At 43.8% G+C, this 144179-nt stretch overlaps 2 protein-coding genes and 1 pseudogene across 3 annotated transcripts; 2 read left to right on the top strand and 1 right to left on the bottom strand.

Annotated features, from left to right (window-relative positions):
- Positions 1–14553: 14553 nt before the first annotated feature.
- Positions 14554–14704, bottom strand: LOC129698457 (U1 spliceosomal RNA; annotated as a pseudogene).
- Positions 14705–36053: 21349 nt separating this feature from the next.
- On the top strand, positions 36054–92467 carry LOC129698163 (high-affinity choline transporter 1-like). 2 transcript variants are annotated; one of them, XM_055637098.1, is made up of 9 exons: positions 36058–36207; positions 50512–50739; positions 54231–54344; positions 57495–57650; positions 61269–61417; positions 61530–61673; positions 85152–85305; positions 88117–88334; positions 90881–92465. In XM_055637098.1, the coding sequence occupies exons 2-9, from the start codon at positions 50556–50558 to the stop codon at positions 91511–91513; spliced, it is 1752 nt and encodes a 583-aa protein (XP_055493073.1). In that variant the 5' UTR covers positions 36058–36207; positions 50512–50555; the 3' UTR covers positions 91514–92465. The 2 variants fall into 2 exon arrangements, with proteins under 2 accessions (XP_055493074.1, XP_055493073.1); XM_055637099.1 differs by lacking the exon at positions 61530–61673 and having other exon boundaries at positions 36054–36207; positions 90881–92467.
- Positions 92468–108283: 15816 nt separating this feature from the next.
- Positions 108284–125880, top strand: LOC129698162 (high-affinity choline transporter 1). The gene is made up of 9 exons (XM_055637097.1): positions 108284–109383; positions 109482–109713; positions 112030–112143; positions 113872–114027; positions 114389–114537; positions 114710–114853; positions 115158–115311; positions 118005–118222; positions 120719–125880. Exons 2-9 carry the CDS (start codon positions 109530–109532, stop codon positions 121349–121351), a joined length of 1752 nt encoding a protein of 583 aa, XP_055493072.1. The 5' UTR covers positions 108284–109383; positions 109482–109529; the 3' UTR covers positions 121352–125880.
- The last annotated feature ends 18299 nt before the right edge of the window (positions 125881–144179 follow it).

Here is a 144179-nt window from a genome sequence, read left to right as displayed (position 1 = left end):
CCAAAGACATGCAGGTTTATTGGCTTCTGTAAATGTCCCTTTGTGTGTGGGACGAAGATGAGAAAGCGGGATAACATAGATACAGATGGAAAAAGCTCCCTTCGGCCCACCATGTCCACACTGATTATCAGCCATTGATTTGCACCCATTTAATCTCTTTGTTTAACACAGTCTCCCCACTTTCCCATCAATTCGCCCCAGATTCTACACTCACCTTGTGTAACATATATAGAGCAGAGTAGACCCAAGTGCAGAGAACACAGGGGCAAACTAAACTCAAAAGCTTGTACTAGAAATCCTGATGTAGAAAATAAAAATCCATAACTAAGCAAGAAAGAGACAAACATCAGAACTTAAATAGGGAAGCTCAATAGGTAACACAAATGATGCAGAGGTAAAAGTAATTAAAGGTACTTGAACACAGGACCATAGTCTATGCTGCCCCCAGTGGTCAGCAGAGGGATTAGCACCACCACATCCACACATTAGGGACAATTAACAGCAGCCAATTAACCTACCGACCCTCACAACTTTGGAGGAATCCAGAGAAACTTAAGGGACATCAAACAGATCAAGGGAGGACTTGCAAACTCCACACGGCCAGCGGCCATGGTCAGGATCAAACCTAGGTCTCTAGTTCTGTGAGGAAGTGGCTCTCCTATCTGCACCACTGTGCAGCCCATACCTTGGTCCAGACAGGGAGGAAACAGGGATGTAAGTGATTGTTAACCACAATGACTTGGGGATACAATGGAGCAAGAAGAGGATTCTTCTTCTAAATCCTTTCGTAAGCAGTTGTTTCCTATATATATATTGGCCAATACCCCTGTTAAAGATGTTGCTAATGAGGTCACACCAGAAGGATAGGTTTATTTACATTGTTCAGGAATGTTCTTGCATGTGTGTTTCTTTGTGGATCTGCAGAGCAAAACAGTCTAAAAAATACTTCCCTCCCTGACGTGGATACAATTACTATTCAATATTTAAGGTAAAAATAATTTCACGCTGTAAGAAAACTCAATAACAAATCTTGTGACATTCAGTTTAGAGATACAGTGTGGAAACAGGCCCTTCGAGACCACACCGGCCGTCAATAACCCATGCATGTAATCCCACTTTCGCATCCTACACAATAGGGGCAATTTACAGGGGTCAATTAACCTATTGACCTGCGCGTCTTTGCGATGTGGGAGATAACCAGAGCACCCAGAGAAAACCCACTCGGTCACAAGGAGAACGTGCAAACTCCATACAGACAGCACCTACTGTCAGGATTGAACCTGGGTCTCTAGCGTTGTGAAGCAGCAGCTCCACCATTGCTCCACAGTGTTCCTTCTTGATCCCTTGTTTCTTTCATTCTTCATCTTTGGCCTGGAAAACAGTAGTTAGGACAAATTTATTTCCATAAATTATTTAATGTATGAATGATCAACTCCAAATGCGCTACAAAACTCCTAATATATATTAGCAGGTGTTGATTTTATTTTGGCTTGTGTTGAGTCATCTGATAAGATGATCTCATTTCCTTTCAGTCCATTCTGGAGATTCCTTTTTTGCTTGAAAACGGCAGATACAGTACATCCATTGACAAGCTTGCATTATGAAATAAGCTTGTTGATGGACAGAATCCACCTACCGGCAAAATCCTTTCCTTGTGAACCTGCCATAGGACAAGGAATCTATTTCCCAGGGGAGCTATTCTGTTTAATTACATTTCAATGCAGGAATAACTCGGTGAACAACAATCTTCCACGTGTATGCCAACAAGGGGCGACAAGGAAGCGCAGCAGTAGAGTTCCTGCCTTATAGCCCCAGAGATCCATGTTCGATCCTGACCACAGGTGCTGTCTGTACGGAGTTTGTACGTTCTCCCTGTGACGGCGTGGATTTTCCTTGGATGCTCCGTTGCCTCCCACACTGTAAAGGCGTGCAGGATAATTGGCTTTAGTCAGGTTTGTAAATTGGCCCCAGTGTGTAAGATAGTGTTATTTTACGGGAATCGTTGGTCGGCTTGGACTCAGTGGGCCGCAGTTCCTGTTTCCGCGCTATATCTCTAAAACCAAACTAAAGTAACAGGTATAGAAGTAATTCTTCTATTGCCAAGGCAAAATGGTAATCATTTGATACCTTATCATCCTGCAGCAGCTGAGGATAAGAAAGAAAGAGAATTTCCTTCTGGGGCGGGCTTCCTCCATTCACTGCTTGCCTATCTGCCAAGCCCATTCTTACAGTGACCTCTGACCTGATCATGGGGCTTTGTATAGCATATAAACTGCTTTGACAACCAGCCAACCATGCCCCAAGGCTGAACCAGCTGTCAAAGCCATCAGAGCTAAATGCTTCTGAATATCTTAGTAGCAAAAGGACCATTTCTTTCCAATTGCCGACTCACCAAATCATCACCTGAGTGAATTCAGTGGTCATTTTTTGACAAGGACTGACATAAAACCTCTGTCAAGAATCTGATTCTCTACCTCCAAGAATAGCTTGCCCTTCATGTCCCTAATAACATCTACTCTTTCTTTTGTTATTCTTTTGCTCTTTATGCTCTTTCCCTTCATAGAACATCTTTAAATTTTTATTTTTACTTTAGTCAGCAGCATTTTTTCATACCCAGTTATTATTCAGCGCAAATAATGTTTCTGCTTCCATGGCACTATTTGTTTATTAGCATCTTTCTACATGTTTAGTGGAAGTTAAGTGTGATATTATTCACGTCTCCTATTTAATTTCCTCAAAAAGTACTTTCTTTGGGTAATTGTGTAGTAAATTTCTTCTCGTAATGCTGTGGTAAATACAGTTCACCGCTTGATCCAAATTAAATGCTGAAGAACAGTCTGTAACTGCACAATCAAAGGTTCCCAGAGCAGGCAGAGGTGATGCTGGAAATTCTGCTGCTATAGTCACCAATGAGGGCACAAGCTGGAATTGAAATGTTTACCAAAATGAAGAAAGCTACAAAATGCTGGAGTAGCACGAGGGTCAGACAGCATCTCTGGAGAAAATGGATAGATGATGTTTCGGGTCCGGACCCTACTTCAGTCTGATTTGGTTTAAATGATTAAAAATAATTTCACTGAAAAGTTTGGAAGTGTGATCTTATGAAGGTGTATAAAATAATGAGAAAAATGGATAGGGTGAATGCACGTCATTTTATCTAGAGTGAGGGAGTCAAGAACCGGAGGACATAGGTTTAAGGTGAGAGGGGTAAAAAGTTAATAGGAAACTGGAGAGCAACTTTTTCACTCAGAAGGTGGTGGGTGTATGGAACAAGCTGCCCGAGGAGATAGTTGATGCAGATACTACAACATGTGTATTGTATAGACAGGTGCATGGATAGGGTAGGTTTAGAGGGATATGGGCCAAACGCGGGCAAATGGGACCAGTATAAATGTGGCATCTTGGTCAGCATGGTTGGGCGTAAGGTCATGTTTTCGTGCTCTATGACTCTATGGTATTCACTAATCAATATTTTATCTTAAACATCTTTAAATTAGTCAAAAAAGTAAATATAAACTAAAGAAAACTAGTAAGGGACTTAATGTGTAGGAAGGAACTGCAGATGCTGGTTTCAGTCTGAAGAAGGGTCTAGACCCGAAACGTCACCCATTCTTTCTCTCCAGAGATGCTGCCTGTCCCGCTGAGTTACTCCAGCATTTTGTGTCTATGTAAGGGACTTATCTGCAGTTACCTTTTAAATCAAAGTGCCATCCTAGCATTTGGCCTCCAGTTGATCTCCAAGCTCCATGTTTCAATGCCAAGGCATGGAATCTGGACCAGACTGACCTGTGAGGAAGGCCAGACTGCCCTGTGAAGACCAGACTGACCTGTGAGGAAGACCAGACTGACCTGTGAGGAAGACCAGACTGACCGGTGATGAAGACCTTGCAGATGAACTGTCAGCAACAATCAAATACAATTAGGCCAGTATCTAATATTTTTTAAATCTTGCCCTTGTCCTCAATATAATACAGAGATAAATGTATTTTTACTTCAAATAGATAGATATAATTAGATAGATATAATTTAATTGCCACACGACCAAGGTCGGTGGAATTTGGGTTGCCAGCAGCGGTACAGTAATAAAGAACACACAACTACAATAAAAAATTTACACAAACACCCACCACAGCATTCATCACTGTGGTGGAAGGCACAGAACTTGGCCAGTCCTCCTCCATTTTCCCCCGTGGTCGGGACCTTCACCCTCCACAGCCGTTGCTGCGGGCGTCCCGTTGGTATGGGACAAAGTCAAAGTCAAGGTGAGTCCAGGATCGGCTCTTCCCAACCAGAGACCGCGGCTTCAGGCTGGTGTAGGCCGCAGGCTGGCGGTGAAAGTTTTAAAGTACCTGCCGTGCCGCAGCCGGAAGCACCGCAGACTGCAGGACCGGCGGTGGAAGCTCCCCTCCAGGGGAGATGGTAAGTCCATACCGCGCCCGCGGTAGAAGTTGGCCGCGGGCCGGGGGTGGAAGCTTCTTCTTCCCCCCGGGTCCTCCACGAGGGATCCCGGGCTGTAGACGCCGCACCAGCTGGAGTTCTCCAGACCGCTGCTTCAGGCTGCCGGCTGCCGCGGGCCAACGTAACGGAGCACTCCCCTCCGGCGAGCCCCAGCGAGGTCTCACCCGCTCCGCGCCGAGAGTCCACGCTGCGCCCGCCGCTGAAGCTCCGGGCGCGTCTCGGGAAAAGGCCGCCCGATCCTCGATGTTAGGCCACGGGGGAGGCGACCTGAATAAAGTACAATTGTATTCACATCAGTGTGGACTTGGTGGACTGTTTATATCTTGAATCTTGCATGACTCTTGTATCTTGCTATAATATTCAAAGGTTTGAATGGCCGTGGCTGGGGCCTATAAAGGAAAAACCACTATGTTCATTATTTCTATTTCAGTAAATGGGCTGAGCTACCAGTGTAAGATCATTGAGAATCAATTTATGCCTGATGTAATCAGTGCTCAAAGTCTATTAATGTAAATTGTACTTTTCATTTTACCTGTCCACCAATGATTGTCCAGCAACTGGTGGGCTGGCAGCTCCTTTAATCCGTACAAAGTTCAAGTCCGCACTTGAAATTGCCCCGAAAATATGGCGGCTAGGCCTGGTGAGGAGGCCGATCTCAAACTCATTGGGTCTTCCGCGGCCAATCGGCGGGTCAAATTCGCTCCCTACGGCCAGGGCTCTGGAACTACGGCCCGGCCAGAAGCGGCAGATCTGCTCCGATAGCCATCTTCTGAGGCTGACTCTGTGGGCCGTTATCTCCACACCCCAGCACCCTAGGCAGACTGTTCTGGTATCGTTCGACTCTTCTCAGAGGTCATGACCTGCAAACAGATGGTGATCATCAGACACAAACCAGTTTTAGTTTTATTGGAGAAAATGATAATCAAGCTTGGGCAAATTATGGTTATTTGAGGATGCATCTAACATTGGTCTAACCACTTGGGGACAACAAGGTCCATCACGGATACTGACCTCCTTACAATCGAATGGGATCTATAGAAGCGCTGCCTCAATAAGGCAGTCAACATAATGAAAGACCTACACTGCGCTGGCCATGCTCTCATTTCACTCCTGTCAGTGGGATGAAGGTATAGGGGTCTGAAAACTGTGACCTCCAGGTTCAAGAACAGCTTCTTCCCATCAACCAACAGGCTCCTGAACACTACAAACACGAATCAAACTATGAATTATGAACTGCCTTGGTTGCATGTCGGGCTTTTTGCTCCAACATTATTTTTTTTTAATTCATTGATTTTGTTGTTTTGTCCTATGAGTACTGTGTATACAGGCCTATTATGCTGCTGCAAATAATTGTTCCAGCCAATACGACATTTGACAATTAAACACTTAACTCTTGATGGAGAACAGTCGGCCATGCATCATTTTCATTTCACTTACCAATTTGATTGTTGTAATTGTAGAAGTTGTGATGAGAGCATGGAAAAATGCAGTGAAGAATAAACGAGATGGCAACCCCAGTGGCTCACTAAATGTACCCGCTAAATATTTATGCCTCATGGACTGGAGTGAGCCTGAATTTTAATTTCTTCTCAGAGTTCTTGGGCCATGTCAGCTGGGATGGGGCTGAGGCACAGTAATTGCTCATCAAGCCTTCTGGTAAAAAGCTGACCTGGATTCTATTACTTTTTGTTTTCTTGAATTGATGTTAATGTTTCGCTGAACACTTATGCTCAGACCCGCCAATGCCTACTGGATCTCCCGTTTGCTAACCCCTTTAATTCCAGTTCCCATTCCCACTCTGGCCTTTCTGTCCTGGACCTTCTCCTCCATTGCCAGAGTGGGGCCACATGCAAACAGGAGGAAGAGCACTTAATTTTCCAACCTACAACCTAACGGTATGAACATTGAATTCTCCAATTATATGTAACAAAGTTCTATAAATTCTGTGGAATTCTCTGCCTCAGAGGGTGGTGGAGGCAGGTTCTCTGGATGCTTTCAAGAGAGAGCTAGAGGGCTCTTAAAAATAGCGGAGTCAAGGAATATGGGGAGAAGGCAGGAACGGGGTACTGATTATGGATGATCAGCCATGATCACATTGAATGGTGGTGCTGGCTCGAAGGGCCGAATGGCCTGCTCCTGCACCTATTGTCTATTGTCTATTGTCTATTGTCTATAAACACTCCCCTCCCCCCTCGCCACTAAACGTTAGATAACCTTGTGGTCACATCATCCCTAGCCAACACTCAACTGATCAGGGAACCTCCCTGCCTGAAGTCATCTGTTGTCAGATCTGATTAGTCCTGTTTATTTTCTTGCTTTCTGTTCCCCCCCGCTCACCTTACAATCAGTCTACAGAAGGGTCCCGTCCCGAAACCTCACCTATTCATGTTTTCCAGAGATGCTGCCTGACCCGCTGAGTTACTCCAGCACCTTATGTCCATCTTAGTTAATTGCTAATATTTGGCTAAGGAAATGAGGATCTAATACCTCCTGCAATCATGCAATCTGCCAGCACCATCTGGAGATGCGCAAGAATAGTTATCACACAGTAGAAATGGCACCTACAGAACCAGGTACCAGAAAGAAATAAGAGGCTTCATCAAAGGAGAAGAGAATAAAAGAATATAGTGGACAAATGGAAGAGAATATTAAAAAATTAGCATTTACAAAATCTGAATTAAAAACCATAACACTAGATTTGTACATTAATTCAACATTTTGAATAATATTACAAACAATATGTCTGCACTAGTATTCTCTAATGTTTTATATTATTTAAGACTATAATTCACATCATATAGTCATTAGTCAAACATGCACAGAAACAGGCCCTTCAGCTCAACTTACTCACGCCGATCAACATGTCCCATCTATTCTAGTGCCACCTGCCCACATTTGGCCCTCATCCCTCTAAACCTTTCAAAAATCCATGGACCTGTCCAAATGCCTTTTAAATGTTGTTATAGTACCTGCTGCAACTATCTTCTCTGTCAACGCATTCCATATACCCTTACACCATGTGAAAAAGTTGCCCCCCCTGTTCCTATTAAATCTTTCCTCTCTGACCTTAAACTTACGTCCTGTGATTTTTGATTCCGTTATTCTGAGTAAAAGGCTCTGCATTCACTCTATCCCCTCATGATTTTATGCACTTCTATCCGATTGCCCCTCAGTCCCCCGTACTCCCAGGAAAAAAATAGGGTAAAATATTTTGATTTCATACTGCTCATTCTGCCCCAGATTGTGGCCAAGATCATATTATAATCCTAGAAAATTTGAGAAATTATTTGGCTGCATTATTCCTCCCCAGTATCCATTTTAATGTCAAATATTAGCAGATTCTCTGGCAATCCAAAATAGATAGAAGCCAAAAATATAATGCAAAACAATTTACCTTGTCCTTCACAGGGGTTAATCAAATTTCCGTGCATATAATGGGGTTAAGCGCCAAATATATTAGTCTAATTTTTTTTTTACCTCAATGATTATCGTAGTAGTTTGAGCAAAGCCGAAATGTTCATATTCTATTTTGATAGATTACATCAACATTTTACTTGAACTACCCAATATGTTTTCTGGTAAGTTCCCAAATTAAAAAAAAATATTAATAGACAATAACATCTTCTGGATTTGAATCGAAAAACAACTCATTAAAGCAAAACGTTGATATATAATATCTGTTTGATGTGCCAGAGGGAATTGGCACAGAGGCACCTGGACATTGGGTGGCGCCACGATCGGAAGCCTCGCCAGCAGTTTGTCAGTCATTTAGATTTTTTTTGTTTTTTAGTATGTCTAATGTATGTGTAAATGTCTCTCGGTATGTTTTTATTTTGGGGGGGGGGGAGGGGGGAAACCGTTTCCAGTCACTTGTGGTTTTTCTCCTAGTCACATTTTCGCCTAGCCTCGAAGCTTAACAACTTGGATTGGTGCGGCCTTTCCCGGAGACTGGCCAGAGCTTCAGCAGCAGGCGCGGCGTGGATTTTAATATCACAGAGCCAGAAGGAAGGCTCCGACCGCCGGCCTGCTGATTTTAACATCGTGAAGCCGTGGTCTGCGGCGCTTCTAGCAATGGGCTTGGAGTGGACTTTACCATCCTGGAGCCAGGAAGCCCTTCCCGTGGATTGCCGGAGAAAAGCTCTGACCGCTGGCCTGCCTGCGGCCTATAACATCGATAAGCCGCGGTCTCCAGTAAGGAAGTGGCCGATTCGGGCACTCCAAGCCATGGAGTGGGTTCTATCCATCCCAATGTCGGAGCTTCGATCATCCCGACGAGAGGGCCTGTACCTCGGGCCGTCCGTAGCGGCGACTATGGAGGGTCAAGGCCCCAAACACAGGTGAACAAAAGGAGGAAGACTTACTGACTGTTAATGTTAAGTTCCAGGGCCGGCCTTATAAATATACAATTATAAATGAGTCATATTCAGGCACTTGCCGTGTGTAATTACTCAGGGTAGACAGTCGGTCGGCTTATAAAAAATCTTAAACCGCGCATGCGCAGATTGTTTTCCTCTCTGTAAAAATAAAAAAATAAAATAAAGAAAGTAACAATTCAATTTACCCAAGGCTTCCAAATCTCTTACTTTCTGAATTACTGAATGGGTGGGGATTGGAGGGTGATGGCAGATGGAGAGATGGAGGGAAAAACGGGAGCACACCGGGACAAGTTGAATCAGTTGTGATCTTATTGAGTGACAATACTAGTTCAAGGGACCAATTGGTGGGAGAGTGGGGAGTCTGGCCAGGGGTAAAGTTGCGGGGAGGGCAGCTGCGTTGAGAAGGAGGGGGTCGATGATCGTGCCAGTAACCCACCCACTCACTGCTGCCACGGCGCTCCGGGCGCAGAGCCACCGCATTGTGGCCGGGGAGGGAAGCAGCTCGCGTGGCTATGAACGACCGCCAGGACATCAGCACCTTCTGCTGGCCCGCTCACCTCTGGCAGTGCTCTCCGTCTCAACAGTGAGGGGACCAGCTCATGAGCAAAGATCATAGAGCGGAGTGGGTCAGCGGTTGATGGATAACAGGACAGCGGGCAACTCCTGTGTCAGCGCGAACAAGGGGCCAATTGAGGTTACTCGCACTGACATATGGACTAAGCTCCATCGCCCGCTGATCTGCTCTTGAGCTGGATGCTGGCATGATCCCCGACCCTCTCCTTCTCAACGCTCCTACTCTCCCCGCAACTTTATCCCTGGCCAGACTCCCCACACGCTGTGAAAGGAACTGCCCCCCCCCCACCAGCGGCGCTGTCCTTTTACAGCCGCTTCCCACTTTATAGCCGCTTCCTATCAGCTGCTAGCAATGAGGGATAGACTTGGCTATATCTCAGTACAGCAACATCGTTCTTGATTTATCTTTCTTGGCTAACAACCTAACCTTCGGCCCCCCGTGAGAAATTTTATTTAGCTCTGAAATTGAAGATAGACTGCTGGAGTAACTCAGCAGGACAGGCAGCGCAGCGGCTATGGAGAGAATTAAAAATAATTCTGTATATAACAAGGCAAATGTTTTTTTTTTTTTAATCTGTATTTAACAACGCAAATTCGTATTTCCGTATGAAATACGGGAAATGAGCGCGGGGCCCCCTTAGGTGCGGGGCCCAATTGGGAGCAATCAGTCCAATTGGCTTAAGGCCGGCCCTTAAGTTCTATCGTTCTTTTAATAGTAAGATTAAACGAGTACTTACCAGTACGAAGTTTGATCTGTATTTTATGAGGAGTTACGATGAGGGATTACGTGAAGAACCCTGCCCAGTGCGCAGGTGCGGCATACTTCCAAGCAGCGGTGTGGAATCACAGATAGACACAATATTGAAGTAAACATAGTAAAGATCAGTGAGACATCAGTTTATTAGTTTGATCTATATAATGAGGGTGGGAGCGGAGGGCACGTAATCCCTCATCGTAACTCCTCATAAAATACAGATCAAACTTCGTACTGGTAAGTACTCGTTTAATCTTACTATTTTACTTCGGAGTCACGTGAGTGACTACGTGAAGATTTCAAAGGTCTGTGATTTCAAACCGTGTAACAGTTTTTAATTTCACTCACTGCCGAAGTTCTTGAGGGAGGAAGTGTTATCGTAATCACCCAATGGATCTGCTTTCTCAAGAAACAGAAAGGTATTTGTTAACAATAACAACATAAATAGCTCCCCTGAGCTTAAATTAAATATTTGCAGTTTGTAATATTCTGTCTGCAATTAAATCAGGCTTATCAACGGTTTACAATAAAAATATTCTGAACGTCGTTTCCCTTGACCATCCTGCCGTATTGAGAATGTGGTCAACCGGGACGTCCATTCGTTCAGCCGCTGATATCAATGCTGCCCTAGTGGAATGGGATTTAAATGTATTATTATCTATTCCGGCAGCTTTCAGTACCTGTTTGAGCCACCTTGAAGTGGTTTGGCTCGTTACCCCGTCTTGGGGTTTCTTGTGGTTGACCCATAGGCTTTTCCTCTCCCTCTAAGATTGTGGGTTGTGTCTATATATTGTTGTAGATGGGTCACCACACTCAACCTGGACTCTGGTGGGTAGGCCCGAATACCACCAGTGAATTGGGCGTTCCTGGTCGCTTTGGTTTTTACCAGACCTAGAATGATGAACGTAATGCGGTCTGGGGTGATCACCATGTTATCCAGTCTTAGTTTTATGGAGTGACTGGACTCTGTGAGCGGATACGAGAGCCATAAGCATGAGCGTTTTTAACATAGATTGTGCAAGACTGAGGGATCTGGCTGGTGGCCATTCTCTGAGATATGTCAATATCACACTGATATCCCATACATGGGTATACCTGGGTTTTGGGGCTTGTTATTGTAAATGCCCTTCATAAGTTTTATCTTCAGTGGATGGGATCCCATGTTCTGCTGTCCTGCTGTTTTTAAATAAGCAGACAGGGCGCTTCATGCTGTATTTACGGCACTGTAACTCACCTTTTCATCATGGTGTAGATGGTCCAGGAACTCCAATACGTCAGTGGTTGAGTAGTTTCGTATGTTGTCCCTGCGTCGTGGCAGTATTTTTCCCATGTTTGCTCTTGGTGACTGTTCGCAGGGATGCCGACATGGTGGTAATGGTTCATTTTTATGGCATGGGTGGCTTATGCCTGATACTGGGTGAGTCAACAACCGTGGTCCACTAGGGAATCCATAGGTGACTCGTCCACCATGTCATGATGAACTGGGAACCATGGCTATGTAGGCCGGTCGGGCACCTTCAATATCCCAGAGATAGATTCCATCTGTATTGTGAAGTGCCCGACTGATGAGGCAGAAGGGAGGGAAGCAAAAGCAGAAATTCCCCCTATCCAGCGTGTAGGCATCTACCGCTGCTGCCTCTGATCTGGTTCCTAAGTCACATACATAGGTTACTGGTGATTCCGTCTTGTTGCAACCAAATTGATATCTGGCGTTCAAATTGCTTAATAACTTTAGCAGATATTTTGGGTTTGACATCCATTCAATGTTATCATAAATTTCTCCCCCCGTGACGTGGTGTCTCCCACTGTGTTCTAGCTTACCTAAGAGATAGGCAGCCGATAGTTAAAAATGTCTTTTGACACACCATTGCCAGATCTGTTTGACCAATTTGTTGCACGATAATGATTTTATGCTCCCCATACGGTTAATATAAGCCACCACGATAGTATTACCTATCCATAACCGTACATGCACGTGCTGCATTTGAAATGCATATGCTTTTAACCCAATAGGTGACCACCAATCCCAAATAGTTGATGCCCAGTGTATGTAGTAACGATGATTCTGAATTGGCCCATCTGTTACCTGTGCTGGATATGGAGTTAGTTGCTCCCCAGCCTAAAGCACTGGCACACTGTACACACTGTACACACTGTACTCCCTGTACACACATGACTGTGTGGCTAGGTTCAGCTCCAATTCAATAATTAAGTTTGCTGATGACACTGTGGTGGTGGGCCTGATCTCAGACAATGATGAGAGGGCCTACCGGGAGGAGGTGGCTGATCTAGCACTCTGGTGCCAGGAGAACAGCCTCCTCTTGAACATCAAAAAAACGAAGGAGCTGATCATGGACTTTAGGAGGGCACATCATCCGAGGACGTACACTCCATTGAGTATAAATGGGGATCCTGTGGATAGGGTGAATTGTTTTAAATATCTGGGAGTCCACATCTCTGAGGATATGACATGGTCATCACACGCCTCAGCACTGGTGAGTAAGGCAAGGCAGCGCCTTTACCACCTCAGGCAATTGAGGAAATTCAGAGTGTCTCCGAAGATCCTACAGTGCTTCTACGCAGCGGCGGGGTGGAAAGCATCTTGTCCGGGAACATTACCATCTGGTTCGGGAATTGCTCTGCCAAGGACAAGAAGGCTCTGCAGAGAGTAGTGCGTTTCGGCCGAACGCACTATGGGAACTTCACTCACCCCCCTGCAGGAACTATACAACAGGAGGTGCAACTCCAGGGCAAACAAAATCATGAGAGACCTCTTCCACCCCTGCAACGGACTGTTCCAGCCGCTACGGTCAGGCAAACGCCTCCGTTGCCATGCAGTGAGAACGGAGAGGTTGAGAAGGAGTTTCTTCCCAGAGGCAATTCGGACTGTAAACGCCTTTCTCACCAGGGACTAACTGTACAGAACGTTTTTCCTTCTATTATTTATTATGTAAAATAATATGTGTGTTATGATTGTGTTTATAATTTGTTTGGTTGTTTTGTTGTTCCGCGAGCATTGCCACTTTCATTTCACTGCACATCTCGTATGTGTATGTGACAAATAAACTTGACTTGACTTGAATAAACTTGACTTGGCATTGGTTTTTAATAACCAAGTTAGGATTGGTGATAATAATAGGGCTGAAACTGTGCCAAACATTGTCTGCCCACCACTGTAATTCTGATATAGCTCCAGTGGGTACATTCATGATTTGATTATAGTGACCCGAGCACCTTGGCAAAGTAACAGTCATATGGATAGAATAAATATTAAAGCCCAGATAATCCATGGTAGTTAATGGCTTCAATTTTGGTTTATCTGGGTGTAGGATGAACCTCAGTGTTTCAAGGAGCTGTTTCGTAGCTAGAACTGCTGCCACAGCTAATTCCTTTGTTTTTCCTAATATGAGGATATCATCCAATATATGCCATGATTATGCTGTTTTCTTAATGTTTTCATGGCTATTTTAGTATTTTTGTAATTAGTTTAGGGCTGAGGTTAGACCATTGGGAATGCTCTATACTCCCATTGTTGCCCCATCCAGATACATTTTAGGTATCTACAATGATCCTTGTGTATGTGTATTAGATAGTAAGCATCTACCATATCAATGCTTGCCATAAAGTATCCTTTGGAGATCAGATGTCTGGCAGTGACAAAACGTCTCCATCTTAAAGTGTATATACTCAACAGATTTATTTAGTGATGTAGGTCAATGATGATGCGACATCCACCATCTTTTGTAATTTTGGTGAATATATTCGATACAAATTCCAATGGTTCATGTTTGTTTTTTTTGTTTTTTTTCCCATGATCCCTTTTGTAATGAGCCTTTCTAGTTCAGCTTAATCTTCTCGCTTCACTTTCTTAGAGGGAAAAATGCCCTATGGGCGCATTGCTGAACTGGCGGTAATATGCCCAATTTGAATTCAAGTTTTTATCCACTAATACTGTTGAGTATATATTTGTTATTTGTGACAGCACCCCATGCTTCTTTCAACAAGCGTAAATGCCCCCCCCCCCGCAGTTAGTAGAGCACCCTTATTTTGTGTAAAACTGGGAGGAACCAGACTACCTACCTCCATGTTAATTGTTTTTTCATGAAGGCTCAGTTTTGCTGGTATGCTGGTGCTGTCTGTGGGGCGGCGCATCTTCCAACGGTTCCGCTCTGGGCCCCTGTCTAAAAAGACCTTTGGGGGTAATAAGCAGCGGTCCCCGAGCTTTCACCAGTCCTTGGATGTGGGTGTTGACTGGTGGATGCCGAGGGGTGCTGCCAGCTGGGTGTTGGATGAGATGTCCTGCTCGTTCCCGGGCATGCCCTCATGAGGCGCACATGTTTAGCTGCCTCTCTTCCCGCTGCAGCGATTTTGCTTAGCCCCGCATATTTGGGGTTGAGGACAGGTCTTATATGCCACAAATGGCAGTCGAGTATCCCGCATTTGGGAACATCGTAGGCGTCAGCACACTCGAAGTGCAATGGGATAGCCTCGTCCTGGGAGAACCACCTTGGTGATCATGGCGTCTCGCCTGCCAGGTGAGTATGATCCGTGGAACGAGCAAAGGCGGTGATTTTCGATGTTAGGAGCTTCAGAATTTGCTGCTTTTTTAGCTCTTGACTGCGAGTCTGCTGACCCAGCTGCCTGCAGATTTGACCTCTAGAAAGGCCTTCTCCTGCAGGGCTTTGTTGGAAAGATGGTTGATACTGGCTGCCATCTGGGTTCCAGTAGTCTTCCTGCGCGTGGAGGTGCCATATAGTGGCCCACGACACCCAGCAGCTCTTCCTGATCCTGCTCCCCTGGCATACTCCTGTTCTCGTCCGCCTGCCCAGCGTTTGAGCCAGCCCAGCCCTGGCCTCCTTTGCTAGCCTCGAATAAAGAGGGAGCAAAAGGGGTGCTGTAAATTCTGTGGAGGAGGCATATGCCCTACCTCCGTTGTCCCATCAATCCCTCGACAAGGGAGATGGCTAGTGCAATAGCACTGGGGTAGGAGTGTTAGCTCCCTTGGCATTCAGCCAGTGACCCCTCGTTTTTCTGGAGGTTTTTAGCTCCATGACCTCCTCTGGCTTGGGGAGACAGACATACTTGTTTTTGCTGTCTCCAGCCTGTTCCAGAGTTGGAGGAAAGTTGATTCCTGTAGAACCTGTATTTTTGGTAAGGTTGTCTTACCTGTTGTTAGAGGCTGCCTGCCGTTTTTGGGCGGCATTCTAGCGGTTCCCGGGCGGCGATTCTCCTTGTCAGGAGTCTGCAGGGGTGCCGGTCGGGTTTTAAATTTCCCTCCGGTCCGCTGCTGTTATCGAACGGCTGTTCAGCGGACCGGCATCAGCGCAGCTCCCTGTCAGTGGTCCGCAGCGTGTGCGGTCCCGTTTGCGCCTATCCCCCTCCACTGTCGGCTCCTTCGCTGGAGTCGAACGGGGGCCGCTTCCTCTGCTGCTTTGCTCCCCCTGGAGCAAAAAACACAAGGCCCGATTAAGGTAGGTACTTACCTAACGTTCCTTATTTCAGGCTGGTTTGCGGGAGCGCCCGACTCCCGCTGGGCCGCGTGTGCACAGCTGGACGATAATGCCGCACCTGCGCACTGGGCAGGGTTCTTCACGTAGTCACTCACGTGACTCCGAAGTAAAATTGTATGGTTTCATGGTAACTCAAATATCACTGTACCTTAATTGGTGCATGTGACAATAAATGTGAACCTGAATCTGAATCTGAATCAATAATGAGTGAAATATTTAACAAAACCTGCAAAATGCATTGAAAAAGTTACTCCTGCATTGATGTAATGAAATATATGCAGGATCAATGAATGGAGGAAGCACATGGTGAAGAGCACAAACTAGTTATTTAAGCAAACACAAGTAAAACGTAGAAAAACTATCAACTATCAATAAAGAAACAATACAAAATAACTCTTACGCCCCTCTGCGTATTGGACACTCTAGTCTGCACTGGCTGGCACCGGCACATACCACGGTCCAAGCTCTTCCCCTCTCTCTCCTTGGTGAAGCTCTATTCTCCACCTGAAGATGAAGCCCTTTTCTCTCCCCAAAGATGATGCTCTTGCTCTCATGGTAGAAGCATGTATTTATATAATAATTTTATCACTAAGAATAACAGGTGATTATGTGTGTGAGCTAACTATCCTCCTTAGTACCATAATGGCGTGAGTTATGTGCCCTATCAGACACCGAGCTAGCCTTGGATGTCTCTGGGAAAACAAAGCTTATCTCAGTGACCTCGCAGGGGTCTTCATGATCTACTGGTTTCTTTGAATTAGCCCAAGCATTCTTCGAAACCATCTACTTGTTTTTCTAAGCAGGGTTCGAGATAAGGTCCTGTGAATTTAGCTGACAATTCCATTCCAGCTAACAGTCTGTTTAACCCTTACATTACAATTGAAAACGTATCTGATATCAAAGACCTTAATGTCAAAGACTCAAAGTATCAACGAAGATGTTTCAGCAGAAAACAGGCCCCGTAGCAGAAGCATCCATGTCACGGGGCTGGAAACTGGAAATATCCTGAGCTAATTCTGCTACCACCATCATCTTTTGCGACAAGTGATGGTTTCCACTGATTGTCGCCGGAAGCTTGCGTCCTTTTCAGGACTGACGATGACAGCAAGGTCAACATTTCTAACAAGATGGACTCGAGATGGATAGACTCGGCTTGTACTCGCTAGAATTTAGAAGATTGAGGGGGGATCTTATAGAAACTTACAAAATTCTTAAGGGGTTGGACAGGCTAGATGCAAGAAGATATTCCTGATGTTGGGGAAGTCCAGAACAAGGGGTCACAGTTTAAGGATAAGAGGGAAGTCTTTTAGGACCGAGATGAGAAAATCATTTGATGGTGAATCTGTGGAATTCTCTGCCACTAGTTGAGGCCAGTTCATTGGCTATATTTTAGAGGGGGTTAGATGTGGCCCTTGTGGCTAAAGGGATATGGAGAGAAGGCAGGTACGGGATACTTAGTTGGATGATCAGCCATGATCATATTGAATGGCGGTGCAGGCTCGAAGGGCCGAATGGCCTACTCCTGCACCTATTTTCTATGTTTCTATGAAAGAAGAAGCTGAAGGCAGATTTTTAATGAAATTCAAGTTTGTAAGATAGTTTTGAATCACATATGGCAATCCTTACATTTTGTGATGCGAGAGTGGTACAAATGATTTTGGAAATTAATAGGGCTATTTGATTGCAGCACCAATATCGCTCAAAAAATGATGTCTGAGTGCAACAAAAGCCAGAAACAGCAAGCTCAGAATAAAATATCATTGGCAGCATTGGAATAGGTTACTTAATGAAATTCATATAAAACAATACTTTTTTTGATGTGATTTTTTGAATTGAATTTTATTGAATTTAATTGAAAGATACTTGGAAACAGCCCACTCGGACCATTTAATCCAAACCAAACATCACTCACCCATTCCCAAGTAGGTCTATGTTATCCCACTTTTCGCATCCACTCCCTACACACTAGGAATGGTTTAGAGGCCAATTAATCTGCAAAACCAACGCCTTTGGAAAGTGGAAGGAAATTGAAGCACCCGGTGGAAACTCATAATGTCAAAGGGAGATGGTGTAAACTCCACACAGACTCGCCCAAGGTCAGGATCGAACCTGGGTCTCAAGTGCTGTACGAACAGCTCCACTATGCAGAATTCCACTAATTCCCCAGAATCATTTGCTGAAAAATATTGTTCATGAAGGAACTGCAGATGCTGGAAGATCGAAGGTACACAAAATTGCTGGAGAAACTCAGAGGGTGCAGCAGCATCTATGGAGCGAAGGAACGAAGGTATGGAGCGAAGGTCTGAAGAAGGGTTTCGGCCCGAAACGTCGCCTATTTCCTTCGCTCCATAGGTGCTGCTGCACCCGCTGAGTTTCTCCAGCAATTTTGTGTACCTGCTGAAAAATATTGATGACTGGATCAGAGAAGGTGAATTGCTGTAATAAGTGGGCAAAGTCTATTCACCGAAGACAACCAAAGGGAGAGTGAAAGAGATCTGCAGGTCCAACAGAGTTTGGGCAATACACATAAAAATCAAAACATCACTCCAAAACGATGACACAGAACATGAGCCTGAACCGGAGACGGTGTAACAAGTAAAAGTGAAATCAACTTCTGATTTAAACATTACATGTAGGTAATAGACATTATTCTCAAGTCCTGCACCAACAGTGTAATGTCACAAATAGAAACTTGTCAGAAAACCATTGGTGCATGTACACTACATTCTCCCTATGGCCTTTTTAGTTTAGTTTAGTTTATTATTGTCACATGTACTGAGGTACAGAGAAAACATTTATGTGCATACTATCCAGTCAGCGGTAAGACTTAATGATTTAGGCAGCCTGTTAGAGTCTTCTTTCGATAACTTTTAGGAGTGTGACCTGATGAAAAATTCACTACTTTCTATATTTTTCAATATTTCCAATACTTTTAAGCCTACAATTACATTTGGTACCATTGAATACTAATAATTATTTTTCCTTTGAGAATTAACCAGTTTTCTTCCCTCCAATGTTTCTTCCCTAAGACAAAATAGATTGGAAGTGGACAAAAAAAGCCTGAATTTGGGATAAAGAGTGCATTTGGTTTATGTGCAGGAAGGAACTGCAGATGCTGGTTTAAACCGAAGATAGACACAAAATGCTGGAGCAACTCAGCGGGACAGTTAGCATCTCTGGAAAGAAGGAATGGGTGACATTTCGGGTTGAGACCCTTCTTTACTACTTCTCTTCTGAGATGCTGCCTATCTTACTGAGTTACTCCAGCATTTTGTGTCAATCTTCGGTACATTTGGTTTAGTTTTGTTTACTTTAGATTATTGTCACATGTACAAAGTGGCTGTGAAAGCTTTTTATTGCATGCTATTCAGTCAGTGGAACACTATACTTGATTACTGTCTGGAATGTCCTCAACAACTCTCACCAACTTCTACTGATACGCCGTAGAAAGCATTTTATTGGGATGCATCACAGCACGGCTTGGGAACAGCACCATCCAGGACTGCAAGAAATCGCAAGGAATTGTGGACACAGTCCAGGCCATCACCAAAACCAACCTCTTTTCCATTGACTCCATCTACACTTCACGCTGCCTCGGCAAGGCCACCAGCATAATCAAGGATGAATCCTGATATGAAATAAAGGATTTGATCCTAAACTGATGAACAATGACATTCATAAAATATTGAACAGTACAGCACAGGGACATGCCCTTTGGCCCACAATGTCTGTGCCGAACATGATTCTAAGATAAACTAACCTCATCTACCTGCAGAAAATCCATATGCCTCCATTGTCTACATATCAATGTGCCGATCCAAAAGGCTCTAAAATGCTACTATCGTATTGGCCTCCACCACCACCACTAGCAATGTGTAAAAAAACTGCAGGCAGACACAAAATGCTGGAGTAACTCAGCGGGACAGGGAAGCATCTCTGGATAGAAGGAATGGGTGACATTTCAGGTCGAGACCCTTCTTCAGGCTGGCCAAGAAAACCTGCCCTGCACATCACCTAGAACCTGGATCTCTGGCGCTGTAAGGCAGCAACTCTACTTCTGCGCCATTGGGCTGCCCTTAATATACTTGAGATAAGAAAAAATGTGCCCCAGAATGATTAATAACGCTTAAATATCTCCAATAGTCGGGGTCCATTTGATGGCCAAACCATTCCGCTGAGTTAGCACGCCATATAAAGCAGGTTGCTGCATCATTAACGGGCCAGTCATATTATCCACACTCACTCAAATCTGCATCCCACTTGTCACCTAACTTATGGTCTCTGTGACTGAGTTCTGTTCAGCAGGGCTTGTGAATATCTCACCGGCTGTTCCTCTAGTCGTGGAGAAGAAAATCAAATGACCATGCATTAGAGATCAGAGTGACTGAGCTGATTGGGAATTAATGAGGCCTAAGAATCTTACTATGTAAGTGGTTTGTCCTGTGGAAAAAATAAATTGATTTAGCCTCACCAAAGCAGTGCTGTCACTTTCTCTAACCAATGGGCTTATTGATTTTCAAAAATTGCTTCTTTGTGCATGCTGTTCTTCAAGTGGATAAACATGACATGCATTGACGTAGACAAATGCCCAGAAACCAAACTGGAGAAAATTAAAGGAAAGCACATTCCAAAAAATCTTTAGAAGTACCAGTCAAAAACGAACTCAGTATAGATAGATCGAGAGCATAGTATTTGTTACTATATTGCCCCTGTATCAGTTATTTGCAGCATAACATTTACAACAAACATTTTTGGAAACTTTTCCTTCTTTATAAATTTTCACCTTAACATATTATTTATTTGTTGGCTATTCTCCCCCCAAAATGGTAATTTTGGCTAGTCAAGTTTAGAGGAACTGACCGATACCGAATATAGACACAAAGTGCTGGAGTATCTCAGCTGGTCAGGCAGCATCTCTGGAGAAAGGGGAATAGGTGGCATTTTGGTTTTGGACCCTTCAAACTGATTTTGCGAGGGGGGAGGGGGTTTGGATCCTTCCCCACCTAATATGTGGACACAGCGGGGGGGGGGGGGGGGGGGGGGGGGGGGGATCCTTCTTCAGACTGAAAGTAGGGGATGGGGTGCGAAGGAGGGGGGGAGCTGGAGGCAAGAAAAGACCAGGAACAATTAGGTCCGGCAACAAATGACCTCAGACAGTGCACTGGAAGGCCAATCGTTGGCTAGGGAAGGTGTGATCATATGAGGGAAAGAGTCCCGACCCGAAACGTCACCCATCCTTTATCTCCAGAAAAGCTACCTGACCCGCTGAGTTACACCAGCACCTGTGCCTACCTTATCGGACTTCAATGTTCACTGAATGTTGGCTTCACTAAATATTGTACCCTTTATCCTTAATCTGTGCACTGTGAATGGCTTGATTGGATTCATGTATAATGCTTTTCACTGTAACTCCATACATTACATCTATATAACTAAAAGTTTCATCGACCACTTCCTGTCTGCACTGTATATTGATTTTAGAAAAAATGCTACCCTATATCGCTATGATTTTTGGCCGTTTTACTCACAAGTCCTTCCCCGCTGAAGCAGCCCTGAGGATTTTTCCGATCAATGAAAAATAAAAAATTTATGAGTGTTTAAAAAATCTTGAGATCAGCTGATTTGTCCTCTCGGCTGTCAATCACCCTTCCAGGGGGCGGGGGGGGGGGGGGGGGGGGGGGGGGGGGGGGGGGGGGGGGGGGGGGGGGGGGGGGGCAGGACTATAAAAACCCCAGATGCCTGGATGTGAGTCAGTCACTCTGGAAGATCATGAGGGACAGGCCACAACTGTCATTCTAAGCTGTAAATCAACTGAACTGTGAGTCTGCAATCTACTTGCAATAAATTTGTTAGCCCTTAATGACAATGCAATGAGTTGTTTGGCAATTTGGTGGCCTGCACTCTGCTTGAAATGCTGTGAAATTGAATGTGGTGGCCAGCACTCTGCTTGAAATGCTGTGAAATTGAATGTGGTGGCCTGCACTCTGCTTGAAATGCTGTGAAATTGAATGTGGTGGCCTGCAATCTGCTTGAAATGGAATTTCAAGGAATAGCCATGAGTGAACTGCCAGCCCACCAGCCCTGAGTAACGGAGCTGCCAGCCCACCAGCCCTGACTGACTGAGCGGCGAGCCCACCAGCCCTGAGTGACTGAGCTGCCAGCCCTGAGTGACTGCGCTGCCAGCCCACCAGCCCTGAGTGACTGAGCTGCCAGCCCACCAGGCCTGAGTGACTGAGCTGCCAGCTGCCAGCCCACCAGGCCTGAGTGACTGAGCTGCCAGCCCACCAGGTCTGAGTGACTGAGCTGCCAGCCCAAGAATCCATTCGGCCCACGATATCCATGCTAGCCCTCTGGAAACCAGTCCCTTTGGCCCACAACACCCATACTAGTGCTCCAGAAAGAACCCCCCCCCCCTCCCCCCCCCCCACTGGCCACCAATATTGGAATTGGGGGAGAGGTGGAATATTGCGTTGGGGGACCAGCCCTCACGTGTGAACACGGGACCCAACGGGTCCCACTTAGTCTAGTTAATCAACTAAACAAAACCAAAAAAATGGTGTCAGGTTATAAGTTGCAGCTCTTAATGTGCCTGTCCCACTTAGGCAATTTTTGCGGCGTCTGCCAGCGACTGTCATAGTCATAGCAGGTCGCCGAAAAAATGGCGATTGGACCCCCCCCACGACAATATCTACGACAATGTGTACAACAACATACCACCTAGTCGACGTCAAGCTACTGACAACCGGCGGCCCATTAGGACGTCCACCTACGACCACACCTACGACAACCTACGTCCACCAGTGACAAGCTACGACAAGGTACAACCCTATCGGCGACAACTGAAGACAACTGAAGACAATTCAGTCGCCGGTTGACGTAGGTAGTCGCCAATGGAATTCACCGAAGTCAGCACCGGCGACAACCTACGTCATCCTGGCAACAACCTACGACAAGCCAACTGTCGCTGACTGTTGCTGAAAAGTTTTCAAAATCCAGCAACGACCAGAAAAATGCTACGATTCTTTGGGCGACTGAGGAGACTACTCATGACCATACAGGCGACACACCGGCAACTGTGTGGCGACAACCTAGTTGCCTATAGTCGCCTAAAAAATTGCCTAAGTGGGACAGGGGCATAACTCTCCTTCCCAACTAACCTCTCAAAGAATGCTAGTAAAGAGATTGAACGATTATATAACAGCGCATTTAAGTTTATGTCATATTAGTTTTCTGGCAGTTGGTCCAATTCTATTGAATTTGTTGACAGCAACGTATTTATCAACCATCTAAAAATATTTTTGTTCACTTTAAATGTTAAGGAATTGAGAAATGTTTAAGGAGACTCGTGTGTCCTTGCACACCAATAATTGAAAACTATTATGCATTTAAAACAGACTATTAGGAATTCAAATAGTGTGGTAGCCTTTATTTTACTTCGGAGCCACGTGAGTGACTGCGTGAAGACCCCGCCAGCACGCATGCTCGACATAGCGTCTCATGGTGGCTGATTGGGAAAGGGGGAGATGCAGCGAGACCTGGGTGTCATGGTACACAAGTCATTGAAGGTAGGCATGCAGGTGCAGCAGGCAGTAAAGAAAGCGAATGGTATGTTAGCTTTCATTGCAAAAGGATTTGAGTATAGGAGCAGGGAGGTTCTACTGCAGTTGTGCAGGGTCTTGGTGAGACCACACCTGGAGTATTGCGTACAGTTTTGGTCTCCAAATCTGAGGAAGGACATTATTGCCATAGAGGGAGTGCAGAGAAGGTTCACCAGACTGATTCCTGGGATGTCAGGACTGTCTTATGAAGAAAGACTGGATAGACTTGGTTTATACTCTCTAGAATCTAGGAGATTGAGAGGGGATCTTATAGAAACTTACAAAATTCTTAAGGGGTTGGACAGGTTAGATGCAGGAAGATTGTTCCCGATGTTGGGGAAGTCCAGGACAAGGGGTCACAGCTTAAGGATAAGGGGGAAATCCTTTACAACCGAGATGAGAAGAACTTTTTTCACACAGAGAGTGGTGAATCTCTGGAACTCTCTGCCACAGAGGGTAGTTGAGGCCAGTTCATTGGCAGAGAAGGTTCACCAGACTGATTCCTGGGATGTCAGGACTTTCATATGAAGAAAGATTGGATAGACTCGGCTTGTGCTTGCTAGATTTTAGAAGATTGAGGGGGGATCTTATAGAAACCGATGTTGGGGAAGTCCAGAACAAGGGGTCACAGTTTAAGGATAAGGGGGAAATCTTCTAGGACCAAGATGAGAAAAACATTTTACACACAGAGAGTGGTGAATCTCTGGAATTCACTGCCACAGAAGGTAGTTGAGGCCAGTTCATTGGCTATATTTAAGAGGGAGTTAGATATGGCCCTTGTGGCTAAGGGGATCAGGGGGTATGGAGAGAAGGCAGGTACGGAATACTGAGTTGGATGATCAGCCATGATCATATTGAATGGCGGTGCAGGCTCGAATGGCTGAATGGTCTACTCCTGCACCTAATTTCTATGTTTCTATGTAGTGCAGCAGCGACGGGCGGGGGTAGAACTCTCCCGCGGCAGAGTTTAAAACGGGACCTGCAGGTAAGTTAAACTTATTCTGAGGTGGTTTATTTCGAACCCTTGCTGTGTTCTGTGTTTCAGCGAACATGGACAAGGGAAGAAAACTAAAGAAGGTCGGGTCCCGTATGACTGTGGTGGACCAGGAGGGTTCCAGCAGTGGGGGGGCAACCGGCGGCACCTGGATCGCACTCGCTGTGGTTCACAGTCACCGACTCAATCACTGCTCAGCCAAGCCCAACTCCGCAAGCTGCTCAGCTCGAACCACCGCAGCGGGTTGGAGGCAAGGCGAAGCAGAAGTCGGTCCGGCCGATAGACTCGGACGAGTCCGGTCAGGAGGACGCGCTGCCCGAGGGTGACCGTTTATCCCGCATGGAGCGGTTGATGGAGCAGATGGTCCAGCGAGACTTGCTCCGGGAGATGGAGCAAGCTCGCCATGGGAGTGCACGCACACCCACAACAGCACCGTATTCGGCGCTGTCCATCGCATCTCCCTCGACGGAGGGGAGCATTGGGGGCCAGGGCTAGGCTGGCCTGGAAGGGGGGCTGTTGGCTGAAGATACCAGCAGTGTGCTGGGGGTGCAGGACCAGGAAGAGCTGCTGGGAGTGGTCAACAGGTTTGCGGTATCACCACGAGCGGGACAGCCGTTGCAGTCAAAACTGGCAGCCAGTATAGACTACCTGACCTTCCACCCGCTGCAGGAACAGGTAGTCAATGAGACCATGGACAAGTATACACCTCCGGAGAACTGCATCTCGCTAATCGTACCGGCCGTTAACAGCCAAATCTGGGGGTACATTGGGCTGGGCATAAGGACCCAGGAGGTAAAGCTCCAGAAAGTATTAAAACTTCTGACGTCAGCAATAACGTCCTATGCTCGTTCGGTTGATGGGGTCAAAATGACCGATAACCAGCAGGACACACTGGCCCTACTGTGTAACAGACAGTATGAAATAAACTGCCTACGGAAGGACGCCATCAATCCCAAATTCGCAGGTTTGTGCAAAACTGCAACTGCACAGCCACAAATACTGCTGATTGGGAAAGACTTGTCGAAGCAAGTCAAAGATCTGGACGAAGAGTCGAAAGCCGTTGGGCTTATGAGGGCAGTTCCAGGAACGAGTAAAACCACACACCCCAGGCGGCAGCACCCCTATGCATCCACCAGCAGGCGTCAACACCAGGGTGCTGGTGAAAGCATGGGGGCCGCATCACCCTCGGAGGTCTTTTTTAGGCCATGGCCCAGAGCGGCCCTCATGGAAGATGCGCCAACCCCACACTCCGGCGCCTCGACCAGTGAAGAAACAGAGGCTGAAGAAATGAACACATTACTGGTAACCATGGAGGTAGGTGGATCTGGTTCCTTCCAGAACATAAAAGGTGTAGGGCCTGTACTAACAGGGGGAAGGTTACACTTGTTTTTGGAAGCATGGAGGACTATTACACTTGACAAATATATACTACAAAGTATTCTGAGATACAAAATTGATTTCATCCAAAAAAGTATGCCACCAGTTCAACATGTACCTCACAGGGAGTTTGTACTCTCACAACGGGAAACATGCGAGGGACATGCAGAACTGGTGAGGTTACATGCAAAAGGAGTCATAGAGAGAACAGAATATGACTCTCTGGAATTTGTATCGAATATTTTTACAAAACCAAGAAAGATGGTGGATGTCACATCATCATTGACTTAACTACACTGAATACTTTTGTTAGGTATATACATTTCAAAATGGAAACATTTGTTACTGCCAAACAATTAGTTTTCAAAGGATACTTCGTGGCATGCATTGATTTAAAAGATGCATACTATTAAGTACCCATTCATAAGGATCATCGTAGATACCTAAAGTTTAACTGGATGTGGCAACAATGGCAGAATGGCAGTATAAAGCATTACTTAATGGCTTAACATCAGCCCCAAGACTGTTTACCAAGATATTAAAACCAGCCTTGGCAATACTAAGAAAACAAAAACATATTGTTATGGCATATCTTGATGATATTTTGATTGTGGGGAAAACCCTGGAATTAGCTAAATCAGCGGTATTAGCTACCAACCATCTGTTTGAAACACTGGGAGTTGTCATACATCCAGATAAATCTAAGTTGACACCATCCACAACTATGGACTATCTGGGATTCACAAATAACTCTATCCAAATGTCTGTAACATTGCCAAAGGACAAAGCAGCAGAATTGGTGGCAGCCTGCAACAAATTGATTATTACTAATCAACCATCTATTCCACAGGTGGCAAAAGTGATTGGGAAATTAGTAGCAGCATTTCCAGCTACTCAACTTGGACCTTTGCATTACCAAAACTTACAAAGGGCAAAGGTGCAAGCGCTAAAACAACATGCAGGCCATTTTGATCGACCTATGCAATTACCAGCCCAAACAATTTCAGAATTACAATGGTGGAAAGAAAACATTTGGCATAGTTCCAGCCCCATCGTTATCAAAAACCCAGCATTCACATTACAAACGGATGCCAGTGCTCAGGGCTGGGGAGCAACTAACATTATATCTAATACTGGTGGCAGATGGAACATACAGGAATCATCACTACTAGACACTGGGTATAAATTATTTAGAAATGTTGGGTGCGTTTTATGGGCTAAAAGCTTACTGTTCAGCTATGCACCATTTGCATGTCCGCCTACAAATTGACAATACCACAGTGGTGGCTTATATTAACCATATGAGTGGAATAAAATCGATATTGTGTGACAATCTGGTCAACACAATCTGGCAATGGTGTGTCGACAGACATATTGGGCTATCAGCAACTTACCTACCAGGTAAGTTCAATACAGTGGCAGACACCAGGTCACAAAAATTTAATGACAACACCGAATGGATGTTGAACCACAAAGTGTTTTCTGATATTACAAAGCGGTATGGTAACCTGATATCGACCTCTTTGCATCCAGACTGAATCACCAGTTACCAACATATGTCGCTTGGGAACCAGACCCTGAGGCAGCAGCGATAGATACTTTTTCACTGAATTGGGGAAAATTGTTTTTCTATGCCTTTCCCCCCTTCTGCCTCATCAGTCGGGTCCTACGCAAAATACAAATGGACTCAGCTTCAGGTATTTTAGCACCCGATTGGCCTACACAGCCATGGTTCTCTGTGGTCCTCGACATGGTCTCTGAACCACTCATGACCATTTCCAAAAGACCAGATCTATTGGCCCATCCTGTTACGGGCGAAAGTCATGACAGGATAAATCTGTTGGCTTGCAGAATCTGAAACGGCCTCTGTTGGATCTGGGATTATCGGACAGGACCATGAACATGATCACGGCGGCCTACCGATAATCGACTAAGAAGCAGTACCTCTCCAGCATTCGGAAGTGGGAAGCGTACTGCTTGAGGACTGGGGTAGCATACAGATCAGCTACAATTACCAACGTCCTGGAGTTCCTATCCAGCCTTCACTTTGATGAAGGACTGAGTTACAGCACAATGAACAGTGCTAGGAGTGCTCTGTCAGCGTATTTATGGCAGGCACCAGGACAGTAGTCCATAGGATCTCACCCTCTGGTTGCCAAACTGATGAGGAGTATCTATAACACCAATCCCCCCAGACCAAGGTACACCCAGATCTGGGACGTCAGTGTCGTCCTGACATTACTAAGGGGTTGGTCACCAGCTAAGTCCCTGTCCCTGGAACAGCTCACACTAAAAACAGTCATGCTGATGGCCTTGGTCTCAGCTCAAAGGGTCCAGTCCCTATACAAATTAAGACTGGACAATATGGTAACATCAACTGACAAGATAACATTCAGAATCTTGGAGCTGGTCTGACTGGACTGAGTTTGGAATTCCAGGCATACCCACCTGACCCCCGTTTGTGTGTCATGACACACCTACTGCTTTATCTTAGGACAAAAAAAGCCTTAAGAGGAAGTGAAATGGCATTATGGGTTAGCTTCAAACAGCCTCATGGTCGGGTATCAGTACAGACCATCTCAAGATGGCTCAGGTTCTGGGGGCTGCTGGGGTGGATACTGACATTTTTTAATCTCACTCCACCAGGGCAGCAACAACATCGGCGGCCAGAAATATGGAGGTACCAATGGACCATATTCTGGCAACAGCAAGATGGTCTACGGAAAGGACTTTCCAAATATTTTATAATAAGCCGATTGCCAAACCTGCAGTGTTTGCAGAAAGAATTTTAAGTTCTGCAAATATATAATTTAGTCCGAGGGAGCATTATTTTCTTTGTTTAAAAAAATCCTGTCTGAAGAAGGATCCCAACCCGAAACATCCCCAGTCCATTCATTCCACAGGTGCTGCCTGATCCACTGATTTCCTCCAGCAATTTGTGTTTTTCAATAATATAGGGTCTGATGAAAAGAGTGCATGTGAATACTTTCTCTGGTTAGTTTAGTTTATTGTCCCATGTCCTGAGGTACCGTGAAAAGCTTTTTGTTGCATTCTGAATGTCAGAAAATGATAATCGAACATCAGTAGTATGTTACCGATGCAATTATGGGTACTTGCTTGAATGCATGGAATCCCTAACTGTTATGGGTGAATAATTATAATGGGGTATGATTTAGATAAATAGAATGAGTAACAGAAGGTAATTTCTCTGGCATTTTCCTATTGGAATCTACAGTAAAATTGGAGGAGATGAATACTATGATGATTTCACAAAGGCATATACTCACACCATACATATTTAAAAAATGATAGTGATTTATTGTTACGGAAGACCAATTAACGTATGTACTTGTTGAGTTGTCAAACACATGTTACAGACTGTCTTTTCAAATCAATTTCATTGTTACAAAGTTAGAAGTTCCAAGTGGACAGCCCACATGATCCTCCCATTCAACAGTACCACTGCATAAACAATACCTTCCTTGCATAGATGAACTACAAAGATCACTTTAAGGGCGGCATGGTGGCACAGCAGTAGAGTTGCTGCCTTACGACACCGGAGACCAGGGTTCCATCCTGACAATGGGTGCTGTCTGTAACAAGTTTGCACGTTCTCCCTGTGACCGCATGGGTTTTCTTCAGGTGCTCTGGTTTCCTCCCACATTCAAAAGATGTACAGGTTTGCAGGTTAATTGGCTTCGGTTGTAAATTTGTTCCTAGTTTGTAGGATAGTGTTACTGCAAATTAACACTATCCCACTAGGGATAATTCTTACATTTACCAAGTCAATTAACCTACAAATCTTTACGTCTTTGGAGTGTGGGAGGAAACCGAAGATCTTGGCGAAAACCCACGCAAGTCATGGGGAGAACGTACAATCTCCGTACAGACAGCACCCGTAGTCGGGATCGAACCCGGGTCAGGCAACACTGTAAGGCAACATATCTACTGCTGTGCCATTGTGACCTAGTAATTAGTTTTCAGAGGTTTCATGGTCTCTTCGCAGATTTTGTGTTATAAACCCAGATTTGCTTGCAATTTTTTTTATTTCACTGGCTGGATTCAGCTTGGACACAACTTTATTGTGAAGTGGTTCACCAATCAAATTAAGTTAATCTCTAGCAGAGAATATTTTGCCTATGTGACACTCATGTCTTGTCACCAATTTTAGCCAAGTATCTCTTTGTCTGCAATCCTCCAAAATGAGTAGTACTTCTACTTGTGTAAGCTCGACATGCTGAAGAAGCTATGGGACTGAATACATTTGTTTTGCTTGAAGGTATTATGCCTTATAATAAGTGTCATAGTGGTCGAAATCGTCTCAAGGATATTCTTAATCAAATTTTCACCATGGGTGGAGTCATAATGCACTTAAGCAAGAAACTGGCCAAGCCCATTTACATGTAGGAACAAAGAACTGCAGATGCTGGCTTATACCTAAGATGGACACCAAGTGCTGGAGTAACTCAGCGGATCAGGCAGTATCTCTGGAGATACAGGATGGGTGACGTTTCAGGTCGGGACCCTTCCTCAGACTGAAAGTGGGAGGTGGGGGGAGGGGGTGCTGGTGAAGAGCTGGAGGCGAGAAAAGACCAGGACCAATCAGGGCCAGCTGCAAATGACCTAAAGGAGAGGTGTTAGGCAGGTCACTTGTGGCTGGCCCTGATTGGTCCTGGCCTTTTCTCGCCTCCAACTATTCATCTCCCCCCCCATCACCTACTTTCAGTCTGCAGAAGGTTCCTGACCCGAAACAGGTATGTAGGTTAATTGGTTTGGATTGGGGGATGGGGGGGCGGGGGGGGGACGGGGCGACGGACGGACGGACAGGGACTATGTATAAACACTGCTGTATCTTCTACATGGTGAAACCAAAATGGCCTTTATCTGACAATGTGCACTTTAACCGCATGTGATTTTTTTATATTACAAATCTCAAATTGTGGAGTACAGGGGCAAATAAATAAATGAAGGGTCTTTGTCCCAAACATTATGGAGGGCACTGTAGGAGTACCTTTGAAACAGAACTCATCTCTTGCCTTACAAATGAATGATAACAGCTGGTTTTAGAATTGTAATGACAGGCTGCATCTGATCTGCCTGCCAAAGACAACCTGGAAGATTGCAAATAACCCAGAGGCAGTAACTACCTAAAAACAGGTGGATGCACTTAAAGTAAAATTGACTAGATTTTCAAGTGTACACTAAAGGGTGGGCTAGAATGGTGATGAATAAGTCATTAAAAAAACTGTCAGGAACAACAAAATATGTCAGGTACAACAAAATTGTGACTTATTGTATTCAGAAACATGCCCGCTGGTTCATTACCCCACAACCACCAATAGACCATTGTGGGCTCCACCCGTTCTTGCAACACATTCTTTCCTTGATCATCGTTGCTTTTTACATATCTTTTATTCATTTCTTCTGTATTTCTCTATATCACCATCTATATCTCTCGTTTTCCTTTCCCCAGATTCTCAGTCTGAAGAGGGGAGTCGACCCGAAACGTCACCTATTCCTTTTCTCCAGAGATGCTGCCTGACCTGCTGAGTTACACCAGCTTTTTGGGTCTATCTCTCCTCTCCTGAGACTGGGTTTGGGAAATCACATCTGCTAGTATAGCTTCCTCTGACAGCTCATTCTAGATACGGACGACCTTGTGAGTCGAAAAGTCGCCCAAGAGGTCCTTCTTAATTCTCTCATCTCTCACTTTAATCCTATGCTTATATTAAGAAAGTTTTAATTTTGAGTGCAGAAAGAAAGCAGCCATTGTTTTAGTCACACCAGTTAGTTTGTATAAATGAGTACAGACAAGAGTCCTGAGGAGTCATGATTTATATTGGCAACAAGGATTAAGATAGTCCATTTGCCATCATATTGAAAATGTTTACATGTGAACACCACCCAGATGAACATTTGTTACGAATTCTTGATCTAGTTTGTAGCATACCATGTCTGTAACTGAGCTAGATGACAACTAATCCTGCAGCTACTGAGAACACAATAAACTCCCAAAACAAATATTTTTAACCCAAAGCAATGCAAGCCAAACAACATCAAAATACATGCTTAAATAAGCATCAATACTTATGCTGCATTGGCATACAATAAAGATGATGTTCGTGCTATTCAATATCCACGGGTAACACAGTGGCGCAGTGATAATGTTGCCGTGGCGCAGCGCCAGAGACCTGGGTTCGATCCTGACCACGGGTGCTGTCTGTATGGAGTTTGCATGTTCTCCCGGATTTTCCCAGAATGCTCCTGTTTCCTTGCACACTCCAAAGACATGCAGATTTGTAAATTAATTGGCTTTTGTAAATCATCCCTAGTGTGTAGGAAAGAACTAGTGTATGGGTAATTGCTGGTTGGAGTGGACTTGGCGGGATGATGGGTCTGTTTCTGTGTTGTATCTATACATAACTAAAACTCTGATCTTGTTATCTTCCGGTTTGGCGGTCATTCTATTTGCGCAAAAACAGTACGGGATAGCGCTACAATTTTTTGCCCGCTTACACACTGTTCTCCTGTGATGCGATTGCACCAAGTTTTGTTCTGGTCGGTGGAAGCGGGTAAGAGTTATCAATGTTTCAAAATCTTTAAAAATGCAGGTGCGCAGATCGATTGTCTCTCCTGCCATTCAGCGCCGCGCGGATTGGTCCTTTCTACTGTCACTCCACGGGACGGCCTGGCCCTTCCTGCTCCATTGCGTCTTTACTGCAGCTGCGGGAGGCTCTGGAGGGCCGGTGGAGATCTCCAATCGGACACAATTTTCGGAGGGAGGGACCTGAAATGGCAGCCTGGCCCAGCCCGGCCCAGCCCAGCCCAGCCCAGCCCAGCCCAGCCCAGCCCAGCCCAGCCCAGCCCAGCCCAGCCCAGCCCAGCCCAGCCCAGCCCAGCCCAGCCCAGCCCAGCCCAGCCCAGCCCAGCCCAGCCCAGCCCAGCCCAGCCCAGCCCAGCCCAGCCCAGCCCCCAGCCCAGCCCAGCCCAGCCCTGCCCAACCCAGCCCACCCAACCCAGCCCAGCCCAGCCCAGCCCACCCCAACCCAGCCCAGCCCAACCCAACCCAGCCCAGCCCAGCCCAACCTAGCCCAGCCAGCCCAACCCACCCAGCCCAGCCCCAGCCCAGCCCAGCCCAGCCCAGCCCAGCCCAGCCCAGCCCAGCCCAGCCCAGCCCAGCCCAGCCCAGCCCAGACCACCCAACCCAGCCCAGCCCAGCCCAACCCAACCCAGCCCAGCCCAACCCAGCCCAGCCCAACCCAGCCCAGCCGAGCCCAGCCCAACCTAGCCCAGCCAGCCCAGCCCAACCCAGCCCAGCCCCAGCCCACCCAGCCCAGCCCAGCCCCCCAGCCCAACCCAGCCCAGCCCAACCCAGCCCAACCCACCCAGCCCAGCCCAGCCCAGCCCAGCCCAGCCCAACCCAGCCCAGCCCAACCCAGCCCTGCCCAGCCCAGCCCAACCCAGCCCAGCCCAACCCAGCCCAGCCCAGCCCAGCCCAGCCCAACCTAGGCCCCAGCCCAGCCCAGCCCTGCCCAGCCCAGCCCAGCCCAGCCAGCCCAGCCCAGCCCTGCCCCAGCCCAGCCCACCCGGCCCAGCCCAGCCCAACCCAGCCCTGCCCAGCCCAGCCCAACCCAGCCCAGCCCAGCCCAGCCCAACCTAGGCCAGCCCAGCCCAGCCCAGCCCACCCCAACCCAGCCCAGCCCAGCCCAGCCCAGCCCATAGTCGACGATGTCGCCAAATAGAAAGTGGAGACTCTGATCCCAACGGAGGAGGATGCCAACCGCCAACCCTTCCGGTCTGGTCCTCCTCCCTGGCTCCTGCCCCCCCTCCCCCGTGATACCGCACTCTCCCTCATGGCTCTTCCCCGTCTTTACTCTGAGCTCTCTACCCCACACACCTCTCCCACTGCCCATACATCACTCCCCTCCACAATGACCCCCCCTGCCCCCACACCCCTCCCGTCCCCTCCCACACCCTTACACCCCACACACCCCTCCTCCCCCCACGCCCTTCCCCTCACACCGTTCCCCCCCCAAACACACACTCCCACCCACACACTCCTCCCTCACACACACACCCCTCTTTCCCCCACAACCCCTCCCTGCCCACTACCCCCCCCACACAACCCCACAATGCCCCCCACAATGCCCCCCCACAACACCACATCCCCCGCCGACACACACCCCTCCCCCCCCCACACACCATTGCCTACACACCCCCTCTCCCCCCCCCACCCCCCCCCCTCCCCCCACACCCCCCTCTCTCCCCCACAATCCCCCCTCCCCCCACAACCCCCCTCCTCCTCCCCACAACTCCTGTCTCTCCCCCACGACCCCCCCCCTCTTCCCCCACAACTCCCCCCTCCCCCCCTCTCCCCCCCCACAACCCCCACCCCCTCCTCCACACCACCCCCTGCCCACAACGCCCCTTGTCCACATCCCCTTACCCCCCACAACCCCTCCCCTCCACACACCACAGCTCACACACACACACCCCTCCACCAAACCACCCCTCCCCCTCCAACATCCTTCCTCCCACCCACACCCCGCCCCCACACACACCCCCCCTCTATCACACACCCCCCCGCATCTCTCTCCCCCCCCCCCCTCGCAAACCCCTCTCGCCCACATACACACCTCCCCCGTGGTGACTGGGACCCAATGGGTCCCAATTAGTCTAGTCTCTAAACTAAATGTATTCAGCAAAATAGAAACATAATTGATTGAGGAAGTATCATTGGTAATAATCGCGTGGTATGTCACTCCGCCTGCTGGACATGGTCTGTATGCCAAGTTATAGGTACTGCTAATGCAGTTCACTCACCTGACTGAAGCTTATTTAGAAATATTGTATTATTGCTACTAATATTTTTTGTATGAAAACCAAATAAAAAATAGCAAGCATATTTCATAAATCATATTTGTCATTGACGAAACACTCAGAGACTTTGGCAAAATCACCCTACTTTATAAATTTCACTCCAATAGGTGGTATCTATTGGGAGAAATGTAGTACTGTAAACATGCAAACATTACAGCACAGTACAGCACAAGAACAGGCCCTTCGGCCCACAATGTCTGTGCCGAACATGATGCTAACACCTACTGCATGCAATTTCTTCCCAAAACTAAAGTCCTCTAAGCTAGGCAACCTCCTGGTGAAGATAGACGCAACGTGTTGTAGTAACTCAGTGGGTCAGACAGCATCTCTGGAAAAAACGGATGAGTGACGTTTCGGGTCGGAACCCTTCTTCAGACTGAAGAATCCTTCAGACCCTTCAACATCTATTGAATATCCTCTGCACACTTTCCAGTGCAAGCACATCCTCCCTATAGTGTGGTGATCTAAGCTGCATGTAATAATGCAAGTTCAGTGTAACCAGCGTCTTGTGATGGTGCAACATAAAATTTCTACTTTCATATATAATAAAAGCTCGCATGTCATCTACCTTCTTGACCTCCCTGTCGACCTGTGTTGTCACTTTCTGACAACAATAGACTTTAATCCTAAAGTCCTTCAGTCAGCAAGAGTAAAGCCCCTGTCCCACTTAGGAGACCTAAACAACAACCTCTGGTGACCTTGCTCGCCACCCAAGGTTTCCATGAGGTCACCAGAGGTTTTGGTCACTCTCCCTAATGGTTGAAAGTGGTTTCCGCGTGGTCGAGGCTTCATCTAGGTTGCTGCTATTTTTTCATCAATGTTAAAACCGGCCTCGACTAAAAATAGGTTGCCGTTTTAAAAATCGATAATTTTTTTGTCGCAGGTCTAGTCGAAGCCGGTTTTCTTCATAGTCGAGGAATGTTTTCAACATATGCGTGGGAGGTGGTAGGAGCAGGTCACCTCGACCTTGATTTTTTTTTGGGTGGTGGGCAAGGTCACCAGGGGTTGCTGTTTAGGTCTCCTAAGTGGGACAGGGGCAAGGCCACGTGCAAACTGGACGAACAGCACTTCATATTCCACGGGTAGCTTTCAAGCTAACGAAAGGAACATTGAATTCTACATTTTTAGGTGATTAACCTACAAATACCAACCCCCCCTTTCTCCTCTCCCTTCCACATATTCTTTCCCCTTGCTTCACAATTTGTACCTGTTCTATCCTTATCACACATTTTGACTTTCATCTCCGGCATTAGACAGCCACCTGTCCACAATTCCCCTCACCTGTATCCACCAATCACTCGCCTGCCTCTCCTCTCATCCAACTTTTTCCCCCTCCCCACCCTCCTCCCCTCCACCACAATCAGTCTGAAGAAGGGTCCCGACTTGAAACATCACTTACCCATGTTCTCCAGAGATGCTGCCTGACCCGTCGAGTTACTCCAGCGCTTTATGCCAAAATTATTTACTTGGTCCTCTATTCAGGAGAATATTTTTAGTTGTTGAAGACTCCTCGGTGATGAAACCTGGTTTGGAACAATCTGATAAATGTTGCCATGGAGATGGAATGTCCAAAAAAGAGTGAAACCAAACAGAAATATTTTTAAATCATACAAAGGAACAAAAAGCAGCAAGAAATGAGAGGTATACGGAAGTAAGTGAAAATGGACTGTCTGGAATATTAGAAAGGGTAAGTGAGAATGGGGACAGATTGTAAATGGTGGTTAGAATGTAAAGAAACGTTTTAATTGTGTTAGTAAACCACGGCCTAAAATCTTGAGCTTTCTAGCACATTCCTGTTCAAATCCACTAGATGTGCTAGGGATCAAGACTATGCGAAGCACAGATTTTACTGACTGATGCTCCCTTCTGCCCCAAATAAAGTCACCTGTACCATAGTCACAGGCAAGCAGTTTATTTTACCTCCAATCTGACCAAAAGGTAGCAGTCAGTGTTGTAGCACTCAGTTGCAGAGGCAAGTAGTTGTTGTAAGAGAGGCATAAAGTAAAGTCACCTGTGGTTTGGGGAGGAAACAGAGAACTGTTTGAAGGTGTGGAGGAGGCAATGTAGGCCTATTTAATTTGGTGGGATTTGAGGGCAATGAAAATTGCAGATATGTTAATAGGCTGTGTCTGGGTGCTGCCCACGACTCACAGTATATGAACAATGGTCGACGTTTGAGGGTAAATGGCCCACACTTGTGGCGCTCCTGTTTCCTTGCCTCTAGGTAGATACAGTCAATGCTATTAGTGTTATTGATATTAATATTGACATTGCCAAGCACTAAATTTGATTTTTTTAAATTTGGATGTTTCTTTAAATGCCCCCTGAATGTTAATCTAAATTAACAGATCTTCTGTGGCAGTATGAATCCATGTTTTGATTTTAAATTAACACTTCCATGGTAAAAATTATGTATCTGCTCTTTCTCAATTTTCAAATCTTCCTTAATACTTAGTCTAGAATTAGACCACTTTTTTCAAGTATTACACAACTTCTCATTGTAACTTCTCCTTGTTGTTCCGCTACTCATTTTCTCACACTTTCTGAATCTTCCTCTACAGATTGTGTTTTAATTTTTCTCGTATATAGAAACATAGAAAATAGGTGCAGGAGTAGGCAATTCGGCCCTTCGAGCCTGCACCGCCATTCAATATGATCATGGCTGATCATCCAACTCAGTATCCCATCCCTGCCTTCTCTCCATACCCCCTGATCCCTTTAGCCACAAGGGCCACATCTAACTCCCTTTTAAATATAGCCAATGAACTGGCCTCAACTACCTTCTGTGGCAGAGAGTTCCACAGATTCACCACTCTCTGTGTGAAAAATGATTTTCTCATCTCGGTCCTAAAAGACTTCCCTCTTATCCTTAAACTGTGATCCCTAGTTCTGGACTTCCCCAACATCGGGAATAATCTTCTTGCATCTAGCCTGTCCAACCCCTTAAGAATTTTGTAAGTTTCTATAAGATCCCCCCTCAATCTTCTAAATTCTGGCGTGTACAAGCCGAGTCTATCCAGTCTTTCTTCATATGAATGTCCTGCCATCCCAGGAATCAGTCTGGTGAACCTTCTCTGCACTCCCTCTATGGCAAGAATGTCTTTACTCAGATTAGGAGGCCAAAACTGTACGCAATACTCCAGTGTGGTCTCACCAAGACCCTGTACAACTGCAGTAGAACCTCCCTGCTCTTATACTCAAATCCTTTTGCTATGAATGCTAACATACCATTTGCTTTCTTCACTCCCAGCTGCACCTGCATGCCTACTTTCAATGACTGGTGTACCATGACACCCACGTCTCGTTGCATCTCCCCTTTTCCTAATCGGCCACCATTCTAATAATAGTCCACTTTCCTGTTTTTGCCACCAAAGTGGATAACCTCACATTTCTCCCAGGGGAGAAGAGGGAGTGACCGTGGTAAGATGCGCTCTTGATTATGCTGGTGGCCTTGCTGAAGTGGCAGGAAGTGTAAATGGACTCAATGGAAGGAAGTTGGTGGTTTGTGCAATGGTCTGTGCTGTGTCCACAATTCTCTGCAATTTCTTGCGGTGTTGGATGGAGATATTCCCAAGCCATGTTGCGATGCACCAGAAAAAATGCTTTCTACGGATCAATCTTGCTCTATATTAATGTTAACCTCCTGACCTAGAAATTCTTTAGTATTTAAAACAACATATTAAAGTGATGCTGTGTAGGGATTTCCTGCCAATTATGTATGAGACCTCCTCCTAGCAACAACATACAATCGTGTAAATTGCCAAAGATATTTCCTCTATTTGCTCCATTACCCCGTGCCTCGCTTGGGCAATGTTTGTTTTTAATGTTCATCCTTTGCTGCAAAGGCTGTACGTACATTTTGAGGACTTGGACCTTAGGGTGGCATGGTGGTGCAGTGATAGATTTGCTGCCTTAGAAAGCCAGAGACCGTGTCTGATCCTGACTATGGGTACTGTCTGTACGGAGTTTGTACATTCTCACCATGACCTGCGTGGATTTTCTCTGCAAGCTCTGTTTTTCCTCCTACACTCCAAAGATGTACAGGTTTGTTGGTTAATTGGCTCTGGTAAAATTGTAAATTGTCTCAAGTGTGTAGGATAGTGTTAGTGTCCGCGGATCGCTGGTCGGCGCGGACTCGTTGGACCGAAGGGCCTGTTTCTGTGCTGTATCTCTAAACTAAACTAAACTAAATTAAACTAAGCTAAACTTAACTAAACTTAACTAAACTAAGCTAAACTAAACTAAACAGACCTCTAGAAAGGACAACTGCTACACACAAATATATCTTAGACTAAATTTAGCACGCAGAAGTTTAATTCCATATGAAAAATATCCTATCTACAATGACAATAGACAATAGACAATAGGTGCAGGAGTAGGCCATTCGGCCCTTTGAGCCAGCACCGCCGTTCAATGTGATCATGGCTGATCAACTCCAATCATTACCCCGTTCCTGCCTTCTCCCCATATCCCCTGACTGCGCTATTTTTAAGAGCCCTATCTAGCTCTCTTGAAATCATCCAGAGAACCTGCCTCCACCGCACTCCGAGGCAGAGAATTCCACAGACTCACCACTCTCTGTGAGAAAAAGTGTTTCCTCGTCTCCGTTCTAAATGGCTTGCTCCTTATTCTTAAACTGTGGCCCCTGGTTCCCGACTCCCCCAACATCGGGAACATGTTTCCTGCCTCTAGCGTATCCAAGCCCTTAACGATCTTATATGTTTCAATGAGATATCCTCTCATCCTTCTAAACTCCAGAGTATACAAGCCCAGCTGCTCCATTCTCTCAGTATATGACAGTCCCGCCATCCTGGTAATTAACCTTGTAAACCTACGCTGCACTCCCTCAATACCAAGAATGTCCTTCCTCAAATTAAGGGACCAAAACTGCACACAATACTCCAGGTGTGGTCTCACTAGGGCTCTGTACAACTGCAGGAGGACCTCTTTGCTCCTATATTCGATTCCTCTTGTTATAAAGGCCAACATGCCATTCCCTTTCTTCACTGCCTGCTGTACCTGCATGCTTACTTTTATAGACTGATGTACAAGGACCCCCAGATCCCGTTGTACTTCCCCTTTTCCCAATTTGACGCCATTTAGATAGTAATCTGGCTTCCTGTTTTTGCTACCAAAGTGGATAACCTCGCATTTATCCGCATTAAACTTCATCTGCCATGCATCTACCCACTCCCCCAACCTGTCCAAATCACCCTGCATTCTCATAGCATCCTCCTCACAGTTCGCACTGCCACCCAGCTTTGTGTCATCTGTAAATTTGCTAATGTTACTTTGAATCCCTTCATCTAAATCATTAATGTATATTGTAAATAGCTGCGGTCCCAGCACCAGGCCTTGCGGTACCCCACTAGTCACTGCCTGCCATACTGAAAGGGACCCGTTAATCCCTACTCTTTGTTTCCTGTCTGCCAGCCACTTCTCTATCCATGTCAGCACTCTACCCTCAATACCATGTGCCTTAATTTTGCCCACTAATCTCCTATGTGGGACCTTATCAAATGCTTTCTGAAAGACAAAGAGTTCATCTTTTATTTGAACATTAATGTTAACTGGTTTGGACCACTTTTTGAACAAATAATGCCACAGGCAGAAGACCAGCTGTCCTTCAAACCTGTCCCTCAATCAAGGCACATAATAATTCCAAAGTCTAAAAAATAAGAGTAAAACATATATTAATAAAAGTATGAAAAATACGTCCCCAGGCTGTCCCCAGGCTGTTCTCCTGTTCCATACAATCATGGATATTCAAATATACTTCGCTGAACCAGCTCCAGGTGATTTATTTTACCTCTAAAAATCTATTGACGTCTGCCCTGAACATGTTCATAAGTTATTGAAGCAGAATTATGCCTTTCTGCCCATCAAGCCTACTCCGCTATTCAACCAGTCTCTCTTTGCCTCTCAACCCCATTCTCCTGCCTTCACCCCACAACCCCTGACACCCGTACTAATCAATAATCTGTCAATCTCTGCCTTAAAAATATCCACTAAACTCCACAGATTAACCACCCTCTAACTAAGAAATTCCTTCTCATCTCCTTTGTAAAGATCCGTTCTTTTATCCTGAGGCTATGGCATCTGGTCCTGGACTCTCCCACTAGTGGAAACATCCTCTCCACATCCACTCTATACAGGCCTTTTACTATTCGGTAAGTTTCAATGAGAATCTCCCTCATCCTTCTAACCTCAATATACTCAGTGACTGAGCATCAGTAGCTCTTTTAGATTTTTAATTCCAAAGAATTTGAATCCTTTGCGTAAAGAAGATTATGAGCATCTTGGTCCATTAAAACACATTTCTTTCCTCTGTCTAGGCCTTGGCTTTTAGATTCTTCTGTCTGTGGAACCAACCTCTTAGAATCATTTTGTCTCAACGAGTCACCCTTCATTATTTTAATCTCCAGCAGCATAAGCAAATTTCACCCAATCCCTTTCCATAGGATGGCATCGTCAATCTGGTATTCAATCCATGTCCCACTGACATCAAGGTAGGTATATCCATCCATTGATAGGAAATCAAAACTCAATTCGTTACTCTAGCTCAACAAAACGTTTACAATTCCAGCCACTAAAGATGAACTTTTGTTTACAAATTAGTCTGCAAAAAGAGGCCGTCCTCTCACTTGACTTCCCAATTGCTTATTTTACCTTCATGCATACTCTAGCTCAACAAAAATTTAGAATTTACTTTTTTAAACCAGCCACTAAAGATGATCATATTTATTTGTTTACAAATTAGTCTGTCATACAGTCTTACAGTGTGGAAAAAAGTCCTTTGGCCCAACGGCCAACATGTCCCAGTACACCTCTCACCTGCCTGCCTGACTTCCCCAATTGCTATCCATGTTTCTAAACCTTCATGCATAGTCGCTGCCTCAACAACCTGCTTCGGCAGCTTCCATACAAGCCCTGTTTATTAAATTTACTTTTTTCAAACTCTACCTGGCCAAAATCTGTGAATAATTCCTCTCACGATCTATCATATGAGTTAGCACTTCTTGGGGTATTTAGAGTTGCTGTCTTATAGCACAACACACCGATTTTCAGCTGTTGTCTGTAGAGTGCACATTCTACCTGTGCACAGTCAGTTAGAACAGTGTGGAAACGGCAAGGTCCTTAGGATTGATGCAAATCCCAACTTGCCCACACCGGACCCAATCCATGTCCCAGTAATTACACTAGTCACCATTCCTCGATTCACCTCGTACCTGGTCCCGCATAGCATGGGGAATCCGGTGTGCCGGACGGACAACTGGGAGTACCTCGGGGTCAGTCATGATTGTGTACTTGACAGGTAATCTGCCCAGCTTGTTGTCGAACAGACTTTTGTATTGTGTCAGGATTTGTTGAGTGAAGCCACATGTGGCAGACAGTTGATAGACAGATGTACTGAAGGTAACCAGACCCAGGTCATTACAAGCATCAATGCCCAGCAGAGAAGGCACTTTTTCTTGGATAATAAAGAAGCTCAGGCTGTGTACACGTGAATCATGATAGCATCGTAGCTGGACTTGACCGATAGGGTGCAATGTGCCACCTGCAAATGGAAGTAGAGTGGCAGCCGTGTGATTGATGACCTAATTTTTTCAAATCCTATTGAGTTCAGATAAAGATAAAACGTTGCAACGAGTTCCAGTGTCGAGTATAACAATAACGTTCATTCTGTTGATGAGGAGAGTGACCATGGGATCTTGATGTTTATGAGACAAATCCGACAAGGAATGTATGTTGATATCCAGTTTCCCGTGGCAGACAGTATGTCCTCGTTAGTCAGAAAAGATTGCGTGGGAGCTGCATTGGGAAGCTCTCACGTTGGAGCAGGTTGACGGATTGCTTTGTCTGTACTCTGTTTCCAAATAAACGGCAACAACGAATGAAGTGATTTCTGCGTTTACAGAAGTGGCAACGTTTTCCACAAGCCGGGCAATGTTCACGAATGCCTGCATGCGAACCTCCAGAGTTCACACAATTATTAATGAACTTATCACCAGATCTGCCGGGCACCTGTGGAAACTGGCGTTGGGCCTGATAAACTGTGCTGGCAACATTAACATCAAAGGCAGAATGGGGACCATGCCCCAAAGATTTGGTGTGAGAATCTGTCATTTCTGCAATAAGACAGCGATTTTCAGCAGTCTCCAGAGTGAGATCAGCATCACGTAAAAGTACATCACGTACCTTATCTTTGAGAATGCCATAAACCAGTCTGTCTCGTATCAAACTATCGCACAAATTGTCAAACTTGCACTGGCTGGCGACGTGCTTCAAAGAAATGATGTACACCTCGACAGGTTCACCGTGCCTTTGGCTGCAGGAAATTTTTTTATGGTGCTCCATCACAAGATTAATGCGTAACTCACATGGGTGTCTGAACTTGTTAAGTAGGCACTCAGGGTCTGGAATAGATTCAGCCCGAACAATCTGGACACCCGCAGCATTGAACTGTGCCAGGGCATAATGAAATCTTCTAGCACGTCGAGTGGCCTCCATACCGGCCAGGTTGAGGAGAATAGAGGCACGAACACCTGGAGCGGCGGCAATGTGGTCCGCATGCACACACACACAGTGAAATACTCTTCAAAGATGCGCCAACGCTCGGCAAGGTCAGCATCAAATACTAAAGGCTCAGGCTTGCGAAGAGAAGACGCCATAATCCATTAAGCGTGGCTGGCCCGACAAGTAATACAATCTACCACTTCCAGTTCGGCCCTTCTTTGCCGTCCGTGATGATCTAGTACTACAAGATGGCATTATGGTAATGGGCCACAAAGCTGAAGTTCCTGCCTCACTACACAGTAAATATTTTGATGCTGTCCATGCGGGACACCCAGGCGCAGAAGCAACTGTCCTGCGAGCAAAAGACATGTTTACTGGCCTGGCATGACTGAGTACATTCACGAGAAAGTGGAATCCTGTGCAGTGTGCAACAGTTTGGCACCAACAAAAGCAACCATTTCTCTCACACCCGGTTCCTGCCCTCCTGTGTTCCACAGTGGCAACTGACATATTTGAGTGGCATGGCAAACAATCATTGGTTCATGTCGACATATTCTGGTTGGTTTGACATCGATCTTCTTAGTAGCCCCACTTCTCATGGGGTAGTTCAGAAGCTGGCACACCATTCCTCTGACCACAGAGCTCCATGTCACCTACTATCTGATAATGGCAGTCAGTTTACCAGCCAGTACTTCAAAAACTTTGCTACATGCTGGGGTTTTCGTCACATCACCAGCAGCCCTGAGTACCCTCAGTCGAATGGACTAGCTGAATGTGCCGTCAGGAGTGCCAAACAATTAATGGAACGGTCCCACAGAGCAAAATCAGATGTGTGCCTGGACTTGCTTAACCTGCGCAACATCTCGCGTGACCCAATATTGGGGTCACCCGCTCAGCGTCTGATGTCAAGGCAGACCCGAGCCACATTGCTTGTGGCGAAACAGGTACTGGTTCCGCATGTGTTCCCACCATCAGAGGTTCAGTCCAGACGACAACAAAAGCGCGACATTCAGAAAGGGTGGTAAGACAAACTGAGCAGACCGCTTCCACCACTATAGAAGCATAGAAACATACAAAATAGGTGCAGGAGGAGGCCATTCGGCCCTTCGAGCCTGCACGGCCATTCGATATGATCATGGCTGATCATCCAATTCAGTATTCCATCCCTGCCTTCTCTCCATACCCCCTGCCTTCTCTCCATACCCCCTGATCTCTTTAGCCACAAGGGCCACATCTAATTCCCTCTTAAATATAGCCAATGAACTGCCCTTCTGTGGCAGAGAATTCCACAGATTCACCACTCTCTGTGTAAAAAATGAATTTCTCATCTCGGGCCTCAAAGACTTCCCTCTGATCCTTAAACTGTGACCCCTAGTTCTGGACTTCCCCAACATCAGGAATAATCTTCCTGCATCTAGCCTGTCCAACCCCTTAAGAATTTTGTAAGTTTCTATAAGATCCCCCCTCAACCTTCTAAATTCTAGCGTGTACAAGCCGAGCCTATCCAGTCTTTCTTTATATGAAAGTCCTGACATCCCAGGAATCAGTCTGGTGAACCTTCTCTGTACTCCCTCTATGGCAAGAATGTCTTTCCTCAGATTAGGAGACCAAAACTGTACGCAATACTCCAGGTGTGGTCTCACCAAGACCCTGTACAACTGCAGTAGAACCTCGCTGCTCTTATACTCAAATCCTTTTGCTATGAATGCTAACATACCATTTGCTTTCTTCACTGCCTGCTGCACCTGCATGCCTACTTACAATGACTGGTGTACCATGACACCCAGGTCTTGTTGCATCTCCCCTTTTCCTAATCGGCTACCATTCAGATAATAGTCTACTTTCATGTTTTTGCCACTCACATTTATCCACATTATACTGCATTTGCCGTGCATTTGCCCACTCACCCAACCTATCCAAGTCACCTTGCAGCCTCCTAGCATCCTCCTCACAACTAACACTGCCCCCCAGCTTTGTGTCATCTGCAAACATGGAGATGTTGCATACAATTCCCTCATCCAGATCATTAATATATATTGTAAATAGCTGGGGTCCCAGCACTAAGCCTTGCAGTACCCCACTAGTCACTGCCTGCCATTCTGAAAAGGACCCGTTTACTACTACTCTTTGCTTCCTGTCTGCCAGCCAGTTCTCTATCCACATCAATACTGAACCCCCAATACCGTGTGCCTTAAGTTTGTATTCTAATCTCTTATGTGGGACCTTGTCGAAAGCCTTGTCGAAAGCCTTCTGAAAGTCCGGATATAACACATCCCCTGGTTCTCCCTTATCCACTCTACTAGTTACATCCTCGAAAAATTCTATAAGATTCGTCAGACATGATTTATCTTTCATAAATCCATGCTGACTTTGTCCAATGAATTCACCACTTTTCAAATGTGCTGCTATCCCATCTTTAATAACTGACTCCAGTATTTTCCCCACCACCGATGTTAGACTAACTGGTCTGTAATTCCCCGTTTTCTCTCTCCCTCCTTTTTTAAAAAGTGGGGTTACATTAGCTACCCTCCAATCCTCAGGAACTACTCCAGAATCTAAAGAGTTTTGAAAAATTATCACTAATGCATCCACTATTTCTGGGGCTACTTCCTTAAGTACTCTGGGATGCAGCCTATCTGGCCCTGGGGATTTATCGGCCTTTAATCCATTCAATTTACCTAACACCACTTCCCGGCTAACCTGGATTTCACTCAGTTCCTCCATCTCATTTGACCCCCGGTCCCCTGCTATTTCCGGCAGATTATTTATGTCTTCCTTAGTGAAGACAGAACCAAAGTAGTTATTCAATTGGTCTGCCATGTCCTTGTTCCCCATGATCAATTCACCTGTTTCTGACTGCAAGGGGCCTACATTTGTTTTAACTAATCTTTTTCTCTTCACATATCTATAAAACTTTTGCAGTCAGTTTTTATGTTCCCTGCCAGTTTTCTTTCATAATCTATTTTCCCTTTCCTAATTAAGCCTTTTGTCCTCCTCTGCTGGACTCTGAATCTCTCCCAGTCCTCTGGTAGGCTGCTTTTTCTGGCTAATTTGTACGCTTCATCTTTTGTTTTGATACTATCCCTGATTTCCCTTGTTTTCCACGGATGCACTACCTTCCCTGATTTATTCTTTTGCCAAACTAGGATGAACAATTTTTGTAGTTCATCCATGCAGTTTTTAAATGCCTTCCATTGCATATTCACGTCAATTTAAGAATCATTTGCCAGTCTATCTTGGCCAATTCATGTCTCATACCCTCAAAGTCACCTTTCTTTAAGTTCAGGACCCTTGTTTCTGAATTAACAATGTCACTCTCCATCCTAATGAAGAACTCAACCATATTATGGTCTCTCTTGCCCAAGGGGCCACGCACAACAAGATTGCTAACTAACCCTTCCTCATTACTCAATACCCAGTCTAGAATAGCCTGCTCTCTCGTTGGTTCCTCTACATGTTTGTTTAGAAAACTATCCCGCATACATTTCAAGAAATCCTCTTCCTCAGCACCCCAGCTAATTTGATTCACCCAATCTATATGTAGATTAAAGTCACCCATTATAAATGTTTTACCTTTGTTGCACGCATTTCTAATTTCCTGTTTGATGCCATCCCCAACTCCACTACTACTGTTAGGTGGCCTGTACACAACTACCACTAGCATTTTCTGCCCCTTAGTATTTCGCAGCTCTACCCATATCATTTCCACATCCTCCAAGCTAATGTCCTTCATTTTTATTGCGTTAATCTCCTCACTAATCAGCAACACCACCCCACCTCCTTTTACTTTCTGTCTATCCCTCCTGAATATTGAATATCCCTGGATGTTCAGCTCCCAGCCTTGGTCACCCTGGAGCCATGTCTCCGTGATCCCAACTATATCATATTCATTAATAACTATCTGCACATTCAACTCGTCCACCTTATTACGAATGCTCCTTGCATTAAGATACAAAGCCTTCAGGCTTGTTTTTACAACACTCTTACCCCTTATACAATTATGTTGAAAAGTGGCCCTTTTTGATTTTTGCCCAGGATTTGTCTGCCTGCCACTTTTACTTTTCACCTGGCTACCTATTGCTTCTACCCTCACTTTACACCCCTCTGCCTCTCTGCTCTTGCACCCATCCTCCTGCCACATTAGTTTAAATCCCCCCCGACAGCACTAGCAAACACTCCTCCAAGGACATTGGTTCCATTCCAACCCAGGTGCAGACCGTCCTGTTTGTACTGGTCCCACCTCCCCCAGAACTGGTTCCAATGCCCTAGAAATTTGAATCCCTCCCCCTTGCACCATTTTTCAAGCCACGTATTCATCTGCAATATCCTCCTATTTCTACTCTGACTGGCCCGTGGTACTGGTAGTAGCCAGAGATTATTACCTTTGAGGTCCTACTTTTAAGTTTATCTCCTAGCTCCCTAAATTCACCTTGTAGGACCTCACCCCTGTTTTTACCTATATCGTTGGTGCCAATGTGCACAACGACAACTGGCTGTTCACCCTACCCCCTCCAGAATGTTCTGCAGCCGTTCAGTGACATCCCTGACCCTTGCACCAGGGAGGCAACATACCATCCTGGAGTCTCGTTTGCGGCCGCAGAAACGCCTATCTATTCCCCTTACAATTGAATCCCCTATTACTATTACTCTTCCACTCTTTTTTCTCCCCTCCTGTAATAGTAATAGGGGCACGCTGAGTTGGTATTTTCCCAATAATATTGACTATTTATTAATTAAACCTGTTGCTAAAGTCAGACAAGTTAGTTCAGACTGTAACCAAGAGTCAAGATTGTGTAATTTTCCTATGCAACAGGCACAGAACAATTACATTTTTACTTGCTGCACCTTTACAGCCCATTAAACCAATAACACAACCAATAAAAAAACAATAATCAATAATACAATAAAGTATGGGTAGGAAGGAATTGTAGATGCTGGTTTAAACCGAAGATTGATGCAAAAAGCTGGAGTAACACAGTGGGACAGGCTGCTTCTCTGGAGAGAAGGAATGGGTAACGTTTCGGGTCGAGACCCTTCTTCAGACCCTTAGTTGGGGGGGGCTTTCTGGAGCGCTAGTATGGGTGTTGTGGGCTGAAGGGACTGGTTTCCAGAGGGCTAGTATGCAAATTGTGCGCCAAATGGATTCTTGGGCTGGCATCTCAGTCAATCAAGCCTGTTGTGCTGGCAACTCACTCACTCACTGGTGGGCTGGTAGTTGACTCACGGCTAATCCTTGAAATTCTATTTCAAGCAGGGTATAAGGGTCGAGACCCTTCTAGGGGGCCACAAAACATAGTGCTTACCTTCTCCCTCAGAGGCCACCAACTTTAAGTGCAGTTTCTAAATTTGAAGTAGGGTGCAAAGCGACTAAAGACCCATTCCTTCCCTCCTCCATCTTGCAGAGACTGAGCCACACCCACATTTCCGGCTTTTATAACCCCCTAACCCCTCCCCCACCGGAAAAGGTGTGGCTCTCATGCAGTGATTGACAGGAGAGAGATTCTCAACATTTTTTTTTAAACTAATAACACTTTTATTTTTCATTGATGGAAAGAATTCTCTGCACTTGCTCAGCGGAGGGGGACTGAGTAAGATGGCCAAAAATCACAGCCGTAAGTGGTAGCTTTTTATCTAAAATCAATATACAGGGCAAACAGGAAGTGCATTTACAGTAGTGCCTTTTAACTTCAAGCCAAAGCACCCACATTTGCAGTAAGAGGTCTTTCAACTTCATCCACACCAAGCACCATATTGCCACCTCTCACCAATTCAAAGCTCCCAAGCCACCATTTGCAGTAAGGCCTTTCACTTCAAGCCAAAGCTCCCAAGCCACCATTTGCAGCGCCTTTCAACTTCAAATCAAAGCTCCCAAGCCACCATTTGCAGTAAGTAGTGCTTTCAACTTCAAGCCAAAACACCCAAACCACCATTTGCAGTAAGTATTGCCTGTCAACCTCATGCCACCATTTGCAGTAAGGTGCCTTTGTCAAGCCAAAGCACCCTGAAGGTAAGAGTGCATTTTTACTTCAGAGGGCTAGCCACCATATGCAAATGCCTTCAACTTAAAGCCAAAGCACCTAAGCCACCATTTGCAGTAAGTAGTGCCTTTCAACTTCAAGCCACAATTTGCAGTAAGTAGTGTCTTTCAACTTCAAGCCAATGCACCCACGCCCCCCATTTGCAGTAAGTAGTGCCTTTCAACTTCAAGCCACACCCAAGCCATCATTTGCAGGAAGTAGTGCCTTTCAACTTCAAGTCAAAGCTCCCAAGCCACCATTAGACATTTTTTTGCAAACTTTAGAACCAATAGAGACACTTTTTGCAAGCTTTAGAACCAATAGACATTTTGTGCAAGCTTTAGAACCAATAGACATTTTTTTTTGCAAGCTTCAGAACCAATAGAGACACTTCTTGCAAGCTTTAGAACCAATAGACATTTTTTGCAAGCTTTAGAACCAATAAACATTTTTTGAAAGCTTTAGAACCAATAGACACTTTTTTGCAAGCTTTAGAACCAATAGACACATTCTGCAAGCATTTTAGAACCACTAAGGGCATTTACATTTGAGTAGACATGTGTTCAGTGTTATTCACAGCTCAGAGAAACGAGACCCTCTGCCTTCCTCCAGCTTGCATACACTGATTGAGGCACACCACTTCCTGGTTTTATAGTCCCTCCCCCCTGCTGCCAGCGGGGGCAGCAGAGAGAATGGGGAATTTTGTAAAAACATTAATATCTCTGTCATTTTTAATCGACGGGAAAAATCCTCGGCACACATGTGGCAGAGGAGGGCTCTGAGCAAGGTGGCCGAAAATGATGGCCGTAGGTGGCGGCGTTTTCTCGGAAATCGCAGCACAGATGGCCAAAACCAGTCAAGAACAGACTTTTAGTAATATATAGATAGATAATAAAGTATCTGTAATACTAGGTAACCAGACTTTAATAGTGCCTAACATTTGTAAGTACTTTTTAAGTATACAGAGGATTTACACTTTAATAAAGTGGGAACTTCTACTTGCCATATAACAATTATTCTAAATTTTATTCTAAGAGACTCACATGTGTATGAGGATGGCAAAGAACTATATCAAAACACCACTAGAGGGCTGCATATGTCAATGATTATCTGCACTATCTTTTCAGCTATTGTAGATGCTCTAATACATAGATTATTCCTCCTCCTTGGTACCAAATAATAATGAGAATTCTTTCTCTCGAAGGTTTCCAAAAAATATTCACAATTAGGTATTTGTTTCCCCAGAAGAGGATGGTGTAATTTACAGCCAAGATGCCTGTTTTCTTCCTCCATTCCTGTTGACTAACTTATCGAGGCATAGTTACAATCTTGGGCATTACCCAATATTTAATTTTGAACTCCAGTCCTTGATGGTCTTCAAGAATAAATATTGTTATGAATCCTATCATGTTTATTTAAAGATGTCGACTTGTAATTAATATGTTTATTTTATCCAGCCATTGGTGACAAGCGCCTGCACTAAGTGCATTTTTAATTGAAAATGACTGCCAATGTAGGAGGCATTATCGCTATTGTCCTATTCTATTTGTTAATCCTGGCCATTGGACTATGGGCTGCCTGGAAAACTCACATAAGAACTAGTAGAGCTGAACTACTGCGAAATGAGGTTATAATGGTAGGAAGACGAGACATAGGCCTTATCCTTGGAATGTTTACAATGACTGGTGAGTTTGTTAATTTAAATTTACCTTTACCTTTTATATTGTTGAAAAAATGTACTTATGAGAACTGCACTAGAATGGAAAATGTGTCTAAAGACTATTTGTTATCACTTTAGTTTAGTTTAGAGATACACAGTCAAAATAGGCCCTTCAATCCACCAAGTCTGTGCCGACTAGCAATCACCTGTCCACTAGTTCTATGTTATCCCATTTTCACATCCTATACGCTAGGGGAAATGTACAGAAACCAATTAACCTACACGCCTGTACGACTTTGGAACATGGGAGGAATCTGGAGCTCCCGGAGAAAACCTACGTTGTCACGGGGAGAATGTACAAACTCTCTTTCCGTACCCGTAGTCGGGATTGAACCTGGGACTCTGGCGCTGTAAGGCAACAACTCTATCGCTGCACCACTGTGCCACCCCCTCTTAATTTTTCTTACCAAGCTAAGGATTGTCCATGTTGAGGAACTAAACATTGTCAGTTCCATAGTCCTAGTGTCCATATTAAACATTCGCACACCTCAAACTTACAATACCCATAATTATATTAAAAATCCATCACCCTTGCTTTTGTCTGTTGCCAATTCTCAAGTTGTAACTCATGCTCCCAATGCTTTAATTAGGAGCCCAAGATCTTTGGTATGATATGGGTCAGATGTACTTACTGGTGCTAAAATTTATCCCGAAAAATTGTACCACTATTCTGTTCACTCTGCTGAAATTTCACAGCAACTTGGTCAACATAAAAAATGATGTGCAAGATACATAACGCATTCTCAAAGTGTGCCATCTGGATTTCATTGTGTCCAAATGTGATGTGTTAAGTTGATTCATGGAATGTTGTATGACTGGTGCAGCTCTTCAATCCTTCTGTCCCAAGCCTTCTGCTTTATAGCCCTGTCCCACTGTACGAGTTCATTCCAAAAGCTCTTAGCGCTAACGGCAGGTACTCGGGAAGACTCGCTAACGGCAGGTAAGCACGGGAAGATTTGTGAAGATTTTTCAACATGATGAAAAATGTCCATGAGAGCCCCGAGTACCGACGAGTGGCCATTACCGTAAATCTCCGAGTTCGAATCAGGGCAAACTCGGGAGGACTTTTGGAATGAACTCGTACCATGGGACAGGGGTTTTAAGCTGTGGCCTTTGTTCCAACCATCTACCTATCAATACCTCCCCCCCCCCCCCCCCCCCCCCCCCCCACCGCTCTCCACCTATTTACTGGCAGGCTTTGTCCTGCCTCTCCTCCTGCCTTGCTTTCTTCTCCTCCCCCTCTCTCCAAATCAGTCTGAAGAAGGGTCCTAACCCAAGACTTGGGTCCTAACCCAAGACTTACCCGTGTTCTCCAGAGATGCTGCCTGACCCGCTGAGTTATGGGCCTGTCCCACTTAGGCGACTTTTTAGGCAACTGCAGGAGACTATGCAGTCGCCACATGTTCGCGGGTGGTTGCTGGGGAGTCGCCTTCATGGTCGTGAGGAGTTCCCGCATTCTGGGAACTAGTCGCAACCTCATTATGGTCGCCGCAAATTTTTCAACATGTTGAAAAATTAACTGCGACGAGAATGAAACCGCCATGGAGAGTAGCGAGAATTCTCGTGCCAAAGGTGGGTCGCCAGGGGATCCTAGTGGGTTGCCAGGGGGTGGAAGGTTCTCGTAGGTTCTTGTAGGTTGTAGCCGGTGCTGACCGGTGAATTTCTTTGGCTCATTGGGGGAAAAAACTTAAGCAGTAGTTTTCAGAACCAAGGATAACCGACTGGTAATGTTAATGTCCGCCGAGCTTCACAGCCGTGGATCTCTGGCTTCTTAAAAGTTGGCTGACTTCTTAAAAGTTGTCTCCACTCCTTCTCCCTCTTTCTCCCTCCTTCTCCCCCCCCCTCCCCCCTTCTCCACCCTCTTTTAAAGGACTTACCGTACACTGTGTTTTAGCTGTCTTAATTACAGCGCCAACTTTCCTGTTCCTCTTAAAGTATCACCGTGGCTTTGCACCATGTGAATTTCACTCAGCCAGCGCTTCCCCCGCTTGCCCTGTCCCCCACCTGCGATGTGTTTGTGTGTGTGTGTGTTCCACTCTGACAGCCGTTGTTCCAGTTGCCGGTTTTTCAGGCGATGCAACTAGGGAGCTTGCAACAGTAGCAATGATTGACCTATGCTATTTAAAAGAGAACACATATTAAGAGTCTCGACCCGAAATGTTATCCATTCCTACTCTCCAGAGATGCTGCCTGTCCCGCTCAGTTACTCCAGCATTTTGTGTCTACCACATATTCAGCATTGTCTTTCCCACAACATACCAGTTCCATCCAAGACTGCAAGAAAACGCAGAGAATTGTGGACGCTGACCAGACCATCATACAAACCAATACTCCCTTCCATTGACTGCTTCTACATGTCACGTTGCCTTGGCAAGGCCACCAGCATAATCAAGGTCAAGTCTCACTCCTGCCACTCCCTCTTCTCCCACCTCCCATCAGGCAAGAACTATAGAAGTGTGAAAATGCATACCTCCAGACTGCTATTCATAGACTACAGCTCTGCCTTTATAACACCATTATATCATCCTAGCTTTTCACCAAACTCGCTAGACTTGGTGTCAGCACTCATCTCTGCAACTGGATCCTCGACTTCCTGACCAACAGACCCCAATCAGTGAGGATAGGGGACAAATCATCCTCTATGATAATCTTCAACACTGGTGTTCCACAAGGATGCATTCTCAGCCCCCTTCTTCACTCCTTATACACCCACGACAGTGCAGCCATGTACAAATCTAATTCAATTTTCACATTTTCAGATGACACCACCATTGTCGGCCAGAATGAGATCGAGAACCTCGTGTCCTGGTGTTGAGACAACATCCTTTCTCTCAATGTCCAAAAATTGCAGCTAACTGTGGACGCAGCCCAGACCAACGCGCAAACCAACCTCTCTCCTATTGACTCCATTTATACCTCACGCTGCCTCAGCAAGGCCAGCGGCATAATCAAGGATGTCACATCCTGGCTACTCCCACTTCTCCCCTCTCCTATCAGGTAAAAGGTATAGAAGTGTGAAAATGCACACCTTCAGATTCAGGGACAGTTTCTTCCCAGCTGTTATGAGGCAACTGAAATCCTACCACAGCCAGAGAGCAGTGCTAAACTACTATCTACCTCTTTGGTGACCCTCGGAATATCCTTGATTGGACTTTGCTGGCTTTACCTTACATTAAACGATATTCCCTTATCATGTATCTATACACTGCAAATGGCTCAATTGGAATCAAATATTGACTTTTTGCTGACTGGGTAGCATGCAACAAAAGATTTTCTCTGTACCATGGTACATGTGACAATAAACTAAACTAAACACTCAAAGTTTCTATGCTTGTTCGTGAAGGAGTAGCACAAATGTTGGTCCCTGAACAACAAATTGGACCTTTATTATTATTGTGTATTGTTACATAAGGAGCAATGAGATGAAATGTAATAAATTGCATGTCTGTCATTCAGCCACTTGGGTTGGTGGAGCTTACATCAATGGCACAGCGGAAGGAGTCTATCTTGCTGGACATGGCCTTGCATGGACGCAGGCTCCTATGGGATTTGCATTGAGTCTTACCATTGGTAAGCAGAATTACTTTATTCCGAACCTTTGTAGTTTGTTATAGAATCCAAAATACCAATTTAGAGTAAGCGTGTGAATGTTGTGGTTAACCAATGCATTGGATCTCTCATCTGCTTAGGACGAATTCCTCATCTCCCAATCTACTTTATTGCACACTTTCCTGCCTTTATTGCGCACTTTACCATAACCTTGACTCCAATATAGTACAAACGTTCAATTTCTGTTAACATGCCTTTTGTTAATCCTTTTGTTTTTGTTTTCTTTGTAATGTACAGTGGCATTTATATACTTCGCTATCACAAGAAATAAAATTACCAAAAAAAAAAAATGTTTTTAAATAATGTCTCTCCCATATAAATAATGCCTCAATCTAAGTAATTATTCCATCTACACTTTCTGCTGCCTCAGATTTTGTTGTGAATTTACCTGCCTGTTACCATAATCCATGACTCCAATGTAGTACAAAAATCTATTTTTGTGTGCACTAACTCAACTTTCACCTCTCTCTGGGATAGAAAATTCGAAAAGATTCGCAATCTTTTGACAACAGAACAGTGTCTCTTCATCTTTTTGCCATTCGTTGTAGTCTCTCCCATAAGGAGAAATATCCTCCAAGCATCTCCCGAGTGAAACTCCCTCAGAATATTTTGCATCTCAATTTCTCTTGATTAGAGTCGTAGACAATTCCTGATGCAGAAAGGGGCAAATGGATCACCATTCCAGTCTCAAGGCAAAAAAAAACATTTAAAATACATTTGGACAGGTACATGGATAGAAATGGTTTAGTGGGAGATGGGCCAGATGCAAGCAGGTGGGACGAATGCAGATGGGGCATCTTTGTCAGCATGGGCAAGTTGGGCCGAAGGGTCTGTTTCAGTGCTCTATGACTCTATGACTATGACTATGAAAAATGGTTACACAATAGTATTTTGTCCTCAAGCAGTTGATCCTTTGGTCTACAGGTCATGGCTCTTCAAGCACACATGCAAGCAACTTTTAAGTATGGTGTTGATTTCTGTCTCTGCAAACTCCCTGACAGAAAGCTGGAGGGGAAAGTCCAGGCATAGTGGGGCCTGTTTACCCGCTGCCTTGTTCTTTTTGGTGGTAGAGGCTGCAGATTTGGGAGGTGCTTTTGCAGTCAAACCGATGTGTGGCCATAGTGCTTGTTGTGGGGGGGGGGGGGGGGTACACTGTCCATAAGTAACAAATGCAATGAATGTTTTTGATGTTGGATGGTGTACTGATCAGATGTGCTGCTTTTCCTGGATATGTTGAGAGTTGTTTGTGCTGCACTTGTCCAGAGACTGGCTAGTCCAGTTGAGTTTCTGGTCGTTGGCCATTGACCCCAAGGATTTGTGATGGGGAATCCAGCAATGGCAATACAATTGAACGTCACTAGTTGATGGTTAGACTCTGTTGGAATAGCCGTTATCTGGCAATCCCATGACATTAAAGTAACCTACCACCTATCAACCCATGGTTACTCAGGTCATGCTGCATTCCTCTACTGAGGAGATGCGAGTGCAATGGAACATTGCACAGTCATCAATATGCATATTACTTCTGACCATGTAATGTCCATTTCTAATGCCACTACCACTCATACCTCTGTTCAAAAGTTGATAAGTTCTAGGAACAGAATTAGGACATTCGGCCCATCAAGTCTACTCCGCCATTCAATCATGGCTGATCTATCTTTCCCTCTCAACCCCATTCTCCTGCCACTCCACATTCACACTGACCCATATATTTCCAGCAATGTTACATTTAACCTCAAGGAAATCATGTCATAACTCATGACATGGGTTTTTAATGGTGAATGTTGCAGCTGTATGAACTCAACAACATCCAATAATCATTTTTCTATTCAAACATACAGTTTTTATAGATCCTGCTCTGTCCCTTTTCTTACCAATTATTAGCAATGTTACAAAATTTTGAGATTTTAAAAATCAAGTCTGCAATTTATCCCATCAGATAAAGCATAAAAAGAAGTTTAATTTGACACCTAATTCACTTTCATATCTTCAGTATTAAAAAAGTTATGGCCATTTTCATACTCGGAAATTAGCCAATTGTAGCTAATTCCAAAATTCAATTACTAGATCTAAACATCTATCCATTTCTTAAGGAAAGATTAACATTTTTAAATAGCCTAAGTGTCCAAAGAACATTCACACAAGAATTCACAATAAAACATGATTTTTAAATCTCATTGACATTAATTTATAGTATTTAGTGTTCAATTGCTGTAAATTAATGGCTTTTTAAATCAGCTTGCGAGTGGGATTCTGTGGAATGCGCTGGTTTAGAACGTTGCCATTGCGGTGGATTTGAAGCCCATATGGCATGAAAGATACTGCGGGATTAAATGGGCTCCCAAGTCAGCTACTCGCAACATAAAATTTTGTATAAAGGGATCTTAAGAAGCCCTTTTTAATGTAAAAATAACCAACCTACCTTGCCTTGTCCCCGACATGAGATCCGTCCCGTTGTCGGGGTTCGCGGCTGTAGAGGATGATTTTTAATCTACTATAACAATTAAATAACCCAATTTAGTTTAAAAATACCTGCAGCAAACGAATTTCGCAGCGATTTTTCGTCAGCAACTGTAGGCTGAACAACATCAATTTCAACAGCCTAGAGAAAATCGCGTTTTAAATCTGCCCCCCTCTCAAAGGCGCCAAAGTCGTGCACAGGGGCAGCGGCAGAACTGCAGCGCCGCTGAAGGTAAGTTTTGCAACATACCTACAATTATCACTTATTTTTCCCTGCTGTTGTTCTGGTTTATTATTTAATCTATTTTCCTTTCAACCCTTTCACCAATGTTCCCCTTTCTTCTATTCTCCATTTGCCATTTCTATGCATATTCAGACTAGCTTTGTCTTTAATATTTTTATAATTCCAAACAATGGTTATCGGCCTAGATTGTTAACTCTGCTTTACTACTTTTTGATCCGCATAGTACTTACAGCACTTTCGTTTTTTATTTTGTTGTCGATAATTTTAACAATTTGATGATTACATCTCCCTCCAGATGGTGTGATTGTGTGACATACGTTATTTCAGAATGGTTTCCAACTCAAATACTTTCAAAATTCAGTGATACTTATACTTAACAATGTCGTTGTTTGATGTTATCTTTGCAGGTGGTTTGTTTTTCGCAAAACCAATGCGTACAAAGAAATATGTGACCATGCTCGACCCAATTCAGGAAACCTATGGTAATCGGATAGGTACCTTGTTCTTCATTCCTGCTGCCATGGGAGAGCTCTTTTGGACAGGAGCTGTGCTGTCAGCCCTTGGTGAGAAATTATGGCAAAAAGAAGCCAAAAAATGCTTATGCTTTTCAGTAATTAAGGAAATAGTAGTATTCTTGCACACTCCAGTTGCTAGAGGGAGCAGGCAGTATAACAACATTCAAAAGATTAACAACATTTTGGACAGGTACATGGCTGGGAAAGATATTGGGGGTTATGAGCCAGACATGGGCAGGTGGGACTAGTGTAGATGAGGCATCTTGGTCGTCATGGGAAAGTTGGGCCAAAGGGCCTGTTTACGTGCTGTACAACTGTAATGCCTGACTTGTGCCTTGTAGAAAGACTAGGGGCTGTCAGAGGTAAAGTAATTAACCATAGGATATCCAATTTCCAACTTTATGGGGATGATCCAGTTGAGCTTCTGGTCAATAGTGACCGCGGGAACATTGTTTGTGAATTTGGCAATGGTAATGCAAGTGAATGTTAAAGGGATCATCCTTCAACATCCCACTTCTGGCATTCAATAAGCCTCCACATGACAACTAATCAAATGTCAAAGCATAGGAACCATCAGGTTAGAGACCGGATTACTCTGACAACTATCCTGTCATTTAGATTTTAGACTTTACAGCTTAGAGATACAGCGTGAAAACAGGCCCTTCGTCCCACAGAGTCAGCGCCAACCAGCGATCACCCCATACACTAGCACTATCCTACCGACTAGGTAAATGTAACAATTTTACCAAGACCAATTAACCTACAAAGCTGTATATGTTTGGAGCGTGGGAGGAAACCATAGCATCTGGAGAAAACTAATGCGGTCACAGGGAGAACTAACAAATTTCGTACAGACAGTCCCGGTAGTCAGGATCAAACCCTGGTCACTGGTGCTGTAAGGTTGCAACTCTACTGCTGCGCCACTGAGCCTGCACTTATTTCTATTACGAATTCCCAGTTAGCTGCAGCGCACATGTCGATACGTTCCAGGCTTCTGTGCCATGGAAGTAGAAATTACACAAAGGGTCAGAAGGTGGTGATTCTGACATCCTGCACAACCTGACTCCCCTCCCCACTGTTTGACTGCAGTGTTGAGTCCATCAGCTGAGTTCAGCAACAGGTTGAACTTGGGGTCCAGATACGCCATGTAAATGCAACCCTTCTGCTTTATCAACAAAATAGAGAGAGTACAGAGGAGATTTACTAGAAAGTTGCCTGGGTTTCAACAACTAAGTTACAGAGAAAGGTTGAATAAGTTAGGTCTTTATTCTCTGGAGTGCAGAAGGTTAAGGGGGGACTTGATAGAGGTCTTTAAAATGATGAGAGGGATAGACAGAGTTGATGTGGACAAGCTTTTCCCTTTGAGAATAGGGAAGATTCAAACAAGAGGACATGACTTCAGAATTAAGGGACAGAAGTTTAGGGGTAACATGAGGGGGAACTTCTTTACTCAGAGAGTGGTAGCGGTGTGGAATGAGCTTCCAGTGGCAGTGGTGGAGGCAGGTTCGTTGGTATCATTTAAAAATATATTGGATAGGCATAGGGATGAGAAGGGAATGGAGGGTTATGGTATGAGTGCAGGCAGGTGGGACTAAGGGGAAAAAGGTTGTTCGGCACGGACTTGTAGGGCCGAGATGGCCTGTTTCCGTGCTGTAATTGTTATATGTTATATGTTATATCATTGTATGGAGATTAGAGATAGTTTTGTTTAGAGGTACAGCGCGGAAACAGTGCCTTCAGCCCACCGAGCCTGCTCTGACCAGCGATCCCCGTACGCTAGCACTATCCTACACACACATCAGGGACAGTTTACTATTTTTTACCAAAGCCAATTAACCAATAAACAATTGTCTTTGGAATGTGGGAGGAAACCGGAGTACCTGGAGAAAACCCGTGGAGTGCACGGGGAGAACGTTCAAACTCCGTACAGATGGCACCCATAGACAGGATCGAACCCAGGTCTCTGGCGCAGTAAAGGCTGCAATTCTACCACTGCATCACCATGCCACTCTTATCGTATATGGTCTCTATAGTCCAAAGCCCATCTAGAGTACTGGCTGTTGGAATTGTCAACTGTTACAGCTTTATAGTACTTTGATTGGACCGCATTTGGAATATTGTGTGTAGTTCTGTTCACCCCATAGCAGGAAGTCTGTGGAGGCTTTGGAGAAGGTGCAGCAGAGGTTTATAAAAGTGCTGCATGGATTAGACAGTATTAGCTATGGAGAGAGGTTGGACAAACTTGGATTATTTTCTCTGGAGATTCAGCGACTGAAGGAAGATCCAAGCAAAATATGTAAAATGGCGAGAGGCATAGATAAGATTAGACAGTCAGGACCTTTTATTCCCAGGGTAGAAATGTCAAAGACTAGAGGGCATAGATTTAAGGTGAGAGGGACAAAGTTTAAAGGAGATGTACAGGGCAGGTTTTTTTGTTACAGTGAGAGGCGAGTGCCTGGAATGCGCTGCCGGGGGTGGTGATGGAGGCAGATATGATGGTAGCATTTAACATGCTTTTAGAGAGGCACATGGAAATGCAGTGAATGGAGGGATATGGATCACAAGCAGGCAGAGGGAATCAGTTTTACTTGGCATCATGTTCAGCTCAAACATTTAGACCATTGTCACGGTACGTGAAGCCAACAGTTGTGAACCTGGGTTTTAGGATGGACAGTGACTTTAAATTAAATCGCCAAATATGCGCGGTGGTTAAGTCCAGCTTCTTTCACTTAAGGAAGCTGGGGAAGGTGAAGCCCATTCTCGAGCGGCAGCATTTTGAGACAGTAATCCATGCCTTTATTACATCTAGGCTGGATTACTGTAACGCGCTCTATTTTGGAGTTGCTCGCTCTTCACTGGCTCGTCTCCAGTTGGTTCAGAATGCTGCTGCTCGCCTTTTAACTGGGACTCGAAAGAGGGAGCACATATCGCCAATTCTGGCCTCCCTACACTGGCTCCTGGTGCACTTTCGAGTTCATTTTAAGATACTGTTATTTGTTTTTAAATCTCTGAATGGGCTCGCCCCGCCTTACCTCTCTGAGCTGCTCCACCCATACGCTCCTGCCCGGTCCCTCAGGTCAGCTGGTCAGCTGCTCCTGGAGGTACCGAGGTCTAGTCGGAGGCTCAGAGGGGATAGAGCCTTCTCTGTTGCTGCTCCGGCACTCTGGAACACCCTGCCGTTGCACATCAGACAGGCCCCCTCACTGTCCATCTTCAAATCCAGTGTTAAAACACATTTGTACTCCCTGGCTTTTGACCATGCCTGAGACTTTGCTTCTGTTTTTATTGTTTTTAATGTTTCTTTATTTTACATGTCTTTTCCTACTATTTCTTTTGATTGTTATTATTGGTGTGTATTAACTTTTTTGTCAATGATTAGTGATGTACAGCACTTTGTTGCAACTATGATTGTTTTTAAAGTGCTCTATAATTAAAATTATTATTATTATTACTGTTCTATGTTCTACATATTTCTCCAGTAATTGACTTGCAATGCTGTTGACTGAAATGACTGTACTCTTAATCTTTTATCTGGCATGAAAAATAGTTTCCTAAATATCAATTAATATTTTATCCCATAGTTACTTAAAGTTGAATAAACTAAGATATTACTTTATTGGCACAAATTACATCCAAGTTGATACTAATAAATATTTTCTCCTCTAGGTTCATCCCTGAGTGTGATTTTTGAGATCAATGTTAACCTATCAGTTATTATCTCTGCTTTGATATCAATTTTTTATACTTTGATTGGAGGATTATACTCTGTTGCATACACAGATATGGTTCAGCTTGTCTGCATTGTTGTGGGAATGGTGAGTTTTAGAAGTTTTAAAGTTATTTGTAAAATATATATTTTTTAAATATGCATAGATAGGGGGGCATTTAGTGGTAGATTGAAACTTGTTTCTTTGGTTCTCCATTCAGTATATAAGCTTGCCTTTTGCCATTACACATCCTGCTGTGACAGATATCAGGATCACCTCTACCCATTATGTTTACCGTGAACCTTGGGTTGGACAAATCCACGCTAAAAGGGCCTGGATTTGGATCGATAACTATTGTCTAATGGTATGTATACAACATCAGTTATTATATCAATGTACAGTAGATGAAATGATGCTACCTCCAAGGATCTGTGTAAAAAATATTTCTGGAGGAACAGGCTGTTTAGCAGGTAACTTCCACAAATGGATAGATGTCCATTGGCATCCTGGCAAAGGCCATTTGATGCTATGAGCCTGGATTAGGGTGTCTTAATCCTAAACTTAACTGTCCTATATCGCAAATGGGAGATTGAGTTGTGATTTCCCCATCTGATTTTGCTGGGTGGCCAGTGTCCAGTGTGGACATTTAAATGCTTACAATGTGAGCCTATTCCTCACTGCTCCCAGAGGGGAAAGGCACGGAGAATTGTTTGTCAAGATTCGCATGTTTTGTGGATTCTGATTTCAGGTTCCCAGTTAACACTAAGGTTACAGATTGAAAAGGAAAAAGATTCAATAATGTTACGTGTCGTATGCTGCAAACTCAACACTGAGCACCCTCTCAGATGCAAAACTGAAGAATGCACACAAACAAATACTGAATTTCAAATTTTGCGAAAAATTACAATTGCCATTTCTTCTCCCCACTGAACTCCTTGGGCCCCGTATCTGAGGAAGGATGTGCTGCCTTTGGGAGAGGGTCCAGAGGACGTTTACAAGAATGATCCTGGGGATAATTGGGTTAACGTATGATGAGCATTTGGCGTCACTGAGCCTGTACTCACTGGAGTTTATAAGGATGAGGGGGAACCTCATTGAAATTTACCGAACAGTGAAAGGCCTGGAAGGAGTGAATGTTTCCAATTGCGGGAGAGTCCAGGACCAGAGAGCCTCAGAATAAAAGGACGCACTCTTAGAAAGGAGACGAGGAGGAATTGTTTTGGTCAGGGGTGGGGGGTGGGGGGTGAATCTGTGAAATTCATTGTCACTGACAGCTGTGGAGTCTGTCATTGGGTATTTTTAAGGCAGAGATTGACAGATTCTTGATTAGTGTGCATGTCGGATTATGGGGAGTAAGCAGGAGAATGGGGTTGAGAGGGAAACATAGATCAGCCATGATTGAATGGTGGAGTAGACTCGATAGGCCGAATGGACTCTTTCTGCACCTATGACTTATGAACATAAATATCATCCTTTCTAAACTCAAAGGTTATGTTTGTGCCGCCTGATGAATTATGTTCTCAGGTCTCACCTTTCCTGCTCCAGAGCCTTGTGAATTATACTGTCACTGCTATGGCAGTCCCTAAACAGAATGAATTCCTAGGAGAAGGTGACCAATAGCATTGTCATGGCAAGGATGGTGGATGTTGTCTATTTGGCCTTGGACAAAATCCTGCATTGTAATCTGGTCTAGAAGGTTTAAATACTAGGGATATGGGATAAGATAGCAAACTGGATACAAAGTTGGCTTGGTGGTAAGGGGCAGAGGTTGGTAGTAGAGGGTTGGTTTTCAGATTGGAGACCTGTAATTATTGTTACGTCGCAGGAATCAGTGCAGGGTGCTTTATTGTTTGTAATATACACTAATGATTTGGAAGATAATGTAGTTGGCGTGATTAGTAAATCGTGATTAGTAAATTTGCAGCACAAATCTAAATTGGTGGTATAGAGGACAGAGAAGAAGAATGTGTAAGGTGACAACAGGATGAAGGTCAATTGAGAAAGTGGGGAAGGGAATGCCTAATGGAATTTAACTCAGGCAAGTACATGCCTTGATACCTTTTGGGAAGTTAATCCAGTCCAGTGTCACTACACAGTGAGTCCCTGAGGAATGATATTAAGTGTCTAGTTTAGTTTAGTTTAGTTTGTTGTCGCATTGCCAAGGTACAGTGAAAAGCCTTTGTTGTGTGCTAACCAGTCAGCGGAAGGATATTACATGAAGAAGGGTCTCGATTTGAAACGTCACCTATTCCTTCTCTCCAGAGATGCCGCCTGTCCCGCTGGGTTTTTGTGTCAATCACATGATTACAATCGAGCTATTCCCAGTGTACAGATACATGATGAAGGGAATAACGAGAATAACGTTTAGTGCAAGATAAAGCCAGTAAAGTCTGATTAAAGATAATCCGAGGGTCTCCAATGAGGTAGATATTAGTTCAGGGCTGCTCTCTAGCTGTGGTAGGATGATTCAGTTGCACAAACAAGTTCATAGTTCCCTGAAAGTGGTGACTGAGATAGACAAAGTATGAAGGATACATATTGTATGTTTGCCTTCTTCGGACAAGGCACTGAGAATAGGAGTTAGGACATCATGGTATAGTTGTACAAATGGTTAGTTGGGCCACTCTTGTCATATTGTGTGCAGCTCAGAATGGCATGACATAGGAACGTTAGTTGAAGAGGGTGCAAAAAAGATTCACAGGAATTATGCCTGCCCTGGAGCACTGAGTTATAAGAAGAGACTGGATAAGATGGGACTATAGAGGTTTATAAAATTATAAGCGGCATAGATAGATTAAAAAATCAGAATCTTTGTTAAGGGAGTCTAAAACTGTAGGGAATAGGTTCAAAGGGGGGAGGGGGGGAGTTTTAAAAGGGACCCGAGGGACATGTTTTTTACACAGCACATGACAAGTATATGGGAGATAGGACATTTTAACATTGAAAAGACATTTGGAGAGGTGTATGAAACATAGAAACATAGAAAGTAGGTGCGAGAGTAGACCACCAGGTCCGTCGAGCCCGCACCGCCATTCGCTCATGGCTGAACACTAAACAGACACACTTACCACAAACAGTAGACACAAGACACAGAACACAAGACACTACCCTCCCCTTTATACCGCTATCACCCCTCTCCACCCCAAGAACCTCGTGATCTCCTGGGGGAGGCAAAAAAACGGATAAAAACCCAGGTCCAATTCGGGGAAAAAAAAACGGGAAATTCCTCTCCGACCCCAATCCAGGCGATCGACACTTGTCCAGGAGATCACTCAGGTCTTACTATACTAACCATACCTAGGTCCATATCCCTGCCCTCTCCCCGTAGCCCCTTGTCCCCTTGGCAGCTAAAAAACCATCTATTTTAGTCTTAAATATATTTAAAGTTTCTGCTTCCACTGCTCCCTGGGGCAGTGAATTCCATAAATTAACCACCCTCTGGGTGAAGAAGTTCTTCCTCATCTCAGTTTTAAAAGAGCCCCCCCTTATTCTGCAACTATGTCCCCTAGTTCTAGTTTCCCCGATCATTGGGAACATCCTCGGTGCATCCACCCGATCAAGGCCCCTCACGATCTTATATGTTTCAATGAGATCGCCTCTCATTCTTCTAAACTCCAAAGAGTAGAGTTCCAGCCTACTTAACCTTTCCTCATATGTCAATCCCCTCATTGCAGGAATTAATCTTGTAAACCTTCGCTGCACTGCCTCCAGGGCTAGTACATCCTTTCTTAAGTATGGACCCCAGAACTGTACACAGTATTCCAAATGTGGTCTCACTAATACTGTGTACAGCTGCAGCAAGACCTCCGTGTTTTTATACTCAATCCCCCTAGCAATAAAGGCCAAAACTCCATTGGCCTTCCTAATTGCTTGCTGCACCTGCATACTAACTTTCAGTGATTCATGTACTAATACCCCTAGATCCCTTTGCGTTGCATTACAACGCAGCTCCTCCTCATTTAGAAAATAACTTGCCCTATCATTTTTTTTCCCAAAGTGAATGACTTCACATTTATTAGTATTAAATTTCATCTGCCAAGTTGTTGCCCACTCACCTAGCTTATCTATATCCTTTTGCAGACTCTTCCTATCCTCCTCATCCCCTACTTTTCCTCCCATTTTTGTATCGTCCGCAAATTTTGATATATTACACTTGGTTCCCTCCTCCAAATCATTTATATAAATTGTGAACAACTGGGGTCCCAGCACCGACCCTTGCGGAACCCCGCTAGTTACCGGTTGCCATCCCGAGTATGAACCATTTATCCCCACTCTCTGCTTCCTATTTGTTAGCCAATCCTCTACCCATGCTAATATATTACCCCCAATCCCATAATTTTTTATTTTTAGCAATAGTCTCTTATGTGGCACCTTGTCAAAAGCCTTTTGGAAGTCCAAGTATACCACATCCACCGGTTCCCCTTTATCCACCCGGGTTGTTACTTCCTCAAAGAATTCGAGCAGATTCGTTAAACAGGACTTCCCCTTCACAAAACCATGCTGGTTCTGTCCGATGAAGTCATGTTTATCCAAGTGCCCCGTTAGTGTTTCTTTAATAATTGTCTCTAACATTTTACCCACCACCGATGTTAGACTAACCGGTCTATAGTTACCCGCCTTCTGTTTACTTCCTTTTTTAAATATAGGTGTTACATTGGCCATTTTCCAATCCACTGGGACCGTTCCTGCCTCCAGGGAGTTTTGGAAAATTATCACCAATGCATCCACAATCCCCACCGCTATCTCCCTCAAGACCCTTGGATGTAATCCATCAGGCCCAGGGGATTTATCCTCCTTCAGTCTCATTAATTTCCCTAATACCACCTCCTTGGTGATCTTAATAGTATTTAGCTCCTCCATTCCTACCGCCCCCTGTTTATCCAGCGTTGGAATATTTTTTGTGTCTTCTATGGTGAAGACTGATACAAAATACTCGTTTAATGCCTTTGCCATTTCCATGTTCCCCACCAACAACTCTCCAGTCTCACCCTCCAATGGACCAACGTTCACCTTAGCCACCCTTTTTCTTTTTATATAGCTATAAAAACTCTTACTATTAGTTTTTATGTTGTTCGCTAAATTCCTTTCATAGTCTATTTTCCCCGTCTTAATTAATCTCTTAGTTATTTTTTGCTGACCTTTAAATGCTTCCCAATCCTCTACCCTCCCACTATCTCTGGCTACCTTATATGCCCTTGCCTTCAGCCGAATACTATCCTTTATAGTTTTACTGAGCCATGGCTGACTGTTCTTACCCTTACCCCTTTTTTTCTTCATAGGAATAAATTTTTCTTGAAGGTTATACAGTATTCCCTTAAACGTACACCACTGCTCATGTACCGTCTTATTCTTGAGTCTGCTATCCCAGTCAACTTTGATCAGCTCAGTCCTCATACCTTCATAATCCCCCTTATTTAGACTAAGCACCCTAGCCTGAGTTTCCACCTGCTCCCCTTCTATTTGAATATGGAATTCGACCATATTGTGGTCACTTGTTCCCAACGAGTCCCTAACTATAACATTTTTAATTAATCCTGCTTCATTACACAGGACCAGATCCAAGATTGCCTCCCCCCTTGTCGGTTCTGTGACATACTGTTCTAGGAACCCGTCTCTAATACATTCTATAAACTCTTCCTCTAGTCTACCCTGCCCAGTTTGGTTTGCCCAATTAATATGAAAATTGAAGTCCCCCATGATTACAGCAGTTCCCTTTTTACATGCGTCAACTATTTGCAGATTTATGTTCTGACTAACAGCGTCACAGCTATTTGGAGGTCTATAAATTACACCCACTAGTGTTTTTTTCCCCTTATTATTCTCTATCTGTACCCAAGCTGTTTCACTATCCTGATCCTTCAACGCAATATCCTTCCTCTCTATTGCCGTTATTCCCTCCCTTATTAAAAGGGCCACCCCTCCTCCCTTTCTTTCCTGTCTATCTTTCCTAATTGTCGAGTACCCCTCTATATTTAACTCCCAGTCCTGATCCCCTTGCAGCCATGTCTCCGTAATGGCCACGATATCATAACTATATATACTTAATTGCACCGTTAATTCATTTATCTTATTACGAATACTCCGTGCATTGAGATAAAGCACTTTCAGATGATTTTTACTACCCTTCCTTTCCGTTTTTGCCCCTTTTACATCTAAAGCTTTATCTTCACACATTCTGTCTCCTGTCACATTTTGACTTTCCGCTTCCCCACTGATACCCTGCTCTATTTCCTCTACCCCTGCCGTTATTACCCCCCTTGTTACCTCCCCCCCGCTACTTAGTTTAAAGACCTCTCTACTGCCCTAGTTATATGATTTGCCAGGACCCCAGTCCCAGCACCGTTCAGGTGAAGTCCGTCCTTACAGAACAGATCCCCCCTGTCCCAGTACTGGTGCCAGTGGCCCAAGAAACCAAACCCATTATTCCCACACCAGTCTTTGAGCCACGCATTTAGCTTTTTAATTTTACGTACCCTCGCCGATTTGGCCCGTGGCTCAGGTAGCAATCCGGAGATCAGTACCCTCGAGGTTCTGCTTTTTAATTTATTCCCTAACTGCTCAAACTCCTTCAGCAGATCCTCCTTCCTCGTCCTTCCTATGTCATTGGTCCCCACATGGACCACGACCACTGGATCCTCCCCCTCCCTCTGCAAATTTCTCTCCAGCATCGCAGAGATATCCTTAACCCTAGCACCGGGTAGGCAACACAGCCTTCGGGACATGTTCTGCTGGCCGCAGAGAACCTTATCTACCCCCCGAATAATACTATCCCCTATCACTACGGCATTTCTTCTAACTCCCCCCTCTTGAATGGCCTCCTGATCCACGGTGCTGCAGCCAGGTTGCTCATCCCTCCCACAGCCCCTGATCCCGTCCTTACATTGAGTAAGAGCCTCGGTCATGCTCGTCAGGGACAAGGGCTGTGGCTCCTGCCGCATCTCCTCCTGGTTCCCCCTACCTGCCTCGCTTATGGCCACACCTTCCTTTCCTTGCTCACTGCCTACTGAATTAGTTAAACTGGTCGGTGTGACCATCCCCTGGCACAAAACATCCAGGTAATACTCCCCCTCCCTGATGTACCGCAGCGTATGAAGTTGGGTCTCCAGCTCATCAATGCGGAGCTGGAGTTCCTCTAGCCTCAAACACTTACTGCAGCTGTAGGGATCTTCTACATCAATGGTGTCGACAAATTCCCACATCTGAATAGGAAAGGTATGAATAGGAAAGGTGTTAAGAATGATATGGATCAAACATAAGCAAATGGGACTAATGTTAAAATTTGATTACTTATCACAGACAAGTCAAACACAAAGCAAGGCAAGATTATTTTATTTGTTAGTGGGCGTGTGCTGGAAGCGATATACGGTAGCTTCCCTGTCACACAACTCTCTGAACAAAGAAAAGTTAGTACAATTAGACTTATTTCTTATCAATAAAAACACCTAAATCTGACTGAAAGATCCGTAGCCTAAAGGGCCTGACCCACTTACGTGTCCTTGGCACGCAAATTACGTGACCTCGTGGTCGCGTTGAGGCGCACAGGCATCGTATGGCCGCGCGGGGCCGGTCCCACTGAGAAGCGCGGAGGGGTATGTAGTTGTGCGCAACATCGCGCGGGGCTCCGAAATTTTTGTAGCGAACAAAATCTTCGCGTGCCAACGGCTTGTCGTGGAACTGACGGCCAAAGTGGGACAGGCCCAAGACCCTGGCGCGACGCAAAATCTCACCTCTAACAGCAGCAGAAGCAGGCAAACGATCGCTGAGCTCAGCCTGCGGCTTACGGCCGTTGCGGTCCGGATCCGCCCCCACTTCTACTCCCAGAGCGGGGCCAAGAAAATTGAAGATAGACACAAAATGATGGAGTAACTCAGCGGGACCGGCAGCATATCTGGAGAGAAGCAATGGGTGACGTTTTGGGTCATGATCCTTCTTTCAGACTGAAGAAGAGTCTCAACCCGAAACATCACCCATTGCTGGGGTCGCATAACACGAGGTCGCGTAATTTGCGTGCCAAGGACACGTAATTGGGACAGGCCCTTAAGATAAACAAGGGCGGCTGGACCCATATATAATTTAAACCAATAACAAGTTATTGGTAAATTTTGCAATGTCAGCCTTAATCTCAAATCTTGGCACAGCTTCAATACAGCTGCCCATTCTGGGAGGACAACTGACTCCATTTTATTTCCAGAATGGGCATCCGTCTGTGAACTAAAAAAAGCTTGTAAGTCTTGGATGAGAGCCACTACATTGTCCTTAGATGGGACAAGCTGTTCAGACAGATATCTAATATGGCGCTGTGCCCAGACAATACATCTCTATGTTAATACATTGTTAATACATTGTTTCAATGACTAGTATAAACCGAGCTTCTACAATTTTCCCATACTTTTTTTCTGCTGGGAAAAATTCAACTTGAAAGATGTCTGTTTTCTGTTCTTTCAGCAAATCTCCATTTTAATTTACGAACCAAACTTGACCAAATTCAACTATTTTTCACTAATGTATTCAGGCATTGTGGTTGTCAGGGACATCTAACAGCATTATGCACATCTTTCATAAAGTTTAAGGTACCCAAAAATGCTGGAGAAACTCAGCGGGTGCAGCAGCATCTATGGAGCGAAGGAAATAGGCAACGTTTCGGGCCAAAACCCTTCTTCAGATAAAGTGTAGTTTAGTTTAGTTTAGTTTAGTTTAGTTTAGTTTAGTTTAGAGATACAGCGTGGAATATGGCCCTTGGGCCCACCGAATCCATGCAGACCATCGATTACCCGTTCACACTAGTTCTATGTTATCCACTTTCTCATTCACTCCATACACCAGGGGAGCAATTTACAGAGGCCAATTAACCTACAAACCAGCATGTCTTTGAGACGTGGGAGAAAAACAAAGGTCACTAAGGGAACGTGCGAACTCCACACAGGCAGCACCAGCTGCGCCATCATTGCATTTGCTTTAAGGGCCTGTTTCTGTGTTATGTAACTCTATGAATCTATGAATCTAGGTAGCACCATCCCTCCCCTCCCATTCCACCCTAACCCCTGGCACAATCCACCACAACCGAAGGAGGACTAGCACAGTTTAAAATATACAGCGCAGAAACAGGCCCTTCGGCCCAACAAATCCATGCCAACAAGCGATCCCCGTACATTAGCAATTTCACCGAAGCCAATTAACTTATAAATCTGCATGGCTTTGGAGTGTGGGAGGAAAGTGGAGCACCAGAAAGAACCCACGCGATCACCAGGAGAACGTACAAACTCCATACAGACAGCACCCATAGTTTGGATTGAAACCGAGTCTCTGGCGCTGTAAGGCTGCAGTTCTACCTGTTGCACCACCGCCCCCCTCACCATCCCCTGTCCCCTCACCATCCTCTTCACCACCATCCAGGGATCAAAACAACACTTCCAGGTGAGCAAAGATTCAGTATGGTCTACCAAATTTGGTGTTAGTATTTGAGCTCCTCATCAGACTAGCCCCTGATTTGCCCACACCTGCGCTCTGTCTGCAAGGCCTATCCAGGCATTAGATGCTGATCTATTCTTTATTCCCCCACCTTCATTTGCACTGCAGCATTGCTTAGGTCAATGGTGCTCTTGTTCTTGGTTTCTTTTCATTGACCACTGCATTTGGAAGCCTTTGACCAGTAAAATACTGAGTCTGAAGAAAGGTCCTAAGCTGAAACACCATCTGTCCGCTCCCTCCACTGATCCTTTGAACTCCCCCTGCACTTTGTGTTTTTCTGAAGTCCAGCATTGCAGTTTCATGTGTCTCCACATACTGCATGTATCTGTGGTGGAGCCTTGTTATATACATAACAATCTGGAAGGCATTATTAATGAGTTTAAGCTCATGTTTATTGTCATATGCATGTGTATGGTCAAGTCAAGTCAAGTCACTTTTATTTCTATAGCACATTAAAAAAACAACTCTCGTTGGCAAAAGTGTTTACATTGGTGGAGGTACTAACGTTATACAACATTGCTTCATAGATTAAGTACATACATAAATACATACATATAGCCCTCCCTCAGAGGACGTCAAGAAAGGCTTGAGAGTAAAGATGAGTTTTAAGTCTCGACTTAAAGGAGTCGATGGGGGGGGCAGTTCTGATGGGAAGAGGGATGCTGTTCCACAGTCTAGGAGCTGCAACCGCAAAGGCGCGGTCGCCCCTGAGCTTATGCCGAGACCGCGGGATGTTCAGTAACCCCAAGTTGGCCGATCTGCAGGGAGCCAGTGGAGAGAGGCCAGGATCGGGGTGATGTGGTTCCTTTTTTGGGTGCCCGTCAGGAGTCTCGCTGCGGCGTTTTGGACCAGTTGCAGGCGGGACAGGTATGATTGGCTGATGCCAGTGTAAAGGGAGTTGCAGTAATCAAGGCAGGAGGAGATACCATAGAAACATAGAAACATAGATATTAGGTGCAGGAGTAGGCCATTCGGCCCTTCGAGCCTGCACTGCCATTCAATATGATCATGGCTGATCATCCAACTCAGTATCCCATACCTGCCTTCTCTCCGTACCCTCTGATCACTTTAGCCACAAGGGACACATCTCACTCCCTCTTGTGTGGATGATCTTTTCAAGGTCGTCAAACTGGAGGAATTGTTTTATTTTAGCTATCGTCCAAAGCTGAAAGAAGCTAGCTTTTACCACGGCATTGACTTGTTTGTTAAATTTCAATGCTGAGGCAAATATCACGCCAAGGTTTTTGACGTGAGGTTTGAGTAATTGAGTAAAGTGCAGGTACAATGCAAAATATTGCCTACAGCAGCATCGCAGCCACATAGACTCAAACAACCACACAAACACAAATTATACATAGATTATACATGAATTACACATAAAATTGTTAAAGGAACAAGACTGTGCAAAAAGCAAGACATTAGCGCAAAAACATAATTAGAAACAAACAAGTTGATAGTAGTGCAAGTTTGAATACTTATGTCACAGCTGAGAATAAACGAGGTAGTCTTTGGCTACTGAACAATATTGATGAGTTGATAAGATGAGCAGCTGAGACATAAATTGCAAAATATAAATTGATGTATTTTGGAAGGATTAATAGTACTAAGGTATAGAGAATGAAAGATGATACCCTAGGAAGTACTGATTACAGATGATCAAGCTGGATAAAGTGGTCAACAAGGCATTATGCAGGAGCTAGTTTAGCAACACAAATTTATGAGGAGCATAATAAGACGTCCTCCCCTTAGCAGAAGTGCCTATAACCAGAGGGCACAGGTCTGTTTGTAGATGCAATCCAATGGCTCAAATTTTATTTGATTTCCCCACATAACATGTGTTTACCACAAGGTAGCCACCTCAGTCATGAGCAGACACTAGGAAAACCTTGAAACAAAATAGTAAGTTAATAGTTCATTATCTTCCCATTCCAACTTCTTCCAGCTTCAAAATTTCCAACATTTCTCTCTCTGTTCCTCTTTCCCTTCATCTCCCTTTCTCCTCTCTCTCTGTTTTTCCCTCCTCTGCCGCTTCCTTCCTCCCCTTCTCTCCCACCGCCCTCTCCCCATTTCCTCTCTCCCTTTCCCCTTCTCCCCCTGCCTCCCTCTCTCCTTCCCCCCCTCTGCCCATTCTCTGAATTTGCAGATGAGAGATCCTCAATCCCAGATCTCCTTATCTCATTTACTCCAGAGTTTGAAGGCAATGCCCTTAAAGCTTATGGTTTGCAAAACCTCTACACTAAAATTATAACACAATGATTCAGAGGTAAAATAAAGAGCATAAATCCACGACAGGTCAGTCATAATCTGTAAGATGAGTTAATGGTTCATACATAAACTCCAAAATGCTAACCTATCTTTCTCTTACAGATATTGACTGGTCTGTGGTGCATTACCCACAGTTTCTGAATGACATAATAAGGTAGATGTTGTGAACAGGTGTGAAATTGGTGCATGTATATTTAAAAAACTGAACAAGAGCAAGCATTCGCTACGTTTTACACTAAATTCCTCCTCCCCTCAATTTTCCTGTCGACCAGACATAGATACTAACTCCTGGCTGTGGTGCTAACACTATCTCCCACCTTCACAGACCCATTTTGAATGGTTAAAACAACAATATGGATCTGGTTCTCACTTGAGAAATTTGTTTATGTAGGAAAGTAGCGGATGGGGTTGGTAACATTACTGCCACAATTAACCACAATAACCTCTAACTTCTACAGGGGAAGCAACTGCCTACAACCAACCGTGGGCCTTATTCCCATAAAAACTGGGCTACTAATGTTATCTCGAGTCATAGAGTCATCCAGCATATAAACAGATCCACTGAATCCATGCAGAAAATCAAATAACCATTTTTAATAATCCTACACTAATCCCATCTTTATTCTCTCCATATCCCACCCTCACCCCTCCCCAACCGGCCAAATTTTACCGCACAATTATGCATTAGGGGGAGATTTACAGTGGCCAATTAATCTACAAATGGACACAATGTGCTGGAGTAAACTAAACAGGTCAGGCAGTATCTCTGGAGAACCTGGATAGGTGATGTTTTGGGTCAAAGAAGGGTCTCAATCCAAAAGGTCAACTATCCAGTCTGAAGAAAGGCCTCAACCCGAAATATCACCTATCCACATATGCTGCCTGAGCACAAATCAGAACAGCAGGCTCGGTATTTATTTTATTTAATGTGTTAGAGTTTAGTTTAGCGATATTGCTAGTTTAGCTTGTATTCACTGAGTTTAGAAGGATGAGGGGGAATCTTATAGAAACATATAAAATTATAAAAGGACTGGACAAGCTAGATGCAGGAAAAATGTTCCCAATGTTGGGCGAGTCCAGAACCAGGGGCCACAGTCTTAGAATAAAGGGGAGGTCAGTTAAGACTGAGGTGAGTAAAAACTTTTTCACCCAGAGAGTTGTGAATTTATGGAATTCCCTGCTACAGAGGGCAGTGGAGGCCAAATCACTGGATGGAATTAAGAGAGAGTTAGATAGAGCTCTAGGGGCTAGTGGAGTCGAGGGATATGGGGAGAAGGCAGGCACGGGTTATTGATAGGGGACGATCAGCCATGATCTCAATGAATGGCGGTGCTGGCTCGAAGGGCCGAATGGCCTCCTCCTGCACCTATTTTCTATGTTTCTATGTTTCTATGTTTACAGCATGTAAACAGACCCTTCGGCCCAACTTGTCCATGCTGAGTATCAATCACCCATTCACATTAGTTCAATTATACTTTATCATCCTGCGCTCTATGGACAATTTTAGGGAAGCCAATCTCAACAAACCCGCACATCTTTGGGGTAAACTTGTAAATCCACACAGACAACGCCTAAGGTCAGAATCGAACTTGATTCTTTGGCACTGTGAGTTAGCAGCTCTTCCAGCTGTACCACTGTTTGCCGCATAATTGTTTAAATTATGTTCCAAGATTTAAGAATATTTTATTAATACTTATTTTAGGAACCAATTTTATTTCATCAGTAAAATAATTTAATTTCCAAATGACTCAAAATTGTTCTACATTTCTCAACAAGATATAAAGAGGCAAACTGTGAATGAGCAGTTAAGTATGAAACTGTTTTTCATTATAGTCAATGGTAACCTATCGGGTAATTACTGGCTATGTATATTTCATGTAGACATGGACAGCGTGGATGGTTACATTACTGGAATAATAATGCAAAGGCTGAACTAATGATCCAGGCCGGCAACACTTGTTGGGGAACTTAAATTCAGACAATTAACTAATGTGGAATTTAAAAATTAGTTCCATTCAGAAACTTCCAAATTATTGCAATATCCCATTAGCTTCATTTAAAATAAGGTCAAACGGTCACGTGATAGGAGTAGAATTAGGCCATTCGGCCCATCTAGTCGACTTCGCCATTCAATCATGACTGAGCTAGCTCTCATCCATTAGAAACATAGAAACATAGAAAATAGGTGCAAGAGAAGGCCATTCGGCTCTTCAAGCCAGCACCACCATTCATTGTGATCAGGGCTGATCGTCCCCAATCAATAACCCGTGCCTGCCTTCTCCGCATATCCCTTGATTCCACTAGCACCTAGAGCTCTATCTAACTCTCTCTTAAATCCATCCAGTGATTTGGCTTCCACTGCCCTCTGTAGCAGGGAATTCCACAAATTTCATATAATTTTATATGTTTCTATAAGATACCCCCTCATCCTTCTAAACTCCAGTGAATACAAGCCCAGTCTTTTCAATCTTTCCTCATATGACAGTCCCGCCATCCCAGGGATCAATCTTGTGAACCTATGGTGCACTGCCTCAATCACAAGGATGTCCTTCCTCAAATTAGGAGACCAAAACTGTACGCAATACTCCAGATGTGGTCTTACCAGTGTCCTATACAACTGCAGAAGAACCTCTCTACTACTATACTGAAATCCTCTTGTTATGAAGGCCAACATTCCATTAGCTTTTTCCACTGCCTGCTGTACCTGCACGCCAACTTTCAGTGACTGGTGTACAAGGATGCCCAGGTCTCACTGCACCTCCCCCTTACCTAACCTAACCCCATTGAGAAAATAATCTGCCCCCTTGGTTTTGCCGCCAAAGTGGATAACCTCACATTTATCTATATTATACTGCATCTGCCACGCATCTGCCCACTCACTCAACCGGTCCAGGTCACCCTGCAACCTCCTAACATCCTCTTCACAGTTCACACTGCCACCCAGCTTTGTGTCATCCGCAAACTTGCTGGTGTTGCTCCTAATTCCCTCTTCCAAATCATTAATATATGTGGTAAACAGTTACGGCCCCAACACCGAGCCTTGCGGCACTCCACTCGCCACTGCCTGCCATACTCTTTGCTGTGTTATACATCTTTTCTTTTAGTTTTATTCTATCCCTAACTTCTCTTGTCAGCCACGGTTGCCTCCTACTCCCCTTAGAATCTTTCTTCCTTTTTGGAATGAAATGATCCTGTGTCTTCTGGATTGTGCCCAGAAATTCCTGCCATTGCTGTTCCACCGTCATTCCTGCTAGTATCCCTTTCCAGTCTACCTTGGCCAGCTCCTCTCTCATGCCTTCATAATCCCCTTTGTTCAGCTGCATCATTGCCACTTCCGATTTAATCTTCTCCTTCTCAAATTGCAGATTAAAACTAATCATATTATGATCACTACCTCCAAGTGGTTCCTTTACCTCGAGTTCTCTTATCATATCTGCTTCATTGGACAACACTAAATCCAGAATTGCCTTTTCTCTGGTCGGCTCCATTACAAGCTGCTCTAAGAATCCATCTCGGAGGCATTCTATAAACTCTCTTTCTTGGGGTCCTGAACCAACCTGATGTTCCCAGTCTACCTGCATATTAAAATCCCCCATCACCATAGTGGCATTACCCTTGTTACATGCTAGTTTTAACTCCTGCTGCAACTTACACCCTACATCCAGGCTACTATTTGGGGGTCTGTAGATAACACCAATTAGTGTCTTCTTGCCTTTGCAATTCCTCAACTTAATCCACAGTGACTCTACCTCGTCAGTCCCTATGTCTTCCCTCGTAAGGGACTGAATTTAATTCCTCCCCATGAGAGCAACCCCCCCCCCCCCAATTCTCTGCCCACCTGCCTGTCCTTTCTATAAGATGTATAACCCTAAATATGAAGTTCCCAGACCTGATCCTCCTGCAGCCACGTCTCGGTAATCCCCACAATGTCATATCTACCAACCTCTATCTGAGCCTCATCTACTTTACTTCTTATACTTCGCACATTCAAATACAGTACTTTTAATTCCTTACGCATCTCACCATTCACATCGATTCACATCGGCAAAAACAGGAAAGTAGATTATTATCTGAATGGTGGCCGATTAGGAAAGGGGGAGATGCAACGAGACCTGGGTGTCATGGTACACTAGTCATTAAAAGTAGGCATGCAGGTGCAACAGGCAGTGAAGAAGGCGAATGGTATGTTAGCATTCATAGCAAAAGGATTTGAGTATAGGAGCAGGGAGGTGCTACTGCAGTTGTACAGGGTCTTGGTGAGACCACACCTGGAGTATTGTGTACAGTTTTGGTCTCCTAATCTGAGGAAAGACATTATTGCCATAGAGGGAGTACAGAGAAGGTTCACCAGCCTGATTCCTGGGATGTCAGGACTTTCATATGAAGAAAGACTGGATAGACTCGGTTTGTACTCGCTAGAATTTGCAAGAAGATTGAGGGGGGATCTTATAGAAACTTACAACATTCTTCAGGGGTTGGACAGGCTAGATGCAGGAAGATTGTTCCCGATGTTGGGGAAGTCAGAACAAGGGGTCATAGTTTAAGGGTAAGGGGGAAATCTTTTAGGACTGAGATGAGGAAAACTTTTTTCACACAGAGTGGTGAATCTCTGGAATTCTCTGCCGCAGAAGGTAGTTGAGGCCAGTTCATTGGCTATATTTAAGAGGGGGTTAGATGTGGCCCTTGTGGCTAAAGGGATCAGGGGATATGGAGAGAAGGCAGGAACAGGATACTGAGTTGGATGATCAGCCATGATCATATTGAATGGCGGTGCAGGCTCGAAGGGCCGAATGGCCTACTCCTGCACCTATTTTCTATGTTTCTATGTTTCTATCCCTTCTACACTTGGCCATACTCTTCTATCCCTTTGGGAGCTTTCTTTCCTGTTAATTCTGGGGTCATTAACTATCCCTTTACTCCCTTTCCCTTTAATTCCGTCCTTGACTATCCAATTTGACATCCCCCCTCTCTCCCCTTATTTAGTTTAAAACCACCCGTGTAGCAGTGGCAAACCTGCCTGCCAGAATGCCGGTCCCCCACCAGTTAAGGTGCAATTCGTCCCTTTTGTACAGTTCCCCCTTACTCCAAAACAGATCCCAGTGATCTAAGAATCTAAATCCCTGTCCCCTGCACCAGTTCCCCAGCCAAACATTCAGGTCCTGTATCTCCTTATTCCTGCTCTCGCCAGCACGTGGAACTGGAAGCAAACCGGAGATAACAACCCTGGAGGTGCTGCTTTTCAGCACGTTTCTGAGCTCTCTAAAGTCACGCTTCAGAATATTCATCCCCTTCTTTCCGACATCGTTTGTGCCAACATGCACTACAACTTCCAGCTGTACACCTTCGCCCTTGAGGATTTTCTGCACTCTGTCCATGACATCCTGGATCCTGGCACCCGGGAGGCAGCCCACCATCCTCGAATCCCGTCTGTTGCCGCAGAAACCCCAGTCCGTACCTCTCACAATGGAGTCTCCAACCTTCTCCAACATTCTCCTGCCTTCTCCCCATAATCCCTGACACCTGTACCAGTCAAGAATCTATCTATCTCTGCCTTAACAATATCCACTGACTTGACCTCCACAGCCTTCTGTGGCAAAGAATTCCACAGATTCATCACCCTCTAACTAAACAAATTTCTCCTCATCTCCTTCCTAAAAGAACTTTCTTTATTTCTGAGGATATGACCTCGAGTATGTCTAGTATAGAATGTGGAAGAGTATATTATATTCAAATACTGTAGTATAGTATGGGGAAAAATATAATCAGCCGCTATTACCAGAAGACCCAATGTTTATCCATAATCAAGGTTTAGAGGGATATGGGACAGATGTGGGCAAATGGGACAAGCTTGGATGGGGCACCTTGGTGGGCGTGGATGAGTTGGGCCGAAGGTCTTGTTTCCGTGCTGTATGACTCTACGACTCTTTAGATTACTGCACCTTAATTTGTCCTAATAGTCTCAGCATTGCTGCAGAATACGTATTAATCTGCTTCTAAATAATGACAATAACTGGCACCTTTAGACCACTTCAGAAGGCGTTCACATCGTTTGGTGGGACAGGCATCAGAAGTCAAGTGGCCTATTCCTGACCCACTCCTACTACTTCCCCTTTCTTACCCACTTTAGTGTCCATTACCTCCATTCACCACATTTCACGCAGCCTCAGCAAGGCCACCAACATAATCAAGGATCAGTCTCACCACGGACACTCCCTCTTCTTCCCTCTCCCATCAGGCAAGAGGTACAAAACTGTGAAAATGCATAACTCCAGATTCAGGGACAGTTTCTTCCCAACAGTTATCAGGCAACTCCACCATCTCCAGTTTAAATTCCATTTGGAATATTTGGGAGGACCAAGAAACCAAGAACCAAGAACCGAACCATCCTATCACCAACCATGAGAGCGTTCCTGACCTCTCATCTACCTCATTGGAGACCCTCAGATTATCAATAATCAGACTTTCCTGGACTTTGTCTTGCACTAAACGTTATTCCCTTTATCCTGTATCTGTATACTTTGGGTGGCTCGATTGTAATCATATATAGTTTTTCCGCTGACTGGATAGCATGCAACAAAAAAATCTTGTCATTGTACATTGGTGCATGTGATAGTAAACTAAACTAAACTTTAGTGGCCATGTATGAATGCTTGAATATCTCCTCATATTGTTTCAGATTTTGTTTTAAACGTGGTCATGGTTTATTTAAGTCAAATACATTGATTTATTCCATCCTCAACACTTTCATACAAACTCTTCCGAGCAGGGTTGATTCAGTCCTATAATCAGCTGCTATTACCAGAAGACCCAATGTTTGCCCATAATCGAGGTTTAGAGGGACATGGGACAGATGTGGGACAAGCTTGGATGGGGCACCTATGTAGGCGTGGATGAGTTGGGCCGAAAGTCCTGTTTCCGTGCTGTATGACTCTACAACTCTCTAGATTACTGCACCTTAATTTGTCCTAATAGTTTCGGCATTGCAGCAGAATACGTATTCATCTGCTTCTTAATAATGACAATGTACTATATAATCTCTTCCCACAATTGATTAGTACATTGCTGCGGCAATATCAATTTAATCTGGGTCATGGAAGTGTAATGTGGACATTTCTGGTCTTGGTCTCTATGAAGGTGTATGTGCACTTTTCTGTGCACCTTGCGTTGCTCATCATTCAGTTGTGTTATATAAATATTTTTGCCCTAGCTCTCCACCTGTGTGGAGCACTATTTCGCTGCCACCTCTCGTCTTGCTATGAACATTTTGCTACTGCAAATAGGGGCTATGGTGCCTCGCTTTCTTCAATTGAATATCCTGCTGCTCTGATTAGCTCACTTTTACTAAATTATTGCCATTGAAAAGGGAGCAGCGTTGGGCATTGTGGAGAGTTTTAAGTTGTAATCTGTAGTTCGAGGGCAGAGGTAGCGCAGTGGTGCAGTGGTGAGTTGCTGCCTTTGCGCCAGAGACTCGGGTTCAATCTTGACTACGAGTGCTGTCTGTACGGAGTTGGTACGTTCTCCCTGTGACCGCGTGGGTTTTCCCAGGTGCTCCGGTTTCTTCCTGCACTCTAAAGACATGTAAGTTTGTAGGTGAATTGGCTCCGGTAAAGATTGAAAATTGCCCCTAGTGTGTAGGATAGTGCTAGTTACTATCTACCTCGCTGGAGATCGTTGGACTATCTTTAATTGGACGTTACTGGACTTTACCTTGCACCAAACGTTATTCCCTTTATCGTGTATCTGTACACTGCAGATGGCTCGATTGTAATCACGGATACTCTTAATGCTGACTAGTTAACAAGCAACAAAAGTTTTTCAGTGTACCTCAGGACACGGGACAATAAACAAAACTAAAATTAAAAAAACAAAACTAAAACTATTGTCTGGGGTTATTAAAAAAACAAAACTAAAACTATTGTCTGGGGTTATTGCTGCTTGGCCAGACGCGGTAGCCCAAGGTCTTATTTCCGCACTTTATGTCTAAAGTCTAAAAGTAAAGAAAGATACTGGTGACAGCACAATTGTTCCTGACAAAAATATCACATGCCTTTAATGCTTATGTGACTGGAAGTAATGTCAGAACAACTGCTATCGATCAGTGTACTTCGGGGACATAATGTTCTGTGCTGGCTGGAATCCCTTTGTGATTTTAAAGGCCATTCCAATAGATGTAGCTATCTTCCTTGCCAGTTTGATGTTTAGATCTAGAATGCCTTGTAACACGGACTGGTTGTGCTTGTGATTTGGTCTTACATAAATTACATTATGCAATCTAAAAGCAGGCCAAAGTTGCAATGTTGTGGCAATTTTTCAAGAACAATTGACATGCCATCCATCTGTAGATTACAATTTATAACTCTCCACAATACCCAAAGATGGTGGTTTGAAGTAATTTTCCAACTTCCCTATTATTATTAAATGTGACATGGATAGTCCTGAAGCATACAAGTAAGATTGCCATGTCAACCAAATATGTGAAACTGTTTCCACTAAAAGGATTTCCTCTTGGGTTCACTTATGACTTCATTTTGAGCATTTTTATTCTCAACATGGACTTAACCATGTTATTCTCTAACAAACACCCCCACCTGCCTGATGCACGAGTGGAAGGATTCTTGTGCTTTGTCTTCACTCCCAAGATTTCCAATATAACTGCTCCTGGATTAGGCTGTCATCTTGTTCTGCTTTCCTCTCCGACAATGACTTGCCTTTCACGCACAGCGTTAATTTTTACCTTAGTGCCATGATCTGCACCTCAGATTTGCCCCTGTTAATTGCAAGCTTTTCAGTCTAACCCTATCCCAGCTTAAAATTCTGTTCATTGTATTCAGATCTTTTCAGTGTTTTGCTAATCTCTGCACCTCTCTAACCCTCTTGAGAGGGCTGGGCTTCTCCAATTCCAGCCTGCCATTCTTTACCCTATTCAATATTTGGTATAGAAAGTGCCTCTCAATTCATATTATATAACAGTATTCGATCATCGGCTGCGGGGGCTTTGATCATCCCGACTGCAGATAGTTTGACTGCCCCGACCTCGGATGAACAAGAGAAAGAAGTTTGAACTTTATTGCCTTCCATCACAGTGGGGAATGTGGAATCCACTGTGATGGGTGTTCATGTTAACTTTTATGTGGTTGTGTGTCTTGTTGTTTTTCACTTAGTATGGCTAGATGGTAACTCAAATTTCACTGTACCTTAATTGGCACATGTGACAATAAACTGACCTTGACCTTGAAACCTTGAAGCTTAAGAAGGGTTTGAAGAAAGGTCCCGAGCTGGAACATCACCCGATCATGTTCTCCAGTGAAGCTGCCTGACCCGCTGAGTTACGCCAACACTTTGCATCTTTTTTATTATACGATGATAGGTTAGTTTCCACAAAAAAAAAGCAAAGTGCTGGAATAACCTAGCGGGTCAGGCAGCATCTCTGAAGGACATGAATAGGTGACATTTCAGGTCAGGACTCTTATTCAGACTGCAGTGTTTTCAAGTTAGTTTCTATCCTGGTGTGGTGTGGAGGAGTGTATCGGCAGCGGCTCGACTACAGTCTGTCTGTCTTTTCTTTAATTTTTGTCCCGTTAAATGTATGTCTTGGCTCTAGTTTTTATTATTTTTCTTTAGCTGTGTTTATGTGGGGGGTGGGGTGGGTGGGGGAAACCGTTAGTCTCTTCCCTGTTCGGGGACCTGACTTTTTCCCTGTTGGGTCTCCGGTGTCGTTGGGCCTAATATCGTGGAGCCGGCTGCGGCCTCCGGCCGGGACCAACCTGAGGGCTCCAGTTGCGGAGCCTGCGGACTCGCTATCGCTGAGCTGGGCGTCTTCGGAGCGGGACGAGCTGTGGTGGCGTGCGGCTGTGAGCCGAATTCGGAGCTTCGGAGGCTCCGGCCGCAGGCCCGGTGGACAGGAACATCAGGAGCTCGCAGGTCACTGGTGGGAGACCGCTTTTCGGAGCAACCACAACGGCAACATCTCCCGCTGGAATTGTGGGGTTTAAAAGACTCAGAGCAGCGCCTAACAACGCCCGGCGTGGCTTAAATGGCCTCAGGACTTACCATCGCCCGCCGGAGGCTTTAACATTGGGAGCCCCAGTTCGCCTCGACGCTGCAGTTGGACTGCTGGACTGTGGGAGAAGAACAAAGGGAAGAGATAAGACTTTGCCTTCCATCACATTGAGGAGATGTTGGAGATCCACTGTGATGGATGTTTATGTAAACTGTGTTAATTGTGTTACATTACATTGGGTTTTTTTGTAATGTAAGACTAGAAAATGCAATTCCGTTCAAACCAAGCTGTTTGAATGACAATAAAAGGTATTCTATTCTATTCCTTTCTAGAAATAGTGTAAACTGCAAAAAAATACTCCTCTCCTTACAGTTAAAATACAATTCCAGTCACAATATGACAAGAAGGATAGAAAAGCACTGGGAAAGATGAAAAGAAACTATTCATTGTGAGAAGTGACTGAAAAAGTGAAAGGCATGTGCCCAGAAAAGAGATGGTTTAAAGGAGAGTAAATAAAGTTCTTTCAAATTATCAATGGATTAGTGAGGACTAGAGATAGAGAAGAAAAATCATTTTTTGGGGAGAAAACTAAAACTTAGATTTCAATTGTAACATAATCATAAATATTTATATATATGGGAGATACTTCGTCATCACTAGATGTATCCTCTACTCAACATGGTGCACGTACCTTCACTAGAAGAACAGTAGGTGTTCAAGGAGGCAGTTCACCATAATCTTCTAAAGGGAATGAGGGATGGTTAATAATTCCATGACAGCAACACCCAAATTCTGAGAAAAGAATAAATTAAGAAATTCTAACAGATTAATAGTGATGACCAACAAAAATGCACTTAACAGGAAGCAAGATAAGGGAGAAAGGAACATGTTTTGTGCGTCAAGTTAGATGTAGGTTGTGGCAGAAAATTTGTTTCTTTGGTGGCAAAACTACTGGTTTTGACTCAGTTAGTCTGAAATTAGCAATTGTTGTGCAGTAAGAATCTATACAGTCTAGAACTTCTCCAAGCTTAGATTTTCACTGTGATGACGTCAGATGGGCGTCATAGTGGCGTAGCTGTAGTGTTGTTGCCTTACAGCGTCAGAGACCCAGGTTAGATACTGACTAGGGTGTCGTCTGTATTGAGTTTGCATATTTTTCTTGTGAGCGCGTGGGTTTTTTCCTGGTGCTCTGGTTTCCTCACACCTTTCAAAGACATGCAAGTTTGTAGGTTAATTGGCTTTTGTACATTGTCCTGGAATGTAGGCACAGTCTCAGTAGGCCAAAGGGCCTGTTTCCATGCTGTATCTCCAAAACTAATAATAATAATAATAATAATAATAATAATAATAATAATAATAATAATACATTTTATTTATGGGTGCCTTTCAAGAGTCTCAAGGACACCTTACAAAAATTTAGCAGGTAGAGGAGGAAAAGCATGTAAGGGGAATGAAATAAATAGTAGAGACATGACTAGTACACAAAGTAAAGACAGAATTCAATTCAAAACACAATATGAGGCAATTAATGCACAGATGAAAAGGGAGAGGGACGTGGGTCTAAGGATAGGCAGAGGTGAAGAGATGGGTCTTGAGGCGGGACTGGAAGATGGTGAGGGACACGGAATTGCAGATCAGTTGGGGGAGGGAGTTCCAGAGCCTGGGAGCTGCCCTGGAGAAGGCTCTGTCCCCAAAACTGCGGAGGTTGGACTTGTGGATGAAGAGGAGACCGGCTGATGTGGATCTGAGGGACCGCGAGAGGGCTTTGGTGGTGGAGGGCTTTGTAGGTGGGGACCAGGATTTTGTAGGTGATCCGGTGGGAGATGGGAAGCCAAATAAACCAAAGACATACTTTCTCAATCTGCCATTGTTCATTTAGGGTACAATAACATTGTATGGTGTACAAAAAACATGTAATGAGTTAAAATACAACCAAAAGTTACTTTTTGAGTCAAAGTTAAATGTTGGAACTTTACTTAAATGTTATGTCCTTCTTAAAATTATTTCTCTGGTCAAGCATGAGAAATTTATGTACTAAAAGTTATTACTAAATTTAATAAAGAGCAGGATATCAAATTAATCCCAAACTGTTGTTTTTTCCACATCTAGATCTTGGGAGGCATCCCTTGGCAAGCATATTTTCAGAGAGTACTGTCTGCTTCCACTGCTGCACAAGCACAAATAATGTCCATCTTGGCTTCTATCTGCACAGTAGGACTAGCGATTCCATCTGTAATCTTTGGTGCTGTAGGAGCATCAACTGGTAATATGATTTTTTTAATGTATACTTTTTTAATGCCATATACATCTAGATTTGTTGTATATACATTTATAAAAATTAATAGACACATTCATTAATTTAAAGTCATAAAGTCAATGACTACTGCACAGGCTCGATGGTCAAAGGGCCTGTTTCCATGCTGTATCTCTAAACTAAGCTAAACTAAGCTGGTCTATGTTTTAAAAAATATTTTTTCATGAAACGCAGGGATTTTTAGTAAAATTCATCTTAAAATATTTTTAAATTATTTCACCATGTTCAGAAACCCCAACATGTCCTAAGGGAGTGACTTTTGGATTCATTGCACCCCAATCCGCTTGTCACGATGACTTTTAGTTTTGAAGATCCAGCAGCCCTCTGCAATTACATCAAAATAGTGCAACTATGTTTATTTCCTGGGCCAAATCCAGTAGGAACTAACCTATGTAGGAAGGAACTGCAGATGCTAGTTTAAACCAAAGATAGACTCTTTGCCTTAAATTATTGAAGCTGGGAAATAAAACTATAAAGTAATTCAGCACAGAAACAGGTCCTTTGGTCTATGCTGACCAAGGGGGTTCCCCATCTAAACAAGTCCCATTTGCTCACGTTCGGCCCATATACTTCTAAATCTTTCCCATCCATCCCCCTGTCTCATTGACTTTTAAATGCTGTTAGAGCATCTGCCTCAACTACCTCCTTTGGCAGCGTGTTCCATATACTCACCACTCTCTGACTGACAAAGTTGTCCCTGAGGTTTGTATTAAATCTTGCTCCTCTCACCTTAAACCAATATTCTCTTTTTTTTTATTCCCCTACTCTGGGTAAAAGACTCTGTGCATTCACCCTATTTATGCCTCTCATGATTTTATCCACAAATGACATTGTGCAGAGTTGCACAGAGGTAGAGTTGCTGCCTCCCAGCGCCAGACCCCGGTTTGATCCTGACCATGGGTGCTGTCTGTACGGTACGTTCTCCCTGTGACCGCATGGGTTTCTCTGGGTGCTCCGTTCTGTTCACATTCTAAAGACATGCATTTTGTAGATTAATTGGCTTCTATAAAATCTATATTACTAATAGTAAGATCTTAACCCCTTTTGACTCACTGCGATGTGATTTCCGAGAGAACGCCACCACTTACGGCTGTCATTTTTGGCCACCTCACTCAGAGCCCCCCTCCGCCGGACTGGACTGGAGGATTTTTCCCATAGATGAAAAATCAGATAGATATTAATGTTTAAAAGAAATCTCCATTCTCTCTGTTGCCCCTGCTGGTGGGAGAGGGGAGGGACTATAAAAACCTGGAAGGGGTGTTCCTTACTCAGTCTCTGCAAGATGGAGGAAGTGAGAGGGTCACGTCTCTCTGAGCTCTGAATAACACTGAACACATGTCTACTCAAATGTGAGTGCCCTTAATGTGGTTTGAAAATAAAAATATGGTTGCTTTGAAATGATGTACTGCAAAAAAAATGGCTGTTGCTGGTGGTGGTAACTGCTTTTAAATGGCTGCATTGCAAAAAGAAAATGGCTATGTTGGTGGTGGTAATTGCTTTGAAAGGCTGCACTGCAAAAAAAAATGGCTGTTGTTGGTGGTGGTAACTGCTTTGAAAGGCTGCATGGCAAAAAAAAAGGCTGTTGTTTTGCACTGAAGATTGATTTTAGATAAAACGCTACCACTTACGGCTGTGATTTTTGGCCATCTTACTCAGTTTCTCGTCACTCATCAGGTGCAGAGGATTCTTCTCATCAATGAAAAATAAAAGTGTTATTAGTGTTTTAAAAAATGTTGAGAATCTCTCTCCTGTCAATCACGCCATGAAGGCCACACCCCTTCCAGTTGGAGGGGGAGGGATTATAAAACCCATAAGTGTGGTTGTGGCTCAGTCTCTGCAAGATGGGGGAGAGAGGGGTCACGACTGTCTGAGCTGTGAACACACTGAATGTCTACTAAACTGTGAGTGTGGTGTTTATGTGGTGTTTTGTGTGGTTTTATAGTGGTTTTATGGTGGGTTCACCCTGCTTGAAATGATATGGAGCTGCATTTAAATGTGGTGGCCTTGCACCCTGCTTGAAATGGTATGAAACTGCACATGAATTTGGTTGTCTTGCACCCTGCTTGAAGTGGTAGGAAACTGCACCTGAATTTGGTGGCTTTGCACCCTGCTTGAAGTGTTATGAAACTGCAATTTAATTTGGTGGCCTTGACCATGCTTGAAATGGTAGGAAACTGCATTTGAATTTGGTTGCCTTGCACTCTGCTTGAAATGGAATTTCAAGGAATAGCCGTGAGTCAACTGCTAGCCCACCAGCCGTTAGTGAGCTGCCAGCACATCAGGATTGAGTGACTGAGCTGCCACCCCAAGAATCCATTTGGCCCACAATGTCCATACTAATCAGTCCCTTCAGCCCACAGTTCCCATACTAGCGCTCCAGAAAGCCCCCGCCCGGCTGGCCACCAATATTGGAATTGGTGGAGATGTGGAATATTGCGGTGGGGGACCAGCCCTCCCGTGTGAACATGGGACCCAACAGGTCCCACTTAGTCTAGTCTAGTAGTCCCTATATATGTAGGATTTAATTAGTGTCCAGGTGATTGCTGGTCAGCATGGACGTAGTGGGCCGAAGGCCCCGTTTCCACACTGTTTCACTAAACTAAACTAAACTAAAACTAAAATAAAACTCAAATTAAACTAAACTAAACAAGTTTAAATTTGTACCACTTTGAATATCAGGCGCTTGTGATACTACTAAATGGAGGATTATATTTTAATGTAAGTTGTTAACTAACATTTTTTTTTAATACATTAATGCAGATTGGAATCAGACTTCCTATGGTCTTCCAGACCCAACAGGCAGGAATCAGACTCAGATGATATTGCCTTTAATTCTACGGTACCTTTGTCCAAGTTATATTGGATATTTTGGCCTCGGAGCCATCTCTGCTGCGGTGATGTCATCAGCTGATTCCTCCATCCTATCAGCAAGTTCCATGTTTACTCGGAATATTTATCAATTGGCATTGAGGAATGAAGTGAGCATGCCTTAACCTACAAGTCTTCAAATTTGTGTACTGCACTTGTTTATTTTATTTCATGATGTTTCTTATATTTCACCCAGTAATACATTTTCATTAAATTTGCAATGATTGTTCAGTACGGAATACGGGAAATTAATCCAACCTATTCAATCATGTTAACTTTCAAATGTATTAATTATTACGATTGAAGGTTGCTGAAATGTTTCAATATATATTATTTTGTTTAATGTCAAATTAAATTCTCAATTGGTCAACATCTTAAGACTGAACACCAGGCTGAGTAGATACACAGTCAATTGGTTTCCAGGAACTCAAGGTAATATTAATAGTGATCATGCTGGCAACGATTAATGAAAAATAAACAAAATGTTGGAGTAACTCAGTGGGCTCCGGCAGCACCTCTGGAGAACATGACCCAAAACATCTCCCAGACCATCACGCCAGTCAACCACCCTTCCATTGACACTTCCATCTATACTTCACTCTGCCTCAGTGAGGCACCAGCATAATCAAGGATAAGTCTTACCCCAGATTCAGGGAGATTTTCTTCCCAGCCGTTATAAGGCAACTGAACCATCCTATCGCCAACTAGAGAGTGGTCCTGAACTACTATCCACCTCATTGGAGACCTTTGAACTGTCCTTAATCGGTCTTAACCGGACTTTCAAGTCAAGAATCAAGAGTGTTTTTTGTCATATGTCTCAGATAGCACAAAGAAATTCTTACTTGCAGCAACACAACAGGATATGTAAACATAATACACAATATAATAACCAAGAAAAAAAATCAGTGTGTGTATACATATATACATACACATAAAACACAAACAAACAATAATAGTACAATAGTCTACGTAGTTCAGAGCTTATTTGGACTTTAACTTGCACTAAATGTTATTCCCTTCATCTTGTATCTGTACCCTGTGGATGACTTGATTGTAATCATGTACAGTCTTTCTGCTGACTGGATAAGCCCTCCCTTCACCACCCCCAGTTTAAATTCCATTTGGAATATTTTGGAGGACCAAGAAACCAAGAAACCAAGAAAGCTCGCAACAAAAACGTTTTCACTTTACCCCGTTACACATGACAGTAAACTAAACCAAACTAGCCCAAAATCTAAGTATCTAATCTAATAAACAAACTAATCTACATTTTATCTCTGTTTGCCTTGCTGTCACCTTCTCCTAACTAACAATGATCTATTCTACATTTTCCTTGACCTGCATTCCCTTTGTCCTGGTTTCACACCTTACTCTTCCTTATCTATGCACATCCTTATCTATGCACCACCCACTCCCCTGACATCAGTCTGAAGAAGGGTCACACCCAAAACTTCGCCCATTCCTTCTCTCCAGAGATGTTGTCTGTCCCGCTGAGTTACTCCAGCACATTGTGTCATTTTTTGGTAATGTAGCATCTGAAGTTCTAGTGTCTATTGGCAATTATTAATGTTAAGTTGGGTCAGAGACCAATCAATTCAGGTAAGTCATAGAGATAAAAACATGCAGTGTCTTTTCTTCAGGACTGTACTTGGTACAGCTGTCCACATCCCATGAGCAAAAACATTCAGAGTTAAAGTACCCTGTTCATTTACCTTGTTTCACTCATAAAAAATTTGCAAACGTGTTAAAATAAGTTCTATTTGATGGTTTGAACCGCAATGCATGGGAGGTTGTTGTATGACACTTTTATGTATATATAACCAAGGGCAGTGGGCAGGTGCTATAGACCTGCACGGGAAGGTAGAAGCTCCTGCCCCCATGAGTCTCAGGCAGATGGGGCTTGTCAGCTTGGGAAGGCTGGAGAGGAGAGGGCTGAATCTAGGAGAGGGAAACCTCTGCCTTGTGGCCATATCCAGTTATGGAAAAGGCTCCAGGAGTAAACCTCAAGAAAATCCGGAGTCAGAGCCCCTAAGGCAGTTTGTAATTATGTACACCCTCGCTCTGGCAGCTCCTGTGACAGCGCTGATGCCAAACTGTAAAGGGCCCGTCCCACTTGGGCGTCATTTGCGCACAAGGATTTTGATAATCCCAAAATCTTGGGGCGTCTCACGCTACCGTGTGTCACTGCCTATGTCACCATGTGCCATACGCGCCTCATGCATACCACATGAGCGTTACAACTTAAATAATGTTGCATAAATGACGCGCAAATGATGCCAAGTGGCCCTTAATGGCCCTGCTGTGCCTATAGATCGATCAGCGACATGGAGAGGGGGGGATGAGCTGCATGGGCAACAGCCTGTCCTCCATATGTCATCGCTCAGGCTTGCATCCGACCACCTCCCATGGTCAGTCATGACCGAGAGGGGCCTACTACTACAACTATAACCAAGGGTTGCATCTCTAAACCAGGGGACTAGAGGATGGAAGGGTACAGATTAGAGGATGGAAGGGAACAGAGGAGCAGCATGTAAATGTTTTCCTTGTAGAAGCAATTCAACAACCATGATCGCATCGTATAATTTAACATTCTCAAGTTTACTCATTAAGAACTGTTAATCAGTGTCTTTTCTTTCCCTAATTATGTGTGTTACAGGCCACGGATAATGAACTGGTGTGGGTCATGAGAGGAGCTATCATTTTATTTGGAGGAGTAGCGGCAGGAATGACGTGGTTGTCCAATTCTGTCTATGGATTGTGGTATCTGAGCTCGGATCTTATCTTTGTTCTTCTTTTCCCACAACTGTTGTCCGTACTCTTCATCAAGGGAAGTAATTCATACGGCTGCATCACTGGTTACATCTTTGGTCTGATCCTGCGTGTTGGGGGCGGTGAGCCATACCTGCGCCTACAACCATTTATCTGTTATGCCGGGTGTTATTTGGATATTCAGTTTCCAGGTGGGCCAATTTACGTTCAAAGATTTCCATTCAAAACAATGTCGATGTTGTCATCTTTGCTGATAAATTTAAGCGTTTCGTATTTGACCAAATATCTTTTCAACAATGGAATGTTGCCTCGAAAGCTGGACTTTCTTGAAAACTTTTTTACCAAGCCTACAATGGAAAAAATAAATAAAGTAACCCCACTTAACGATGGTAGCATTGATGACGAGGAAGATGCATCTTTAGATAGAGATACAGAAGATTCCCATGATATTCCTCAGCCGAGCGAAAAACCGGTTACTGATGAAGTTGCAGAACCAGTAATTAAAACAGTAGATAACTGACAATTCACTCAGTTACAGATAACTTCAAACATGGATATTGTTACAAAAATGTATTACACATGATGAAAATGCCTAGTGGTTTTGGGACGCAAGGATATGTCAACAAATAAAACAAAACTCTCTGTAAAACATTTAAAACCAGTGGACTAAAAATCCCAATTGAGTCAATTATTAGCAGTTAGCTATCATCTGTTAGTTATTGTTCAGTTTACTTTACAAGACAATTTTCATTTATATAGCACCTTTAACATAAGGAAACATCACAATGTATTTCCCAGAAGTATAATTAGATAAATAAGTAAATTGAAGCAAGCCACATTAGGGTAAATGCTTGATCCAATGGTTTTAGCTAACATCTCTAACACAGACATGTCTTTAAAAGAATTGAGTAGTTTAGAATGGGAATTATAGTTTTAAGTCCCCCAAAGTAGCGAAGGAAGTAGAGGTATGAGACCAATGTTGGAGGAAAGCAGAGTTCTCAGAAAATTGCATTGATGAAACCTGGTCAGTGATGAGGCTCTGGTGGAATTTGAACATGACCATGATATTTTTAAGAGCAATGTATCGCTGGACCAGGAGCCAAAGTGGGTGAAGGAACTCATGTGTTGTTGAGTGAATAAAACACTCAAGGATGCACAGTACAATGTGGACAGCACCTCTGCTTAAAATAATGCAGAGAAGATCAGAGGCTGACCAGGGGTAGTGAAATAATCAGATCAAAAAGTTACCTAAATATATGATGTAGTATGCAGGTGTGTGATATTAAGAAAAGGAAATGTACCGTACTTGCAATAAAAACAGATAGCATTTGGAGCTAGCAACGAGGTCACATATAGTCCAGTTCAGGAAAAGATTGATGTCATTGGATGCTTATTTATGACTTTTTTGCCACATCTACTTTAATTCAATAAAGCTGACATTCTTTGATTTAAAAAAAAAATCAGTCCTGAATGTTCCTGTTATCTCTTCTGTCGAATTACCTGTGGTAGTTAAGGTTTTAATATCTATATTATCTCCAATCACTAATGCTCACCATTAATTGGATGGGTCAATATTTGCAAGAGGTAAATTAAATGTGATTGGTGAAAAGTGATAAACAACAGGCTGATTCATAATGTATGCAGTTAATTTGCCATCTTATTTAGTTTTATTTACTCTTAATCAGTCCAAGGTGTTTAGTCCAAGATACTTCAAAAATTCTAACATTGAGATCAGCTCCTCCTGTAACACACATTGTGTACAAAATTGTATGAGGCATAGATAGGATAGACATTCAGAAACATTTTCCCAGGATAGACAAATCAAATACTAAAGGGTATAGCTTTAAGGTGAGAGGGTCAAAGTTTAAAGGAGATGTGCGGGGCAAGTTTTTTACACAGAGGGTGGTGAGTGTGTGGGCACACTGCGTAGGATGGTGGTTGAGGCAGATAAGATAGTGGCATTTTAAGAGACTTTTGGATAGGCACGTGGATATGCAGGAAATGAAATGGAGGGATACGGATATGGAGGGATAAGAATTGGTCTGAACATCATATTTGGCACAGGCATTGTGGACCAAAGGGCCTTTTCCTGTGCTATATTGCTCAATGTTCGATGTTCTATGATTGCACAAATACATAAACGCCATGCGCTTTATAAAACCGTTGAATATTGGTGAACATGCAGACTAATACAGAGGTAAAATGGATACTTATCCTCTCTGCAGTTGCCTTGAGTGACACAACTCCCAAATCCCTCGTGTTTATTGGTGCCTGTGCCAGACCATAGAATCACACAACAGGGAATCAGGCTCTTCGATACAACCTCGTCCATGCCAACCAGGATGCCCCATCTAAGCTAGTCCCATTTGCCCGCATATCTCTCTAGACCTTTCCTATCCACGTACCTGTCCAAATGTATTTTAAATGTTGTTACATTACAACTATGGTACTATTAACCAATTGAAGAAAGATTACAGGTGGCCAACGTTTAGTGGGGTATAGAAACAAGGAGGTCTGAAGAAGGGTCCCAACCTGAAATGTCACCTATCCATTTTCACCAGACCCACTGAGTTACTCCAGCATTCTGTGTCCATCTTTAGTATAAACCAACATGTGCAGTTCCTTTTTATTACATTAAGGTGATAGGATTTTATTCTAAAGAAATAATTTCTTCTTTGTTTGACGTGCTATAAGTTATTTTCCTGCTTCACAGTGTGTTGCTGAAAGCTACTAGTCTTGCATTTTGTAATGGGGCCCATGCTTGGTGTGGTATCAGTTCTCTTCTAGACATTTAGTATTGGGAGGCAGACGAAGAGGAGGAGTTGTAACTTCCCTGTGAGAGTTATTGAAGGAATCTAGGAAACCCCCTTCTGCACCACTAACAATAATTCCTCTCTCCCCCAGCCATTCAACCATACTCACACATTTTGAATACAGAGAGAAGCATTAATCAAAGTAACACCTCCTCGTAATGTCACGTCATCTTTCATATTGTTATACTCTTAAACGCACAGAGAAGGGGAATTGAGAACCAGAGCACATAGGTTTAAGGTGAGGGAGGGAAAGATTTAATAGGAATGCTGAGGGTAACCTTTTTCACACAAAGAATGATGGGTGTATGGAACGTGGAGGAGATAGTTGAGCAGGTACTCAACATTTAAAAAAACGTTTGGATAGGTACATGGATAGAATAGATTTGGAGGGATATGGACCAAATGAGGGCAGCTTGGACTAGTGTGGATAGGACATGTTGGTCAGCATGGGCAAGTTGGGCTGAAGGGTCTGTTTCCACGTTGTGTAACTATGATTCTATGAACATGATGCCAAGTTAAACTAATCTCCTCTGCCTGCATGTGTTCTACATTCCTCCACACCATGTGCCCAAGTAAAAGCCTCTTAAATGCCACAATTGTATATGCCTCCACCCCCACCCCTGGCAGCACATTCCAAGCACACACCACTCTATAACAGATGTGCCCTGCACAGCTCTTTTAAATGTTGCCCTTCTCACCTTAAAGCAATGCCTTCTAGCCCATAGATCAATAGATGTTATTGATCTCCTGCAAATGGTGCCTGACAGCAATTCTGAGAGGAAAGGAAATTAAACTCACTACAGAGCAGGTGTCTTGGTAGTCAGTGAAGTGCCATCCTTTCATCATCTGAAAACTTAAACCATTGTCATAGCAACAATACAGTAATATGACTATATTCAAGTTAGAATTAAGCACATTAAGCAGAGAAACAACAAAGCAAGGCATTCCCTTGTCGTTGCTACACTACTTCGTGGTTGAGGAGGTGGTGAGAAGTTCCAATATAGAAGATGCTGCAAGAGCCTTTAAAAGGACTAATTGTTGGACAATGATAAGCAGAAAATGTCTCCTCATGACATGACGGCGGATTCAGCAAATATTCCTTTTACTACACGCAATGGTCGAGAATGCCGTAATTGATAAACTCTCCCCAGGATTTTGACTGTCCCCTTGAATTTATTATCCACAATGCTTCAAGTTAAAAAGCACTTGGATGCAGTCCAGGTTACCTAAATGGGGTTTGATTGGATGAATATCAGAGAGGTAAGAAATATGGTAATTACTTGGAAAGGAGACAGGATAATGTAATTTAAAAGATTGCTTTTCCTCATATAGCTGTGCTTCCCATTTGAGAAACATAGCTAAGCAAAACAAAGTAACAGATGAGTCACAGATAACATCATTCAGTCAACTAGGATGGACTCAATGCCTTTCCCTAGTTTGAAAGTCATACAGAAGTTTGAAATTCCTATGAATTGGTGCTATTGGAAGTGTATCTGTCTCCTCAGATCCTGGTGAACTTCTACTGCTGCACCATCGAGAGCATCCTTACCAACTGCATCACAGTATGGTATGGCAACTGCTCTGTCTCCGACCGGAAGGCATTGCAGAGGGTGGTGAAAATTGCCCAACGCATCACCGGTTCCACGCTCCCCTCCATTGAGTCTGTCCAAAGCAAGCGCTGTCTGTGGAGGGCGCTCAGCACCGCCAAGGACTGCTCTCACCCCAACCATGGACTGTTTACCCTCCTACCATCCGGGAGGCGCTACAGGTCTCTCCGTTGCTGAACCAGCAGGTCGAGGAACAGCTTCTTTCCGGCGGCTGTCACTCTACTCAACAACGTACCTCGGTGACTGCCAATCACCCCCCCCCCCCCCGGACACTTATTATTTTTATTCAAATCGTTTGCTATGTCGCTCTTCAAGGGAGATGCTAAATGCATTTCGTTGTCTCTGTACTGTACACTGACAATGACAATTAACATTGAATCTGAATCTGTAAGAGAAAGATTCAGTCCATCACGTCAGATCATAGATCAGCAAACAATAAAGTATTTTTAGCATGCCTAACATTAAATACAAAGGTTTGTATACCTGTACACATATGCATGTGTATAAAATGATGAAAGGAATAGATCGGGTAGACTCGCAGAATCTCTTGCCCAGAGTAGGGGAATCGAGAACTAGAGGACATAGAAGTTGAAGGGGAAAAGATAGGAATGTGAGGGGTACCTTTTTCACACAAAGGGTGGTGGCTGAATGGAACGAGCTGCCACAGCAGGTACTTGGGGCAGGGACTATCACAATGTTTTAGAAACAATTAGAAAGGTACTGTACATGGATAGGACCGGTCTAGAGGCATATGAGCCAAATGCAAGCAGGTGGGACAAGTGTAGATGGGACATGTTGGTTGGTATGGGTAAGTTGGGCCGAAGGGCCTGTTTCCATGCTGTATGACTATGATTCTATGACTCTATTAGAGTTCATATTTTAAGTTTTTAAAGATGCTCGGCTTAAATTCAATGTTATTTAAAGTTCCCAGTGAATGCTTATTTTCTTTCTTTATGACGTTTTAATGTTATGACATTATAAGATGCACAGTGACAACCATCCAAGCATTAGGTTGAATCTGAAGAACTTCATCTTAGGCTCTGTATCTATTAAGCTTCCCAACCAGCATTGCTCTTGAGGATACATCATTAATTCAATCATCACCATTACCAATTCCCATTGCACTAGAGTGTCAGCCTTGATCTTGTGCCCATCCTCAAACCCATGGCCGATTCAAAAGAGTGCAACCATATAAGCTGAAAAACAAAACCTGGTAGAAGTGTGATAGGCACAATGGCTCCTCATACCTGCTCCATTATTTAATACTAATGTAGTGGATTTTTACTTCATAATGATTTTCCTGCACTGACTCCCTAGATCTTTGATTCACTTAACATCTTAGAAGTCTGTTGATCTCCAATTTAAATATTTTCTGCAACTGAGCTTGGGTAGAGAATTTATAACACTCTGGGTGTAGTAAGTTTAGTTTAGTTTAATTTAGTGATACAGTGTGGAAACAGGCCCTTCCTCCCACTGTTTCAGACAAATATGCCCCATGTACACTAGTCCCACCTGCCCATGTTTGGCCCATATCCCTCTAAGCCTTTCATATCCATGTACCTGTCCAAATGTCTTTTAAATGTTGTTATGGTACCTGCCCCAACCATCTCCTCTGTCAGCTCATTCCATATACATATCTTTCTCTTCTCACCATAAACCTATGGACCCTGGTTCTTGATTCCAAATCTAGAAACACATTTATGTACTCAGTGAATTCATCCTCCACACAATTACTGTTCATTTGATTTATCCACTCTATATGTAGATTGAAATTCCCCATGATTATTGCATTGCCATTGTTACATATACCTCCATGTTTTTGATTAATATAATGCCTTACATATCATTATTGATTGGGCTCCTATATACAACTCCAACAAATGTTGACCGATACTTGGAGTTTTTAATCTCGATTCAAATTCTTAGCCTAAGAGCTAAGCCTCTTTTTCTTCACTGTCTTTATCTCTTTCTTTAATGTCAGGGATGTGTTGCCTCTTTTTATATTTTCCCCATCTTTCCTACATTAAACATCCCAAAATATTCAATCCCACGCTTTGTCACTTCATAACAATTTTCCGGTAATGAATACCAGCAGAGACTGCACTTCCTGAGGGTGCTCAGGAAGAACAACATCACTCAGGGGTGATTGGTTGGATATCAACCTTGTCTGAATGAAAGTATATTCACCTCAGATTTGAAGTCTCCTTCACTCATCCCTCTCCAAAGATTCAATATCCAATCCCAGGTATGCACGATTTGCAGTAAAATACTACACATGTGCTAGGTTCTGGAGTTTAATTTAACATCTCTGATGCTTGCAAAGGAAAATGGCAATTGCAGGCCATACCTGCAACGGACATCTCCCACCCCGGACACTCCGCCGGTTTGCCACCTCTGCCATCATACAGACGGTACAGATCCACAAGGACAAGGACAAATACCCAAAAATTTTTTCCACCCCACTGCTATAAAAGCACTAAATGTAGCCGGCACCAGGAACGCACATCGATACAGACTAAGGGACTGTGGTCAGGCCTGAAATCGACCCATACCTGGAGGGTTGGGTGTGTATGCGTGCTTCCGTCTGTGATATTATTTCTTGCTTATCTTTGGCATTTTACCGTGGATGTTTCGTTCTAGTTTTAGAAATGTTTGAATGCTGCACCACTGGCTGCACATTTTAAATTTCGTAGGTACAACTTACCATTTTACAATGACAATACCGAAGCCATTCTATTCTACAAACTATATCAATAGTAATAAGTTCAAATAGGCCGGGGTGACTGGTTGGAATACCCACCTTGTCTGAATGAAAGGAATGTACAAACTCTGTGCAGTCTCCAGGGGCGGATTAAGGCTCAAAGATTCAATAGCCTGACCCAGGTATGCACGCCCCCCTCCTTACCACACATGTGCTAGGTCCAGTTTTAGTTGTTGATCTCTGATGCTTGCAAAGGAAAATGGCAATTGCAGGCCATACCTGCTACGGACCCCAAATATATTTCATCCGCCGGAAGAGCCACCTCTTCAATACAAACTAAGCCAAGCTTGGGCTACATAAAGTTCTACAAAAATGTAATACAACATCTATTTTAATATTTCACAAGTTAAATGTATCAATGTTCCGATATTCATGACCTGAAAGGCATTTTTCTACATTTCATTTATGCAAAATCACTGATAACATCCTCGAAATTAATACTTCTCAGAATGTCTGCTTGAATTGTTAATATACACTGTGAGTCGAGTCTTTCTTGAAGCATAACTGATCTATTTGGGTTTTTTACACGTTTCAGTTGTGAGAAAGACCTCTCTGTTGTGCAGTTGGTGACCATTAATGTTAAAAATATTCTTAAGGCAATTTCAACATTTGAAAAGGCACTCAGATAAGGGACGACTATGTACACTAATTAAATAAAGGATCATTGAAGCTGTATGACATCTTGCCAGTGCAGTGGTCTTAGATTTCCAAGGATAGTGCACACATCATGTCTGAGGCACAGAGGTCAGTCGAGAATATTCCACAACAGGAAACATGTGACTGTGTTAATGATCTTACTGACCAACAGAGGTCAGAGTGCTCTGCGCCAGCAGTGCCCCTTGTGGTACACCTGGGAAGATAACCCCAGGGTGCACCATGATCATGAAACAGAACATTATGATCAATTTGCACTAGTTTTATCAATTTTTTTTTTTTTTACAAATCTTCATTCGTTTTTTTTTTCTTTTCACCCTTTTCCCAACTTTGTGGTGTCCCCTTTGGCCCTGGTGCCCTAAGCACGTGCTTAGTCTGCTTAATGGTTAATCTGCCCCTGCAGGCAGCACCTATAGTCAAGATTGAACCCAGGTGTGTTCTCTGGTGTGTAGGGTAGCAACTCCATCACTGTGCCACTGTGCTGCCCATATGCTGGCCAATATTTGTATATTTACCCCTCAACTAATATCACAGAATAAAACAATCTTCTCATAGTTTTGATTGCTGGTTGCGGGAACACAAAATGGCTGCTGCGTTTCTGACTACAGTTCAAAAAGCATTGCAGTAAGTTTGAGGTTTTCACAGCTGGTACTTTTGGTTCATTTCCTACCATGAGAGTACTTGGAATAGTTTCTTATCGATGTGAATATGCTACTGTTTTTACCCAAATCTGAAGCCTTTTTGTGGTCAGAGCACCAAAGAGATCTTCAATTATCGGCCTTGCTAAATGGATCAACTGTGTGAAACTCTTTCTTCAGTCAGAACAGGTAAATGGTTTGTCTCCAGTTTAAAGATGCCGATAGCTTTCCCAGCTTGAAGGCAAATTGAGATAAAATCACAAAATACTTTAAAAACATTTAGACACAGCAACATTTATTGGTCTCAAAACTGTGTAGATTTACTGTCAAGTGGGGCTACTAGATTTATACCACTGCATTGGAATCAAATGTTATTTTATTTTACAAACTGATGTTATATTATATATATATAAAATATTACACAATACAGGTACAGGTATGTGTTTCAATGTTAACTCTTTGCATTTTAGATTAGTTTAGTTTAGTTTAGTTTTGTTCAGTTTAATTTAGTATAGTTTAGTTTAGTTTATTAACCATATAACCATATAACCATATAACAATTACAGCACGGAAACAGGCCATCTCGACCCTTCTAGTCCGTGCCGAACACATAATCTCCCCTAGTCCCATATACCTGCGCTCAGACCATAACCCTCCATTCCCTTCCCATCCATATAACTATCCAATTTATTTTTAAATGATAAAAACGAACCTGCCTCCACCACCTTCACTGGAAGCTCATTCCACACAGCTACCACTCTCTGAGTAAAGAAGTTCCCCCTCATGGTACCCCTAAACTTCAGTCCCTTAATTCTCAAGTCATGTCCCCTTTTTATTTATTATACTCACATGTACCAAGGTCCAGTGAAAAGCTTTTGTTTGCATACCATCAAAGAAAAGTTGAAATAGAGATATCAGAATGAGTGGAGCAATTGTAATAGATGAGAGCAGATCCTCTTCTGGGACCAGAATGCAAAGAGTCGCCTGGATCCAGGGCCATCTTACCAGAAGCAAGTATTCATAGGTCCCCTGGGTCATGACCAAACATGGGTGATGCATCCTAGTTGTTGGCTTCTTGCTCCAAGCCTCGGCTGGAGCAGCGCCACTTGTGGTTGAAGACACCAATGCGGGAGTGACAGTCTCTGTCGCAAAGGTCACATTTGTGTGTGGTCTCTGGTTTGTTGAAGTTGCTGCGCTCCTTTCTGCGTGCCTGCTTGTTTGCCGCTGCGTTCAACAGTTTCTCTTCCCCCGTTTTGAGATGTTGGTTCAGGGTATCTCTCCACCTCGTGCGGTCAGCTGCAAGGCTCTCCCAGGACTCCACATCGATGTCGAGCTCCTTCATATCTCTCTTGCCGACATCCTTGTAACGTAGCTGGGGGCGGCCGATGACTAACCTCCCAGATGTCAGCTCTCCATAGAGGATGTCTTTTGGAATACGGAATACCTTGGTGAGGTCAATGAAAGCAACATACAGAGGCATCCGCTGTTCTCTACACTTCTCCTGGAACTGGTGAAGGGAGAAGACCATGTCTACTGTTGATCTTCCAGCTCGGAAACCGCACTGTGACTCTGGATAGACACGTTCTGCCAGCTTCTGCAGACGGATCAAGATGACCCGAGCAAAGACCTTGCTGATGATGTTGAGGAGGGAGATGCCTCTGTTATTGTTGCAGTTGCTTCTCCCGCCCTTGTTCTTGTAGAGGGTAATGACCGTGGCATCCCTCATGTCCTGTGGTCCAGCTCCTTCTTGCCAGCACTGGCAGGGAACTTCATAGAAAAAGGAAGCAGTAAGGTAGTCTTGCAATGCTTGATCAGGTCAGGGGGAATCCCGTTGCTGTCTGGGGCCTTGCCTAATGCCAGGCTGTCAATGGCCTTTGCTGAGCTCTTCCACCGTCGGCTCTGCGTCTAACTCATTCATGGTCGGCAGGCACTCGATGGCATTAAGGGCTGAGGGGGACACAGTGCTCTCTTTCGTGTAAGGGTCGGAGTAGTGTTCCACCCATCTCTCCATCTGCTGCCATTCGTCTGTGATTACTTCCCCATTGGAGCATCTGAGGGGGGCTGTCTTGCGCTAGACTGGTCCTAGTGCCTTCTTAATGCCATCGTACATTTCCCTGATGTTCCCTGTTACGGCGGCCGTCTGGATGTCCTCGCTAAGCTGTGTCCAGAAATCATTGGCACAATGCCTGGCAGTCTGCTGAACCTTGCCCCTGGCATCCCTGAGGATCTGCAGGTTCTTCTCATTGGCTGATCGCTTGTACTCGGCTAGGGCGGCGTGCTTGGCTTCGATGACGGGAGTCATCTCGGTCGACTTGCCCTCAAACCAGTAGTGTGTCTTCGAGGTCTTCTTCCCAAAGCTAGCCAAGGCTGTGTGGTGCATGGTGTCCCGCAGAATTTCCCACTTCTCTGTTGCAGAGTCTCAGGACACGAGGTGCCAAGTTCTACAATAGAATAGAAATTAAACTACAATAGAAATGGAAATTAAATGAAAATGCAATGAGCTGTTTGGCCTGCCCTGTGCTTGAAACAGCAATGGAAATGGAAATTAAATGAAAATGTAATGGGCTGTTTGGTCTGCCCTGTGCTTGAATCTGCAATGGAAATGGAAATGAAAATGCAATTAGCTGTTTGGCCTGCCCTGTGCTTGAAACTGCAATGGAAATGGAAATGAAATGAAAATGCAATGAGCTGTTTGGGCTGCCCTCTGCTTGAAATTGCAATGGAAATGGAAATGAAATGAAAATGCAATGAGGTGTTTGGCCTGCCCTGTGCTTGAAACTGCAATGGAAATGGAAATGAAATGAAAATGTGATGAGCTGCTTGGCCTGCCCTGTGCTTGAAACTGAAATGGAAATGAAAATGAAATGAAAATGCAATGAGCTGTTTGGCCTGCCTTGTGCTTGAAACTTCAATGGAAATGGAACTGAAATGACTATGCAATGAATTGTTTTTGCCTGCCCTGTGCTTGAAACTGCAATGGAAATGGAAATGATATTACAATACAATGAGCTGCTTTGCCAGCTCTGTGCTTGAAATTGAAATGGAAATGAAATGAAATAAGTTGTTTGGCCTGCCTGAAACCACTAATTTTGGCCCACAAGGCCCCTAATAGTGGTGAAACCAATCCCTTTAGCCAAAAATGCCCGTATTTCCCCAGGAGGAACATTTTGCTCCAAAAGGCCCATGCCAGACTAGGAAATGTTAAGTCCAATAAATGAAAATGTGTTTTTCTCTGAGAATTCACTCAGATGTTTTCTTAAACGAGCCCCTTGGGCCCATCAGGACTGTACTAGCCCAGGAGCAGTCCCTTTGGCTCATCAGTAAGTATTCCCCCTGTAAGTATTAAATCTCACCACAGTATTGTTCTCCCTCTCTTCATTGGCTCCCTTTGAGATCAAGTCCTGGATAGACTTTTCTCCTTTATTGCTGTGATCTGCAGAAAAAGATGAAACATGTCTAAAATTGATTCTCCACCCTCTCCCCCTTCTCTCTCACAGTCTCTCACGTGTTTTAGGCAGAATTTCTGGCAGTTTCTGAGCTGCCAGCCCACCAGGCCTGAGTGATTGAGCTGCCAGCCCACCAGGCCTGAGTGACTGAGCTGCCAGCCCACCAGCCCTGAGTGATTGAGCTGCCAGCCCACCAGCCCTGAGTGACTGAGCCACCAGGCCTGAGTGACTGAGCTGCAAGAACCAAGAATGTCCATACCAGCCCTCTGGAAACCAGTCCTTTCGGCCCACAACACCTATACTAACGCTGGAATTGGTGGAGAGGTGGAATATTGCGTTGGGGGACCAGCCCTCCCAACGGGTCCCACTTAGTCTAGTACAAATGTATGTGCAGGAAGTCTAAGGTAAATCCTTAGTGAAACATCGCCCATTGTTTCTCTCCAAGATGCTTCTTGTCCTGCTGAGTTTCTCCAGCACATTGTGTCAATCCTCCACATACAATTCTATGTTGCTTTTTCATAATTACCTCTCCAAATGGTAATTCACTTTTTTAATCGTTTCTCAAACTTTACACTTCTGGCACAGAAGGAGACCATGTTTTGAACACATTTGACACATGTAGAAAATACGACAAGCCCTTTTACAATCTCCACCACCATTGTAATGCAAGCCATCTTATCCAGGTGACTTATCCATTCTCCCAGTCAAACTTTAAAACACATCATGTGCATCAATTTTAGCTCAACTATCTCAGTTTATATCAATTTTAAGCTATCTGCCATTCTATTCTTTAAATGGATTTTCTGATTTTGTTCTTTACCCCCTCTATTTTTATTATATTTAGCATGGTCTCACATGAAAATAAGCATTGTATACTCGATGCTTGGTTCACCATTTTTTCCAATTCCTGCATTATTCCACATATCCTGTAGTTGGTTTTTCATTTGGGAATATCACCAGCAACTTATCCTGGACCGGCCATATCAAAGCCATGTCCAAGAAAGCACACCAATGCCTCTACTTCCTTAGAAGGCTTAGTACATTTGGCATGTCCCCAACAACTCTCACCAACTTCTACAGATATGCTATAGAGAGTATTTTATCAGTAGACGTCGCAGCATAGTTTGGGAACATCTTCTTCCAAGACCACAAGAAATTGCAGGGAATTGTGGATGCAGCCCAGACCCTCACACAAACCAATCTCCTTCCATTCACTCCATTTAAACTTCATGCTGCCTCTACAAAGCCGCAAGCATAATCGAGGACAAGTCTCGTCCCGGTCACTCCCTCTTCTCCCCTCTCCCATCAGGCAAACGGTGAAGAAGTGTGAAAATGCACACCTCCAGTTTCACACACACTGTTTCTTCCCATCTGTCATTAGGCAACTGGACCATCATATTAACAACTAGAGAGCAGCCCTGAGCTCCCATCTACCTCATTGGAGACCCTCGGACGATTTTTAATCAGACTTCACTGGACTTTATCTTGCACAATATAGTATTCCCTCTATCCTGTAACTGCACACTGTGGATGGCTCGATTGTAATCATGTATAGTTTTTTCACTGGCTGGATAGCGTGCAAAAAATCGCTTTTCACTGTACCTCTGTACATCTGAAAGTAATAAACTAAACTAAATAACTAAAATCTCTCATTGTCTTATCATAATTTTTGGCATCAATTTTTGATTCCACATTACCTCGATGTTAATTTCGTCCCATTGATATTATTGCTGTCATTTAGAATTTCTAACTTAAATTGTTCCTATTGCTCTTCCCTTGCCAATCTAAACTTTGTGATCATGCTTACCCAAGTGTTCATCCACAGTGGCCGGCTAATTCCATAGCATCAGATTCATCTTTCAGGTCAGACTAAGGATTCACTGGTCAAGGATGTTCTCTAGACACAGTTCAGAGATTCCTCTCTGTCTTTTCCTTTACTCTAATGTTCATGTTTATAAGTTCATAAATTCATGTTCTAGGAGCAGAATTATGCCATTGGGCTCACCAAATCTACTCCACTATTCAATCATGGCTATCTTTCCCTCTCAACCCCATTCTTATGAGTGGAATTGCCCCCAATCATTGTGAGTAAATAGATGTCCCTCACTATCACTGCTCCATAGTTCCTGCACATTGCTGTCATTTTGTAATTTCTTGGAATGTATTAGCTCCCCCATCCCTCTCCTTCTCTCTCTAAAACACACACGTGCACACACACAGCACATGCACACACACACACTCTCACACACACAACACACAACACACATGCACACACAAACACACACACAGACACAGACATACAGCGCACACACACAAATGCGCACGCACACACACACGCGCCCACACACACACACACCATTCAGAGGTCTGATTACGATCAAATCATTTTTGCTTCTCAGTTAAGTGGATTTTTTCCTTGTCCCCTCAAGGATATTTTTTCTTTCCAACACTGGATTTGCTCCTCAATTAGCGTTGCTACCTCATCCTCTGCGTCTTTCCTAAATCACTGCATCCATGAAAATTAAATGTTTCTTCATATTTCATCCACATTTAATTGTTGCTGCTATCTATTTCTACATGGTTTGCCAGCCGTATTCACCACAATTCATGTACCTGCACACTTAACCCTTTCTGGTCTACCCTATATCACGTGGTACTATTTCATTCTCCTGTACTATGAAACACCAATATTCCTTTATGCACTCTATTCCGTTCCACTAGTTTTACACCTCGGGACCCAAAGAACCTACCAATTTGATTTAAACTCTCTTTCTGAGCCTCCTCAGAAGGACATTCTCCCGTTGAAGTACCAACCATCCCTTGTGAAAAGTTACCTCTACTCCAGAACTAATCCTAGTCACCCAAACATCCAAGACCTCCCTCTTGCACTTTGAGACACACTGATCATTGCCTTCCTATTTCTGCATGGGATTGGGAATAATTCAGAGATTGACACTTTTTTTAAGGAGCTCCTTAAATCATTGATATCTAACGGGTAGTTAATAGTAAAGACCCACGTGGAGGATTCCTTTGTCACCAGCGCACAGACTTTGTGGGCCAAATGGCCTGTTCTAATGCTGTACTGTTCTGTGTTCTAGGGCCTATAATTCAATGCCGCATCCGAGATCCAACTCAGTACGTCATCGAAGATAGACACAAAATGCTGGAGTGACTCAGCGGGACAGGCAGCATCTCTGAGAGAAGGAATGGGTGACGTTCCGGGTGGTGACCCTTCTTCAGACTGAGAGGCATGGGAGCGGGTGTGAATCACGGTCTCCACCCGAAAGGGGACCCATTCCTTCTCTCCAGAAATGCTGTCTGGCCCGCATGCCTCACCAAGTCCGCGCGGATCACCCCGTACACTTGTTCTATACCGACACACTTGCAACAATTCTACAGCAGGCAATTAACCTACAAACCTGCTCGCTTTTGGAGTGTTGGAGGAAACCAGAGCACCCAGAGAAAACCCAAGCGGTCACAGGGAGAACGTGCAAACTCCGTACAGACAGCACCTGTAGTCAGGATCAAACTCTGGTCTCTGTCGCGGTAAGACAGATTCCGCTACACCACTGTGCCGCCCTGATATAAGGGATTTTTTGCCATGCGAACGTCAAAGTTACTACACTTCATTGCAAATTAAATCACCTTGTCTTCAAGCTGATGGTCAGACAAAGGTCCCGAGGAACCGTTTATACCTTATTGACCTTGTCAGTAACCATTCCTTCGAAATTTCGTAAAATGTATTTTGTATTTAAAAATAACAACGTTTCGAGGGCTTTAAGTTCATCAACCCAAAACATCAACATTATGGTTTGATGGACTAGCAATTGTTCATGTATAGGCCACATCTATTATTTTATTCTTCAAGGAAATCATCTCCATCTTCCTCAATACGCGGGAGTTTGGTGCTCAACATAAATAGACCGAAGTTATACACTGGCCGTGAATTATGAAGGACGCAAAGTTGAGTGATATATTTTACTTTTACCCTGTCTATAAATATACATACTGTGCGTCAAACAGGTTCCAACGAAATCCGCCCACTGCCCTTTGTTTAACGAATTTCAGGTCAAGAATTAACAGGGTCAAAATTATTCATAGGGAGCTCTCTTTACCGTCCAGGTGACGTTCGTTTCTTTCCTCATCCGGAGTTGCTGACGAAACGCTCGCCTCTATAAACCAATGTGAAAAGTGCCTGTTTCAGGACGGTCCAGAGAAACACGGTCGCTTTTGGTCTTGATGTACCTTCTCCTGACAGGAGTCGTACGTAGCACGTTGCGTCTTGAGTTTGAAGACAAGGTAGGTCGAATGACTGGGCGCCACTGTCACAGAGAGAGCTTATTCAGATAATGTATGGATATGTTTGTAATATATTGGTGCGTTGTTCCCAGTGGTGTCGCGTCCATGAGGTACGAAGGAACCCCAGGCTGAGAATACAGAAAGTGAAGGTGTGTCTGTGCATGGGTGTTTGTTCTGGTGTTGATACCGGCTTGTAGCAGGATCCTTCCATTGATCAGTCTCAGCATCGCTCTGTAGTACTGTCTCCAACACGCCAGGGTAACACTGTGTTACAAGTGCTTTAAGATCTCTTTACGTTCTTTCCTCGTCACCAGCGAGATGAACTGTCCAAATATTGTGATCATGGAACTGCGGGAGGAGGACATTTGCAAGTAACAGTAGAAATTGCTTTGGAGTCAAAGTTAGGGGGTGGGGGGGATTGGGCGTAAACTTCGATTATGCATCGTCTGAGGAAGGGTCTGTAACGTGGCCCTTAGATGTCCAAACCGCTCACCGGTGCTGAATGTTTAACGTGTGCAAACAAACAAACATACGGTCCAAGTTTACATGAAAGTAAACTGACCAGTCCAGGCTAGAGACGTATAACTCAACTATGTAGTTACTGTCAAGGCATTGTTCAATTGTTGCATAGATAGGGTGGACGGGGCCTGCCTCCACCGCCCTCTACACCAGAGAGCGATGGAGGCAGGTTCTCTGGATACTCTCAAGAGAGAGGTAGATAGGGCTCTTAAAGACAGCGGAATCGGGGGAGGTGGGGAGAAGGCAGGAACGGGGTACTGATTGGGGATGATCATCCATGATCACATTGAATGGCTCGAAGGGCCGAATGGCCTACTCCTGCACCTATTATCTACCTATTATCTATTGTCTATCTATTGTCTATTGACAGCCAGAACTTTCCCCCCAGGGTGGAAGTATCAAATACTAAACGATATACGTATACTTCAGCTTTATAGTTACCGGCAAGGCACTGTTCAATTGTCTTATGGATACTGTAGGAAGGAATTGCAGATGCCGAAGATAGACACAAAAAGCTGGAGTAACTCAACGGACAGGCAGCATCTCTGAATGGTGATGTTTTGGGTGGAGACCCCTCAGTCTGAAGAACGGTCTCGATTTGAAACGTCACCCATTCCTTCTCTCCAGAGATGCTGCCTGTCGCGCTGAGTTACTCCAGCATTTTGTGTCTATCTTTTATCTTATAGATAGGACAGTCAGAACCTTGTCCCCAGGATGGTAACAACAAATACTAGGCGGCATCGTTTTTGTAAACCAGCATCTGCAATTTCGTGTTTAGTTTTTTAGCTTTATGGTGAGTGGGACATAGTTTAAAGGAGACCCAGTGTGGTTTACATAGTGGGTGGTGGGTGCCTGGAACGCACTGCCAGGGGTGGTGGTGGAGGCAGATACGGTAGTGGCGTTCAGGAAGATTTTGGATAGGCACATGCGAATGAAGGGGATGGAGGATTGTGGATTATGTGTGGGCACTAAGAATTTGGCTTGGAATCATGTTCGGCACAGACTTGGTGGGCCGAACAGCCTGTTGCTGTGCTGTACTATTCATTGGGTGGGGAGGAACTACACAATGCTTGTTTTCACCGAAGTTAGACACAAAAAGCTGGAGCAACTCAGCGGGTCAGACAGCGTCCCCGGAGAAAGGGAATAGGCGACGTTAAGGGTTGAGACCCTTCTTCACACCCGTACTGTACTGTTTTCTATGCTCAATGTTCCCCGGTAAAAAGCTACGCCGCCGGCCTTTCTCCGGGTTCTATGGGTCGAAGAAATTGACACGTTTTGGGAAAGAAACGATGATCACGCGGATTGCCGAGAGCGAAGGAGAGCTTCATCCCCGTGTAGCGAACGCGGAGATTGGTGCTGCGAGTGCGAGCAACCTTCCCCAAACAATGAAGGATTCGCTCAGTGGTCTCAGAAGCCCGAGCAGCCAATCTTCACAAAGCGCCGCGCTTCACTCGCCCTTCACTGGGTGGCTGGCTGTGTGTTCACAAGCCCTTCACTCCTGAGACGGCGTTTAGCTGCGGATTTCCGTGCTTTAGAACCGCCGGGGCGATTTGTCACATCCGAACATTGTTGGCCCCAGTTTATTTAGGAGAAATAACCTATTGAACCAAGGCCACGTTGGAATTCGCTCAACCCTAGCTACCATCAAACCAGGTTACTTGTCTATCGGAGTGTTTCACGTGTCTGTTTTATATTACTAATTCATTCATTACCAGTAACACAAATGTTGTGCATGTTTCTTACTATTCCAGGTTTCCAAGGATTAACAGCCGTATTGCTGCCTTCGTTTCAAGAGGAAAATGACCGTACACGTCGATGGGATCGTAGCGATCGTTATCTTTTACATGTTGATCTTAATTGTTGGATTATGGGCTGCTTGGAAAAGTAAAAACTCGCCCACGTTAGGGGCCATGGATCGGAGTGAAGCCATCATGATCGGAGAAAGAGATATCGGATTGCTGGTCGGTGGCTTCACTATGACCGGTAAGTAGCTACTGGCTTTTCATTCCGCGTTAAATCGGAGATACAAGATATTGCATGTTCTTGAATCTGGAGCAAAAAGCAAACTGCTGGAGAAAACTCAACGGGTCAAGCAGCTTCGATGGAGGCTGAGGGGCGGTTCGCGATCCCGAGTGGAGACCCTGCATGGGGACCGAAACGTCGACCATTCCTTTTTTTCCACAGAAGGTGGTTGACTTTCCCGGGACTGACATATATGATCAGAGAATGGGTCGACCGGGCTTGTATTCACTGGAATTTAGAAGGATGTGAGGGGATCTTATAGAAACATAACATTCTTAATGGATTGGACAGGCTAGATGCAGGAAAAATGTCCCCGATGTTGGGGGAGTCCAGAACCAGGGGTCACAGTGTAAAAATAAGGGGTAGGGAATTTAGGACTGAGATGGGGGGAAACTTTTTCACCCAGAGAATTATGAATCTGTAGAATTCTCTGCCACAGAAGGCAATGGAGGCCAATTCACTTGATGTTTTCAAGAGAAAGTGAGATTTACCTCTTAGGGCTAACGGAATCAAGTGACATGGGGGGGAAAGTAGGAACGGGGTACTAATGTTGGATGATCAACCATGATCTGAAGAAGGGTTTCGGCCCGAAAAGTTGCCTATTTCCATCGCTCCATAGATGCTGCCGCACCCGCTGAGTTTCTCCAGTACTTTTGTCTAACTATGATCATATTGAATGGCGATGCTGGCTCGAAGGGCCGAATGGCCTACTCCTGCACCTGTTTTCTATGTTTGAATGTTTCTATGACTTGCCGAGTTCCTCCAGAAGTTTGTTTTTGTTCATGCTCGTTTAGTTGCTCGGGAATATTCTCGCTATCACTCAGCCGGTTCGAGCGCATTTGCGTTGAAAGCGGAGGATAACGTTCACCAAAGTTAACTCAGTGGGTCAGACTGCATCTCTGGAGGAAAAGGATAGGTAACGTTTTGGGTCTGGACCCTTCTTCAGACCCTTGATCACAAGTGGTGCAACGAAAATTCCGCTGTTAATAGGGAAGGTCGGACTTTGAAGTCCATTCGTAATGAGCTGCTGTGTTAAATGCAAAAAATACCCAGAATGGCTCGCTGTTCCATTAATCTCCTGTCTACCACATTGTATGTAGGAAGGAACTGCAGATGCTGGTTTACACCGAAGATGTATTATCTCTGCCTGACCCGCGCGGGATGGTATCTATCTTCTAGCACATAGTAGATGCATGAGACTACATATGATGGAATCTTGAGCAAAAATCTAAGTGCGGGAGGAACTCGAGTGGTCAGGCAACATCTGCGAAGTGAAATGGACAGACGACGTTTCGGATCTGGAGCACTTCTCCCGACCCGAAATGTGGTCTGCCCATTCCCTCCACAGATGCTGCCTGATCAGCTGAGTTCATCCAGTACTTTGTGTTTTTTTTGTTCCAGCCCATTGGAGTTTGGTCGAAGTGAGAACGTTGTCAATCGCCATGGCCCAACATTTGAAAATAGATTCAGAAACAAAAACAAAATGAAGCAGGACTATTACCACGGTTCTAGAATTGCCGCACATATTGATCCCCATAATTCTAGTTTCCCCACCAGTAGTCCAAGCAAGGTACATGTAACGCAAGCTTCATTGCAGAAGTTAATTAGGCGAATTAGAAAAACTGTATCTCTCCGCTCCACCCATTGTTCTTGAGTTTGGCTTGATTGTATTTATGTACAGTATTTCTGATTTGATTGGATAAGTGCAAAATAAAGCTTTTCACTGCCCCTCGTACAAATGACAATAATAAACCTAAATGTAACAAAGAAGAACTGCGGAGGTTGGTTTATACCAAAGGTAGACACGAAATGACGGTGTAAAACTCAGCGGGTCAGGCGGCATCTGGTGATTGGGGATGATCAGCCATGATCACATTGAATGGCGGTGCTGGCTCGAAGGGCCAAATGGCCTAATCCTGCACTCCTTCAAATGTTGGGCCACGGCGATTGACAACGTTCTCACTTCGACCAAACTCCAACGACCCTAATCCTGCACCTATTGTCTATTGTCATCTATGGAGAAAATGGATAGGCGACCTCAGGTCGGGACATTTCTACATACTTCTTCATTCCGAAGGGTCGCGACCATTTTTTTCCAGAGATGCTGCCTGACTCCAGCATTTTGTGTCTATATTTAATAATCAAACTAACCCTATTTTATTGATGTTGGCGCTGCAACTGGAATTATAAGACCCCACCCCACCCCTGGAGTACTAATGCTGTTGAGCTAATCTGTCACTGTACATTCATTAACCAAATGTTTGTTTTTCGAGACAGCGACCTGGGTTGGCGGTGGATATATCAATGGCACGGCGGAAGCGGTGTATGTCCCTGGTTACGGATTGGCGTGGGCACAGGCTCCATTCGGATACGCGCTCAGTTTGGTTGTAGGTATGAACCGACTCTTTGGGGAATTGTACAATTAAAATGAACAACAGGCTTCAACAATCCCTGCAAAATCCCCACCGCCAACGCCCCTCGCCCACAGTCACTATGTTTAGCAACCCCCATTGTGGAGAAGCTGACGGTTCCAGTCAACATAATTTCAAAACGCAACAGGCAACCTTCCAATACCAACTAGAATCAATACAACCGGTTAACACATAACAATATTTAGCCATGCACTGATTTTTAACAGGCAAGGTTTCATGTCAGTTTTGAAAATATGGACACAAATTTGATTGCCGCTTTCTAAAAAATTCCATGGGTTACTAAATGGACAGTTTTGTTGAAGAGCGCAAACGATGCGTGTGGATTTGTCTATAAACGTCGAATAATGTTATCCATATGCTGGAAACCCAATCATATTTACACGGTTTGTGCAAACCGCTTATAATTTCATGCTACAAAATAATCATATTTGAGGATTTTTATTAACCATCGTGTAACAATGACGTGGTTTGGGCCTTATCCACGAATTTACCACTGTACGTCCATCATCTGTGGATCTTGTCACTTTGGGTAATATTTATTGTAGCGTCTCTCGTTGTCTAATAGCATTCGTGATAAGGTGCAATGTTTAAGAACCCTATGATTTGCAAAGTGAGGATAAAGAACATTGATAGAGATTAGAAACGAGGAACTGCAGATGATGGTATGCAAAGGAAGGCACAAAGTGCCGGAATAACTCAGCGGGCCAGGCAGCATCTCTGGGGAGCATGGATAGGCGATGTTTTGGATCTGGCCACTTCTTCGGAAAGGTATTAAATGGAAGTAGGCAAAACGTATGTGGAACTAAACGCAAGTGCGAGGCAGGATCTAAATCGTATTAAATACGTGGAATATAGTTTCACCCTGAAATTAAATAACATCGAAAATTATGACATAACCTAGACAAATATCGTCCATATTATAATATTGGTATCGTTTTTATTTGTGAATGGGCTCACAATAAATACGAACGGCAAATGTACAGCAGATCAGAGAGCATCTGTAGCTGTCTCAAGTCCATGGTGGACTGACATCAGCGTTGTTGCTCTCTCTTAAGGCCGCTTTGCCTTCAAATAAATGATATTTTTGCTACTCAAATAAATGTTTTTTTTGGATTGTAACATGAACAGGGGAAGGACGAAGGGCATGAGTCAAGAGTGTTTTTATTGTCATATGTCCCGAAACGGAACAATGACATTCTTACTTGCAGCAGCTCAACAGAATATGTAAACATAGCACTCTGTAAATGTATATATATTATATATATACATAAACGCGCACACATCACACATACGGATAGATAGACAGAGACAGACAGACAGACAGACAGACAGACAGACAGACAGACAGACAGACAGACAGACAGATAGATAGACAGACAGACAGACAGATAGATAGATAGATAGATAGATAGATAGATAGATAGATAGATAGATAGATAGATAGATAGATAGATAGATAGATAGATAGATAGATAGATAGACAGACAGACAAAAATAGTGCACATACAAAAACAATGCTTGTGTAATTGGGAGCCCTTTTGGAGTTTGTCGTGTTTATAGATGCCTGTTGGTTGTAGGGAAGAAGCTGATCCTGAATAGATACATTCTTTATGCATTCTTTCACTGCCATAGCTGAAGCTGGAGTTTATATGGTGATTTAAGATTTGAAGGTTTCTGTACCTTGCAGGAGGCTTATTCTTCGCCAAACCCATGCGCTCACGGGGTTACGTGACCATGTTGGACCCCTTTCAACAGATCTACGGCAAGCGAATGGGAGGACTGCTCTTCATACCCGCTCTCATGGGAGAAATGTTTTGGTCTGCAGCCGTGTTGTCCGCTCTAGGTAAAGTGACCCTCTCCAGTATTAAGGACCCGTGTCATAGCGTGAAATCGCTGTTTCAGTGTCAGCTAGGTCAAGACATGTCTTTAAACAAAAAGTAACATTGAAGTCACAGCAACTGAAGTAAATGGGTGGCTCCTATTTTAAGGAGGTCGGTGCGATATTTTAAGGTGGAGCAAATAAATGTCAGAAAAAAACAATATTTTCCCTTGGGAAGACGCGGGTACAATCGCAAAGTTTAAGAAACATTTAGTTGGCCCGAAGGATCTGTTTCCACGCTGTATGACTGTGTGACTCTTTGACTATGACTAAGACATAGTCTTTGAAATCACTAATATTAATTAATTAAACTCTCGTTTTTCAGGTGCAACCTTGAGCGTGATTGTGGACATCAACATTAAATTATCAGTGATTATTTCCGCCGTGATCGCTATATTCTACACTCTGATCGGCGGATTGTACTCGGTCGCGTATACAGACGTCGTCCAGTTATTCTGCATCTTCTTGGGTTTGGTAAGATCAGTGTGAAAACATTCGTCTTTCAACCGGGATCAAAACAAACCGGGGCTGGGCTGGGAGGGGGGTGGGGGGGGGGGGGGGGGGGGGGGGGGGGGGGGGGGGGGGGGGGGGGGGGGGTGAGTTCACTACGGAACTGTTTCATACTTTGAATTACTTTTAATTTCAGTGGATCAGCATTCCTTTCGCCATGCTACACCCTGCAGTCACAGATATTGCCATAACTGCAAATCATGAAGTTTACCAGGCCCCTTGGTTGGGAACGATAGATCCGAAGGACATTTTAATCTGGATGGACAACTTCCTGCTGCTGGTAGGTATGCCTGTTATCATTGAGGTGTTCGTAACATATATATATATATATATATGTGTGTGTGCGTGTATAATTAATAATGTATATACGAGGAATAAATATATATACGAGGAAAATCAAAACATGAAGTATATTGAACAGTTCTCATTAATGTATATCGAAAGACGCAATTCATTTGTATGCAGGGCCTCGGAAATAGCAGAAGATCCTGGGATTACACAGCAGGATCCCACAGGTGCAACACAAATTGCTAAGTAATATCAGTGTTTTCTGTTTTACAATAGATTTTTTTTTCTTTTTCCAGATGCTGGGTGGAATCCCGTGGCAGGTATATTTTCAGCGAGTCCTTTCCGCTTCCTCTGCTACCTATGCACAAGTGCTGTCCTTTCTGGCTGCCTTCGGCTGTATTGTCATGGCCATCCCGTCTGTTCTAATTGGCGCAATTGGAGCATCCACCGGTAAAGCAGCTTCATTCGCTCTGCCATCAAAAATGATGTTAAAAACTGGCCTTCAAATTTAAAGTTGCCATTGTTCCCTGTATACTTCAATGCATTTCATATTCCGATAGAACCTGTCCATTTTTGTTCAACACACGTCTGATTGTTCCAGGCGGCGAGTATTGCTGCTATATCACAAATGCAAGAGCCTGAAATGAATTGAACTTGCCCATGATTTACCAAGCGTCAAGAGTTGTTTTATTGTCATATGCCCCGAAACGGAACAATGAAATTTCGACTTGCAGCAGCACAGCATATATGTAATTATAATACTAATCCGTAAACACTATAAATAAACAATTATATATATATATATATATATATATACAATATATATACAATATGATATATATATATATATATATATATATATATATATATAATCATATTGCTCCCATCAATATATAGGGTGATTTCACGAAAGGTCACTGGAGCGTAGATCCGCACCCACGTGACCGAAAATCTGAAGTGGAGTACATGCTATACATCCGGTACATGTTAGTGAATGGGAAAATTTCCATTTGGATGTCCTTTAGTAATCCTCACCTGTGCCATATGCTTATTTAAATATATGTGTGTGTGTGTATTTATGTGCGTGTGTGCGCGCTTATTGTTAGTTTAGTTTAGAAATACAGCGCGGAAGTTGACGCTTCGGCCCACCGAGCCCGCACCGACCAGCGATACACCAGGGATGTTTTTACACTTATACCAAGTATACAGACGCAAACCAATTAACCTACAAACCTATTTGTGTGTGTGTGTGTGTGTGTGTGTAACGCACATTTAACTGACGAATATCAATGAATTATTTATTAAATATCTAAAATATTTGACTGCAAAAAAAAGCTGGTTTTTGCCTTATAACCCATTAACCGGTGCCATAGGCATTAAATAAAGCAAATAAAGCTGGATTTTTTCCTTTGCAAAGTCAAATATTTTAGGATTACCAAAGGACGCCCAAATGGAAATCTGCAAAATGTAGCGACAGAGCAGCAATATATTGATTGGAGCGTTTACTCCAGCGTTGCCTAATTTCCCATACAGTCTAATTGTGATAGATGGCCCTTTTACAGCATTGGCTGAGCACTATTTTTTTTTACCAGCCATCTATCAGTGGAAATATTTAATTAAAATAGTCTATCAAAGTATGTAGCCATTTAAAATAAGTCAGTAATGAGTCGACTTCAGTAGATTTTAGTTCCCTGTTGCTTATATATGACATAAAGCCCACCATTAAAATAAATATAAATAAATTAACGTATTTTCTGATTGCTGTGGTTTCGGGCTGGATGGTGTTCACCTGCCGTCGGCTGCTCTGTCCGTTGGCCACTTGCTCTAAGCTGGTCCGTGCGCTGCGCTGACTTTGCGCCTAAAAGCCTCGGAACCAGCGGGAGGTCGGACGAGGGACATCCGAATCCCCGCTCCTTAGACTAAACGCATCGAGTTGCCCGCCCCCTCAACCCCCCCATCTCCATCGCCTCACCATCCCCCCCCCCCCCCCCCCCCCCACCCCCCCCCCCCCCCCCCACCCCCCCCCCCCCCCCCCCCCCCCCCCCCCCCCCCCCCCCCCCACCCACCCCCCCCCCACCCCCCCCCCCCCCCACCCCCCCCCCCCCCCCCCCCCCCCCCCCCCCCCCCCACCCCCCCCCCCCCCCCCCCCCCCCCCCCCCCCCCCCCCCCCCCCCCACACCCCCCCCCCCGCCCCCCCCCCCCCCACCCCCCCCCACCACATCTCCCTCACCCCCCACCTCACCAATCACCCCCCCCCCCCCCCCCCCCCCCCCCCACCCCCCCCCCATGCATCAGCGACATTTGAAGAGATTTATCATTTCTGATTCAGATAACCTTGAAGTACGTACAAATTGTTGGAATAACAGGCAGCATTCTGCACCTATCTTCGGTGTAAACCAGCCTCTGCAGTTCTCTCCTGAACAACCTTGAAGTACACACAGGAGGGACGGCATGTTAGGGCAGTGGGCTCCAGCCCAATACCTTTCTGACAATTAATTAAAATATAAAAGTTCCAAGTGTATGAATTGTGATGCCACCACTAGCTAAAAACCAAATCATTTACTGTTTAATGAGCTCTCAGGTTACCAACTTGATACTCTGAACACAACTATTATTTCCATTTTGCAATAACTCGACAATGAATTGTGGTGACATCACCACTAAGTCAAAACTGGGTATTGGTGATATTTGTGCATTTACCAGATCTATTCCTCTCATGATTTTATACACCCCTATAAGATCACCCCTCATCCTCCTGTGCTCTAGGGAGTAGAGTCCCAGCCTGTTCAACATCTACCTGGAGCTCAGACCCTCGAGTCCTGGCAACATCCTTCTAAATCTTCTCTGCACCCTTTCCAACTTGACCTCTCCTATAACTTGATGCCCAGAAATATACACAATAATGTAAATGCGGCTTCACCAACGTCATATTACTTATATAAATGATCTCCAAACTTCATATTCCTCTCCATATTATTTCCATCTTCCAATGACTTGACAACAAATTGAGGATTTCCATAAGCTAAGAATCACAAATCTTATTGTACCTTTTTAATTGAATCAAATGTTTGAATAACAATCCTTTTGTATGCAGATGATTATAGATTGTGTGTAATTTATATTAAGATCTTCCCTTTATATAGATTGGAATCAGACATCCTATGGTTTGCCTGACCCTAAAAGCGAGAACAAGACAGATATGATTTTGCCAATAGTGCTGCAGCATCTGTGTCCTTCCTACATATCCTTTTTCGGTCTTGGTGCTGTCTCTGCTGCAGTGATGTCATCGGCTGATTCTTCTATTTTATCAGCAAGTTCTATGTTTGCTCGGAATATTTATCATCTTGCTTTCAGACAAGAGGTAAGGTTGGATATCAATAAGACTTATGCAGCCATTTTCATAAAAGCAAAGAAGCACAGACTGTTTTCAAAAAACTGATATTTGTGGTTCATAAAAACACAAGAACATTCATCAAATTCTATATATTTAAATCATATTTTATCCAAAATGGGTGGACTGGAAACATAGCAACATAGAAAATAGGTGCAGGAGCAGGTCATTTGGCCCTTTGAGCCAGCAGCACCATTCTATACGATCATGGCTGATCATCCAAAATCAGTGCCTCGTTCCTGTTCTCCCAATATCCCTTGAATCCATTAGCTCTAAGAACTAACTCTCTCTTGAATACACCCAGTGAATTGGCCTCCACTGTCTTTTGTGGCAGAGAATTCCACAGATTCATAACTCTCTGGTGGAAAATGTATTTCCTCATCTCAGTCCTAAATGACTTACCCCTTATTCTTAAACTGTGACCCATGGTTCTGGACTCCCCCAACATCGGGAACATTTTTCCTGCATCTAGCATGTCCAATCCCTTAATAATTTTATATGCTTCTATAAGATCCCATCACATCCTTCTAAATTCAAGTGAATATAAGGACAGTTGGGGTTTTTTAATCTCTAAATCATCTTTTACTATAATTTTGATAAAATAATATTTCATCCAAAATTAGTAAAATGGAAGGTAGTTGGATTTCCATGGGGGAGGAAACGAGGAAATCTGATAAAAAAATGTTCAGTCATGAATGGTTCTGAATAGAAAAATATGACAGACAATCCATTACCAAAAAGTTAAATTGACATGTATCACTATCTTAATAAATATGGCAAGTGAATCAAAATGAATGTTTAGGATTTGGAATGCACTACCTGAAAATGGTGTAAGCAATTCCACCAATCACTTACAGAAAGAGATAGAGTCATACAGCATGGAAACAGGCCCTTCTGCCCAACTCATCCAAGACAACCAAGATGTCCCATCTGAGGTGGTCATATTTGCCTGTATTTGGTCCACATACCTCTATACCTTTGCTTTCCATGTACCTGTCCAAAAGACTTTTAAAAGTTGTTATAATACGTACTGGCCCTTGTGGCTAAGGGGATCAGGGGGTATGGAGAGAAGGCAGGTACGGGATACTGAGTTGGATGATCAGCCATGATCATATTGAATGGCGGTGCAGGCTCGAAGGGCCGAATGGCCTACTCCTGCACCTAATTTCTATGTTTCTATGTACCTCAACCACGTCATCTGGCAATGTTTCATATATCCACCACCTTCTGTGTGAAAAAACTGACCCCCCCTCCCCCTCCCCATAGTTTCCTATTAAATATGTCCCTTCTGACTTCAAACCTGTGCCCACAAGTTCTTGATTCCCCTACCCAGGGAAAAGGTGCATTTACCTGTTTCCCTCATGATTTTATACACCTCTGTGAGATCACCCCTCAGCCTTCTGTGCTCACAGGAATAAAGTTCTAACCTGCCTGAGGTTGCCCTGCAGCTTATCCCCCAGCACTCCCTCCCCCTCCTCTTCATCTTCCCTCTTTTTAAAATGCAAGCAATTGCTGCCAGGACTTCAAAAAAACAAAACAAATTCCACTTCCCCTGCCTCCCCAGCACACCCCCTCCTGTTCAGCCTCCCTCTGCCAGGTGTGTGTGTGTGTGTAGATATATACACACACGCACACACACATACAACGGGATCTAGGGGGTCCTTGTTCATCAGTCAATGTAAGTAAGCATGCACATACAGCAGGCAGTGAAGAAAACAAATGGCATGTTGGCCTTTATAACAAGAGGAGTTGAGTAGATGAGCAAAGAGGTCCTTCTGCAGTTGTACAGGGCCCTAGTGAGACCACACCTGGAGTATTGTGTGCAGTTTATGGTCTCCAAATTTGAGGAAGGACATTCTTGCTATTGAGGTTCACAAGGTTAATTCCCGGGATGGCAGGACTGTCATATGCTAAGAGTATAGAGCAGATGGGCTAGTATACTCTGGAGGTTAGAAGGATGAGGTGGTTCTTATTGAAACATATAAGATTATTAAGGGCTTGGAATAACTAGAGGCAGGAAACATGTTCCCAATGTTGGGGGAGTCCAGAACCAGGGACTACAGTTTAAGAATAAGGGGTAAGCCATTTAGAACGGAGATGAGGGAACACTTTTCCACACAAAGAGTTGTGGGTCTGTGGAATTCTCTGCCTCAGATGGCGGTGGAGACCGGTTCTCTGGATACTTTCAAGAGAGAGCTAGATAGGGCTCTTAAAGATAGCGGAGTCAGGGGATATGGAGAGAAGGCAGGAACAGGGTACTGATTGTGGATGATCAACTATGATCACATTGAATGGCGGTGCTGGCTCTAAGGGCCTAATGGCCTGCTCCTGCACCTATTGTCTATTGTCACACACCTCATTCATATACCATGATAATTGTATCCTTATGGGAAATCTAAATTTCTTTTTTCTCACAGTTGTTTCATGATAATTAATATTTTCTCTCAAAATAATTATTTATTGCAGGCTACAGACAACGAAATCGTGTGGGTAATGCGGATCACCATATTCCTATTTGGAGGGGCTGCAACAGCAATGGCATTGCTGGCTGACTCAATCTATGGCCTCTGGTTTCTCAGCTCAGATCTTGTCTACGTTATTATATTTCCTCAGTTAATATCAGTGCTCTTTGTCAAGGGAACAAACACGTATGGGTCCATTGCTGGATATATCATTGGCTTTTTGCTTCGAATTAGTGGTGGTGAACCATATTTACACATGGAGCCATTTATTTGTTACCCTGGATGCTATTTAGAGCATTCCTTTGGAGCAGACCCTGTCTATGTTCAAAGATTTCCCTTTAAAACAATGGCAATGTTATTCTCCTTCTTGGGCAATCTTGGTGTTTCATATCTCGCCAAGCACCTATTCGAAAGTGGAATATTGCCTCAAAAATTCGACTTCCTTGACAGCGTTGTGGCACAACACAGTAAAGAAAACATGGAAAAAACCTTATTGGTGAATCATGACAATATTACTTTGTCAGAGCTGGTACATGTTAACCCAAAACACAGTGCTTCAGTTAATGCTTTCACCAATAAGGAAGCATTTGAAGACACTGAGCCAATCCCCGAATTTTCTAAATCAGAAAATGATTGATGCTAAATCCTTCATCTTTACAGTGTGCAGTGCAATTATAGGCAATCAAGGGCAGTACATTAACAATATTAACTAAGGGAGCATTTTAGCAGGTATCAATATTTTTAGCAAAGAAAATTGTCTATATCAGTGCTTTACTGATGATTGTTCCCTTAAATACTGTTGTACAGTATTGTTTTAATTCACACATGTGAAATCAAGTTGAGCTATAATTTTTGAATCTCAATATATTGTGGACTCTAGCTACTTCTCTGTTGGCACAGTACAGATAACTAATGCCATCATTTATGTGAAGAGTGTGGTATTGTGTGGCTTTATGTAACTGGTGTTAGGAATTCATTGCTGCTATGGTTTCTCCAATGAAAGAATTAGACTCAGCAAGTCCTGATCTCAACTATTGTTGATGCAATTTAATTTGTCATTTATTATCCCATCTACCAGCACCTAAACATCTTCATGCACGTTCAAAGATATATAAATATAGATGGACCATAAGAAGTCAATTATTACTTTATTGTTTGTAACTGATCAAATAACAAAATATTTAATGACATTCCCAATCAGTACTCTTTCCTTGATTAATCATTCAGTCAATAATTTGGATTCGCTTTCGTCATATTTGGGGGAAATTAATAAAGACAATCTTGAAACTTTATTTCTCATTAAATATAACCAAAATAGAATATATGCATGCAATCTACATTTTCAAATAAATATAATGAATAAATGTAATTAATCTTTAGGATAAAACTAACAATTTATTTATGAAGGTAGACACAAAATGCTGGAGTAGCTCAGCGGGACAGGCAGCATCTCTAGAGACAATTTTGTGTCTACCTTCAATTTAAACCAGTATCTGCAGTTCTTTACTACACAATTTATTTATGAAACCAGATAGAGTTTAACATTATTTGCACCTTAGACATCTGCAATACCAATGAAACTATAATTCAGATGACTATTACTGTTGTAATTATGAAGATTGTTGTTCAATTAAAAAGCAATCCAATAGATATCTAAAAATTGAAGGCCAGACATTTTCCTCAAAAAACAATAACTTTTTTTCTGAGGCTGGAGGGATTTAATGCATAAGATATTTATTTAAATTTGTTTTCTTCTTAACACTAATCAAATAAAATATTTCAAATCAAGTGCTGTAAATGTAATGCAAGATTTAAATTTCCATATATTTTTATAACGTGTTAATGCTTAATGGAAGTATGTTTTGTGTTATTTGGACATGGGGTAGAGTACAGCATGTAGATGCATTTTCACCTGGTAGGTGATCATATTTTTATTTTTTGACAGTATAATTTGGTCATCTTTCAACCGCTAGGGGCTAAATTCCTCAAGATTTGGTGCAGTCTTGGATAGCTACTCCAAAGGGAGTCCATTAGACAACTTGGAAAACAATTCAGACTTTGTCCAAATTAGTGTTTGCTTTTTTTTCCAACTTTATGACTTTGTTGTAAGTGGTAACAATTGTTGAGGAGCTGGAGTCTAGAGCTGACACGGCAAGTCACTACTCTGAGTGGAATCACACAGAGCTCCATTAGGGCAAACATAAAATATATGTATGAGGTCCATGCCAAACTGTGTAATGAATTGACTCCAACCTGAACCTGATGTTTCAAAAATGAATGGTCAGTGCTCATCCTGAAGCTGTGCAGCAGGTAGCAGGGGTGGTAGGATGTGGAGTGCAAACCCTGAATGACAACAGCATTGGGGCAAATGGGCACAGATCTTTCTGCAAACTTAGTTTGGTAAGATCATTAGTTTAGAGATACTGCATGAATCAGAGCCTTTGTCCATCCAGTCCATGCTGACTATCGATCGATCAGTGGTCCACCCTAGTTTTATGTTATCCCACTTTCTCATTCACACCCTGCACACTAGGGTCAAATTTTACAGCGCCAATTAACCTACAAACGAGCACATATTTGGAATGTGGGTGGAAACTGGAGCACCCAGAGGAAACCCATGTGATCAGAGAGAGAACGGGCAAACTCCACACAGAAGGTACCCAACATAAGGACCAAACCCAGGTCTCTGGTGTTGTGAGGCAGCATCTCTACCAGCTGTGCCACTGTGCCACCCTATTCTAATGCTGCCCTATCATGCTCTAATGAATTTTGATTCACTAACTCCATGAATTGTACGGGAAAGTATCTTTATTGTGAACTCATAATGCCTGGGCAGTAATTTCTCCAGTTTACTTTTGAGATCATTTTGAGTGACATAAATAGCATTCATTAAGTATAAAGCCCATTTATTTTCTCCCTTCGGTACATTAAAATTTCCCTGTTGAATTTCGGTTCATGTGATGTTCATAGCTCATTTTTTTGAACTAGACTGACTCTAAAGTTCTTTATGGTTTGCAAATTTGCCAATGTGCTGGAGTAACTCAGCAGGGCACGTAACAACTGTGCAGGACATGGATCTGTGACATTTCAGGTCAGGACCCTTCTTCAGACTGATTATAGATGGGGAGGAAGCCGTAAAAGAGGTGGGGGCAGGACAAAGCCTGGCAAGTAATAGGTGATACAGGTGAAGGGGGGTTTGTTTAGCAACAGATTGGACAAAATCTCGACATGAAAAGAAGGCAAATGGATGTCAGATAAGGAGGAGAGGAGTGAAATGTAAATGGGTGGGAGGAAAAGGCAAAGTGGGAGAAATGGGTGCGCACCAGGGTGGGGTACATGAAAAAGATGGGGAAAAAAGAGGGGGTTGCTACCTAAGCGTGGAAAATTCAATGTTCATGCCATTGGATTATAATCTACCCAAGCATAATATAAGGTGCTGCTCCTGCAGTTTGTGTGTGGCTTCACTTTGGCAATGGGGGAGGCCCAGGGCAGACACATCAGTATGGGAATGAGAGGAGAGTTAAAATGGTTAATAACTGGGAGATCCAACAGGCCTAGGTGGATCGAGTGCACGTATATGCCAAAACCGTTGCGTTTTCTACGCATAGTCTCGACAATGTAAAGGAGGACACATCAGGAGCACTGAATCCATGTTCTCCAGAGATGCTTTGACACACTGAGTTACTCCTGCACTTTGCTTTTTGTTTGGTAAACCTAGCGTCTCTTCCTTATATTTTCGAAATTAATGTATTAATGTAGATCTATGCAATACTATCTATGTCATTGGGCAAAACCATTCACATAGATGACATAAAAGATCAGATGCATTTCTAGCACAGGGGCAATTAGATGCATTTCTAGCACAGGGGCAATGTTGCTCTTTCAAAAAGTGTGGGCTTATATGCCCCAAATTGTCATCTTTTAACATCATTCAAATTTACCAATGATTCTATGGTACAGGTCCACCACTAATTTTCAGGCACCCTTGATTCTAGAGCCTTGCTGGCTTATCTGTTTTGCTGGCCCAACGGAGGTTGCAGCCTCTGAGAGGAGTCGAACAGTTCACCAAGGCCGATGGGTGGGCCGAGATAGTCGGCCTCGGAAGTCGGCTATGGGAATGGATCTGTCGGCTCCGGCCAGGCTGGATTTCCAGACACCTAGCCGCAGGTGGCAAATTCAACCCGCTGATTGGATGTCCTGCCGCGGATGTCCCTCACCTAGCCCAGGTGCCACATTTTCGAGTGGGCTTTTGGAGGGGGATTTCCAGTGCCATGTCGATATTGGGCCGGGTTCCATTAGTTGATGGAAAATCGGTGGTGGACCCGTATTTCATTTAACAATTGAAATTCAGGATTATTGCTAAGATTTGAAGTAATTATTTTAACTTTTTATGGTAACTATTTAATTTCACTGTGAACAGAACTTTGTGGGGGTTTGGTAGAAGACCCTGCTTTTAGTTATGGAGACTTGATATTCTAAGAGGTAAGGAATGTATTTAGCCTGTGCCAATCATTATAGTAAAGCACTATAGGAATTCTATTTGTGGCTAAAGACTGAAAAGTGGGATGTGGCAGATATTCCTTGTTCAATGCATTTGAATGGGGATTGAGATACAAGAACAAAATCAAATGTAGGATAAATCACATGATATGCAAAATGCTAGTTTTTAGATTACCTTAGCTATGTAAAGTGGTTATAAGCTAAATAAAGGGTTCAAAATGACAATGCCTGTAGTGTACAAGGAACTTCGTTTTTGCAAAAAAATGTTTTAGTTATTTGTCAATATAATTCATAATTTTGCCTTTAATTTGCAAAAATACTTAATCAGATGTATTGATGTGTTGACATATATAAAATATGCCTCAGATAAATCATCACACCATGTTGTGAATGTATAGTGTATATACACAATGTATATTTGTGTCTGTATCAAGGTTGTTGGCTGAGGATTCAATCAAACACACGGATAAAACTTTATTTGCCTATTTATAATTTTTAGGAATATCATAGAACTTAAATGTGTTTTTCAGAAAACAGACTGTGAAATATGTTCCTTGTCTTCCTTACTTTCAGAACAGTAGCTATTAACAAATTGTCTATTTCTGTTGTTCATTATGCAAAGCGAATAAAATGAATCATGTGATTTAAAGATTGCCACTCTTTTAATACACAACATATATTTGTTTAATTTCAATGGGAGCCGCTGGTAGTAAATTTAGTTAGAGTGACGCCTCAGCATTAAATGTGAAAGATGTACCAAACAGCAGTTTTCTTGATGTAATTTCCAGAGCCACTTGGGCACATATAATGAGTAATGAAACAAAAATGGTTCATAGCACTTTACAGAAGCACAGCTGTTGTAAATGATTTAATGAAGGCATCAAAGAGATATTGTTTGAGCCACTTCAAGTTGGTGTAAGGGATAGCAAGGAAAGACAGCCAAAGCCCTCCTGAATAAGGAGTCAAGGTGACTCCACCATCCCACAGTAAGTGAAGGAAACATAGCCAACGTCCAGTTTAAAATCCACAACATGGTACACCTCACACTTATCTGTATTAAACCCCAATACCATTCCTCAGCCACTTGCCCAACTGATCAAGATCCTGCTGTAATTGTTGATAACCATCTTCACTATCTTCGATACCTCCCACTTTAGTGTCATCTGCAAACTCACTACTCATGCCTTCTACATACTCATACAAATCACTGATATAAACCACAAACAGCAATGGATCCAGCACACTACTGAAGCACACTACTCATCACAAGCGTCCAGTGCGAGAAACAACCTTCCACCATCACCCTCTGCAGTCGGCTACCTCTCCATGGATCCCATACGCTCTAACTTTCCAGCCTACCTTGCGGAACCTTATCAAATGCCTTGCTGAAGGCCACATAGCCAACATCTGTGGCTTTGTTCCCATCAACCTTTTTGGTTACATCTTCAAAAAATTCATAAGATATGATCTCCCACGTACAGAACTATGCTGATTATCCTTAATCAAATGCATATATATATATTATACCTCAGAATCTTCTCCAGTAATTTTCCACCACTGGGCTATTAGGCACACTGGTCTATATTTCCCAGGTATTATCTTGCAACCCTTCTTAAATAAAAGCACAACATTATCCATCATTAAAACCAACATTAGCATAACATTAGACAATTAAACACTTACGACTCATAAAATGCTATTTCAGGAAGAAGGGTCTCGACCCGAAACTTCGCCTATTTCCTTCGCTCATAGATGCTGCCTCACCCGCTGAGTTTCTCCAGCATTTTTGTCCACCTTCGATTTTCCACCAACTGCAGTTCTTTCTTAAACATAAAATGCAATTGTTCTGTGCTAATTACATAAAAATCTGTGAACACTGAGCGAATATAGCATTAGTGTTAGTGAATAGAAACCCCCAGGTAGCATTCAGCCCATTCATATGACATTAATGAAGCAGAGCATTTATTAATTGTGAGCATTCATTGAACTGCCAAAGGGCCTTTCAAAATGTCAAATTAATTTGAATAAGATCCATTTTAATCAAAGAAAACAATATTTCCTACAGCTACACAATATGTATATTCCCTCCAGAATATTTTTCATCATAATTCAAAGATTTATGTAATAGTTTTGTAAGCTTCCCAAGCCATAATACAAATAGCTTATGGAAGGAACTGCAGATGCTTGTTTATAAGGAAGATATACCCAGTCTGAAGAAGGGTCCCAACCAAAACATCACCTATTCCTTTTGCTCCAGAGATGCTGCCTGACCTGCTGCGTTACTCCAGTACTTTGTGTTTATCTTTGCTAATGAACATTTTCTCCACTGTCTTCTCCCCACATCAAGGTATTCCCTGTCTCTGAACTTCCTCTCCTCTACACTAGGTCATGTCTGTGTTTCCCCACCTCCTCACTTTCATAGATACATAGAAAATAGGTGCAGGAGTAGGCCATTTAACCCTTCGAGCTAGCACAGCCATTCAATGTGATTATGGCTGATCATCCACAATCAGTACCCCATTCCTGCCTTCTCTCCATATCCCCTGAGCTAAAAGCCCGATCTAACTCTCTTTTGTAAGCATCCAGTGAATTGGCCTCCACTGCCTTCTGAGGCAGAGAATTCCACAAATTCACAACACTCTGGGTTTTTCCTCATCTCAGTTCTAAATGTCCTACCCCTTAACCTTAAACTGTGGCCCCTGGTTCTGGGCTCCCCCTGCATCTAGCGTGTCCAATCCCTTAATAATTGTATATGTCCATTTCATATGTTTCCTTCCTCCACATGAGCCCTATCCACTTTGCTTGTTTACTTGCTCTACTTTTCCCAGCTCTGCCCCTCTCTCTGTCCTGTGCTCCTTACTGCAGTGCACCCTGACCCTGATACTGTGTGACTCCCGCTCTTGATGGTGGTCCTCCTCTATTGATATACCACAAACACACCCTGAATTTCACCTTCTCTCTCCTCGTCTGTGTTCTGAGCTGCGAGAAACCTCTGCTGGACATTTTAAATTTAAAGCAATGTAAAATGAAATTTCCCTTCATTTAATTAATGTCTCGAAAGTGCAATATTCTCATCAATAATCCACCCAAGTGCATTAATTAAAGCAGTAAGTGGGTTTCTTGCCAGTATTCAAAGGCACCTCTATTAATAATGAGAGGCAGATCCACATTTATGAAACACCGTAAAATCTAAAACCTCAACATGCCCGGACCTTAACTCCTCTATCCAACACATTTTTCCCCTAACCCTCCTTGAGGATTCAAAAAAGAATACTTAAAAAATATATTCTCAGCTTCCACATCACATTACCATCGCAACGGTTAATAAACATTTAGACAGGCACACGGATAGGATAGGTTTAGAGCAATATGGACCAGATGCAGGCAAGTGGAACTAGTGTAGATGAGACATATTGGTCGGTGTGGGCAAGTTCGGCCGAAAGTCCTGTTTCCACGCTGTATGACTGACTCTATGACTCTATCCGTGTGATGTGCCAACATGATAATCTGATTCTGTTCTTTTGTCTTATTTAAATCTGAAGTATAGTCATGTATTCCAGATAACGTCATCACACAGCCCTTTACGTCTTGTTTACTAAATTGAAATTTATGTACTAAGTGATTTATCTGCACTTTCTAAATATCTCTTTATTGTACTTGTCCTGGTCACTGACATACTCTATTTTCCGCTCTCCTATGTTTTATCAGAAAATTATTTTAATACAGAATCAAAATCTTTGGTATTACTTTAAAATAGTGCTTAACCTGCTGCAATAATCCACCATCATTATATAGATTACCAATAATCTACTATTACCTACATACCCCGGTCCTCACTTTCAACGCACCAGCTCCACCACAATCATTCTGTAGAACGGTTAACCTGAAACGCCACCTGTCCATGTTCTTCAGGGATGCTGCCTGACCTGCTGAGTCACTCGAGCACATTGTTTCCGTTTGTGTATAAACCAGCATCTGCAGTTCTTTGTTTCTACATACACTACCATTGTTATTCTCCAAATTGTATATCCTGCTCTTAGTTTCTGTCTCATGCATCATTACTATAAACAACGAGATGCATTGGTTAATCATCCATCTGCATTCATGCAGCACTACTGCACCTACACTTCTCTCAATAAATAATAACTCAATTGATATTTCATAACTAAGCAAACCAATGTTTCTGGTTTCTGTCTGACGAAGCAGACTTTCGAAAAGAGCTTGAAAGAAGATACATCATATGTCGTGTAGGATTGCTAAATCAAATCAAGTAAAGAGATAAATGACTTTCACTCAGAAATCTGCCATACTGCAATCCAGGAAAACAGGCAATGGTAAATGTCAGCCACTGTCTCATATTTGTCACGTGAATTAAAAACCAGTTAATTCAACATGTGTTTGTGTATCCATATCTGCTTGAGTGTGGGTTTGATGTGAGGCAAAGCAATATTTTTTTTAATCCATTGCATAATTCAGACCTTAATGAGGGTTGATGGCTGGTCGATGCAGACTTGGTGGGTTTCAGCATTATATCTCTAAAAGCCTTTGAGAATTATGAGAAGACTTTAATGTAGATAATTTATGAGATCTGTGCATTTCCATGACAAGATGGTGTTCATACTCATTTTTAAGGTTTCTTAGAATCGACTCGAACTCTGGTGGTTAAATTGAAACCATTGCCATTTAAACATCATAATTACTGTAATACATTCAAGAACTAAAAAAGTATATATTGTTATTGACAAATGTGGTGAATAATTGTAGGATTGGGTGCCATCCATGTTAAAAACCTGCTATCTTAATTATTTTTAATGATTAACGCTTAGCAACGAGCTTGGTATGTATTTCAAATGTACGAGGGACAATTAATCCTAGTCATACTCCTGCCTTCAAGTCATGTGTGAGAATTATTTAAGCACAGATCACCAATACAGGAATAGCCCACCGAAGATGCCCTGCTATTTAATAAGATCATCACTGATCTGAGTGAAACCCCATCCGATCTACCTACATTCAACGCAGTGGCGCAGCTGGTACAGCTGCTGCCTCACAGCGTCAGTGACCCAGGTTTGATCCTGATCCCGGGTGCTGCCTGCGTGGAGTATGCACATTCTCCCTGTGACCGCTTGGGTATCCTCTGGGTGCTCCTGTTTCCTTCATTTATCCCAAAGTTGGTAGATTAATTGGCCATCCGTAAATTGCCGCTAGTGCGTGGGGAGCGGATGAGAAAGTGGGATAACATAGCACTAGTGTAGAAAAAAGTAACTGCAGATGCTGGTTTCCACATGACGACACGGAGTGCTGGAGTAGCTCAGCGGATCAGGCTGCACCTCAGGAGAACATGGAAAGGTGAAATTTTGGGTCTGGTATCTTCTTCAGACTGATTGTAAGGGGGTGGGAAGCAAGCTGGGAGAGAGGAGGAGCAGGACAATATCTGGAAGGTAATGAGCGGACATAGGCGAGGGAGGTATTTGATAGGCAGATGGTTGGACAAAGGTCTGAATGGGTGATCGGTGGTCAGCATGGACTTGGTGAGCTTCTAATGCCCCTGTCCCACTTAGGAAACCTGAACGGAAACCTCTGGAGACTTTGCGCCCCACCCAAGGTTTCCTTGCGGTTCCCGGAGGTTGCAGGTAGTGGAAGCAGGTAGGGAGACTGACAAAAACCTCCGGGAACCGGTTTTGATCCTGTCTGTGGGTGCAGTCTGTGCAAAGTTTGTACGTTCTCCCTGTGACCGTGTGGGTTTCCTCTGGGTGCTCTGGTTTCCTCCAGAAGAAGATAAAACTGTTTGTTCGGTGCAAAGTTACAAAAACATAGTCACCCATCCTTCCTCTCCAGAGATGCTGCTTGACCCGCTGAGTTACTCCAGAACTTTGTTTAACTCTTCTGTGTTCTCTTTCGCTCCCTTTTCTATTTACATCTCCACGGGTCAGAGTGCTAGCAATTAACAACCCTTTGCCAGCCTTAACAACCCTGTCCTCTTTCATTGGGACCACAATTGTGTCACTGTTTTGTGTCTCCTCCCATTCCCTTTTATCTCTCCATGTGTCCTGCGTGGCTTCAAACATGTTTGATCTTTAATCATTCCTAGTTCTGATAAAAGGTCAATAACCTAAAGCTGTGTGCGCTCCACAGGTGCTGCCTGACCTGCTGAGTATTCTCAGCATTTCGTCTTTCAAATTTGCTACTGGATTTTCAAAGATTGTCTCAACCAGTATCACACCAAATCGTACAGCACGGAAACAGGCTCCTTGGCCCAACCTGTCCATGCCAACTATGCAACTGTTCACTAGAAATGCACCACATATGATGGTCTTACTCTTCATTCATACCTCTTACCATAACCCAGTGCCTGATCACTTGAGCCCATTCTCTCCATAACTCAGTACACCATTAACCTGATAGCATACTCATGAACCCTAGTCCTCACAAAGATATTGAGTGCAGAAAATGCAAGACTGGAATAATGATTGATCTCCTCAATCCATTCATTTTAATGTTTTTTGTATAAATTTCCAAAGCGTTGATTTATAAATTGCAGCTTCCATATCATAATAATAATAACTTTATTTATAAAGCGCTTTTAGACAACATCAGTTACCACAAAGTGCTGTACATGGGAAGTCAACAAAAAGTTATTACAAACTACTAAAACCATTAAGACGACAGGACTATAAAAACAGTAAAAATTAAAAGACATTAAAAGCACTAAAACAGGAACAATGTGTCAGCCAGTGTCGAAAGCCAGTGAATAAAAGTGAGTTTTTAGGGAGGATTTAAAGATGGACAGTGAAGGGGCCTGTCTGATCTGCAGCGGCAAGGTGTTCCAGAGTGCCGGGGCAGCAACAGAAAAGGCTCTATCCCCTCTGAGCTTCCGCTTAGACCTTGGTACCTCAAGGAGCAGCTGATCCGCTGACCTGAGGCACCGGGCAGGAGCATATAGGTGGAGCAGCTCAGAGAGGTAAGGCGGGGCGAGGCCATTCAATGATTTAAAAACAAATAAAAGAATTTTAAAATGAACTCGAAAGTGCACTGGGAGCCAGTGAAGGGAGGCCAAAATTGGCGTAATGTGCTCCCTCTTTCGAGTTCCGGTTAAAAGGCGAGCGGCAGCATTTTGGACCAACTGGAGACGAGCCAACGAAGCTCGTGAGACTCCAGTGTAGAGCGCATTACAGTAATCCAGCCGAGATGTAATAAAGGCGTGAATTACTGTTTCAAAATGCTGCTGCTCGAGAATGGGCTTCACCTTCGCCAGCTTCCTTAGGTGAAAGAAGCTGGACTTAACCACTGCGCCTATTTGTTTATCTAATTTAAAATCACCGTCCATCATAAAACCCAGGTTTAAAACTGTTAGCTTTACGAACACTGCCAGTGGACCCAAGTCAACAAAGGGAGGTTCACGGCAGCCATTAAGGTCGAACAAAATCACTTCTGTCTTTTTTTCGTTAAGTCCCAGAAAGTTTAAGGCCATCCAGGACTTAATGTCCTCAAGACAAGACAGAAGTGATTTTAGGGAATAATTATCTTCTTTCCTGAGTGGCATATACAACTGACTATCATCCGCGAAAAAGTGAAAGGAGATGCCATGCCTTCTTCAAGATAGATACAAGATACATTTAATTGTCATTTGGACCCCTTGAGGTCCAAACGAAATGCCGTTTCTGCAGCCATACATTACAAACACATAGACCCAAGACACAACATAATTTACATAAACATCCATCACATCGCTGTGATGGAAGGCCAAATAAACTTATCTCTTCCACTGCACTCTCCCCCCCCCCCATGTCAGAGTCAAAGTCAAAGCCCCCGGCTGGCGATGGCGATTGTCCCGCGGCCATTAAAGCCACGCCGGGTGGTGCGAGGTTGCACACCGGGTCTTGGTGTTAGAGCCCCCGGTGTGCGCTCGCAGAGTCCCGCGGCCATTCCAAGCCGCGCGGGGCAGTGATGTAGGCCCCGCTCCAGGAGCTCTTCGACCCCGCAACTCGGGCGGGGGAAGTCGCCGTTGCGAGAGCCTTGAAAAGCGGTCTCCCTCCAGGGAGCCGCGGGCTCCCGGTGCCGCCGTCCACAGACCTGCCGTTGGAGCCTCCGACTCTCCGGTCGGGCCGCAGCAGCAGCAGCAGCAGCGCTCCTCCACCGCTCCACCCGCTCCGGACTCGGCCAGCCCCGCGACGGCGACGGTGAGTCGTAGCACCAGAGTCCCCGGTCTCTTCCTGTTGGAGGCCGCTCCTCGTTGCGGCCCCAACGACAATGGAAACCCGACGAGAAAAGGTCGGGTCTCCCGTGCAGGGAGAGATTTTAAAAGTTCCCCCCCCCCTCCCACCTCACCCCCGCCCCCCCCCACACACACACCCCAACAAAAAATAACAAAAACTACATAGAAACACAGACAGAAAATAATAAAACGCGGACAGACTGCAGAGGCCGCTGCTGACCAGAGTCGCGCCGCCCACCAAAATTGAGCCCAGTGGAAGTAGATAAAGGGACAAAAGCAGGGGCCCTAAAATTGAGCCCTGCGGAACCCCATATGCCAAGGGAGCAGAGGAGGATTCAAAGCCACCAAGGCTTACACGCATGGTTCTACCTGCCAGATAGGACCTGAACCATCCCAGGGCACTGCCACAGATGCCCACTTGTTGCTGTAATCGGGAAATTAATATTCCATGGTCCACAGTGTCGAAGGCGGCAGATAGGTCCAGCAAGACAAGAACCACATAATTACCGGAGTCGTTTGCCAGGAGGATGTCGTTAGAGACCCTTAGCAAAGCAGACTCTGTGCTATGCATAGCCTTGAAGCCAGACTGAAAGACCTCCCGGATGTTGTGCTCATCCGGTTGTTTAAACCCTGGCTGGCAAATGATCCAAAACGATTCAGTGTTTCCTACAGAATCATAAAGCCACAGACTACAGAAACAATGTGTAGGAAGGAACTGCAGGTGTTGATTTATACCGACGATAGCCAAAAAAGTGCTGAAGTAGCTCAACGGGTCAGGCAGCATCTCTGCAGAAAAATAATAGGTGACGTTTGGGTCAGAACCCTTCTTCAGATTAGAATACCGAAACTATAATACAGAAGTACGTTTTTTGATCCACGTTCATGCAATAGAAGATTGTGAAAACCTGCAACAGATGCTTGAATGTTGGGAGGGTTTACACACTGCAAGATATTATCAACCAGATGGCGAGTCCAACTGTTATTGAAACAACCATAGAAAACCCCTGGCAGCCCAGAGAGCACTGAAGATGGTGACATGCACCCACCCCATCATCATCCCCCAATTGAACATCATCATCATTCAATAATTGCGCTGATTGCTTAAGTCAGAGATACGGTAAAACTCTATCTTGGCTTATTTTTCAGCTATCTTTAATGGGACTTAATTGGACTTTATCATGCACTAAACATTATACCCTTTATCCTGTATCTGTACAGTGTAGAAACTGCAGACAAAAAGTGGGTGATATTTTGGGTTGGGACCCTTCTTCAGAAAAGGTTCCCGACCCGAAATGTCACCCCTCATTTTTCTCAAAAGATGCTGCCTGACCCGCTGAGTTACTCCAGTACTTCATGGTTATCTCCTGTACATCGTGGACAGCTTGATTGTAATAATGTATAGTCTTTATGCTGATTGGATAGCATGCAACATAAAAGCTTTTCACAGTACACTCGATACCATATAACCATATAACATATAACAATTACAGCACGGAAACAGGCCATCTCGTCCCTACAAGTCCGTGCCGAACAACCTTTTTCCCCTTAGTCCCACCTGCCTGCACTCATACCATAACCCTCCATTCCCTTCTCATCCATATGCCTATCCAATTTATTTTTAAATGATACCAACGAACCTGCCGACACCACTTCCACTGGAAGCTCATTCCACACCGCTACCACTCTCTGAGTAAAGATACACGTAACAATAATAAACTAAACTATTTTCAGATACCGGTTTTGTCCAGATTGGTGGACAGTGATTGAACAAAAAGTAAAGGGGAGAATGATAAAACTGCAGATGCTGGAAATCTGAGATAAAAAAAGGAAATGCTCAGTGGGTCAGGCAGCATCTGTGGATAGCAAAGCACAGTTAACATTTCAAATCAAAGGCTCTTTGCTGGAAATTCGTGAGGTTAGTTACCATCTTTGTGAAGTCTGAAGAAGGGTCTCGAACCGAAACGTCACCCATTCCATCGCTCCATAGATGCCGCCTCACCCGCGGAGTTTCTTCCGCATTTTTGTCTACCTTCGATTGTTCCAGCATCTGCAGTTCCTTCTTAAACATCTTTGTGAAGTTTGTACTTTTGCCCTGTCACTGCATGGATTTCCTCCCCTTGTTCCAGTTTACTTTTACATCCCAAGATGTGCAGGTTAGCGGTGTTCATCTTCTTCTTCTTGCGTATGGCGTGCACAGCCTAAAGTTGTAGGTCAACTTGTTCTATTTGATCTATTTGTTTGTGCACGTCGGGTTGATTGCATTACAGCGTGGAGCACGTGAAGGTTGCAATCTCCCACCCCATCGGTGTTGGTATCAGTTTATGATTGTCATGTACCAAGATATAGTTGAAAGCAATATCATATCAGACATCAGGTGAATCAGGTTGTGTAAAGGAGAAAATAAATAGTGGTGACTTGGCCATTGTAATTTATCCTAAGTGTTAGTGGTAGAATCTATCACCAAGTGGTGGAATCTTGGAGTAGTTGGTGAGAATGGGGAGTGAATAGAAAATGGAATTCATGTAGAATTACTGTAAATGGGTGATTGTCGTGTGGAATTCATTGCCACAGACAGCTGTGGAGGCCACGTTGATGGATATTTTAAAGGCGGGGTTGACAGATTTTTGATTAGTACGGGTGTCAGGGGTTATGGGAGAAAAGGCAAGAGAATGGGGTTGAGAGGGAAAGATAGATCAACCATGATTGAATTTCAGAGTAGACCAGATGGGCTGAATAGCCTAATACTGCTCCAAGAACTTATGAACATATAAGCTTGGTGCAGACTTGGCAGGCCGAAGGTGGTTTCAGTACTGGATCTCTTTCTGACTATGATTATATGGAATTCCACATCCTTGAACACTTTTCTCATGAACCATTTTCTTTTATAAAAGTCAAATGGTTTAAAGCAGACATGGTATGAGATTTATCTCTATTTCCTCTTTGGAAAGCAGAATGAAATAGGTTCAGAATCGCTGTGCCGGAACAGATGGGGATCGAGTCGACTACATTTATTGCAATCTGTGTAGGGTTCTGATTGATGCTACACTCTGGGTGTCCAACACAAGATTAAAACACTTTCCCAGTCAATCAGTTTGAAGCGTGCAAAAGTAAAAGGAAACTGAAGGGTGGGTTGAGATGCATGCATATCAATTCTGCTTCAAAAAATGGCAGAAATCTTCACACAATTTCATCTTTATGTATGACAATTAACATCCAGCTGTCAAAAATAGCACCAACAAATGTTATAGTTTTATCAAAATTTCCAAAAAGTCATCTTTCAATAGCACACGGCAAACATGTGTTACTCTTTTTACGTTAAACAATTTGCTGTACTTGCCTGTGTAATTTTTTTCAGATATTTGCAGTGCATTTGCAACATGTTGACAGTATAAATCCGCAGATTCTCATAAATGCTAACCTTCAAATACAAATCAGGTGTGAAGTCCAAATTGACTCCAAAACAAAAATGAATTGAAACAGTCAGTCAAATTGTTGCAGCTTTATCCAGATCATCCATATCCAGAGAACAAATTTAAAAAGCAATTATGAATGTTTGGAAGATGAGGAACGAAATGGAAGACATAACAAAATAGGTTTGAGAATACAGATAAATGGATCACTAAAAACTAGAATGTAAAATGATAGGGTTAGGAGATCTCTGATCAATAATACAGATTTATTTGTTGAGGAATATAATGCTGATAAAAGGAGATAAACTTAGTCGTATGGAGAATCTTGGCTGAACCACATTTGGTGAACTTTATAAAGATTTGTTATACATACTACAAAAAAGCATTTTGAAATAATGGTGGAAATGCAGAGAAAACTGCAGAGAATTACAAGAGAAAACACAGTACTTTTAATTTATATAGCATCTTTTCATAACATCATAAGATCAAGTGATAGGAGCAGAATTAGGCCAATCAGCCCATCAAGTCTACTCCGTCATTCAATCATGGCTGATCTAACTCTCTCTCCTAACCCCCTTCTCCTGCCTTCTCCCCATAACCTCTGACCCTGTACTAATCAAGAATCTAAATATCTCTGCCTTAAAAATATCCACTGACAGCCTCCAAAGCCTTCTTTGGCAAAGAATTCCACAGATTCTCCACCCTCTGACTAAAGAAATTCCTCCTCATCTCCTTCCTAAAAGAACGTCCTTTAATTTTGATGCTATCTAGTCCTAGACTCTCCCACTACTGGAAACATTCTCTCCACATCCACTCCAATTAAGCCGTTTTGTTAGCTTTTTTTAAACCTTCCAAATCTGTGCCTGAACCCCTCTGTCGGTGGATCACCAGCTTCCTGACACGAAGCAGCATGTGAGGCTGGGAAAGCACATCTTGGACGCGCAAACGCTCAGTGTAGGAGCACCGCAAGGCTGCGGACTCTCTCCTCTCCTCTATTCTCTCTACACCAACGACTGCACCTCCACAGGCACCTCTGTCAAGCTTCTCAAGTTTGCGGACGACACAACCCTGATTGGACTGATCCAGGATGGGGAGGAATCTGCCTACAGACAGGAAGTGTCATACCTGGCGTCCTGGTGCCATTGCAACAACCTGGAGCTCAATGCTCTTAAGACAGTGGAATTGATTGTAGACTTTAGGAGAGCTCCCCCTCCTCTCACCCCACTCACCATCAACAACACCACAGTCACATCTGTGGAGTCTTTTAAGTTCCTGGGAACCATCATCTCCAAGGACCTTAAGTGGGGGGCTACCATCGACTCCACCCAATAGAGGATGTACTTCCTATGGCAGCTGAGGAAGCACAATCTGCCACAGGCAATGATGCTCCAATTTTACACGGCCATCGTAGAGTCTGTTCTCACCTTCCCCATCATGGTCTGGTTTGGCTCAGCCACCAAGCACGACACCTGGAGGCTGCAGCGAATCGTCTGATCAGCAGAGAAGGTTAATGGCTGCAACCTTCCCTTCATTGATGAACTCTACACTGCAAGGACCAGGAAGCGAGCGGGTAAGTTCATCTCTGACCCCTCTCACCCTGGCCACAAACTCTTTGAATCACTTCCCTCTGGAAGGCGACTCCGGATTGTCAAAGTTGCCAGAGCCAGGCATAAAAACAGTTTTTTATCCACGAGTAGTTGCTCTACTCAACAGCCAAAAATCTGCAGCCGCCCTTTGATCTGGTATTTTGTTGGTTCACATTCTTGATCAATGGTGTTTTATCATTAATGTTTTATTATTATTAATGTTTAGTGTTTTCTGAGTCATTCGTAACTGTCACTGTATGTCATGTTGTTACTTGTGGGCGGAGCACCAAGGCAAATTCCTTGTATGTGAATACTTGGCCAATAAACTTACTTACTTACTTACTTACTTACTTACTTACTTACTTACTTACTTACTTACTTACTTACTTACTTACTTACTTACTTACTTACTTATGTACTTATTTACTTACGTACTTACTATACTTCCTAAGATTCCTATCAAATTATAACATAATACTACCTCAGAGCTGATGACCGAAAACTTGCCGATGAAGTAAGCTAAGGGAAAAGAAGAGAAGTGTTAGCAAGGTGAAGTTTTGGTCAAGGGTTCCAGTGTTCTTGGTTCTGGCAGTTGTTGGCACAGTTGTCATTGAAACAGCAATTAAAATTGGACACCTACAAGGATAGGAAAGGTTTGGAGGGATATGGGCTGAACACTGGCAGGTGGGACTAGTTTAGATGGGGCATCTTGTTGGCAAGGGTAAGTCGGGCTGAAGGGCCTGTTTCCATGCTGTATGACTCTATGTTTCTCACCTGTAGAGTGAAACCACCGAGCCCGGCCCTTGCTCGTCCCTGACAACCAGAGAGGAGGGTAGATAGAGGGAGCTGGCGACGGCGGACGCAAGAACAAAGGGCTGGTTAGAAGAACTGGGCTCTTCCCTTTCGCGGCCTCAAGGTCGACCACTGGAGGCATGAATGGTGGCCAAGCGAGGAGAAGGACAAGGGTCCATTGTATCCAGATGGACGTGATGGCTGCAGATTGGACTTTGAAAATGGTGCCCAAAATTTGGCGATTCTTGCATATGGTCTCAGTGCACAATTCATATAAACTTTGCACTTTATCTGGGATAGTACTTATGTTTGGTAATACTTTTACTGAACTGTATTCAAATGAATGAATTTCACTATACCATTGTACATGCAATAATAAAGAACTATTGCCGCTAAAAACTGAGGAAACATTGGAGACCAGAAATAGATTAAATTAGATAACTTTGATTCCAGCGTTAAAGAGATGGCTGAGGAATGAGGCCTTAAATGAGGCCCAAAAAATCACAAAGAGCAGCTACTTGTCTAGAGGCACCAATGAAGCACTTTGGTACTCTAACTGGGATGGTGGCTGGTCCCATACCTTTGCTGTATTCAGTGCTCTCACCAGTTTTTCACATGAAGTGAATCGAATTGCATGAAAGCTATCTTCAGTGATGAGTTGAGCTGGATCATTCCTCCAGCATCCCTGTCTAAAGATGGTTGCAGATGTTGTAGTCTTGTTTTTAGCATCTACCTGTCAATGGGATAAATACTCTAACCATCTACCCTATCTATGTTGCTGAAATGTTGTCATGTACCAACCCCTTAAGTCTCCTTCGCTCCAGGGAAAACAAGTACTGCCTACTCATATCTTCCCCAGTTCTAAAGTTCTTGAATCCAGACAACATCCTATGGTAGGATATAATGGAGTGCAACATGTCCAGTTTAAATTTAGTTACATCTTTGCTTTAAAAAAAAAAGAGGAATCCTAGTATAGAAATGGGCCTCATCGGCCCACCTTATGTTTGCTAACTGTGATGCCTCTTTGCCCTGATCCCGTTTGTCTACATTAGGCTCACATCCCTCTATGCTCTTCCTGTTCAAGCTCTTGACCAATTGCTGTTTAAACATTGTAATTGTGTCTGCCTCTGCCACCTCTTCTGGTTGCAGATATTGTAGCCTTGTTTTAGACATCTAGCCATTCTCCACTGTTGTTGAGTTTGAGGGTGTTTTTGTAGCTTCCTCCTACTGTAGACAGTTGAATCATTCACCACCAGTAACGGCCAGATGCAGACTTATGCCACACTTGCTCCTTCTTGCTGGCAAAACCGACCTCAATAAGCCAACTTTCCTCTTTTGTCCTTCAAAAGGTGTACCTGTCCCAACACCTTGTTCCGTGAAGGTCACAAAGTACTACAGTAACTCAGCGGATCAAGTAGTTTCTCTGGAGAACATGGATAGGTGATAGTAGACAATAGACGATGGACAATAGGTGCATGAGTAGGCCATTCGGCCCCTCGCGCCAGCACCGCCATTCAATGTGATCATGGCTGATCAGCCACATCTAGCTCTCTCTTGAAAGCATCCAGAGAGCCTGCCTCCACCGCCCTCTGAGGCAGAGAATTCCACAGACTCACCACTCCCTGTGATGTATCCATGTTTTCCAGAAAGGCCGCCTGACTAGCTGAGTTACTCCAACTTTGTGTTTGTTGGTGTAGTGGCCAAATACAAATTAGAGGAACACCACCACACATTTCGCTTGGGCAGCTTACAACCCAGCGGTATGAATATTAATTTCTCTAACTTCAAGTAACCCTTGCATCCCCTCTATCTTTTTCTCCCTCCCACCCTAGAAGTAGTAGTAGTTTCACTGCTCTACTGAGTTCCATTGTTTGTATTACTCGTTATCACCTTTCCCACAGCCAACAATGGATCATTGTAGGCTCCACCTTTCCTTGATCTTTCATTAATTTGTTCTGTGTACCTTTTCGTATATCTCGGTTGCCTCTCCCCTGACACTCATTCTGGTCTCGATCCAAAACGTCACCTATTCCTTTTCCCCAGCGATGCTGCCAGACCCACTGAGGTACTCCAGTATTTTGTGTCTATCTTCTGTAGTTCCTTGTTTCTATACTTTGTTTCTTGAGCTGTCTTTCTCTTGCCGTCATGCCTCACTTAATGCAGCAATCACAATATCAATATTACTTTAGTTAGAATAAAAAAGCATTTTTATTGCACAACTCAATTAATGTGTGATCTTTGCCAGGGACAGAGCAACTCAGATGGACACCAATAGCACGTGAACAGTAAATAATATCAAATTAAACTGATTTGACAGTGCAGTCATGGCTGACATCGTCAGCGTAGGTAGGAAGGAGTTATTTGTGAATGTTTACAGCAGAGTACTCTGGGGATTCAGAAAATGAATGCAGGAGCAATTTTAGGTCCATGGATTTCTAATTTATCCAAGAAAACAATTCCGTGAAATCACTATCCACTGCAGAGTTGTTCTGGATTATAATTCACATACTAATGTGCTTTCCTAGGAATGGGGGGGATAAAATATAGACACATGGTAAAATGAATAATGCTTAACCAAGATACATTGACTACATTCTATGGAATTACAATATCAATACATTTTTTCCGTGAATTGCATATCTAAAAATATCTTTACACTTATTTTCCTGCTCACAGACATTGAGGAAGCTGCACATTTTATTTTAGCGTTAGCCTTTGGATGTGGCTGTTTAAGCTTCTGGCCACCTAATTTAATTAATAGAATTTCTTTATTAAACTTTAGTAATCTTTTTAGAGTCACTCAGCATAGAAACAGGCCCTTCGCACCAGCTTGCCCACATCGACCAACATGCTACACCAGACCCATCTGCCTGAATTTGGCCCATATCCCTCCAAACCTATGCTATCCATGTACCTGTCTGAATGATACCTAGACATTGCAATAGTACCTGCCTCAACAACATCCTCTGGCAGCTCGTTCCATACACCCGCCACCATTTGAGTGTAAAAATAAATATCCCTCATGTTCCTATTAATTCTTTCCCCCCCTCACCTTAACCCTAAGTTCTCTGGTTCTTGATTCTCCTACTCTGGGCAAGGGACTTTGCATGTAATACCCAATCTATTCCTCTCATGATTTTGTACTCCTCTATAAGATCACCCATCATTCTGCGCTCTAATTAATAAAGCCTTAGCCTGCTCAACCTCTCCCTACAGCTCAGGCGTTTGAGTCCTGGCAATAGCATCTTTGATTATGTTGGCTGCTTTCCCAGCTAGCGTGAAATGTAGATCGAGTCATTGGTGGACCGTGTGATGGTCTGAGCTACATCCACAACTCTCCGTAACTTCTTACTTCCGTGGTGACGATAAGTAGGACTTTTCAGGATAATAATTGAACAATGACAGAGTGCTGATGTACACCTAACCATGATGATGTGCAGCCTGATATGGGACTCAAGGAATTGGCAAACACCAGATGTTATTGCTCTTGTCCTCTGCAGTGGTGAATATCACAAGTGAAACAACATGCCAGACAAAACCTTCACACTGACTAGTGACTAATGTCCCAGTGTAGCTGGGACATGTTGGCCGGTGTGGTCAAGTTGGGCCAAAAGACCTGTTTCCAAACTGTATCATTCTATGACTCTATGACTGATGCAGCGACAGGGCACCAGGCAGTACACAGTCATGTGTGTTGACTGAACAAACTGTAGCCTGGACGGTGTCAAACTCTTTGAGTGCTGTTGCAATTGTAAACACCACTACTCTTGTAAATAGTAGATAGCCCTCGGAAATTTGGTCGGGCAATATCTCTGGAGAACAAGGATGGGCAACGTTTCGTGTCGAGACCACAATCAGTCTGAAGAAGGGTTCTAAGCCAATTACTTCAGTGATGCTGCCTAACCCACTGAGTTACTCCAGCGTTTTGGTTCTATCTTCACTGATCACAGACTTTGCCCTAATCATGCATCACACGTACAAGTCATTTTATAATTGGCTGAAACATGCCAGGTCCAGCCTGCACCTTATGCCTACTCCTGAGCCCCACACTCCCATCAACGAACCCTCCCAGCATCCCTGTGACTGAACTATTGAAGCCTCACATTTTATACCAAGCACTGGGCTTCAACTTGGGTGGTGGAGCAGTGTGGGAGCAGCGACTGACATTCGGGCAGCGGATTCTAATGTTCCATCATCGACTCTGACCTCCCTACCATCGAGGGGATCTATCGCAGTCGCTGCCTCAAAAAGGCTGCCAGCATCATCAAGGATCCACACCATCCTGGCCACTCACTCATCTCCCCGCTACCTTCAGGTAGCAGGTACAGGAGCCTGAAATCTGCAACATCCAGGTTCAGGAATAGCTGCTTCCCCACAGCCATCAGGCTATTATACTCAAAGAAAAGAAAACTCTGATCATCATTAGCCCATGGCACTTTATCTGTTTAATTATGGGTGTATATATATATTCATTGGTATATGGTCACACTGATCTGTTCTGTTCTGTTCTGTATTTATTTATGCCTACGATATTCTGTTTGAAGCAAAGCGAGAATTTCATTATCCTATCTGGGACACATGACAATAAACTCTCTTGAATCTTGAATCTTGAATCTTGTATCTGTCCCAATGGAGCTGCTTTTAAATGTCTCTGATGATCAGGTGCATTAGCATCTGGCCTCCAGTGTATTCTAGACTTCTGTATTGCAACATGTCAGTGTGGAACTGCTGGGTGCTGTTCAACGCAGCTCAGCACAATTCTAACAGCAACACACAATATAGGAGCACATTGTGGGCGGCACAGTGGTGCTGCAGGAGAGTTGCTGCCCTATAGCACCTGGGACCAGGGTTTGATCCTGACTACGGGTGCTGGCTGTATGGAGTTTATACGTTCTCCCTGTGACTGCATGGGTTTTCCGGTTTCCTCCCACACTCCAAAAACAGGTTTGTAGGTTAATTGGC

The sequence above is a fragment of the Leucoraja erinacea genome, chromosome 6 (genome assembly GCF_028641065.1).
Source record: "Leucoraja erinacea ecotype New England chromosome 6, Leri_hhj_1, whole genome shotgun sequence".
In the NCBI taxonomy this organism is placed as follows: domain Eukaryota; kingdom Metazoa; phylum Chordata; class Chondrichthyes; order Rajiformes; family Rajidae; genus Leucoraja; species Leucoraja erinaceus.
Note: the sequence above shows the minus strand (reverse complement) of the source record. Positions and strands in the feature narration are given on the sequence as shown.

Excerpts from the sequence above, each read along its gene's own strand:
- LOC129698163 (XM_055637098.1), top strand. The coding sequence starts at position 50,556 with ATGACTGCCAATGTAGGAGGCATTATCGCTATTGTCCTATTCTATTTG. Across the intron at positions 50,740-54,230 it reads TGGAATGTTTACAATGACTG|CCACTTGGGTTGGTGGAGCT; the intron begins GTGAGTTTGTTA and ends TCTGTCATTCAG. Across the intron at positions 54,345-57,494 it reads TGCATTGAGTCTTACCATTG|GTGGTTTGTTTTTCGCAAAA; the intron begins GTAAGCAGAATT and ends TTATCTTTGCAG.
- LOC129698162 (XM_055637097.1), top strand. The coding sequence starts at position 109,530 with ATGACCGTACACGTCGATGGGATCGTAGCGATCGTTATCTTTTACATG. Across the intron at positions 114,028-114,388 it reads AGCCGTGTTGTCCGCTCTAG|GTGCAACCTTGAGCGTGATT; the intron begins GTAAAGTGACCC and ends CTCGTTTTTCAG. Across the intron at positions 118,223-120,718 it reads ATCTTGCTTTCAGACAAGAG|GCTACAGACAACGAAATCGT; the intron begins GTAAGGTTGGAT and ends TATTTATTGCAG.